The sequence below is a fragment of the Lithobates pipiens genome, unplaced genomic scaffold (genome assembly GCF_037356315.1).
Source record: "Lithobates pipiens isolate NorthernLeopardFrog02 unplaced genomic scaffold, aLitPip1_a1.2 Scaffold_1, whole genome shotgun sequence".
Taxonomy (NCBI): Eukaryota; Metazoa; Chordata; class Amphibia; order Anura; family Ranidae; genus Lithobates; species Lithobates pipiens.
The window spans coordinates 191,067,213-191,211,391 of NW_027507685.1; the positions used below are offsets into that span (position 1 = coordinate 191,067,213).

At 43.9% G+C, this 144,179-nt stretch overlaps 1 protein-coding gene across 3 annotated transcripts; it reads right to left on the reverse strand.

Moving 5' to 3' along the window:
* Positions 1-9,620: 9,620 nt before the first annotated feature.
* On the reverse strand, positions 9,621-87,762 carry MECP2 (methyl-CpG binding protein 2). 3 transcript variants are annotated; one of them, XR_013274291.1, is made up of 4 exons: positions 87,625-87,762; positions 27,532-27,873; positions 16,621-17,969; positions 9,621-10,335 (listed from the first exon to the last, which is right to left on the reverse strand). XR_013274291.1 is itself a non-coding variant. In XM_077479086.1 (3 exons), the coding sequence occupies exons 1-3, from the start codon at positions 87,654-87,656 to the stop codon at positions 16,934-16,936; spliced, it is 1,410 nt and encodes a 469-aa protein (XP_077335212.1). In that variant the 5' UTR covers positions 87,657-87,762; the 3' UTR covers positions 9,621-16,933. The 3 variants fall into 3 exon arrangements, 2 of the variants coding, with proteins under 2 accessions (XP_077335212.1, XP_077335223.1); XM_077479086.1 differs by having other exon boundaries at positions 9,621-17,969; XM_077479097.1 differs by lacking the exon at positions 87,625-87,762 and adding an exon at positions 30,970-31,107 and having other exon boundaries at positions 9,621-17,969.
* Between the last annotated feature and the right edge of the window lie 56,417 nt (positions 87,763-144,179).

Here is a 144,179-nt window from a genome sequence, read left to right on the forward strand (position 1 = left end):
CATTCACACCTCTGTGTTTCCCGGGGTGTTAATGGATGAGATTACCAGGGAAATGTGTAAAAAGTCATTTTCTGTGGAGTCAGTTCATATTACTGTCCTGCAGCACAATAGGAAAACAAATCCTACAATTATGTTTTAGGCGCTGTAGTGTCCATTGTAAAAATTAGAATTCCTACTTCTTTCTCAAATTAAGCTGGTGAATGGGCCCTCCAAATTCCACCCAACATTTTGATTAGCGAAAGCCAGCAAATCCCTCCATACAGCCTCCCATGCCTTATTTTAGGGTGCACAATCCAGTCACTGTGTATCTTTCAAACTCCTCTTAGAAAGCAGCTGTTGAGAGTTCTACGCTTGGGAGTGGAGCCTGGCATGCCCAGCATTGCAAGCTCCATTCATAATAGTAAAATTCTGCCACTAGCTTTTTTTTTTTTTTTCTCGTTTTGGTGGAGAATGCGAGCATCGATCCTGCTACTAGCTTATGACTTAAAGCAGTAGTAAACGATCTACTTGCCACCTGTGCTATAGCTGAAAGACAGCTACAGTGCGGGCCTTAATTGCCGGGAGGGCATCCATGTCCTTCCGAGCAAGCACCGCCTGCGCGTCCCTGTGGGGCGCGTTCTTTGATCACCGAGTCTGAGACTTGGCTGATCACAGATCCGAGTAAGGGGTCGATCCCAGCCCCTTAACACGTGATCAGCTGTCAGCGAATGATGGCTGATCACCAGCTTCTGTCAGAGGGACATTAGTCCCTCACACAGAAAGCCACGGCTGCATTTTCTGTGTCCACCAGTGTCAGCTGCCAACTGTGCCATCTACCAGTACCCACCAGTGCCTCCTACCAGTGCCCATAGTGCCATGCAACGCCCACCAGTGCGCCAATCAATGCCCACCAGTGTCTCAATCAGTGCCACAGATCAGTGCTGCCTATCAGTGTTACCTACCAGTGACACCCAGTGATCAGTCACCTATCAGTGCCCATCAGCGCCAACTATCAGTGAAGGAGGAAAATTACCGGTTTTCAAAATTTTATAACAAACTATGAAAGTTTTTTTTTTTTTTTTATTTAATTTTTGGTCCTTTTTTGTTTTATTTAGCAAAAAATAAAAAATAAACTCAGCAGCAATTAAATACCACCAAAGAAAGCTCTGTGTGAAAAAAAAAAACTGTAATCTGGGCACACTGTAGCATGAGCGCGCAATTGCCAAAGAGGGACAGCGCTGAAAGCTGAAAATTGGTCTGTGGGGAAGGGGGTTTAAGTACCCAGTAAGCAAGTGGTAAAAAAAAAAATAAAGAAAGAAAAAACAATTTCCGCCTGCAAGGTGAAGACATAATGTGCTAGTATGCATCGCATACTAGCACATTCTGAAGGCGTTACTTTGAAATGAAGCCCCCCCCAGTGGTGCTTTGTCACTGCTGCAGAGGCTTCCATCTTCACCCCACTTCGCAGTCTGTGGCTGCTTGATTATGGCCTCGCATGCGCGAGGGAGTCTCAGCCACGGCACACAGCTCTGAATCAATGCCACGGGTATGCCGTTCCTTCAGAGCACAGGTGCCAGTGACATCCCCGGCTGCTGCTCACTGGAACTGTTTAAGTGATATTCATTTTACCTACAAGAAAGGTTGAACTTGATGGGCTTGTGTCTTTTTCAACCTCAACTACTATGCAACTATGTAACTGAAAGTTTTATTATAAGCTTACCTGTAGGTAAAAATCTGAAATCACAGTTCCCCTGGGCAAATATGTTAGCTCGCTTCCAGACCATTAGGGGGCATGTGCCCCCACTGCCAGAGCCTATGTGCGTGCCCGATGGTCACGATGAGCGCAAGGCACCCGCGATCGCTCCACACAGACACAGAACAGAGAGCTGTAAATGTAAATAGACAGATCTCTGTTCTGTCAGGGAAGCGTATGAACAACGATCAGACTCCTCACCCAGGCAGTCCCATCCCCCAGTTAGAATCACTCCCTAGGACACACAGTTAACCCTTTCCCTGCAAGTGTCATTTATACAGTAATCAGTGCGTTTTAATAGCATTGATCGCTGTATAAATGTCAATGGTCCCCCACAGTCCAATTAAAATCACAGACCACCACCCATTACTAGTAAAAAAAAAAGAATAATAATGCCATAAATATAGCTCCTTTTTTGTAGACACTATAACTTTTGCGCAAACAAATCAATATATCCTTATTGCGATTTTTCCCAAAATATGTATAAGTATACTGTATATATTGGCCCAAACTGAGGAAGAATTATTATTTTTTTTAAATGTGAGGATATAGCAAAAAAGTAAAAATATTGCCGCTTTAAAAAAAAAAAAAAAAAAGTTGCTTTTTTGTTTATAGCACAAATAAATAAATCTCAGGAGGTGATCAATTACCACCAAAAGAAAGCTCTATTTATTTTTGTACAAAGCTTCCATTGTCAGTTAAAACTACGCAGTGCCGAATCGCAAGAAATGGCCTGGTCATTAAGGGGGCAAATCTTCCGGGGCTGAAGTGGTTAATTAAATTTTAAATAAAAAAACAGGACAATAGAATTACAGTAAGTCCACTGTAAAAGAAGCATGACCAAAGCGCTTTTGACCATACTTCTCTTGCTAGTCATAGGAGTGCACATATGCTCTCCTTTGACCCAGAGTCAGCTAACAGCAGGCTAAAGTCGGCTGAAATTAAAGAGCCACTCCAGACTTTGGAAGTATCCTGACATTATTATCAGGATCCACCTAGATGGCTGATCAGCAGATGTCTCAGCGTGCCACTGAGAGCCTGAGCCAGAAGAGACAGTGGTGACCGACAGTCACTGCTCCTGGGAAGACTGCAGAACTGAATGATCAGCAGTCATGTATAACTCAGTTCTCTGGCTTAGAGCCAATGGGGGAAACAGCTGCAGCATGGAGGCGAGTATATTTTGGGGATTTTTTTGTGCATCCCCACACTTCCTTTAACCGGTTCCCGACCAGCACACGCCGATGTACATCGGCAGAATGGCACAGGCAGGCATATTGGCATACAGGTACGTCCAATCTTCAATGCTGCCCTGCCATAGCGAGCATGCCGCCGGCGGCGCGCTCGCGTGCGGGTCGGGACCCTCGTGAGTCCGGTCTCGGGTCCCGCGAACTCGATCGCCGTGGGCATACCCACGATCATCTCACGGGACGGGTGAATGGAGAAGTGCCATTGTAAACAGCATTTCTCCATTCTGCCTAGCAACTAGTGACGCTGATCTCTGCTCCATGTGATTGGAGCAGAGATCAGTGTTCACTAAATGAAAGCCCAACCCCCCACAGTTAGTAACACACCCCTAGGAACACTTAACCCCTACACTGCCACCCACTGGTTAACCCCTTCACTGCCAGTGTCATTTACACAGGAATCACTGCATTTATATAGCAGTGATTGCTGTATAACTGACAATGGTCCCATAAATGTGTCAAAAATATCCGATGTGTCCGCCATAATGCCGCAGTCACAATAAAAATTGCTGATCGCCACCATTACTAGTATATTTAAAAAAATTAAAAAATAAAAATAAAAAATTTTATAAAAAATGCCATACAACTATCCCTATTTTGTAAGCGCTATAACTTTTGCGCAAACCAATCAATAATCGCTTATTGCGATTTTTTTTTACCAAAAATATGTAGAAGAAGAAGAATACGTATCGGCCTAAACTGAGGGGAAAAAATGTTTTTTTTTATATATATTTTTGGGGGATATTATAACAAAGTAAAAAATAATGCTTTTTTTTCAAAATTGTTGCTCTATTTTTGTTTATAGCGCAAAAAATAAAAACCGCAGGGGTGATCAAATACCACCAAAAGAAAGCTCTATTTGTGGGAAAAAAAGGACGTCAATTTTATTTGGGAGCCACGTCGCACGACCGCACAATTGTCAGTTAAAGTGACGCAGTGCCGAATCGCAAAAAGTGGTCTGGTCTTTGACCAGCAAAATGGTCCGGTCTGTAAGTGGTTAATGAAGGACACATATAGACTGGGCTTCTTTGCTTAAAGATAGAAAATTGAACACCTTTATGGCCAAGTAGGGCTACAATTAGATGGCCGATTATTATTTTGATGAATCAGTTAATAACCTACAGCTTCTCCATTGAAGTATATCGAACCAAAATAGCACAAAAAAGTCCTTATCTTTTCCAAATACAAAGTGGCTGAAAAAATCATTGATGTGAATGTGTCCCATGGGAAACAATGTAAATGAACTGTAGTGTCTTTCTGCAAAAAGCACCAAAAAAAACAGAGGTGTGACCCAGGCCTGAGATGTTTAGTAACAGAATGGGGTTAAAAAAAAACGTAAAAATAAAAAATAAAAAAAAAAATAAAATTAGTACAAAGAGCAAATAATCGCTACTGTAAGGGGTTAATTTTTTACTACGGGACAGTGAAAGTAATATTTTACAGTAGCGATTTGCTCTTTTTGTACTATAAAGTACAAATTTTTTTTTTTTAACCCCATTAGGTTAGTGGCCAATTTCATAATCTATTCGTTGTCGATTAATCGATTAGTTGTTTTGGCTCTATGGCCAAGTATAGAAACCCAAGCCCCAACAAGTTCTTTTTTTATTAGGCCAATTAAAGGGGGGGGCGCATGTGGTTAATTATAAAGCCCACGCAAGCTTTGAAGTAAATGCACAGGTTACAGAAGAGAAGGCAATGAGTTTTAAAACCTAGAATAGAGTACTTACATTGCATATCATACAATAACTACATACACATAATAAAAGCGTTTTGAAAAACATCATCTACCATGCTAGACATATGCTATCTGGGTGGATATATTTTGGTCAATTCATAAATGAATGTTCTGCCGTAAGTAGAATTTAATTTGCATTTTAAACAAACTTACTTTATTATGCGCAAACAGCAAAAGCAGTGCTACATGAAGGAACCTGAAATGGAGGCCCAAATCTGACTCGCTGTGAAACCCTAAGACTTATGCTACTATGTTTTCTATTTAGGCATCACAACACAGCTTCATTGGCACGCCAGTATTTATTACACAGAGAAGAGTTGCACTGCCTTGTATGCAAAGACAGCGAATAACTGCTTAAATAATGTAGAACTGTAATAATGTAGAAGCTTTGGTGACCACCACACTGAAATCTGAAGGTAATGTATTAAAGCTGTAGAAAAGCACATATATACCGGTCAATCTAATGTAACCTATGACAAGGATCTTTGAACACAGAACTGAGCCTTGCAATCATATTTCAGTATATGCTGAAGTAAACCTTTTCTACAGGGAATACATTTACATACAAGGTAGGAAACAAAAAAATATGAAATCGTGGGAGGTAAGCTAATGTGCATATCAGGCTTAGCCATGTTTAAGCCTTCGGTTTTTCTGAAGGTCATGTAGCAACTATTTTATTGCCTCAGTATGTGTCTGTGTCAGTCAGCACAGTTATTCCCTACAGAAGTTTATTGGTAATGATTCAAGCCTGGCCACAATGCTTCCAGCAGCAGCATAGCAAAAAAAAAAAAAAAAAAAAAGAAGGGGCTCAGCAAGGAAGCATCAAAAGAACCAATATGGGCACAAGGAAATGCAAGATTTGCAGATCTACCTTCCCCTTCGTCCACTTTATTGTTCAACGTGGAGTTCTATCCATTACAGCAGCATCCGTTTGCTATATTATATAGCAAAATAATGTTTTATTGGAAACAGCTAGAGCTTCAATTCCACTTAGTACCATACAACTTACAAAACATTTTGGCACTGTTGCCAACAACGATGCAAAATTGTTAAAAGGCCAAAGCTTTTTAGGCCTCACTTCTCTTGTAGGGTCAAAGGAGTGCACTTATTTTTGTCTTCCTATGACCCAGAGTCAACTGACAATGGGCTACTATCTGCTATCAGCTGACGGAGCAGATCCGAGCCAATTCCAAAAATTAGCATTACAAAAAAGTACCGGGTTAAAAGAATTAAATGCAATAGAAAAATGAAAAAAACGGAAACGGCTAAGAAAAGGTAGCGCATGCAGGGAGTGTAAGGCGTCAGTCACACTTGCAGCACATACACTTGTTTATATACAGTGTAGCAAAAAAGTGAAGTTTACATGGTTATTGTATTTCTATATGGACCAGGTTACCTGCATTGTACATGGAAAGAAATTTTGGTCAGACTGTCATGTAGCAAACATGTTTTCTGATGCGTGTAAACTCATTGTAAAAGCACAAACTCACTACAGAAAGGTATAAGGCCTCATACACACTGGGCGTTTGCTCAACTCTCCTGAACACCTTTCTCCTGGCAGAATAAAAGCAGCATAAAAAAAATGCATTTAGATGTGTTAAGCGCTTGGGTGTTAAATAATTTAATTAGTCATAATAATAATATGTTCTGGCCGTTGAAATAATTTAATGATTAAGCGCTAAACTGGAAAGTGTTAAACACATGTTTAGACACATTTAGGCATCTCAAACATTTTTTCTGCCAAAAAGGCTGCTTCTCCTGAATGCATGCTGGCAGTGGGTTTTTTTCACCCTTAACACCTGTGTGCGCATTGATACAAACACTGAGGGGCGTTTAAAGGCAGAATTTTTTTTAAAACAAGCGCTCCTAAAAGTGGCTTTTTTTAAGGTCCAGTGTGCATGAGGCCTAAAAGTAAAATCAAACAATATATTAAGTGAAATATTTATTTACACACTCTTCTACACACTAAATAAAGTTGCTAATGTGTTTGAATCTTACCCATCTCATCGCACCTTCAGTGTCACTTACAACTCCACTTCCTCTTCTCCAACTCCTCTTACCGTTGGGGTCCACCAAGGTTCTGTCCTTGGACCTCTACTATTCTCGATCTATACGTCCTCCCTGGGTCAGCTGATAGCCTCCCATGGCTTTCTCTAACATTTATATGCTGATGACACCCAAATCTATCTCTCTACCCCTCAGCTCACCCCATCAATCTCCTCACGCATCACTGATCTACTAACAGACATATCAGCCTGGATGTCACACCACTTCCTCAAACTTAATCTAAAACCGAGCTCTTAATATTTCCTCCCCCACGTGCCCCTTCGCCTGACTTCTCTGTCAAGATCAATGGAACATCTATCAGTCCATCCCCACATGCCAGAGTGCTAGGGGTAACCTTAGACTCCGAACTGTCCTTTCAGGCCCACATACAAGCCCTGTCCAAATCATGCCGCCTTAGCCTCTGCAACATTTCCAGAATACGCCCCTTTTTAACTAATGACACCACCAAGCTTCTAATTCACTCCCTGGTCATCTCTCGCCTCAACTACTGCAACTCCCTCCTTGTTGGATTACCTTTACACAGACTATCCCCCCTCCAGTCCATAATGAATGCCGCTGCCAGACTCATCCACCTTACCAGTCATTCAGTGTCCTCCACCCCTCTCTGCCAATCCCTGCACTGGCTTCCACTCACCCAACGAATAAAATTCAAAGTACTAACAATAATCTACAAAGCCATCCATAACTCTGCCCCCAGCTACATCACTAACCTTGTCCCAAAATACCAACCAAACCGCCCTCTACGGTCATCCCAAGACCTCCTGCTGCTCTCTAGCTCCCTTGTCACTTCCTCCCATGCTCGCCTCCAGGATTTCTCCAGAGCTTCTCCCATCCTTTGGAACTCCCTACCCCAATCTGTCCGACTGTCCCCTAATCTATCCATCTTTAGACTATCCCTGAAAACCCTTCTCTTCAAAGAAGCCTATCCTGCTTCTAACTAACACGGTTTTACTTCCTCCATCAGCTCATCCCCCACAGCTATTACGTTTTGTATCAATTGCCGCTTCCTTTTTAGATTGTAAGCTCTTAACGAGCAGGGCCCTCTCATTCCTCTTGTACTAAATTGTAATGTAAATGTGATGTCTGCCCTCATGTTGTAAAGCGCTGAGCAAACTGTTGGTGCTATATAAAACCTGTATAATAATAATGTGTGAATGCAGCAAAGAGAAAAGGATGAGACCGGGAAGTGGAAAGGCCATATATGTGGACTCCGGACCACATCAATGATGCTCAAAATGCCAGAGACTTTTCGGTTTCCAACAAACCTCTTGGTAGTAAACCATAGCAGTCACTCAAATGGTCTTTCTGCAATTTAGGGCATGGCAATTAACAGATTTTATGTGGCTTAGCAGGCTACTGAATACCATTGATACTTTTGCTGTTATCACATATTTGCATATGCTATAGACACACTAAGGACCTGTTTCAACTGGCTTTGGGCTTGTGTTCACGGATCAGATCAATTCAGGTGCATTCTGCTAGCATTCCCCACTGGTTTGGAGGCATTTGGAATTCACTGACAGGTATATTTTAACTGCAGATGACTGACATCTGTCTCACATTTGATCTCTGCTGCACCAAACTGTTTCTGCATTTCCATTGACCTGTTTAGGGAGAGAGAAGCTATTCTGTTAACAAAACCTGGCATAGGCCCTAGTGGGGTTCATTCATTAAAATTGAAGTGAAAAAACTGGTGCTGCTGTGCATGGTAGCCAATCAGCTTCTAACTTCAGATTATTCATTTAAAGTGTTACTAAACCGAGGAGTCTGCATTCACTATATCTGGTCTCCCACAGTACACAGAACATGGAAATGCAATAATATTAATAAATATAAACTGCTAAATACCTTTTCTCATCAGTGGTATATAGCAGTCTTGTGACTTCTATCAGTGTGTGGCCGAACACTGGTTTTCATTCTCCCCCGATTGTCCTATGGGGCTGCATGACACCTGACCCTCTGTCTGGATAGTGCAGAATGGACCTGTGCTGATCACATATACCTAACCAAAATATTATATCAATACACCAATACACCAAACTGAGCATGTGCCTCCACAGCTCTGTTCCATCAGCAGATGGATTGAGTACAGTAAAAAGGAGGAGAATCAGAGAAGACAGGATCAAACCGCCTTTTTTTACACAATGGATGGAGGCTTAACCCCTTAGGTTTCACAGTGAGTATAACAAGCATGCTTTACTGCATATACAGACTGATTTTACTGTTGTAGGTTTATCAACACTTCAAGCTTTGACAAAAAAACCTGGAAGCTGATTGATTTCTATGCAGAGCTGCTCCAGGTTTTGCATGCTCCAGTTTTAGCAAATCAACCTCAATGGCTTTTAGATTTGCTTTGATGCAGAAAGCAGAGATATATGGCTATATAAAATATACTGGTGCTTTTTCCAAGAGATTTCTAGACATCCAAGCTGGACAGTCATACAGTGTCAGACAGGGCTTATTCTCCTAGCTACCAAAAGTAATGGTAGCAGACTGGAAACAGACTCTTGGGTCACAAGAATGCAAAATCAATAGACTGAAACCTGGTACTGAAGAGAAGAGACTGTAGCTCTACTGAAAATAGTGCATCAATTTCAGTAGAGCTAAAGTCTATTCTCAAACGCAAGGTGTCAGTCTATATATTTATGTAATTATATGTATAAAAAAAACAAAGATGGATGGAACACTTAAATAAAAACCTAGTTAGGAGATAGATAACCAGGCACCCCCTTAGGCAGCTAGGCTGGGACATGTAGCTCATCCAAAGAGCCATAGCTTATCTATATTTGAACTTTATCATCTATGTAAATCAGTTAAGAAAATAAAATCAATAGGACAAACATTGAATGAATGCTAGAAGCAGAGTTTGTTTGGTATATTTCAGTATACAGACATTTACACACATTATTTTCTTATGTATGGATACAAAGTCTTTCCTATGTCACAGGTACTTTCACTTATAATAAATCACACAATCAAGACATAACTAAAGTGCTCTCTATGAAAAGGCATTTGAGAAGGGCACCTGATTTTACAAAAAAAAAAAAAAAAAAAAAAAAAGTGCACAACTCATGTTAAAGAAAAATCATGGAAGAAAAACAAAATGTGACAATGTACTGAAAATCATATTTATAGAGCAGTTGTCTGTCATTTCAGCCCAGTAGTATATGGAAGTTATAAAATAAAAAACAAAAAAAACACCATCACCAGGCTAAATCTACAGAGAGTCTGTCATTGTTGCTCTGAAACAGTCAAATATATATTCTTGAACGCAAGTACTGAAGCAGTTTGTCTAGTTTGTGGATTTCTGCATGCCAAACAGAACCTTTTTTGTGGAAATAAAACAAGACAATGGAAGAAGTCTCAAAATGATGATAAAATAATCCTATGTAAAATTATTTCCAAAGACTTGGACAACGTAAAACATTAAATGGTTGTTGAACACCTGCACAGAATGGACAGTTCCTTGAAGGATGTAGACATGATTAACGAGGGCTCCGCCTCCCTTTGCAACGTCATTCCTGTTCACGCCGAGTACATTATGCTCCTTGTGTCATCTAAGGATACATAGGGTTTTTTTTACTGCCATTTAAACACACTTGTAGAACTGAGTTCTCTGTAAACAAAATATTTTCCTCTTTTTTGCTTTGCCAAAAAAGAAAATGGTAAGGTGCAGGTTAATAAGGACTTCCAGGGTAGGCCATGTTGTAATCATGAACAAAATATGTAAATAATCCTTTGAACTGTTTAAAGTACAATGTAGTCGTGACTTTTTTTTTTTCTCCTTTTAGAATATATTGAAAAATGCTTTGGAATGAACATGAAGAAAACATGGTCGACATTGTCTGCTCATGTAAGTTAACATGTTACATGGCCCTTATACTTTTTTTTTAAAGCAAGAAGGTATGTGCTGATAAATATCATATGTATATATATTTATATATCTCAATACAATAGCTACTAGGAGTTCTGCACATCTTTGAAGTATAAAATCATGCAAATCCACAGCGTCCTCACAAACAAATATCAGATAAAAACTAATACAAAGGCCTTCACGTTACATTTTAAGAAAAAAAAAATATATATATATATATTATACCACAAAACTAACATTCACTCAGTTAACAGGGAGATGAGACTCTTACATCTATTGCTGAAGAACCGCTTCTTCAAACTTCTAGGCATCACTTAAACTGCTATAGGAGGTGGTATTCTGCCATCTGTGGAATTTTACACTGAACACGGAAAACCGTGGAAAGACAAAATAAAAGGTGTACCAAGCGAGTTCTTGTTTTCATTTTTAAGCCTGCACTAGAAATAGTTGGATGAACAAAATTTTTCTTTCACACTTCTATGTGTAAAATGCAGCGCCCTCCTCCTACCACCACAAATATTAAGTGCATCTCTTTTCTCCCCACCCCAGATAAATAATAGCAAAGGAATAATATGTAATAACATATATATATGGTGCCTTAATTGCTAAAGTAATTATCTGAAATCAAAGTAGCCCAATGGGAGGTTTCTCCATGATATCCCTTTAGCTTACTTTCTTGTCCTGTGCATGATGCAAAAAGGTATTCATATTCATCCCGCACACTGCTTCTCAATACACAAGCTCTTTGAGAAGAAACTTGGGCATGGGTGCAGCAGCTTTTGTGGGGGGGGGGGGGGTCACCTGACCATTGAGTAAAAACCTATTAGCCATGTGAAACCCTGTGAATATCTCCATTATGTGGGCACTGGTATCTTGATAATCTAAAACGCATAATTAAGGTGATTCTAAAGCCAAAATGTTTTTACCTTAATGCCTTCCCTGAATTAAGTTAAAAAAAATAATAATGTAAAGCCTTGTCCTCCCCCCTTCCTTGTGTGAGGGAAGAGAGAGAGAGAGGAGATCCAGCACTGTGCAAGGCTGCATCTCGTCTCCCCCGTCTTCACAGACTCAGGCAGTGAGGAAGATGTGGGGTTTGGCCAATCCCTGCTGTGCATGTCTTTCGAGAGATGCTCCATAAACACACAGCTCGGGAGTGAGCCTGCACTATGCACCCCCCCCCCCCCCCCCATAGCAAGCATCTTAAGAAAAGGAGGAGCCAAGATAGACTGCGGGGGTCCCAAGAAGAGTCAGTTCATGCTGCTCTGTGCAATACCATTGCACAGAGCAGGTGAGTACAATATGTTTATTACTGTAATATAAATTGTATCTTTAGTAACACTTTCATGCAAACCTTTTTTTTTTTTTACTAGCTGGAGTTCAGCTTCATCCATTTCATGGAATTACCTTTTCCTGATATTATCAGCCCATTGCTGACTGCAGCTAGAAGCCCAATGAAATCTATATGGCAGTTGAGGAGGTAATGTGACCAGTTCAATTGGCTACTGATTAGAGATCACATGCCATTCCAGTACATCATCTAAGTGCTCAGTCTGAAAGGTATACAGCTTGTTTAAAATAAATACAGACCTAAAATTGACAACTGGAATCTGACAGGCCACTCAAAGCTGTAGAATATCCTGACAGAAATCATTTTTTATAACAGGAAGTCCTTATAAAACTGCCAAATGAAAGAACAAATGAAGTAAAAAAAGAAAAACTTAGAGTTTCGCAGCTTCATGTGACTGTCTTCTTAAATGAAAAAAAAAAAAAAAAAAAAGAAGTGCCCAGCTAAATAGATTTACAGAATTATTATAAAAAATAAAATAAATAAAATTAATTTCCCCAAATTCCTGCCTTCTAAATATTCACTATTTCAGTCTTTCTTCTGAAAAGGAAGAAAAGCAGGGCAACAGTTATCATCACTACAGAAAAGCTACTTGTACTACAATGAACTGGAAGAACATTTGGTATCGATTTCCCTAATAATTGTGAAATGCTGCCAATTCTAAGACAGTTGTCATCCCTTAACAGACTTGATAATGAAACAAAACACCTTCGCAAATAAGCTTTGACAGGAGCCATTCTCCCCCTAGTATATACTGGTAACAAGGATAATGCATCAGTGAATAGGTGTAGCTTTATGACTCCTGAACATCTGATACACAGAGCTTGGGTTGGAGAATGGCTGCTTCCTTCACAACGTCATCTCGAGGGTGTTTAGTTCTCAACAGCAAATCTCTAAATGAATTGTATGCAGTAGTGTCCAAAAGTCTGAAGAACAATGTTTATTTCAAACCATCGTTTTTACTCGGGTGAGGTTTATTAAAAGGTGCTTTGTTTGAAACCAAAATGTACCTATCCTGTTCATGAACAATTTAAATCATTTAAATTTATTGTGAAAGCATAACATTTATTTAGATAAAACCTGTGCTCCCAATAACGAGGGATACATTTCGTAGGCCTTAAAGTGATATTTTTGAAGGAAAAATAAAATAAAATAAAATAAAAAGGACTAACAAACATGTTATACTTACCTGCTCTGTGCAGTGGTTTTGCATAGAGCAGCACCAATCCTCCTCTTCTTGGGTCCCCCCGCCAGTGCTCCTGGTCCCCCCCCTCTCCTGTCGAGTGCCCCCCACAGCAAGCAGTTTGCTATGGGGGCACCCGAGCCACAGCTGTGTGTGTCCATCCAGACACAGAGCCATGTATTGGCCCCGCCCCCTCTCCTGATTGGCTGACTGACCAACAGTGGCGGGGCCAATGGCGCTGCTGCTGTGTATCTGCCAATCAGGAGGGAAAGTCCTGGACAGCTGAGGCACTCGTGCACATCGGTGGATCGAGATGGGGGGGATGCTGCGAACAGGTTTATCATCTTAGTGCCAGTTCACACCAGATGCAGTTCCATGCGCTTTTTTTTCTGCGCAAAATGCATGCACAGTGTTTTCCATGTTTTGCAATGGCTCTAGTTCACACCATGCAGTGCGTTTCCGGTCAGTTTCTCCACCGGAAACTGACTGCATGGCGTGAACTAGAGCCATTGCAATACATGGAAAAAAACTGTCCATGCATTTTTAGTGCAGGAAAAACGCACGGAACTGAACTGCATCTGGTGTGAACTGGCTCTTAATGCATAAAATATGCATAAAGATAAAAAAACCTTCTGCCTTTAGAATCACTAACTTTCAAAATACAATATGTGAAAATCTAGTATTTCACATATTATATTATATCCTTGAGGATTTAAATTTTTAACACTTTAGCCATTTAGGATGGGTTCATTTAGTGAGATAGTGTGCGCAGATTGTTTCAGATCCTAACAAATAATTCTCCAAGGTCCTGTTCACACCATCACACTGCCATTGGTACAATACAGCGACATTCACTCTAAATGGCACCCCAAACACACCTTGCCATAACTGTTAACTCTATACCATGAGTTGAATTGTGCTGTTACAGAAAATACATGCTAGTTAATGAGCTATTGCAGTGCAAACGTGTGGATGGGTCTTAAATGTTAGCAATAACTCCAGGAATGCAGCCACTGTGAATGCCGCCTTCTGGACTGATCGCTTTAATATACATTTTTACAGAGCACTAGAAAAATCCCCAGTGGACCTTCTGGTCTCAGTTCCAGCAGCTGCAGTCGCATGCAGCTGCTGTGCCCACCCCAAAATACACAAAAGACAAATTTTTATATGAATAAAGAGCAGAGGGGAGGGGCAGCAAAAATTTCTGTGCGTGAGAAGACAGCTTATGTTCCGTCAGAGCTCCGGGAGTGTAGCAATAGCTGTGTTCACAGAACACCATAATACCCTGATGTAAATTAAAAAGAGAGGAGTCCAAGAGGTGGCATGCATGGACTTACCTTATAGTATGCCAGCACATTTTACAGACTGGCTGAATTCCTGGAGTGCAGCTTTAGGCTGGGTTCACATATGAGCACACATCAGCTCATAGCAGTAGGTCCAGTGTGTCCTCATTCACCGTTTCAGGTCTGATTTCAAGCCGATTTTTTGGCGGCATTCGGACCTGAAATGGACCAAAAGACGCACACAGCGTTCCTGCGCAAATCACACTGCAGCCACTGCAGAGATATGTGAACAGGCTCCATAGAGAGTTAGTCACAATCTCCTGCTATTGCAAATTGGATGCTTGCATAACTTGGATGCATGCAGAACTTGCATCCAATTCACACTAGTGTGAACCCAGCCTTAATGTCAGAAAAGCACTGAAATATTTTAGAACCATTTCTATCTCTATTAAAAAAAAGAAAAAAAAAAAAAAAAAAAAAGGAGGAGATGAAGGAATCATTTTAAGTTTTGATAAATTTGAGTGCTGAGGAAATTTTCCAGAGCCAGACTGCAGTTAGACACACATAGTTCCTTAGTGGGCAGTATAATGTACGCTGGAGATAATGCTACACATTAAATTAATCCAAAGCAATTCTTAAGTGAGCAGAGCACCTAAAACTGGCATCAAATGACCTTCATTACAAGGCAAAAGAAGATCTTCCTATGATATTGAAATCCTGATTAACAAAAAAGCTCAATTCTACTTCGTAAACTTGCAGTCAGCTAATGATTGTGAGAGCAGAGAATTCCAATACAAAATTCTTTCACAACATGACAAATGTGCAAATAAAAGTATGGGCTAATAATATAGAAACATGACTGTTGAAAACTGAATGACCTAAAAAAGTTACATTGTAATTACAGATGGTTATTATTGTTTTATAAGTGGAGAGGAGAACCTCTCTGGTAATACCCATCAGGCATTCAATTGACAACGTTTTGGCTGGACAACAGAGTATAAAACCTACGATCAAATGTGGCAGTGTAAATGTTCAAGTGTAGGGAAGATTCGCCTGTTATGGAATGGATTTATACAGGACCAACTGCACCCTGACAGTACTAAAAATACAAATACATTTCTGTTGATTTGCATTTGTGACAAATGATGTAAATGTTAGAAAATTTTCATTTTAGGTTAAAACAAACTACCTTATTTCCACATAATTTATAAAATAAAACACAGTTCTTTGATACTAATCTCAGACTTTTGGATCCTACTAAACGTATTAAAGTTTGGGGAAATCCCCTGATTTATGTTATCAGCCATTTCAGACCATCAAAAGGCTGCTTTGAGTGTTCTTCAATGAGTTTACTCATAAAGGAAGTCTATTGTGCATACTGTATTATCATCCCCCACATTACATTTTTCATCATAAGTTAATAATTTCTGCGCTGTAAGTTTCAACATGTATGTCCACAAACATTACTGACAGTTCTTTACACAACTAAAATGACAAACAAAAAAACTTTCACTGTAACTACAAGTATCCTTGGTCTCCTAAAATCCTGTCCACTGCCACTCTCTTTCATTTCTCAGTAAATAACTTATTGCCGAACTGCCACCATTTTATAGACCAAATCACCAATAGTAATTATTTTTTTTTTTTTTTTTTTTTTTTTTAGGAGCTGGGGTAATTTATTTAAAAAATATTCTTTCAAACAGTATAGTCTTCATTAAATACTCAAGGGCTCACACAGCAAGTTCAAATTTCCCCCTTTAGGTATAGGGCTAACCATGTACTAAAGTCACAAGAATAACAAAAATATCTACATAGCCTTTAAATATACCAGCTGCCACTGAAAAAAAAAAAAGGAGAATTAAGAGAGCATTGGGTAAAGATCTAATATATACATGGCAGATACGGTACCCTATTTAAAAGGCTAAAAGGCTTTTGTATACCCTGGCTCAGTCCATGGGACACAATCATTTGGCAATACTGTGGTCTGGACTAAATCAAACCCCATACTTTTTATATTTACCACAGGTAAAAAGTAAATATGCAAGATTCTAATCTGCAGCAACAAGAATGCCACTACAGATGGCACGGGGACTGGAGTGTGCTAAACAGGAGCAAAGCTTAAGTTGGCATACCTAAAAAGTTAAGGAGACAGCCCACCTTGGTCAGTAGTATGATGCAGAGTAAGCCATGTTCAAAGGAGCCTATTTAGTATAAAAAAAAGTGCAAAGCGGCTTCTGTCTCTGTTAGAAGTCTTCACCCCTGACTCACTGTGCTCGTCGGTAATAAAAAGATCCACAACTGACATTCACTCCCACCCTGAAGCTACGAAACTCCAAGCTACAGGAGGAAAAATAGACTTTTCTTTACTTCATTTATAGGGAAGCGTTGTCAGAGCCCTACCCACAAGGAGAAGAGACAACAGCTGCCTTTATTTAACAGTTTTTTTTATATCTCTTTAAACTTCTTAAAGTCAGCTAACTCTTTCAGTCACCGGTGTTCTGGTGTCAACAGGTTCCTCCCTGCTCGGCCGTTGTATGGATGAAGAAACAATGTCTTTTCGTTCACCTTCCCCTCTGTTTCTGCACTTATCTGCAGGCTGAGTCTTAGGCAGCTCCTGTGTACAACCATCGCTCTCAGGGACTTTGTCCTCTTTGCAAATTTTGACACTTAAGTCCTGTGGCTCCGGGGCACTTACACTGTCCTTTGAAGTCTCTGGCTCCAGACTAGTTGTAGATGCCTTAGATGCGGAGTGGTGGTGATGGTGGTGGTGATGGTGGTGATGCTGTTGCTCCTTTTTGGGCAGAGTGCTCTTACTTTTAGGACTACTTTCTTTACTTTTGCTTTCTGGGCTTTTAGCAGGATTCTGTATTTTTACGCCCTTTTCGGTAACGGCAGACGGAATCTCTGGGGGCTCTGGGTCTTTAACCTCCAGGCTTACAGTTTCCCGTGTCTTACGTTTCTTTATTGGTAATACAGTCTCTAAGAGGGGCTTTACGGAAGACTCTTTGATTGCTTTTTTCTTTGCGGCTTCAGCTGCTGCTGCCGCAGCAGCAGCGGCAGCAGCAGCGGCGCTGCCACTGCCTGGCTTGCGGCCCCGTTTTTTTGGAGCTGCTGACGGGTCAATTTCTGATTTTCTTTTCCGCCCTGGGCGCTTAATGACAAGAACCTGTTCTGATGTAGTTGCATCAGATTCTTCTTTATTTCCAGATAAAGGCATTTTGACCAGAAGCTTTCCTGGAGTCTTTTCAACTACTCTCTTAACCTGTACACCCTCTAGCTTGACTATTGGCTTTGCCTTCCCGCTTCCTTTTGGCCGTCCCCTTCCTCGGCCAGTACCGGTGGGTTTTGAAGCTTTCGGCTTTTTCGGCAGTTTCTGTTCTCTTCGAGAAGGGCTTCCTCTTCCGGTTACAGTGAAATCAAAATCATTGGGGTCGAGGGATGTGTCGCCTACTTTTTGGAAGTATGCTATAAGCTCGACTTTTGACCGAAAAGCTTTTCCACTTGGGCTATTTGAAAAAAAAAATATATATATAAGATTAAAAAACACATTATGATAAGCAGTGCAAGCCTTGCATATCTGCATGTAGATCTTTGGCAAGACACTTTGTGATAAATTGCATTAAAAATACACACTTTAAGCTTGTATATGTAAAAATGTGTTGGTTATTTGTGGAGAAAGTATTCGTGCAAAGAGGTTGCATTTGATGGAAAACACCATGCTTGTATGTACACCTTATAATGGCCTGTAGGTGGGGCTGTCTGCCAAGTTTGAATGCAATGGATTAAAACACGCATCTTTATATTTTTACTATGTCATTACTTTTTGTTCTGAAGCAGAAAAAAACCCCATAGGCCTCAAATGGCAAGTGCATCATAGTAACAACTGTTTAACAAAAAGAAAAAATGATAAGCGACTTAAACCCCTATTTCCCATTTTACACATTTGCGATGCGTGAGGCATTTGTGTAGATTCCAAGATTTTCCTAGCAGAATTAGCCATTTCCTTCCATGACTTAACATGTCACGTTTACATCTTAGGTGAAGTATTTTTATTTATGTTTGATTATGTAAGATAAAACATAGATTCAACTATATTGTTGTTCACCAAAAACAGCCACTCTTTGGATTTATATTGTACCTTTATTACAATGCATGTTAACTTTTGAGTACATGCATAGGCCATGTATTTTGTGTGGTTTGCTTTTTTTCTTGTTCTATATGAAAAATTCTATAAAAAAAATAATAATCTGATTCAACTACTTACCGACCATGTTATATGGTGGCAGGTTGGCCCTCCTGTGCAAACTGCCATAGCTGTACGGCGGCACACGCTCACTGCGGGAGTGTGCCCGTGGGTCAGGCGGAAATCTATCCCATAGTTTGTAGATGCGATAACATTTGCGCAAACCAATATTTCGCCTATTGTGTTTTTTTTTTTACCAAAAATATGTAAAGAATATATAATCGGCCTAAACTGATAAAAAATGTGTTTAATATGTTTTTCTTGGATATGTATTATAGCAAAAAGTTTAAAAAAAAATTCTGTTTAGTGCCAAAAAAAAAAAGCAGAAGCAATCACATATGGAGAAAAAAAACCCCCATAAATTGGGTTTGGGTACAGCGTCGCATGAACGTGCAATTGTCAGTTAAAGTAATGCTGTTTCGCAGTGCCTGGTCATGAAGGGGGGTAAATCTTCCAGAGGTGAGGTGAAGTGGTTAAGAAAAAAATTAATTTGTGTACAGGCACGTGGTATGTCAAGATCACTTTTCCCAGGCTACAGTCATAGTTGCTGGTGTTCTCTCTTTCTGTTGCAGAAGAAATATGGAAGTCACTACTGTAGACTTGTATTTTAAAAAGGTGCATGTTTGCCAGTTTTCAGCTTTCAGCGCTCACACTTTGCATGGCAATTGTTCGATCATGCTACAATGTACTCAGATTAAATTTTTAGCATTCCCCCCCCCCCCCCCCCCCAAATAAAATTTCTTTTGGTGGTATGTAATCACTACTGGGATTTTTTACATTTTTTATTTTTTGCAAAAAAGACCCGTTCCCCAACCCCCACCCCGGAGGGAACAGGGAATTATGTGATGTAATGTGGAGGAAAAACTTCAACAAGAGCTTATATTGTGGATTGGTACATGCACGCAAGGAAAGGTCTGTACCACCGTTTAGTTTTTATTTTGATAATTTGGTGGTGTATGGTTTCTGTATAAACTCTGCGGCATGATTAACTATACACAGGTGGGTAATATTGGATTTAAGTAAAACCACAGCACTATTTATATATTAATTCTTTCATCTGTTCTGCTTGTTCTAATCATAGAGCTGGCAGCTAATTTAAGTGGATTTAGGAAGGGTGGGTGCAAAGGTACTTGACTATAGAGCTGTTTTTATTTTTTATATAAAATATTTATGCAAGGTAGGGGAAAATAAATCTGCCCCCTGTATCACTTAAACACCCCCCATGCCAGCAATGATGTGGCTGTAAACTATGATTTTAGTACACTGGGCAATTCAAAAGGAGCAGATCATGAATAGATGCAAAAGCACATGTCGTCTTCAATTAAAATGCATCAAAACAATTAGTGGCTGCAGAGATACACAGCTGAAGTTGCATGCAAATCCTAAATTTCCTTATGCTCGCTGAACTTAGACTGGCCTCTCCTGCATCCCCAGCTGAGGCTAACCAAATAAAGGACAAGTTGAGAAGGTCAGAGGGTGGGATGGGACAAAATCAAGTTGGACTTTCATAGGATGTTGGAATTTACATATCATTTCAACTGAAACTAGATTAGATTATTTTGACGTGCAGTTTATATAGAAATGTTTTAATATATTTTCTTATTATAGCTCTGTTGAATTTGCTACATCTGTGACACATTTTCTTTAAAGGGATTAAACAGCAAGACAAGATGGTATCAGATTTTGAACATTTAAAAAACGGAAAACTGTATACTCACCTTCCGTAATTTTCCTTTCCTGACACATCTTCATGGCAGCACACACAGGGGTTGTGACTCCGCCCCCCACAACTTGACAGGATTGGATTAGCTATAAATTTGAAGGGGAGACCCCCCCCCCCCCCCGCTGCATTCTCTGTATATATCATCACAAAGAAATAGGATGGGAACTGTGTGCTGCCATGAAGATGCGTCAGAAAAGGAAAATTACGGGAGGTGAGTATACCATTTCCTGTTTTCCTGATGCCTTCATGGCAGCACACACTGGGAAATAACTCGCCAGTCGGGTGGGTGCAAGTAAAAACAAAACTTTTATTCCTCATAATGCAGAAGAATTGGCTCTAATGATGGATCTGCCAAAGTCAGTCGTGGACAGGTGAGCCGAGTGCACCTTGTAGTGGGAAATAAAGGTTTGCCTGGAGGACCAAGATGCTGCTCTGCATATTGTCTCTGGAGAGACCCTGCAATATGCTGCCCAGGAGGTAGCCACTGCCCTTGTTGAATGAGCCCTGATGCCCTCAGGAATCGCCAGGCACTGGGAGGAATATGCCTTCTTAATGGTTCTGACCAGCCAGGATGCAATGGTACATGAGGAAGCCGCTTGCCCGCATTTGGATCCATGAGGGATGATCAAAAGAATCCGTCCTTCTAAAAAAGGTGGTAGCATATAAGTAGTTAATGATGGTCGTCCTCACATCTAGTGGGTGCGGATCTCCCTGATCGTCAGAGAAGGATGGAAGAATGATGTCCTGGTTGTAGTGGAAGGAAGTAGCTACTTTGGGTATGAATCGTTCCGAGCGTCTTAGAACCACTCTGTCGGGAAAGAGAACCAAATGAGGTTCCGAAATCATCAATGCTTGGATTTCTGACACCCTTCTTGCTGATGTAATTGCAATGAGGAAGGTTAGTTTTAAAGTCAAGTCCCATAGAGAGATTGTTTCAAACGGAATAAACGGAGGAGTAGATAGAGCATGGAGAACTATTGATAAATCCCATGATGGAAAGACTGGTTTTCTGTGAGGTTTGATGTTTAGATAGGCCCTCAGGAATTGGATTACTAAGGGATGGAATGCCCACTTCATATCTGTTTTGGCTGACAGGGCAGATACTTGAACTTTGAGGGTACTTCGACTAAGACCCTTGTTAATCCGATTGGAGGAATTCCAGAATATGAGCAGGTTCCGGAGAAATGCTATTCCATCCCTTCTGTTGAGCCATGGAGCAGAATCTTTCCCAAATTTTAGAATAAATGGTATTAGTCGTAACCTTCCTGGCTTGCATCAGAGTTGATATAACCTCCTGAGAGCAGCCCTGAGCTCTTAGCCTAGCCCTCTCAATCTCCAGGCCATCAGGTGCAACTTCTCTGGTGCTGGATGCAGGAATTGACCTTGAGATAAAAGATCCGGAGTTATCGGAAGAGGAATAGGAGGTTGGAGGTTGAGCTGTAAAAGTGTTGTGAACTTCGGCCTCCTCGGCCACAGTGGAATAATTGCGATTACTGTCGCCGAGGACCTCCGGAGCCTGGACAGGAACCTCGCAATCCAACGGGGTTGGAGGAAATATATACCCCAACCTGAAGTTCCATGGGTGACTCACCCCCTCCGCCGATGGGAACAAACCTCTTGACAGGAAGATCTTGGCTGCTAGATCTATTTCTGGCATTCCCCAGACCTCCGCAAGGAGAGAGAAGGTTTGAGGGTTCAAAGACCACTCGTTGGATGTTTCTCGACTTAGGTAGTCGGCTAATATGTTCTGTGTTGCTGGAACACACTGCTTTCAAACTCGTAAGATGTATCTGGGCCCACTCTAAAATGGGCCAAACCTCCTCCATCAATGTGGCACTCCTGGTACCTCCTTGACTCTGAATATAGGACACTGAACAACAAAGTGGCAATGCGGATAACCACATTCTTGCCTCTCAGGAGTGGTGCAAACGCTCTTAAGGCATGGAAGGCTGCTCTGAGCTCCAGAATGTTTGAGGCTAGGCCTAAGGCCTGAAAATGCCACTGCCCCTGGGCTGCCTGATCCTGAAAGTGGGCTCCCCAACCTGTCTGGCAGTCATCCGAAGTGACTACTGGGTCCGGAGGGACTATTGGTCTGTATCTCTCGAAATTGCTCGGATGTGTCCACCACCATATCGGTTATCTCCAGATCGGTGAAGCAAAGATGGTCTGATGCATCGATACTCCATCCCACTGCCTGAGAAATTAGTTCTGCAGAGTTCTCATGTGCCACTGCGCCCACTGCACCATGGGTATGGTTGCAGACATGGACCCCAGTACACTCAGACAGGCTCTGGCTGGCAATTGATTTGTTGACAACAGTCTCTGCATCTTCCGTATTAGAGGCCTGATCTTTTCCTGTGGGAGCTGTATCCTGTTCAACCTGGTGTCTAGATCTGCCCCCAAAAAAAACATTATCTGTGTAGGTTGTAGACTGCTCTTTCTCCAGTTGATTATCCACCCGAACTTCTGAAGCGTTGTAAGGAGAATCTCCCGGTGATGGATCAGAGTTTCCTGATCTTCTGCTAAAAGTAGGATTTTGTCTAGGTAATGGTGGATCCGTAATCCCCTTTCCCTGAGATATGCCACTAGTGGTAACAGAACTTTGGTGAATGTCCTGGGGGCCGAGGAGATGCCGAATGGGAGACACCAGAATTGGAAATGATGCTGTTTATGGCAAATCGCAGAAACTTTTGAAAAGCTGGATGAACTGGCACATGAAGATAAGCGTCTGATAAATCTATAGAAAGCATCCAGTCGTCTAGATTTAATCGCCAGAAGAATGGACTGTAGATTTTCCATTTTGAAAGACTCCACTTTGATGCCTCTGTTGAGCCGTTTGAGGTCTAATACAGGTTGCAGGTCACCTGTCCTCTTTTTCACCAAAAACAGGGGGGAATAGAACCCCTTCCCTTTTTGGTATGATGGGACCTCCAGGTTTGCTCCCTTCTGTTTCAACTCTGCTATGTACTTCACTAGCAGATTTCTTTTGGATAGTGAGGATGGAAGTCTGGTTGTCCGGAAGCGATTTGGTGGGATTCGGTTTGAATTTCCATCTGTGACAGAATTTGATTGTGGATAACGTCCATAAGTCCTTTATGTGGTTTTTCCAAATTTTGAAGACGTTTTTAAGCCTGGCGCCCACCTGAGCCAGGTGGGCGGGCAAAATTTCAAAATTACTTCTGCTGTTCCCCAGCCGGGGTAGCCTTGGACTTCTGTATCCTGAGAACGGAAGGTTTTATATGTTCTTCCAGTCCCTTCTAAACTCCCTACCCGGACGGTAGGATCTGGATTCCCTGTATTTGTCCGGAAGATTACGTTTGAAAGCTGGTCCTTTTGTGTTCTGGGTCTTCTATTGGAAGGAATCAGATCCGATTTCCCTCCTGTTACCTTGGAGATGGCCGAATCCAATTTGGCACCGAAAAGGTTCGAACCATCATACGGAATCCTGCACCAATTTGTTTTGGATGCTGCATCTGCCATCCATGGTTTGAGCCATAGAGCCCTTCTCGCCGTTACTGAAGCCAGCATTGACCTGGCTGAAGACCTTCTAATATCTACCGAGGCCTCTGCCACGAAATCTCCCGCTAGTCTGACTTCCTGCAGAGAAGATATTATCTTCCCTATCTCGACGCCATCCTGAAGGTCTTTATCTATTCTGGATGTCCATCCCGAGATGGCTCTGGCCACTGCCACTGTGGTAATTGCTGGCCTACAAGCTCCCCCAGCCGTGGAATATGCTTTCTTCAATTCCAAATCCATCTTTCTATCAAGTACATCCCGAAAAGAGACTGCATCCTCGATCGGTAATGTAACGTGACGGGCGAGACGCATTAAAGAGGAGTCGGCAATGGGAGCATTAATTAAGGATTTCACTTTTGATTCCTTTAAAAGGGGTACATTTTGTCCAATCTATTGGTAAGAATAGACCTTTTATCTGATCTCTCCCACTCGTCCTTAATGAGATCCTCGAGTTCCTCTATGAAAGGAAATGACTACGGATTTATTTTCAAATTTGTAAAATATTTTCGCACTTTTGGGGGATTTGTTGCGTCTTCTTGCCAGCCGATTGCTTCTTTGATGGAATTTGCAAAGGGTTCCACTAGAGAAAAATCGAAGCCGGCTGACATTTCCTGACCCTCGCTTTCAGAGGAAGACTCCGATGCCTGAGTGAGATGGAGATGTGCTGGGAACTGCTCTATCCAATGCTGGTGTTGTCTCCAGTAATGACTCTCGTACTGACTCCCTTATGAGGTCTGTAGCTATCCTTGCCTCTGTTTCCTTCTCTTTGGTAGCCTCATGGAAACAGGAACGACATGCAATTTTATCTGGCAAAGCCGGAGCGCCGCATACCCAGCAAGCGTTTGCTGCAGGGCGGGTATGGCGGGTTCGACGGTGCGAGGAAGGAGACCTCCTGCGACTTGACCGGCTATGGCGTGAGTGGCTATGCCCTGAATGGCTGTGCCTTTGGTGACGTGAAGGAGATCTTGAGCGGCTTCTGCGAAAAGATCTTCTACTTGAGGTATGGCTAGACCTTCTCCCATATTATATGTCAAAAGACTAGATGCCCCTTGAGACCACCAGAGCGGGGGCTCCCTCCATAGAAGCTCCTTTAGAGACTGCAAAGGAGGGACTTCCAAACAAGAGAGGCTTGAACCTGCTGGGGCGAAGGGTGGCAAGAGGCTAATTAATCTGTAACAGGAGAGACCGCATCAGTCCAACCTGTCAGGTGAGGATAAAAAAAAAAAAAGAAGAGAATGCAGCGGGGGGGGGGGGGGGGGGGGGGGTCTCCCCTTCAAATTTATAGCTAATCCAATCCTGTCAGGTTGTGGGGGGCAGAGTCACAACCCCAGTGTGTGCTGCCGTGAAGGCGTCAGGAAAGGTGCTTTGTAGTCACCCAAAACAAGGGGATTAGAAACCAAGCAAAAATGTTATTTAAAATCGGTGCTCCAGCCTCTCCCAGGGAAAAGTGAAAAGTCAGCAGCTACACATACTGTAGCTGCCGACTTATTATTAGGACACTTGCATGTCCTGGAATGCAGCGATGTCAGCACCCCAGCCAATACTTCCATTGGCTCTCAGGTGCTGCCGCAGCCATAGCTGGTAAGGGAAACTGGCAGTAAAGCCTTGTGGCCTCACAGCTTACTCCTTACTGTGCACGGTTCTTTATAAGTGGCCCGGTGGTGGGGGGGGGGCTGAAATTCTGACGTACCTCGCCATGGTCCAATGGAAGTGGGGACAGGTACCTGTCAAAAAAACAAAACAAAAAAAACAGGTATCGCGCTCCTCGAAAGGTGCCGAATGTGGCGGGGGGGATTTTAGACAGATAAGCGGTGCTTCCACTTTTGGGTGGAACGCAAATAAAACACAATGTATAAAAAAAAAAAAAAAAAAAAGGAGGGGACACCAGTCCTACTTAGGGGGGATTCTCCTTAATACCCATAACAGATCTGAAGGGCCTGGTATGGAATTTGGGGGAACCCCCACACATTTTTTTTTTTTTTATTCTGGTTCGGGGTTCTCCTGTGGGGGAATCCCATGCAGTTTTTATCATAGAGCTATTATGTGTATTGCCGGGACCAACAATTCATTATAGCTGCGAGTACTTTTAAAATTACTTTTTTATTCCCTTTAAAAATGTAATTTTGCTCTCAGACTGTTCTAAACACGGGAAACATGCGCCACTTTACAGGCATACGATAGACACCCCAAACACTAAGACAATAACTTGCATAAAAGCCTTTAAAATTAGCACTTGATTTTTCTTGTTCGTGTCCCATAGACTAACGGTGTTCGCACAAATTTTTTGCCTGTTTGCACGTTCTGCTGCAAACCGAACTAGAGGGGTGTTCGGCTCATCCCTACCAACTAATATTGGTTTTATCCTAGAAATCGCTCATGCCAGAGGTTTTTCTCCCCGAGGCGGCCAGACTCAGCCCAGGAGTCACCTGATTCTTACCTTCTTTATGAGCAACCTAGGGTCCACTTCCACTCCAGAACACTGCAACACAACACCCTGTCTTGATTGGTTCAGTCTCTGGACAGATTAATTTGCCTGATTTTAAAGACTGGGTTGTTTCTGGCCTCGTGACTCAGCAGTCTAGTTCTGGTGTTGGGGGGGAAAAAAAAAAAAAAAAAAAAAAAAAAAAAAAAAACACCTTTCTGATCTCTTGGAAAATCCTTACAAAAGCTCCAGACTGAGGAGTCCCAGACACCTTGTCAGGGCAGGGGACTTGGACAATGAAGGTATCTTGTCTCCAGATTAATATTCTGGAGCTGGACATTCCGACTGAAAGGTCATCAGATCAGGATCCAGTTGGACAAGACCACAGCAGTAGCTTACATCCCATCAGGGAGGAATTTGAAGTCTTCCAGCGGCAAGAGAAGTAGAAATGACAGAAATTTACATTCTGGCCATTTATATACTAGACATGTACAATTGGAAGGCACACTTCATTAACCAGCAGTACCTGGATCCCAGGAGAGTGCCTAATCCTGGAGGCGTGTCAGGAACTGAGACGTGGGCAGTAAGGATTTGGTCTAATGCCCAGGTTATACAAACTGGACAGCTTTGTCTCCAGGTACTCAGATCCTCTGGCTGAAGCAGTGGATGCTTTGCTGGTTCCTTGGGACCAGTACAGCCTGATCTATGCCTCTCTCATCTGCTCCGCAGGGTCGGGATGGAGGACATTCTGGTGATCCTTATAGCTTTAGATTGGACCAGAGGGATGTTGTTTTCCAACCTGATCAGATTCTTGGCAGGAGCACCATGGGCTCTTCCAAATCATTTATCCTGCTTCACAGTGACTGGCTTTAACAGCAAAGCTGTTGAAGCTCAAAGTCTTGGACCAACAGAGTATCTCCGAAATAGTGAATCCCACAATGTCAAAAGCCAGAAAATCTACTTCCTGTAAGGTCTACCATAACACATGGAAGGCATACTTTGGTGCGAGAAAAGAAGATTTCACACCAGGAAATATTCCGTGGGACGAACCCTCTTTTTTGTAATCAAGCCTAAATCATCAGCCTTGCGGAAAATAAAAAAAAGTGGCACTGCCCACCTTCCTCTCCCTCTTTGGTATGGTCTACTGCAAAAATCACTTACTTGATCAAATAAACATCATATTTTCCAGCCGAGCGCCCCGACTTTCTCTGCTTGAGCTTTCTTGTCCAGCCTTCAGGAAGAGTAGGATCATCATACATAGGTCCTCTATCTCTAATAACAGACCGTCTTTGCTTAGGGAAGGCAGAAGCTTCAGGAACAGCAGGTGCAACAGCCTCTGTACTTTCAGGTACTTCAGCTTTCCGTGGTTCAGTAGGTTCATCTGACTGCTGTGTTGACGGATGGGCTTCTTCAGATAGCTCTCCATCATTGTTTTTATCCTTTCTAACATTCCTGAGTTTTGGTGGTTTGTCTTTCTGATCTAAATCTTCTGTTTTTTCTTCGCTAGGGTATAAATAAAAAAAACAAACAGGATTACAAAATATATTTTCCAAAATGTATACACCAACGCAAAGTAAAGTCTGTTACATATGTAGTAATGCACATGAAAACAAAGACAAACAGTTGATTTGAAGCTTTTATTTAAAGCTTACCCAGGAGGTCCTACAAGCACATAAGACTGAAATCTAGTAAACTCAATAATTTATACACTGAACATACATTCCCTGTGGGAAGTTGCGCCCATAATGCCTCTCATCCATTTACTCTGGACTTGCCAAGGCGTTCAAGGTTACTGAAATTACATTTCTTCTTGTTGAAATAAGATTTAAAATGACCTTTAACCCAAAAAATACATCTATAAAAAAGGTACTTTTGAGAACCCCCGAGTCACAAATATAATCCAACTTTTTTTATTTATTTTTTTAAAACTTTACTATGCCTAAAATGGTATTTAAAATGAATAGAGGGTGGTTATCCAAGTCCCATAAAGGGTCTAAATAAGATCAATGCCTTTAATATAAACAGCATTGCCTCTCACTGAATTCATTTAATAAACAGTAGATTATTATTATACTGTCAATTTCATTCCCTGCAAAGGCAAAGCATAATGGACTACTATGCATCGCATAGTAGCCCATTATGTGTCACTTACCTGACACAGGAGCCAGCGATGTCACCGCTGTCCCCTGTAGTCCGGCGCATCCATCTTTTTGGTGGGGTCTCGCAGCTCCGCCGCTGTCATTCGGCGGAGCCGCGATGACGTCACTCCCGCGCATGCGCGCGGGAGCCGACACGCGCGGCAGCTCCATTATTGGAAATGCCGCGCTCAGTGCGCCTGCGCGCTGCTGTCTACGGCGCATGCGCCGTAGACAGCGGTGCCTGTCTTCGGGCAAATATCTCCTAAACCGTATAAGTTTAGGAGATATTTCTTGGACCTACAGGTAAGCCTTAATCTAGGCTTACCTGTAGGTCAAAGTGGTTTGTAAGGGTTTACAACCACTTTAAAGACTATACCTTCTCTTCTTGCTTATTCTTTCTCCAATAGAGCACGCCTGCAATGTCAGACACCTTTTCTTAATGGCAAGCTCTGAAGTGAAAATAGTTTGGATGCACAGGAACACCTTATTCTTTATAATATTTTGTATTATGGTTGACATTTAGTTACAATATACCGTAATCACTTGTTTCAGGTTAACAAGTTAGGGTATACATTACTGCCAGACCTGCTTGCCTTTCCTTGTGTATCATAGCTGCTACGAGCAGCTATTTAAGGTCCGATAGGCAGAACAGCTGCTGTTTCTCAGCATTTATGAAAATGTAGGCAAGCACTAAGGGCCCCTTCATACTACTGTGTTGCTATAACACATGTTCTATGCATTAGTGCAGTGCTTCGCCACTGATTCTGAATGGCACCCCAACACACCTTGCTGAGAGATGTGCATTGCAGCATGCTGCCAGAAATTGTACATGCATTTTTTTTTTCTGGTGCATTAGGCACCCCATTTAAATTAAGGGGCTGCCTTAATGCAACACAGGTGCACTCATGCACGGCAATGATCTAAATAGGTTCCAATATACTGTACAAAGAGAGAGAACAGAGGGTTCATACGGCCGCATTGCTGGATCGTGGAACAGGTGAGTGTGTTTATTAAAAGTCAGCAGCTACACTTTGTTTTTGGCTGAAAACCAATAACTGTTCCCGAATTTAAGACCTTTCTGGGCCTATCCCTTCTCATGGGCATTACTAAAAATAGTGAGTTGCGGTCATATTGGGCCACTGACCCAATTCGTCATATGCCCGTATTCTTTCTCCATGGCCAGGACGAGCAAATGCATGCACTTTGACAATGAACTCTGTCATCCTCAGGGGGACCCTGAATACGATCGGCTCCACAAAATTCTGCCCCTCATAAACCACGTCAAACAACAATTTTCAGCCTCGTTTATTCCCGATCAAGAGGTCTGCATTTACGAGTCCCTGATTACATTTTCTAGCCGCCTTGTGTTCAAACAGTTTCCCCCCCAGCAAGCGTGCCAGATATGGGGTCAAGATGTACAAGCTCTGTGACAGGGCAACAGGCTATACATATAGTTTCCTGGTTTACGAGGGAAAAGATAGGAGTGTGGCACCTCCACCAAACTTCCCAGACTATATAGGGTACAGCGGCAAGATTGTTTGGGACTTGGTGTCACCCTCCTTGTTTGGAAAGGGGTACCATTTATACAAGCGTGCCACTTTTTAGCCACCTCTTTCGATTAGGAATTGGCGCATGTGGCAACATGCAATCAAATCGCTGGGGGCTTTCTCCAACAGCTTGTAGACGACCGACAGTCTGGGGGAGAGAGCCTGCTTGTAGTCCAATGAATTGCTTGCCGTGAGATGGAAGGACAAACAATTATGACGTTACATCATAAATGCATTATTCTACTATTTAATCAGGTTTGTCAATATCACGATCATGAACTACCCCCAGGGATTGTGACACCTAGTCTATTTATATTACATTTAAATTATTCAATAAACTCACATGCCTCAATTAAAGTCCCAACTCCCCCTTTCCCTCCTTATACATTATTGTGTTTTATTGTGTGTGCTTTGCAGGTATGTCATTCTACGATTATACTGCAACTGTGATTTATGCTATAATGTAACATTTTATTGAGTTTGCTTTGCAAGTATGTCTTACCATTGTTTTCTTTGCAGGTACACCATTCAGCTTCAGCACGGATTTATTTATTTTGGCAGCAAGAGGGTTTGCTCTCACAATACATAAATCCGTGATTCCAGTGCTGTAGGAGGCAATTTCACTACCACAGTTAAAAAAAATAAAATAAAGGGGAGCATATATGCCAAAGCATAGGGGCAGAGGAAGACATAGGGGCAGATCGCCTATATGCTTCGGCATATATTTTTATATTTATTGTATGCCCATCATTATTAGTTGTTGGATGCAAGGCGGTATTCTAATGGTGGGCATATCAATTAATCGGTGTGAATGGAGATATCTGTTAGGTTCTCTTTTTTGTTCACCCCACAGGCTGCATAAACAAAAGAAAAAAGAAAAGAAAGAACATTACAATATATGCCCAGCAACGTACTGAATGGTTATACCGGAATGATGGCTGCAGGTTTAGGTGTCATCTTGGCATCTTTTTTTCAGCTGGCGGTCGGCTTTCATGCAAAAATAGTATTTTTGTACTCACTGTAAAATCCTTTTCTCTGTAATTCACCGACCGACACAGCTCCTCTCTGTAACTAAATGGGTTTGTTAGCATGCCATTAGGAAAACTAGGCAAAAATTGTAACACAATACACAGAACTTTAGTCCCACCCCGGGGGGGCGGACCCTGTGCTAACAACCCACCCTGCTCCCAGGCAGAACTCAATATGTCAACAAGCAGTATAACTTAGAGAAAACGAGGGGTGGGTGTTGCGTCGGTCTGTGAATTACAGAGAAAAGGATTTTGCGGTGAGTGCAAAAATCCTATTTTCTCTTATATTCACCGACCAACACAGCTCCTCTCTGTAACTAAATGGGACGTCCCCAAGCAGAGCCAAACGAGGGGTGGGAAAAAACAGCATTACAACTTCATCCACCATAGCAAGTGGGAACTAGTGAAACTAAACCCACAAAAAAAAAAAAAGAGCAGTGTACGGAAAAACATACCGCCATAACTGGGCATTCTCAACAGGAGAGACCCCCAACACCGCAACCTTTGTGGAAGTAATACAACAGTGCATTAACAAACAGTACTGTGTTTTTTATCGAAAAACCAGAAAAAAAATCTCCAGTGCATTTACACGGCTGCCGCTAGGCAAAATAAAACCGAGTTCTGCCTGGGAGCAGGGAGGGTTGTTAGCACAGGGTCCGCCCCCGGGGCGGGACTAAAGTTCTATGTATTGTGTTACAATTTTTGCCTAGTTCTCCTAATGGCAGACTAACAAACCCATTTAGTTACAGAGAGGAGCTGTGTCGGTTGGTGAATATAAGAGAAAGTAATCCTAGAGGCTAATTAACCGCTAGAGTGCTTTTACAAGCAGTGGGAGGGAAGATTTTCTCAGGCTCTCCTGTCCCACTGGGGAATCAGAGAATGCAGCCGGTGGTTCCACCAGCTGACTATAGAGCTGACTGGAGACCAAAACAGCTCCAATCATCTCTATGGCCTAAGAAACCTGAAGCTACGAGCATTTCATGACTTCTGTTTCACCGGATATAAACAGCACCATTGGGAAAACATCTTATCACACCGATCTTGGTGTGGTTAGATGCTTAGTAGGAACAGAGGATCCGTTTCTCCTCCCCTAGGAGAACAGGGATTTGTGTGTTTAGACACACAAATCTCCTTTTCTGCTCTCATGCACGCTGGCCACACGCATCGGGTCGCGCACGCACACACACACACACACACACACACACACCCTGTTCCAAATTATTATGCAAATTCTATTTCAGTGTCACAATGATTAAATATTTTGTTTTTCAGTTTAACTCATGGATGGCATTGTGTCTCAGGGCTCTTTTGATCACTGAAAACAATCTCGGACACCTGTGATAGTGATAATTAGATTGCCAGGTGAGCCCAATTAAAGGAAAAACTAGTAAAGGAAGGTGTTCCACATTATTAAGCAGAGAACCATTTTCAAGCAATATGGGGGAGAAAAAGGATCTCTCCGCTGCCAAAAAGAGTGAAATAGTTCAATGCCTTGGACGAGGTATGAAAACATTAGATATTTCACGAAAACGTAAGCGTGATCATCGCACTATTAAGAGATTTGTGGCCGATTCAGAGTTTAATGGGTTTTGTGCAGATAAAGGCACATTAAGGAAGGTTTCTGCCAAATCCATGCATCGGATCCAGAGAGCAGCTGCTAGGCTGCGACGTCAGCAAGGCGGTGGTGGAGTCATGTTTTGGGCCAAAATCATGGGAAGAGAAGTGGTCAGCCCCTTTAGGGTCCCCAAAGGTGTAAAGATGACCTCTGCAAAGTATGTGGCGTTCCTGACTGACCACTTCCTTCCCTGGTACAGAAGGAAGAACTATGCTTTCCGTAATAAAAATCATCTTCATGCATGACAAAGCACCATCTCATGCTGCAAAGAATACCTCTGCATCAATGGCTGCTATTGGGATAAAAGGAGAGAAAGTCATGGTGTGGCCTCCATCCTCCCCTGACCTCAATCCTATTGAGAACCTTTGAAGAATCCTCAAGCAAAAAATCTGAGGGTGGGAGGCAATTTACATCCAAACAGCAGCTATGGGAGGCTAGTCTGCCATCTTGCAAACAAATTCAAGCAGGAACTGTCCAAGTTTAATGGATGCAAGACTTGTGAAGTTGCTATCAAATAAGGGGTCCTATGTTAAAATGTAACGTGACCTGTTAAAATGTTTAAAAAGTTAAAATTTTGTTCAAAATTTGATTGAAATAGCTTTTGATTTCAGTAAAAATGCTGCAAACACAACAGATGACAATTTTCAATCCTTTACAACCTATAAAGTGTTAAACTCACTGTGCGTAATAATTTGGAACAGTGCATTGTAAGTTTATTTAGAAAAAAAAAAACTTATTAGGTTTGTTCAATAAAATTTGAATTCTACTCTTAATAGTTGATAACATGGGAATTATGCTAACTGTTTACATCAATTATTTTAGGTTAACCTCCTCGCGCCCGCCCTATAGCCGATTTACGGCCGTAGAGCAGGCGCGTTCGTTTGGGCGGTCGTCCCTGGACGGCCTGATGTTTACTTCCGCAATGCGCGCCGCCGCGGGCGCGCATCGCGGAAGTTCTGTGTTCGCCGTGTCCCCCGGGGACAGGCAAACACAGATCGCTGTAAACGGCCAATCACAGCGGCCGTTTACAGCGTGATCGGCGTGTCCAATGGGAGATGATCTCATATGTAAACATATGAGATCATCTCGCAGCGCCGCTCTCCTTCCTCGCACAGACAGTGCGAGAGGGGAGAGATGAACGGCTGCAGCGGCAGCCGTTCTGATTCCGGAAAAAAAAAAAAAAAAAAAAATGAAATAAAAAGTGCCATCCGCCCCCAGCAGTGCCATCCGCCCCCAGCAGTGCCATCCGCCCCCAGCAGTGCTATCTGCCCCAGTGCCATCCACCCCAGTGCTACCTGCCCCCAGTGCCATCCACCCCAGTGCTACCTGCCCCCAGTGCCATCCACCCCAGTGCTACCTGCCCCCAGTGCCATCCACCCCAGTGCTACCTGCCCCCAGTGCCATCCACCCCAGTGCTACCTGCCCCCAGTGCCATCCACCCCAGTGCTACCTGCCCCCAGTGCCATCCACCCCAGTGCTACCTGCCCCCAGTGCCATCCACCCCAGTGCCACCTGCCGTCAGTGCCACCTGCCCCCAGTGCCACCTGCCGTCAGTGCCACCTGCCGTCAGTGCCACCTGCCGTCAGTGCCACCTGCCGTCAGTGCCACGTGTCATCAGTGCCACATAGTGCCATCTGTCATCAGTGCCACGTATCAGTGCCATTTGTCATCAGTGCCACCTGTCAGTGTCACGTGCCATCTGTTGTCAGTGTCACGTGTCATCAATGCCACTTATCAGTGCCATCTGTCATCAGTGTCACGCGTCATCGGTGGCATGTATTAGTGCCATCTGTCATCGGTGGCACATATTAGTGCCACGTATTAGTGCCATCTGTCATCGGTGCCACGTTTCAGTGCCACGTGTCATCAGTGCCACGTATTAGTGCCACGTGTCATCAGTGCCACGTATAAGTGCCACGCGTCATCAGTGCCACATATTAGTGCCATCTGTCATCAGTGCCACATATTAGTGCCATCTGTCATCAGTGCCACATATTAGTGCCATCTGTCATCAGTGCCACCTGTCATCATTGCCACGTATCAGTGCCATCTGTCATCAGTGTCACGTGTCATTGTCCTGGTGCTTCAAAAGTGTAATAAATAGTCAACAAGTTAGATGTGTAACTTATGTTCCTAGAACACATGATGGCGCTACCTGCATGTTGGGCCTCTCTATGTGGCCAGGCTGTGAAAAAGTCCCACACATGTGGTATTGTAATACTCAGGAGGAGTAGCAGAATTTTTTGGGGGGTGTCATTTGTGGTATACACATGCCACGTGAGAGAAATAACCTATTACAATGACAATTTTGTGGAGAAAAAAAAAAAAAAATGAAAAATCTTAATTTTGCAAAGAATTGTGGGAAAAAAATGACAACATCAAAAAGCTCACTATACCTCTTACTAAATAACTTGGAATGTCTACTTTCCAAAAAGGGGTCATTTGGGGGGTATTTGTACTTTCCTGACTTGTTCGGGTCACAAGAAGCGAGATAGGCCACCAGTACATCAGATGTGATCAATTTTGTGCGATTCGCACCACAGCTTGTAGACTCTCTAACTTTCACAAAGACCAAATAATATCCACTAATTTGGGTTATTTTTACCAAAGACATGTAGCAGTATAAATTGTGACCAAAATTTATGAAGAAAAATTAATAATTTGCATAATTCTGTCACAGAAACAAAGAAATATGCGTTTTTTTTCAAAATTTTCGGTCTTTTTTCATTTATAGCGCAAAAAATAAAAACCCCAGAGGTGATCAAATACCACCAAAAGAAAGCTCTATTTGTGGGAAAAAAAGGACAAAAAATTCATTTGGGTACAGTGTTGCATGACTGAGTAATTGTCATTCAAAGTGTGAGAGCACCGAAAGCTGAAAATTGGTCTGGGCAGGAAGGTGTTTAAGTGCCCTGTAAGCAAGTGGTTAATGAGAAAAATATCACTGACATAATAATTTGGAACAGGAGAATATATTAATATATATATATATATAGTAGGGGATCAGAGCTGTCCCAGAGGCAGTCCAGTAAAATAAAAGTGGCTTTTATTCAGCAAAAAACATAAGACCAGACAGACTCGTCTTATCACACGGATGTGCACACAGGTACAACTCAGTTCATCAGCCAACAGGCTTAGAGGTAAGAGTTCACGGCTCCAAACAATGCTACAGTCTTTGTGTGGTTAAGCTCACCCAGCAGGTACACCATCCAGCAATGGACGTTTCCACACAGCGTGCTGCTGTGTCTCTCTCTCTCTCCTACTCAACAGCTCCACACTGACACTTTCAGCACACCTGACCATAAGCAGGTCTGAAGAGGAAGTACCTGCCTTCAATTAACCCCCTCTTAACCCTGACCCAGGCTGACCCTCTACATATCCCCCCCCCCCTCTGTTCCAGGCCAGGGGTCTGGTCACCACGACTCCAGTGGCAGTAGACCCGGGAAAGGGCATCCGCATTCTGATGTACCCTTCCCGGTCTATGTACCACTACAAACCTGAAGTCCTGTAGAGCAAGGAACCTCCGGGTGATTCTGGAGTTTTTATCTTTATTTTGGGCCATCCACTTAAGGGGCGCATGATCTGAAACTAACTTGAAGGGTCGGCCCAACAAGTAGTAGCGGAGTGTCTCCAAAGCCCATTTTATTGCGAGACACTCCCTTTCCACAATGGAATAATTCCTCTCAGCTGGTGTGAGCTTCCGGCTCAAGTACACAACAGGGTGCTCACCCCCCCCCCCCCCAATCATCTGGGACAGTACTGCACCCAGACCCAATTACGAGGCATCTGTTTGTACCAGGAACTCTTTTTGGAAGTCAGGAGCTACCAACACTGGTTCCTGGCACAAAGCTTGCTTAAATCGGCAGAACGCTGCTTCTGCACAACAGTTGCGTTCTTTCCCTTCACGAGATCAGTCAGAGGTGCTGCTAGACTGGCAAAGTTGGGGACAAACCTCCTATAATAGCCCACAATGCCAAGGAAAGAACACACTTTTTTCTTTGTGAGTGGACAGGGCCATTTCTGAATAGCCTTCACCTTGTTTGGTTGGGGCTTAATCACACCCCTGCCTACAATATACCCCAGGTAGCGGGCCTCCTCCAACCCAACCTTGCTCTTTTCTGGGTTCCCTGTGAACCCCACCCTTCAGAGGGCATCCAAGACCAACTGGACCTTCGGTAAGTGACTCTCCCAGTCCTTACTAAAGATGACAATGTCATCAAGAATTCCTTATGAGGTCTCGGGACGTAGTCCATGGCCTTCTGGAAAGTGGCTGGAGCCCCATGTAACCCAAATGGCATTCGGGCATACCGCCACAAGCCCTCGGGTGTGGCAAATGCAGTTTTTTCTTTAGCCTCTGGGGAAAGCAGGATCTGCCAGTATCCCTTGGTCAAGTCAAGAGTGGTGATGTACCGGGCCGGTCCTAATCTCTCGATTAATTCATCGACCCGGGGCATGGGATACGCGTCTGGCTTGGAGACTTCATTTAACTTGCGAAAGTCATTGCAGAACCACCAGGTTCCATTCGGCTTGGGTACAAGGACTATAGGGCTAGACCAGCTACTTGAAGACTCAATGACCCCAAGGTCCAACATGCTCTTAAGCTCGGCCAAGACAATATTCTGGCGAGCTTTGGGTATGCGGTAGGGTTTAAGGTTTACTCGAACGCCAGGGTCTGGAATGACATTATGTTCAATTACCGAGGTTAGGCCTGGTAGGTTTGAAAAAAATGTCTAGATTCCTCTGCAAAAACTCCCAGGACTCTTAATCTGAGCATCAGGGTCTTCCGGGACTTTCAGACTGACTGTCCAAATCTGTCTATCATTCCATGGTTTGATCAAGTTGACGTGGTAAATCTGGTAGGGTTTACGTTTGGTGGGCTGATGGACTTTATAGTTGACCTTGCCCACTCTCTCAACATTCTCAAAGGGTCCTTGAAACTTACTCTCAACAGTAGGCACTAAAACCAGCACCCGATCCCAAGGTTTAAACTCTCTAATCTTGGCAGATCGGTTGTATACACGACTCTGCGCATTTTGTGCAGCCTGCAAATGTTCCCGTACTATGGGCATAACTTTTGTTATTCGGTCCTGCATTTGAGACACGTGTTCTACCACAGTCCGATACGGGGAAGCTTCTTGTTCCCACGTCTTTCATTATAGCCAGTAGTCCACGGGGTGTCTCCCATAAACCAGCTCAAAGGGGGAGAACCCCGTGGGAGGCCTGGGGTACCTCTCTTATGGCAAACAAGGGAGGCAACAAGCAATCCCAATCCCGACCATCCTCAACTGCTTTCTTTAGCATTCCCTTTAAAGATTTGTTGAACCACTACACTAACCCATCAGTTTTTGGGTGATACACTGATACACTGAAGTTCGCAAGCGTTTAATCTTAAACAGGTTACAGAGTTCCTTCATCACTTTTGACATGAACGGGGGAACCTTGGTCGGGCAAGATCTCGGATGGGAGCCCTGTTCTCATGAACATCTGAAACAACTCCCGTGTGATGACCATGGATGAGCAATTTCTTTCAGATACCTGGTGGCATAGTCGAGGACAACTAAAATGTATTGGTGTCCCCTAGCTGACTTAGGTAAGGGGCCCACCAAGTCCATGACAATGCGATCAAAGGGAACCTCAATAATTGGAAGCAGTACCAGCGGACTGCGAAAATGGGGTATTGGAGCGGTTCTTTGACAGGTAGGGCAGGACTCACAGTAGTCCTTAATTTCTCAATATACACCGGGCCAAAAAAAAACAAAATGCTGTAAACCCCCGTTCCTGAGTTTTAGCCGCTCCAAGGTGACCCCCAAGTACATGACTATGAGCCAAATGCAACACTTTAGACCTAAAAGGTTTGGGTACCACCAGTTGTTCCAACACTTATTGATTGACCTTAGTTACTCGGTACAAGTCATGATTCACAGCAAAATGGGGGAATTTCACTTCCTCCCCAGGGTGCTGTGGTTCACCGTTTACTTCCCCGCCAGGGAACAGGCCACGGTCTTAAAGTGGGGTCCCTCATCTGAGCACTAAGGAACCTCCCGGGAGCCCATGAGATCTGACATGTCTGGCTCAGAGGAGGTACTTTTCGCTTCCAATCCCGCAAACACCTCCAGGGGACCGGGCTCACTTTCTGCAGGTTCAGCAACCTGGTACTGATCCTTAGTAACAACCTCCTGCAACACAGTATTATTCACCACCTCTGTGGGTTCTTGCTTTTTGGGGGAAACCCCCGAACCTTTGAGCTTTTGCGCATACAAGTCCCAAAACATGGGGCAGTCTCGCCTGATTAGTAAATCATGAGGTAGTCCTGGGACCACTCCCACTTTTAGTTTAGCCATTCCTGCTGGTGTACACAGGGTCACACAGGCCACCGGATAGTTTTTAACATCACCATGCACACAGATGACCCCAACCTGTTCACTCAGTAAGCGATTTGTTTTCTGTTGTACAGCAACTGTCTGCACCAGGATCTGCTCCTGCCAAGCCTGTGCTTGTACCAGGGCCTGCTGGGCCTCCTGATGGGGGGCCTGGGCTTGTGTATTAGCCAGTACCAGCTGCTTACCACATCCTCCATGGCTTGTTCAGAAGATGTCACTGTCTTTGCAGCTTTAACCCAGGATATGGGATTAGACTGGACCCCTCAAACTGCCCGATGCATGCTCCACCAATTGTTCAAGGGTGTCAATATGGATACCCGTTATGTGCATCTTGGGCACCCAAGAGCTACAATGAGCCTGGGACAGTCAGGGGTTCTTGTTACAGTACATGTGGAAGTGATTGAGGGATTTTTTAGCCACCCTTCAACAAGAATGCCGACAAGCAACGGAAAAAAAGAAAAAAGTTAATGAATTCCCAGCTGATAATATATATTTTTATGATGTTTCTGTATCATAAGCAATAACGGTATTGCTCTATAACAGCCAATTGGCTTTGGCGCACAATCGGTTGGCTATTATGTAAGCAATGGCCTTGATCATCTTATTTGGCGGCAATCCAGTGAGGCTGGCCAGTGGTTCATAAATCATGCTACAATCTTACCCGATTTGGATCTTGTCATACAAAAATATAGAACTTAAAAAGTTTCGATACCATGTTTCTATCAGGATGGATCTGCATCAGCCTTTATGTAGCTAACAGGTAAGTTAACAGTTAAAACTTGCCCAAAAATTGTATACAAGCCAGCAAGGGGATGAAACCTGACTTATTTACACAAAGCCACAGGCGTTCATTGTGCACCATTACAACCTTCCAGCCACCGGTGTCCTAACAAGCAATGACGTCAGCGATTGTTAGGTGGACACTGGGCGCCAGCACAGTATACTTGTTTGCCCCTACTCCACCCCTCTCCATCAGCAATGGGGTCACATTAGCTGAATGAGGGAGAAGAGAAACATTAGAATACTAGTTAGTACCAATTTGCAAAGATGTACTGACTTTGGTGTCCTATGTAAGTGGATGTTGCTGTGTTCTGGAAAAAATTTTGTTTTTGTTTTTTACATTTTGTAATGGGGTGCCTTAAGATTGTCCATAATTTTAAAGAGTACCTTGATTGCAAAAAAAGGTAGAGAAAAACACTGTTATAGACTGGCAAAAAAAAAAAAAAAAAAAAAATACACCAGGAGCCTTCATGTGATCACTAGATCAGAAATGATAGACCACAAGACCGGAAACCACTCTGATTGGTTGCCGATTGGTGGTATGGACCTTAGCTGTCATTGACAGGTGGAACTCAAAGCCAGTGCCATCTTCATCTGGGCTAGTTTTTCACTAGCTTTTGGGTTCCTGGCATCAGCATCTTTACTGGGGGCAGCCGGGTGTGCTGCTTGTGAATAGGTTGTGCAGTCTTCTGGGACATGTGACATGTCCCAGGAGACTGCAGGGAGAGGGAGAGAAAACTTACACTCGGATCGCCTAGGACAGGTACCTGCTTCTCTCTCTCTCTCTCTCTCTCTCTCTCTCCTCCCCCCCCAAAAAAAAAAGAAGAAAAAAAAACTTTTTGGACTTAAAGCATAAATCCTTTTTGAATGATGAAGGTCCACTTTAAGGATGGGGGGGCGGGGGGCTGTATATTAATGTCTCTTAGGTACAGGACCATTGTCCAGAGAACAATATACAAATAGCGGGCTGGAGTCACATTTTCAAATTGTATTTTTTATTTTTTTTAAACTGCATTTTAAAATACCTCTGCGTAAATATCATGCGACATAAAAATATGCAACACCCACCATTTTATTCTCTAGGGCCCCTGCTTAAAAAAAAATATGTTTTAGCGATTCTAAGTAGTTTTCTAGCAAAAAAAAAGGGGGGGGGGCAAATGTTTACATGTAGGAGAGGAATGCCAGAAGGGTTAGATCAGTTTTTCTCAACTCCAGTCCTCATGGCGCCCCAACAGGTCATGTTTTCAAGATTTCCCTCAGTTGAAATGGCTGTAGTAATTACTAAGGCAGGTAAACTGATCAAATCACCTGTGCAAAATAATTAAAAGCCTGAAAACATGACCTGTTGGGGCGCCTTGAGGACTGGAGTTGAGAAACACTGGGTTAGAGGAGACAACCCGCAAGGAAAAAAAAAAAAAGAAAAAAACATTTTAAATCTAAATCATATAGCAGGTAAGTGGTCTATGACAATTACAGCCGAGGGCCCAAGACAAGTTTATTTAATTAGTGTAGACATGGAAAAGGTGACTACTGCTGTAATTCACAAATATAACACATTCTTTATATGTGTAAAATATACTTCAAACCTGCATGCACAGTAGGTCTTGAATTGTCTAAGCTACATAAACAAGCAGTATAATTGGTACTAGTATACTGATATATATTACCTGGTAAAATTTGTTTATTATAAAATTGACAAAAAAAAAAATAACGTATCTGCTTTTTCACTGGGCCTCCTACACAAAATCAATCATCTTTATTCATACTGCTCAAAGCACAGTCGTTTATTACATTCTCTAATTTGCACTAGAAGGAAAACGGAGGAAAACAGAGGCCAGGTAGAATGTTACGCTACATGCGCCACAAAAAAGAAACCTTCCATATACTAAGACCCCTTTGAAACTGAGGCGTTTTGCAGGCGCTATAGCGCAAAATAGCACCTGCAATCTGCTCTCAAACAGCTGCACCATTGTCTCCAGTGTGAAAGCCCAAGGCTTTTCACACTGGAGCGGTTAGCTGGCAGGATGTCAGGAAAAGTCCTGCCAGCAGCTTCTTTGGAGCGGTGTGTTTACCGCTGCTCCCCACTGAAATCAAACGCAGCTATTGTGGCACATTGCGGGCGATTTTAACCCTTTCTCGGACGCTAGCGGGGGGGGTAAAAGCACCCCACTAGCAGCCAAAATGCGGCGCAAATCCGATGGTAAAACGCCACTAAAAATAGTGGCGTTTTACTGCCGATTCTATGGGCGGCTTGGTGTGAAAGCCCTCTAAAGCCTTGTACACACGATCGGAGAATCCGTCGGAATGTGTCCTATCGGACCGTGTTGTCGGATAATCCGACTGTGTGTGGCATGCATCGGAATGTTTCCGTCGGACCCAAATTTCCAACTTGTTGGAAATATTTCCCGACCAACTGGTTCGATCGGACATACACCGATCATGTGTAGAGAATTTTGATCGGACCAAGTGAAACGCATGCTCAGATCAAATTCCTACATCAAAGCTATTGGCTACTAGCCTGAATGTAGTCCCATCGTAACGAAATTACGTCATCACGTTCTGAAAGATCGGATTTTTCGACAACTTAGTCCGACCGTGTGTATGCAACAGTTTCGGACAAGATCCGACAGACAAAATCCGGCGGGCAAAATCAGACGGATTTGGTTGTTGAAATCTCTGACCGGGTGTACAGGGGCTAAAAGCCTTGTACTTAAACTGTAGTGCAGAATGTGAATCATAATTTACTCTACATAAAGACATTTATTTAAAAAAAAAAATGTTAATGTTGTTAACCTTGAAAAATTTTACACATTTTCAATTTTTGTGTTTAATACAGTATTATATTAAGTCAATTAAAACCACCAGGCAATATGATTCACCTTGCAGCAATCTCTACACCAAGCACTTACTAAGGTTTATAAAAACAGTGCTAGATGCTCCTATGTGACTTTTACACATTAAAACACAATTTAAAAATGTTCAGTTTAAAGGGCACATATCAGTAAATTCTCAATTTACACTTTAAGTGGCACAGCAGCTACTCATTCTGGAAATTGTCACTTTAACCACTTCCCATTCAGGCAAATTCTGACATTTCTCTCCGTGTAAAATTCATAATTTTTTTGCTAGAAAATGACATAGAACCTCCAAACATTATTATATATATATTATATTTTTGTTTTTAGCAAATACCCTAGAGAATACAATAGGGGTCGTTGCAATTTTTCTAGGGAAAAAACAGGTTCATGCTTTAAAAAATTAATTAAAATAAAAAATTAGCCCAATTTTTTTGAATAATGTGAAAGAAGAAGTTACTCAGAGTAAATAGATAACCAACACGTCACCCTACAAAACTGCACATGATCGTGGAATAGCGCCAAACTTTGGTACATAAAAATGGGCGACACTAACATTTTTTACTGGTTACATGTTTCGAGTTACAGAGGAGGTCTAGTGCTAAAATTATTGCTCTTGCTCTAACGTCCATGGCGATACCTCACATGTGTGGTTTGAACACAGTTTTCATATGTGGGTGGGACTTGCGTATGTGTTCGCTTCTGCATGCGAGCTCACGGGGGCAGGGGCGCTTTAACCACTTTCAAACTGGACCATGTTGCTGGCTTAAGACCAGACCCCTTTTTGCGATTCGGCACTGCGTCGCTTTAACTGACAATTGCGCGGTCGTGCGACGTGGCTCCCAAACAAAATTGACGTACTTTTTTTTCCCACAAATATAGCTTTCTTTTGGTGGTATTTGATCTCCCCTGCGGTTTTTATTTTTTGCGCTATAAAACAAAAAAAGTGTGACAATTTTGGAAAAAAAACAAAAAAAACGCATTATTTTTTACTTTTTGCTATACTAAATATATAAAAAAAACATTTTTCTCCCAATAAGCAATTGATTGGTTTGTGCAAAATTTATAGCGTTTACAAAATAGGGGATAGTTTTATGGCATTTTTGTTATTTTATTTTTTTTACTAGTAATGGCGGCGATTTGTATTGCGACTGCGACATTATGGCAGACACATCGGACATTTTTGACGCATTTTTGGGACCATTGTCATTTATACAGCAATCAGTGCTATACAAATGCACAGATTCCTGTGTAAATGACACTGGCAGTGAAGGGGTTAACCAGGGGGTGGCAGTGTATGGGGTTAAGTGTGTCCTAGGGGCGTGTTACTAACTGTGGGGGGGCTGGGCTGTGTGTTATTGAACACTGATCTCTGCTCCAATCACAGGGAGCAGAGATCAGTGTCACTTGTTGCTGGGCAAAACGGGGAGATGTTGTTTACATCGGCATCTCCCCGTTCAGCCTCCCAGGTGAGACGATCACGGGTATCCCCATTGCGATCAAGTCCGTGGGACCCGCAACTGGACTCACGGGGGTCCCGACCGACACGCGCACACAATGGCAGGGCGGCAATTTCAACTGGACGTACCTGTACGCCAGTTTGTCTGCCCGTGCCATTCTGCCGGCGTACATCGTCGTGCGCTGGTCAGGAACTGGTTAAAAAAAAAATCGATTGTTAATTTTACTTTTTTTAAGCTTGACACTTGGATCAAATTTTTTTTTTTTTTTTTTTACTTTTATTCCTATTACAAGGAATATAAACATCCCTTGTAACAGGAATATGGCATGATCAGTCCTAATTACAGTGAGATATGGGGTCAATAAGACACATCTCACCTCTAGGCTGGGAAGCCTGAAATAAAAAATAAAAATGATCTCAGCATCCCAACCGAGGTAGCGCCAATCGATTGAATGCAGGGGCCGGGCGTCAGGGGTTGACAAATTTGCTTTGAATTTAGGAGCCAGTTAAAAAAGTTAGGAGCCAGTTTTTTTTCCAGCTCCCGGGGTAAGGCCACTCATTTTCACCCCCTATCCCTAACTCACAATGGAGCACCCAGTCAATAACTCCATTGAAACGCTGTTACATCAGGGGTATGGGCTGACCAGAAAGAGTAAGGCTGGCAACAGATGGAACTGGCTGGCACTGGCAGGTGGCACTGGTTGCCACTGGAAGGCACGTGGAACTGCCAGATGGCACCGACAGGTGACACTAGTTGGCATTGGCAGGTGACACTGGTTTGGAACTGGCAGGTGACACTGGTTTGGAACTGGCAAGTGGCCCTGGTTGGCGATGGCAGGTGGCCCTGGTTGGCGATGGCAGGTGGCCCTGGTTGGCGATGGCAGGTGGCCCTGGTTGGCGATGGCACTAGTTGTCACTGGCAGATGGCACTGATTGGCGGTGGCACTGGTTGGTGTTGGCAGATGACACTGATTGGCGGTGGCACTGGTTGGTGTTGGCAGGTGGCACTGATTGGCGGTGGCACTGGTTGGCGGTGGCAGGTGGCACTGGTTGGCGGTGGCAGGTGGCACTGGGTGGTGGTTGCAGGTGGTATTGATTGGCGGTGGCACTGGTTGGCACTAGCAGGTGGCACTCATTTGTGGTGGCAGGTGGCACTGATTGGCGGTGGCAGATGGCATTGGTTGCCGCTGGCAGGTGTGACTGATTGGTGGTGGCACTGGCAGGTGCCACTGGTTGGCACTGATTGGCGGTGGCACTGGTTGGTGGCAGGTGGTATTGATTGGCGGTGGCACTGGTTGGCGCTGGCAGGTGGCACTGGCTGGTTGCAGGTGGTATTGATTGGAGGTGGCACTGGTTGGCACTGATTGGTGGCAGGTGGCACTGGCAGGTTTCACACGGAGCACTCTGTTACTGAAATGTAACAGAGGAGCTGGCGGGACCCTGCCGGGTGTGAAACTGACAAGTAACAGAGAGGTAGATATGTCAGATTTCAGCCTGATGTCGGGGTGGGCGGGACCCGGCCGGGGTGGGCGGGACCCGGCCGGGGTGGGCGGGACCCGGCCGGGGTGGGCGGGACCCGGCAGTTATCAAACACCAGCCAACGATTGGGCTGCTTAAGAAAAGGGGCGGGCCACATACACGTAGCGGCCCGCCCAGATCCCATTGGCTGGTGTTTGATAGCTTGCTGGGTCCCGCCCCCACCCCGGCCGGGTCCCGCCCACCCCGACATCAGGCTGACAGATCCTCCTCTCTCCATTGCGTGTCAGTTTCACACACAGCGCGGTTCTGCAGAGTGTGAAGGAGGGAGGAGGACGGCAGTCAGTGTTAATGCTGCTGCATGTCTGGGGCATCGATAGTGAGTGGGCTGGTGGCAGCTTAGGCGCCAGGTTGCGACTTCTGGTCGCATTGGCGACCTGGCACCTGGGGTTTGTCGAGCCCTGCCGGGCGTGACGTCATAACATCGCACCCGGCTATCCGAACGATCATAGAGACACCAGCGACCATCTAGTCTGCTGGAAATCTCTATCGTCACCATACGAGGCCGGCGGATACTGTGTCTGACTCACGGATGGAAGCGGTGAGTCGGTAGAAGCACCGGAGGGTGTCCCCTCTCGCCTCCTGTAAGAACGATCAAGCAGCGGAACAGCTGTTATGAACATTCTTATGGTGTAGGGAATCGCCGGTGGAAAAAGCTGCAAGCATCATTCAGATATACACCCCTGCAAAATCAAGGACGTCATGACGTACCTTGGGCGGGAAGTAGTTAACCACATGCTGACCGGCGCAGGCCGATATAAGTCAGCAGTATGGCATGGACAGGCAAATGGGCGTACAAGTACATCCCTTTAAATTTGCCGCTGTGCCATCTAGCGTCCCTCCCGGTCGGGACCTCCGTGAGTCTGATCGCGGGTCCCGCGGACTCGATCGCCATGGTGATACTCGCGATAGTCTCATGGGGTGATGCTAATGTAGGTTAAAACGTCTGTAAGCAGATCTATTAATCGTTTCCTGACCACCTTGCGCAGATATACTGTCGCAGAAGGGCATGTACAGGCAGATTAACGTACCTGTACGCTGCCCTTTAAGAGGTGGCTTGTGGGCGTGCCAGGGCCGGCGCACGCCGGAAGCTCCGTGACCATGATCGTCTCACAGTGAGGAAGAACGGGGAGATGATAAAGTAAATAAGCATCTCCCCGTTCTGCCCAGTGACATTGTCACTTATCACAGCTTTCCCTTTGATCGGAGAAAAGATCAGTGACATGTCATACACAGCCACGCCCGCCCACAGTTAGAAACACTCCGCAGGGCTCACTTAACCCCTACACTGCCACCTAGTGGTTAACCCCTTCACTGCCAGTGTCATTTACACAGGAATCAGTGCATAAAAATCGCTGATCGCCGCCATTACTAGTAAAAAAAAAAAAATTTTTTTTTATAAAAATGCCATAAAACTATCCCCTATTTTGTAAATGCTATAACTTTTGCGCAAACCAACCGCTTATTGCTATTTTTTTTACTAAAAATATGTAGAAGAATATGTATCGGCCTAAACTGAGGGAAAAAAAAAAAATGTTATATATATTTTTGGGGGATATTATAGCAAAATTTTTATTTTATTTTTTTCAAAAATTACGCTTTTGTTTATAGCGCAAAAAAATAAAATAAAAATAAAACACAGAGGTGATCAAATACCACCAAAAGAAAGCCATTTGTGGGGGGGGGGGGGGGGGGGGGGGGGGGGGGAAGGGACGTAAATTTTGTTTGAGAGCCACATGGCACGACCGCGCAATTGTCAGTTAAAGCAACGCAGTGCCAAATCAAAAAAAGTGCTCTGGTCTTTGGCCTGCAAAATGGTCCGGAGCTTAAGTGGTTAAACTACACTAGTGCAATGTTCACAGGCCAGCTCATTGCAAGCCCAGCACTCGTAGTCATGTGCAACTTTTTATGGTAGCATGGTGTAACTTGTCAAAGTCATTAGTAATAAAATATTTCTTAAACTTCACTTTTTTACGTCTAGCACAAAATTTTGCCAATTAACAAAGTAGTAAAATGTCAAGTCAATAGGGAAAAAAGAAAGCATTGGTCCATATGATATAATGGCACATGTAAATTACACGGACGATTGGCAAAATCTTAGGACAATGGTTTCTTATGTGTGTTTAGATGAATTTTGATGTGTTCCTGAATGGAAATATGCAGCAGGTTGTACTTTTGCTAAAAACTGGAACTGACCACACTAGAGCGAATAATGGTCACTGGAATACATGACAATTACTGTACATTTGTTCTGGAAGAGTTAAAAAAAAATAAAAAAGGACTGGAAAGCATCTGGTGTGAACAGCCCCTAAAGAAGGCGGGAAACAGTTGCCATTTAGATTCACATTATGAAAATACAGATGTATGAACTACAATGAATTATACGTGGGCAAACCATGAACCATTACGACTATGACAAACAAATCTAACATAATTCACATTACTATATTGCTGTAAGAGTCACTTACATCTTTTGTGTAACCACTTCACGACCAAACCTATTTCTGACACTTGTTGCTTACAAGTTAAAATCAGTATTTTTTTCTAGATAATTACTTCGAACCCCCAAACATCCATTTTCTTTTGCAAAGACCCTAGAGAACAACATGGTGGTCGTTGCAATATTTTAGGTCACGCAGTATTTGCGCAGCGGCCAATGTTTTTTGAAAAAAAGACTAAAATTTAAATATAAGAAAAAAAAAAAAAAAAAAAAACAGTATTTAGTCCATTTTTTTTCTGCATATTGGGGAAGATGTTACGCAGAGTAAATAGATAACCAACATGTTACGATTTAAAATTGCACGCAGTTATGGAATGGCGGCAAACTACGGTACATACAAATCTCCATAGGCAACGTTTAAACATTTTTAAAGTGTTGTAAACCCTGTACTATCACTTTTACCTACATGCATGGTTTAGGAGGTATTTACAATAGACTCTTGCGCCGTCGTCATCGGAGCATTCACACCTGAGCGTTTGCAGCTCGTAAAACACCTGGAGAAAAAATGCCTGAAAAACACCCACCATGCAAAATCTCATACATTTCAAATGGCACCTGTTCAAATCGGAGCATTTTGTCACCTGAAACAAAACGCCTGAAAAACGCCCCAAGCTCAAAAAAAGAACATGAGCTCCTTTAGGGCAGATTAAAGGCTTTTTTCTGCCTTTTACATTGGTGATATAAACAAAATTGCGGTAAAAACAACCGACAACACGCAGGTGTGAATGCAGCCTAAGAAAGGGCACAATCGTCCGTGACTGGCGGCTCCCCACGCGCACCTCTGGCCAGTTACAGAGCCGGAGTCCTCAGCCCCGGAAGGAAGAGGCTTGAAGATGGACGCTTCCAGCCAGAGGTGACATCGCTGGCTCCTGTGTCAGGTAAGGGACACATAATGGGCTACTATATGATGCATACTAGCCCATTATGCTTTAACTTTGCATGAAAATAAAGAGGAAGTAAAACCCATCAGGATTTACTTCCTCTTTAACGGTTAACTGTTTAGAGTTACAGAGGAGGACTTTTGCTAGAATTATTGCTCTCGCTAAAACAGCGATACCTCACATGTGTGATCTGAACACGGTTTACATATGCGGCATGCCTTATGTCGTATGATGTATGCGTTTTCTTTGGTGTGTGAGCTCGCGGGGACGGGCAATTTAAAAATATTTTTCTCTTTTTCTTTATTTTATTTAGTTTTTTTCTAAAATTTAACACTGTCCCCATGTTGTTAAATCGGAGACCTGATCCAAGCGTCATACTTAAGTGCGAGCGCAGAGGATACATTTTTTTTTTATATAATACTTTTATATTTTTAAACTATCCCTTTACAGTTTTTTTGATCACTTTCATTTCTATTACAATGAATGCAAACATCTCTTTTAATAGAAATAAGCATGACAGGTCGCGTTTACTGAGAAATCTGGGGTCAAAAAACCAATGCTTACTGTATAAATGTCACTGGCAGGGAAGGGGTTGAACACTAGGGGGCGATCAAGGGGTTAAATGTGTTCCCTCAGAATGTTCTAACTGTAGGGGGGGATGGGCTCACTAGGACATGACAGATCACTGCTACCGATGACAGTAGATCCCTGTCATGTCACTAGGCAGAACAGGGCAATTCCTTGGGGCATCTCCCCATTCTGTCTCTCCTTGCCACGATCGTGGGCTACCAGTGGACATAGAGTCTGCGGGATCCGCGAGCCTGTGATGAAGGAGGGACGTACAGGTACGGTCATTTGCGCACCCGTACTGTTCTGCCAACGTACAATGTTGTGCAGCGGTCGGCAAGTGGTTAAAGAGGAAAAAAAAAATTCCTTTAAGGCTGAGAGGCGGTAGTGATGTCAGATGTCACTCCGGTCCTCCAAGGGCATAGAGCCGAGTGGGGGCTATATTGCTCTCACTCGGCTTGTTGCCGGACGATAGGCCGCACTGGATGGTTTCTCGTGTTACCTGCCATAACCCCGGTTATTTAATGTCAATAACATACATTTACAGTTAGGTGGTCAGCAAGTGGTTAATGCATTCCTTGCATTAAGGTAGGAAAAAAAATAAATTTAGGCGTCAGCATTCCCCCCCTCCCCCCAACCTTTTACTTACCTGAGCCCTCATTCGATCCAGTGCTGTGCATGTCTACAGCTCTTCTCCCCTCATTTCCGGGTCTCACTGGCTCTCCCAGGGCACCGGCTCCCAGTGATGAGGGAGCGGGGCCAAGTCCCACCATCTGTGTCAATGAACGCAGCAGTGGGGCTCAGGGGCGAGCGCGCACGGGTGCCCCCATGGGAAGCAGCTTCCAATTGGGGTACTAGACAGAGGGGAGGGGCCAGGAGCACTGGTGGGGAACTCTAAAAAAGGAGGTTTGCGTCGCTTTGTGCAATTCTACAAAGCAGGTAGGTATAGGACATGTTTGTTATTAAATAAAAAACTAAAAAGTATATATATTATATATACACATACATACACACACACACACACATGAAATCTACGGCTACAATGCTAGTTTATGGCTAGTCCAAAGTCTGAAAATGCTGCTATACTATAATATGCAGCTGTTCTTTGAGAAACAAAACCCCGTTCTTTGCTGCATTTCCTGGATTCTTTACCCATTTATATGGAGTCAATGGGAAGAACTTGTGAATAACTGCTGATACCTGCTAAAGCAACATGAGCAGGTGCATCTCCACATTATCCACCTATTTTAATAAATATGGCTCGTACACACGATTTTCATTTTTCTGCAGACAAAGCATCAGACTTTTGTCCGAAGGGCATGCGCAGTGGACTTGTCTTACATACAAAATGATACACAATTGTCAGCCAACAAACACGAACGTAGTGACCTACGACGAGGAATTTAAGCTCCTGTGTGCCACCCTTTGGGCACCTTCTGCTAATGTTGTGTTTGGTGAGCATTGATTCTGAGCATGCATGTTTGTACTTTGGACTTTTGTACACACGATAGGAAAATCCAACAACAGACCGTTGTCTGCGGAAAATTTATAACCCTGCCATCCAACATTTGTCAGCGGACAGTTGGACAACAAACGGTCCGATTTTCGGCCAACAGTCTGTCACACAATTCCCGTTGGAAAATCCGATCGTGTGTATGAGGCTTTAGAGGCACTCCTATAGCAGTGTTCATCACTGTTTTTTTAACCACTTCAACACTAGAACAATTTTGTAATTTTTTGCACACTTAGAAATCTGAATTTCTGCCCATAAAATTACTTAAGATCCCCCAGAACATTATACAGGTGCATCTCATAAAATTTGAATATCAAAAAGTTATTTTGAGTAATTCAATTCAAAAAGTGAAACTTTTTTTATATAGATACATTACACAAAGTGTTATATTTTAAGCATTTTTCTTTTAACCACGTCAGCCCCGGAAGATTTGGCTGCTCAATGACCAGGCCATTTTTTTGCGATACAGCACTGCATCGCTTTAACTGACAATTGAACGGTCGTGCGATGTTGTACCCCAACAAAATTGACATCCCTCTTTTACCCACAAATCAAGCTTTCTTTTGGTGGTATTTGATCACCTCTGCAGTTTTTATTTTTTGCGCTATAAACAAAAGAAAAGGGACAATTTTGAAAAAAAAATATTTATCTTTTACTTGTTGCTATAATAAATATCCCAAATTTAAAAAATAAAAATAAATATTTTTTCCCTCAGTTTAGGCCGATATGTATTCTACTTTGTATGAACAATACAGTGGGGATCGAAAGTTTGGGCACCCCAGGTAAACATTCTTATAATATGTCAAAAAAAAAGTTAGATTTTATTTCCACTTTCAAAATTACAGAAAACAAAAAAATGGCGTGTGCAAAAGTTTGCCCCCCCTGAGTTAATATCTTGTACTGCCCCCTTTGGCAAGTATCACAGCTTGTAAACGCTTTTTGTAGCCAGCCAAGAGTCTTTCAATTCTTGTTTGAGGTATCTTTGCCCATTCTTCCTTACAAAAGTGTTCCAGTTCTTTGAGATTTCTGGGCTGTCTGTCACGCACTGCTCTTTTAAGGTCTATCCATAGATTTTCAATAATGTTGAGGTCAGGAGATTGCGAAGGCCATGGCAAAACCTTCAGTTTACGCCTCTTGATGTAATCCCCCGTGGATTTTGAGGTATGTTTAGGATCATTATCCATTTGTAGAAGCCATCCTCTCTTTAACTTCAGCTTTTTCACAGATCAAGTTACCATCCAAAATTTGCTGAAATTTTATTGAATCCATTTTTCCTTCTACTCATGAAATGTTCCCTGTGCCACTGGCTGCAATACAACCCCAAAGCATGATTGATCCACCCCCATGCTTTTAACAGTTGGACAGAGGTTCTTTTCATTAAATTCTGTGCCCTTTCTTCTCCAAACATACCTTTGCTCATTCAGGCCAAAAAGTTATATTTTAACCTCATCGGTCCACAGAACTTGTTTCCAAAATGCCTCGGGCTTGTCTATATGTTCATTTGCAAAGTTCAAACACTGATTTTTGTAGTGAGGAAGTAGAAGAGGTTTTCTTCTGATGACTCTTCCATGAAGACCAATTTGTACAAGTATCTCTTTATAGTGGAATAGTGTACCACAACTCCAGTGTCTGCCAGATCTTTCTGGAGGGATCGTGCAGTCAAACGTGGGTTTTGAATTGCTTTTCTCACAATCCTGCGAGCTGTTTTGTCTGATATTTTTCTTGGTCTTCCAGATCTTGCTTTAACTTCCACTGTTCCCGATGACTGCCATTTCTTTATTACATTCCGAACAGAGGATATGGACATCTGAAAACGCTGTGCTATCTTCTTATAGCCTTCTCCAGCTTTGTGAGCGTCAACTATTTTCAGTTTTCTAGACAACTGCTTAGAAGAACCCATGGTGCTGATTGTTGGGGCAAGGTCAGATGAGTCTGGCCATTTAAAACCTTTGAGATTGACATCACCTGATCTTCCCAGACAATGATTGAGAACAATCCATGACATTGGCAGGTCTCAGCTTTGCAAAGGGGGCAGTGCATGCTATAAATTCTGCAGGGTGCCCAAACTTTTGCAGACGCCATTTTTTTGTTCTCTCCAATGTTGAAAGTGTAAATGATGGAAATAAAATCTAACTTTTTTTTACATATTATAAGAATGTCTAATCTGTAATTTGATGCCATTTGGAGATTTTTTCCATCTTTCCTTGGCTTTGTTATGCACATTAATACACATTTTTACCTGGGGTGCCCAAACTTTCGATCCCCACTGTATGTATTCTACTTTGTATGAACACATGATATGTCTCATCTCCCCTGAGAGAACTGGGATTTGTGCGTTTACACACACATCCCCGTTCTCGTTCTGTAATGAGCAATCGCGAGTGCCCACCGGTTATCATGCCCACGCTGCCAGAGACTTAAGGAGCCGGAGGCTTCTTACGATGGCTCACGCAGGGGAGTCAACCTGCCGCAGTATAACTGGTGGCTGGTCCTGAAGTGGTTAATTTTGATAATTATGGCTTACAGCTAGTGAAAATCCAGAATTCAGTATCTCAGAAAATTAGATTACATAAGACCAAAAAAAAATAAAAAATAAAATAGAAGGATTTTTAATACAAACTCAAAAGTACGTCCATGTACAGTATAGTAGGCACTCAATACATGGTTGAGGCTTCTTTTGCATGAATTACTGCATCAAAGTGGCGTGGCATAGAGGTGATCAGCCTTTGGCACTGCTGAAGAGTTATAGAAGCCCAGGTTACTTTGATAGCAGCCTTCAGCATGTCTGCATTGTTGGGTCTGGTGTCGCCTGATTGCCTCCATGCCACACTGCAATGCTGCAGTAATTCATGCTAAAGGAGTTCCGACCAAATATTGAGTGCATATACTATACATGGACATACTTTTCAGTAAGCCAACATTTCTTTTTTGTATTGGTCTTATGCAATTCTACATTTCAGAGATACAGAATTTTGGGGTTTCACCCAAAAAAAAAAAATGTAGGTAAATGCACATGTGGAACCACACATTGTACACAAGGATTATGGTATAAAGGAGCCCTTATTGTTATACGACAAAGGATTTTAAACGCTATGGAATGCTGCTTGCTTAGGTTTATCTGACTAAAACTTTGGACACAGCTGCTTGGCAAATGCCGCGAATCATTCTTTTCACTGCGTGTGAAGCTGCAGGCGTTTTTCATGGAATAATTGACAGCGGCTCCCACAAGGAGCCTTGCTATCATTTTACAGCACAGCATTCAGCAGCACATTGTAATGTTTCTGTTGGCCCACATTACCAACATGTGATGCCCGGTCCCCCACTGCACATTGTGCGTTTCCCTCCACTGGCCCTATATCCTATGGTGACGTAGGGTCCGGTGGAAGGAACCACAGAGCTTAGCAAAGAACGCAGACACCCAGCACTCTCCAAAATGTCAGACATTTTTTCAGCAAGTAGATCTATTAAAAAAATCATAGAATTTGGCAGAGGGCAGTTAAGTATTCATTCTTTTCTTTGCACATTCGGCTATGTTCATTTATTTAACCACTTGCCGCCCGCCCTATAGGCAATTGACGGTGGCAAAGTGGTTGCATAATCCTGACCGGACGTCATATGACGTGATCAGGATTATGAGCCGCTGCGCGCCCCCGGGGGCGCGCATCGCGGCGATCGTTGTTGAGGGGTGTCAGTCTGACACCCGGCAACTACGATCTCGGTAAAGAGTCTCCGATGGAGACTCTTTACCATGTGATCAGCCATGTCCAATCACGGCTGATCACAGTGTAAATAGGAAGAGCCGGTGATCGGCTTTTCCTCACTCGCGTCTGTCAGACGCGAGTAGAGGAGAGCCGATCGGCTGCTCCTCTGACAGGGGGGGTCTGTGCTGATCGATTATCAGCACAGCCCCCCCGAGGATGCCCACACTGGACCACCAGGGACGCCACCAGGGATGCCCAGCAAAAGGTAATCCTCCCTAGACCACCAGGGATGCCAGTCAGTGCCACAATGGATGCCAATCAGTGCCCATAATGGATGCCAATCAGTGCCCACAATGGATGCCAATCAGTGCCCACAATGGGCATCACTGATTGGCATGCATTATTGTTTGGCACTGATTGGCATCCATTAGTACAGTATAACATAATACAATGCCGCCTATCAGTGCCCACCTGTGCCGCCTATCAGTGCCCACCTGTGCCGCCTATCAGTGCCCACCCGTGCCCATCTGTGCCGCCTATCCATGCCCATCTGTGCCGCCCATCCATGCCAATCCGTGCCAGCTATCAGTGCCAATTTGTGCCACTTATCAGTGCCCATCCGTGTCGCCCAGTGCCACCCAGTGTCGCCTATCAGTGCCCATCAGTGCAACATATCAGTGCAACATATCAGTGTCCATCAATGCCACCTCATCCTTGCCATTTCATTGGTGCCCATCAGTGCCGCCTTATCAGTGTAGCCCCATCAGTGCCCATCAGTGAAGGAGAAAACGTACTTATTTACAAAGTTTTAAAACAAACAAAAAAAAACAAACATTTTTTTCAAAATTTTCTGTGTTTTTTTTATTTGTAGCGCAAAAAATAAAAACCGTAGAGGTGATCAAATACCACCAAAAGAAAGCTCTATTTGTGGGAAAAAAAATGATAAAAATTTCATTTGGGTACAGTGTAGCATGACCGCGCAATTGTCATTCAAAGTGCGACAGCGCTGAAAGCTCAAAATTGGTCTGGGCAGGAAGGTGTTTAAGTGCCCGGTATTGAAGTGGTTAATTTTTTAATGAAGACATACCTACATTAATTGAAGTTTTTTTAAATCCGCTTTGGAGTTCAACTTTAGGATGAGTGAAAGCCAAGCAGTAAAAGCAATGAAAGATCAATACTACACGGAACAAAATCAAATACTAAATGGCACATAGAAAATACTGCATCAGCATTTGTTTTCAATGCAAGCAAAAAAAAATATAAAAAAAATCAGAGATACTGTTATGTTCTCAGTCTGTGAACATTAGTAAGAATTAGGAGGACACGGAAAACATATGAACTAATATTGAAACACTTCAGTGACTATTATTAATTGATAGTGTAGAGTTTGTTTTAAAGGGGATTTCTAGTCATGCATGAAATTGTGAGATAAGCTGCAACACAACATTAATCACTTCAGCTCCGGAAGAATTTACCCCCTTCCTGACCAGAGCACTTTTTGCGATTCAGCACTGCGTCGCTTTAACTGACAATTGCGCGGTTGTTCAACGTGGCTCCCAAACAAAATTGACGTCCATTTTTTCCCACAAATAGAGCTTTATTTTGGTGGTATTTGGTCACCTCTGCGTTTTTTATTTTTTGTGCTATAAACCAAAAAATCGTGTCAATTAAAAAAAAAAAAAAAAAAACGAACATTATTTTTTACATTTTGCTATAATAAATATCCCCAATATATATTTAAAAAAAAAAATAAATAAATAAAAAAAATTAAAAAAAAACACAAACCGCAATAAGCGTTGATTGGTTTCCGCAAAAGTTATAGCATCTTCAAAATAGGGGATAGTTTTATGGCATTTTTATTGATATAATTTTTTACTAGTAATGGTGGTGATTGGCGATTTTTATCATGACTGCAACATTATGGCGGACACATCGGACAATTTTCACACATTTTTGGGACCATTGGCATTAATACAGCAATCAATGATAAAAAAAAAATAAAAAATTGCATTGATTACTGTAAAAATGTCCCTGGCAGTGAAGGGGTTAACAACTAGGTGGCGCTGTAGGGGTTAAGTGTGTCCTAGGGAGTGATTCTAACTGTGGGGGGGGGAGCTGTGTGTGATACGTCACTGATCATCACTCCCGATTACAGGAAGAGCTGATCAGTGACAGCGTCAGTAGGCAGAACAAGGAGATGCTTGTTTACATGATCATCTCCCTGTTCTTCCTCACCGTGAGACGATCATTGAGTTAGCGTGACCCGCGATCATGGTCACGGAGCTTCCGGCATGCGCCGCCGCCGGCACGCCCACAAGCCACCTTTTAAAGGGCAGCGTACAGATACGTTAATCTGCCTGTACGTGCCCTTCTGCCGCAGTATATCTGCGTGAGGCGGTCAGGAAACAGTTAATAGGTCTGCTTACAAACGTTTTAACCTAAGATTCATATAACTTTCACCCAAGGTTCACACTGAGAATCCTGGGTGAAATAAGTGTGTATATTGTCTGAAAACATTAATAAATAGACCTAGTTTTACTCAAGACAATGGTATTTAACCACTTCTCGCCTGTAGGATGTTATATGAAGTTCTTGGATTAATGTGGTGAAATTTTCAGCTGGCATTTTTCTTTTATGCAAAAGTGAATCAAGCAGCTCTATAGCCGTTTGATCACTTCTACGGATTGCAAAAGGGGACCAGAAGGTTTTTTTTTGGTTGGTGGCCGTCGTTTATCATGATTGACAATGCATCTACATCGGCGGACCTTTTGTTTTTTGTTCTAAAGAGACGTCTTTGTAAAAACTGTGCTGTGTGTTTACTTACAGCTGTAATTTTTTGGGTGAACGAGTTAGGTGTATATCCCCTATAGTCATTCACATGGGGGGGGGGGGGTAATCTGGCCCCCCCCCCCCCCCCTTGTCAAAGGGAGATTCCTGATTCACTGCCCCCTGCATCCCCACAACCACTGGCCAGGGTTGTGGGGAAGAAACCCTTCTCATTAACATGGGGATGAGATGCTTTGCTCAGGGGTGGGGAAGAGACCCTAGCAAAGGTCCCCACTCCCCACGCGGCTTAGTATGGTTCAGGAGGGGAGCCCACACCCTTGACTTGCCAAGCTGCATGCCCTCAAGCCTTTTATTTTGTAATCTGAGGATTGGCTTTCATTCATGACAGCTTGTTTACTGTTGTGATCTGCGATTGGCTACAACTAATCACATAGTACCGGGTGCTGTGATTGGCCAAGTTACCATGTGATAGCTGTGGGCCAATCGCATCATCACAAAATAAATGATAACAGTCATGAACAGAAGCCATTCAATACTGTTTTGTTGACACTGTAATCATATGATTGCAATGACCAATCATAGCGATTACGATACTCCAGCTGCTCATATTGGCTGGGTACCAATTACCTTGGTGGACACAGTGTTCATGGGTTTGAAGCAGTGCGCATATGGCAAGTAATGTACCAGTACGTAGCTGAGCCCGCACCTGCCGCCCTCTCTCAATATAATTTCTGAGCGTGGCCGGCAGATGCTAAAAAATAAAATTAAAAAAAGGGATGTTATTGCCCTCTATTTTGTTTACATTCTGAGGTCAGTGGAGAATCCCCCAACAGCAGAGATTAGTCATAGTTGTAAAAAATGGATGTAAACAAAGCCAACGACACACGTGTTAAATGGGCCTTAGCAATCGTTCAAACTGAAGACTGGTTTGAAATAGTGCGATTGACTTCAAACCAGCATTTCAGTGCGCGTTCGGGTTCGATTTGAAAGACTACTGTTCGGGTTCATGCACAGAGGTCTATTGAAATAGCCCCCCAAAGTCGCCATAAGAAGTGCAGGAACTACTTTCGGAAATCAGTGCGGCGCCAGTAAAGTCGGTTTCACACAGATTGGGACAGTACTGCTGTCAGCAATAGGCTGCGATTTAGCTGTCAAATTGCGCCGATGTGAACGGAGGCTTAAATTGTATGTATTGCATTTCATTAAGGTCACACATTCATTTAAACAACCTGGCTTAAAAAGCTACTCATGGGAGAGATCCATGCGGTCCTGCCTGTGATCTGGGATGCCTCGTATGCATATATGCCCCAAAATCACTAGAACAAGGCTCTCTCCCCCTCTTTTAAAAAGGACCCTTTCACACAGATGCGCTTTTGTGCAGCTATAGGGCTCATTCACACGGACGTGTTTTCGAAACCTTCCCACTGACTTACAAAGGAAGGTGCCTTTTTGGTGCACTTTCAAAAAATTGCACCAAAGATGCAGCATGAGGGACTTTTTAAAGCACTGCGCCTGCAATGTGAACATTTACATAAGATTTAATTGGGAATAGTTTTCATGCATATGGCAAAAGAGCACCTGTGTGAAAGGGGCACAAGTCTTGTGCATGCGCATTGAGGCCTCCCTCCTGTCACAGAAGTGCTGCGCTCAGCCGCTTCCGTGACAGGGAGCACTGCATATGCGCAGGTCTTGAAAGAGGGAATGTGCTCATTCCAGTGACACAGGGAACACGCCCAAAGTACAGAGCATCCCAGATCACAAGTGGCTACACCGCATTTATAAAACTGAAGAGAAGGAAAAAAATTCCTCCCTTGCAGAGAGGCTGTGCCCACATGGCGAGTGTTACTACCCGCTTAATCTAGGGGATGGTATGATCATGTTTATTCACATCCATGGTCCCTGCATCGGTTTTTGATGATGATGTCAAAAGTCCTCAGACCACCCAAATACAGGAGAGAAGAGACTGCAGGGACCAGTTTAGCAGTGTAGAGGAGCCTGCTGGAGTGGAGTATTGAGTAAGTAAAACTGCCGTTCCTGGTTCCCCTAGACACAAACAAGAAGATAACCCTTGCAGTGTGAACACAGCCCCATTACAATGTAGAACATTTTAGTTCTACGCAATTCATCTTGAAAAGCACCGAATCCCCTTGATTGGATAATAAATTAGATTACAACGATAAACTTAACTTTTATGTTTGTGGGTCAAAAGGGAAAAAAGTAGAAAATTTGCATTTTACAGATTATGCCGACCAGAGGGGAAAAAAAAAAAAAAAAAAAAAAAATCTGAAAATAGGAATCAATAAGGAAAACAATTATATTAGTAAAACAATTAATCTCCGTGTATCACTAAAAACATACTAAAAACGGTCTAAGTACGCAAACAGCAACAACTACTGCTCACTTTAAGGCCTGGTGCATACTGGACGTTCCCCCCGTCTCTAAACGTGTTAGCCTAAGTGTCCATGCACACACAGGCTTTAAAGTGGACCTTCCGCTCATTGGAACCCTCCCCCCCTCCGGCGCCACAATTGGCACCTTTCAGGGGGGAGGGGGGTGCAGGTACCCCTTTCCGCAGAATCTACGCCCCTTTCTGAAGGTCCCCGCTGCCTGCTGGGAAACACACGGATCCCAGAAACAGCGGGGACCATCCTTATTGCGCAGCGCGACTCGCGCATGCGCAGTAGGGAACCGGGAAATGAACCAGAAAGGCTCCACTTCCTGATTCCCATACCCAAGATGGCGGCGGCAGCACCCAAAAGACATCGCGGGCACGCTGGGCGGGTAAGTGTCATTATTTTAAAAGTCAGCAGCTGCAGTATTTGTAGCTGCTGTCTTTAAAAAAAAAAAAAAAAACGGCGGACTCCCGCTTTAACCAGTTGCCGACCGCCGCACGCCGATGTACGTCGGCAGAATGGCACGGGCAGGCATAAGGGCTTACATGTACGTCCCTTGCCTCCCGCGGGTCGGGGGCCTGATCGGGCCCCCGCCCGGTGCCTGCGGCGGTCGGTTTTCGTCCGGGAGCGATCCGGGACGAGGGGGCGGCCATTCATTCATGGCCACCCCCTCGCGATCGCTCCCGACGAATAGAAATCCCCCGTGACATCACTTCCTCTCCTGTAATGTAAACACAGGAGAGGAAGTGAAGTATTCTCTCCTCCGTGTCGGTATTTTTCGTTCCGACACGGAGGAGAGCGGATCGGTGAGTTGCACCAACACTCTACACACACAGTAGAACATGCCAGGCACACTCACACCCCCCCGATCACCCCCCCAATTACCCCTGCCCCCCAGTCACAGTGACACCAATGTCATTTTTTTTTTTTTTGCATTGGTGTCATTTGTGACTGTAATAACTGTTAGGGCAGTTAGGGTTAGCCCCCTTTAGTTCTAATGTACCCCCCTAACCCCCCCAATAAAGGTTTAACCCCGTGATCACCCCCCGTCGCCAGTGTCACTAAGGCTGGGTTCACATTGCAGCGGTTTATGAGAACGAATGTGATTCGCACCACACTGCAGTGCAAATCACATCCGATCTCTGTGCGATTCGAGTTCAGCCATTCGCCGCACCCGCCGCAAATTCGCACGGGACCCTTTTTTTGGCCCGCAGCAGAATCGGATCGCATGGGTGTTCACACCATGCGATCCGAGTTTGCAGATCGCACTGCGATATGCGAACTGATCTGGGGGTGTCAGTAACATTTCACTGACACTCCCAGCAGTTCGCATAGGGCAGTGTGAACTGCCGCCGGGAGGCATGCGATGCGGGAACCCGCCGCGGATTCGCGGCGTTTCCGCATCGCTCCAGTGTGAACCCAGCCTAATAAGCGATCATTTTTCTGATCGCCGTATTAGTGTCACAGGTGACGCTAGTTAGGCAGGTAGGTATTTAGGTTCGCCGCAGCTTTTTATAGCGCCAGGGACCCCCATATACTACCGCATAAAGCCCCCTGATTGCCCCCTAGTTAACCCTTTCACCAGTGATCACCATATAACTGTTACAGGTGACGCTGGTTGGTTAGTTTTTTATAGTTTCAGGGCACCCGCCATTTATTACCTAATAAAGGTTTAACCCCCTGATCACCCGGCGGGTGTCATTTGTGACTAATAACTGTTAGGGCAGTTAGGGCTAGCCCCCTTTAGTTCTAAGGTACCCCCCCAATAAAGGTTTAACCCCGTGATCACCCCCCGTCGCCAGTGTCACTAAGGCTGGGTTCACATTGCAGCGGTTTATGAGAACGGATGTGATTCGCACCGCACTGCAGTGCAAATCACATCCGATCTCTGTGCGATTTGAGTTCAGCTATACAGATAGTATGGCTGAATTCGTGTCGCACCCGCCGCAAACTCGCACGGGACCCTTTTTTTGGTCCGCAGCAGAGTCGGATCGCATGGGTGTTCACACCATGTGATCCAAGTTTGCAGATCGCACTGCGATATGTGAACTGATCTGGGGGTGTCATTAACATTTCACTGACACTCCCAGCAGTTCGCATAGGGCAGTGTGAACTGCCGCCGGGAGGCATGCGATGCGGGAACCCGCCGCGCATTCGTGGCGTTCCCGCATCGCTCCAGTGTGAACCCAGCCTAATAAGCGATCGTTTTTCTGATCGCTGTATTAGTGTCACAGGTGACGCTAGTTAGGCAGGTAGGTATTTAGGTTCGCCGCAGCTTTTTATAGCGCCAGGGACCCCCATATACTACCGCATAAAGCCCCCTGATTGCCCCTAGTTAACCCTTTCACCAGTGATCACCATATAACTGTTACAGGTGACGCTGGTTGGTTAGTTATTTTTTTATAGTTTCAGGGCACCCGCCATTTATTACCTAGTCTCACTAGTGTACCCCTAAATTTAGGGGTGTCTACTTTCCAAAATAGGGTCATTTGGGGGGGGTTTGTGCCATCTTGGCATTTTATGGCCTTCAAAACTGTAACGCCCTTAGAAAGCCTGAAGGCGGTGCTTGGTTTTCGGGGCCCCGTACGCGGCTAGGCTCCCAAAAAGTCCCACATATGTGGTATCCCCATACTCAGGAGAAGCAGCAGAATTTATTTTGGGGTGTCATTTCACATATGCCCATGGCATGCATGAGCAATATATCATTTAGTGACAACTTTGTGAAAAAAAAAAAAAGTTTGTAATTTTCCCGCAACTTGTGGCAAAATATAAAATATTCCATGAACTCAACATGCCTCTCAGCAAATAGCTTGGGGTGTCTACTTTCTAAAATGGGGTCATTTGTGGGGGTTTTGTGCCATCTTGGCATTTTATGGCCTTCAAAACTGTAATAGGTAGTGAGAAGTGAACTCAAAAATTTACGCCCTTAGAAAGCCTGAAGGCGGTGCTTGGTTTTCGGGGCCCCGTACGCGGCTAGGCTCCCAAAAAGTCCCACATATGTGGTATCCCCGTACTCAGGAGAAGCAGCAGAATTTATTTTGGGGTGTCATTTCACATACGCCCATAGCATGTGTGAGCAATATATCATTTAGTGACAACTTTGTGTAAAAAAAAAAAAAAATTTTTTTTTTTGTCATTATTCAATCGCTTGAGGCAAAAAAATAAAATATTCAATGGGCTCAACATGCCTCTTATCAATTTCCTTAGGGGGTCTACTTTCCAAAATGGGGTCATTTGGGGGGTTTTTGTACTGCCCTGCCATTTTAGCACCTCAAGAAATGAGATAGGCAGTCGTAAACTAAAAGCTGCGTAAATTCCAGAAAACGTACCTTAGTTTGTAGATGTGACAACTTTTGCGCAAACCAATAAATATACAATTATTGACTTTTTTTTTTACCAAAGACATGTGGCTGAATACATTTTGGCCTAAATGTATGACTAAAATTGAGTTTATTGGATTTTTCTAATAACAAAAAGTAGAAAATATCATTTTTTTTCAAAATTTGCGGTCTTTTTACGTTTATATCGCAAAAAATAAAAAATCGCAGAGGCAATCAAATACCATCAAAAGAAAGCTCTATTTGTGGGAAGAAAAGGACGCAAATTTTGTTTGGGTACAACATTGCATGACCGCGCAAATACCAGTTAAAGCAGCGCAGTGCCAAAGTGTAAAAAGACCTCTGGTCATTTACCAGCAAAATGGTCCGGTCTGAAAGTGGTTAAGTAGCGATTAGTGGCAGGAGCTTTTAGAGGCAGAAAAAGAGACCCACTACCAGTGTGCAACAGAGTTTGGGAAGAAAAAAAACGTTTGACACTACTAAAAGCACCTAAAAGCTAGCGATTGAACATTAGGGCTCATGCACACTGCAGCTCAAAGAAGCGGCTCCTACAGGCTTCTGAGCGCTATTTTTTTTTGCCTGGAAACGCCCCTCCAAGTTAGCCAACATGTCCATGCACACTATGGCTTTTTCAGGAGTTTACAGGCATAAGCTCTTACAGGCAGAAAAAAAAAAAAACCCACCAACATCCTCAGGTTTTTAACAGGAGCTTTTGAGCAGAAAAGACACCAAAAACATGCAAATAAGAGCATGAAAAAGCTTGAAAAAACATACCAAAAAAAAAATAGGAAAAACTAACTGAGGGGGAGGGTTTGTGGGGAAAAAAAAAAAAAAAAAAGCCTATGCTCAAAAAAAGCTCAATAAAAAAAATGTGCAAAAGGGCCCAGCTGAAATAAAAGCTCAAATGCCTGTAAAAGCATTTTTATTTTGAGCTGCAGCTCTTATGCAGCTGAGAACAGATGGAATGTGATCACTTATAAAAAAGGGGAAACAATAATATAATATACTATTATATATGTCCCCTTTTATATATTTTTAACTGAATGGGTTGTTTTATGAGGCGATTGTTTACAATGACTTTAAGGCCATTGAAGAGATCAAGTCATTTTTATATCTTCCTTTTTCATTAGAGACTTTTATTATCTGGCTACAATTAACCTATCGTGTTGATGCACTTTGTTTTGGACAACATATGCTTTGATCTACTTCCTGTATATCGCTGCAAAATGCAAATGATGCGCACACATTTCACACAGGAAAACCCATTTAACCTCAATATTAGATGAAAACATTGCTTTACAATTTTGAACAAGAAATGCAGCTGTGCAGAATGAAAACATAACAATACCATGGCCCATCCCTTTAATTTGAAAAAATTACAACATGCAGCTGACATCTCAGATTTAAAAGAAGAATGTTTGTCAACATTGAGATTAGAGGTGAATCATACAATTGAGCTGCAATGTGTTAACATGGTACCATACATTAAAGTCCAAGTCCTCACTACAGCCCCTTTCAAAAGAATGGACCTTCCAGGTCCGCCTGTCAGTTTTTTAGGCAGACCTGAACGGATGTTCCATGCAGGTCTATGGATCGACGAATGTCAGCGGTTACCATGTCCGCTGACATCCAATCAAATCAGATGTATGGCTATACGTTCGCATCCGTCCTGGCAGATAGGATCCGATGAGATCTAATGAAAACAGACATGCTGTCCATTTTCGTCCGATACCTCCTTAGAAATCGGCGACGCTCTGACAGGCCCCTCCCCGCTCATTGAGCAGAGACGGATCTGTCATCCTTCGGCTCAGCGGATCCACCTCATGTGAATGAGGCCTAAAACTAAAATCTGTGCATGTACAAATATCCATGATCTAACACTAACCTATAGGGCCCTGTAAAGAAGAAATCAGTATACATACCTTTTTTTGAAACCGATCCGACCTGATCGCATGCTGAGCTGTCAGCTACAGCTTCGCTGTGTGGGTGGGTGCAGAGGACACGTCCAACAATGGAAGCCCCATAGTAACTCTATAGGCGACATCACCTGCCATTCATTTCACAGCTGTTGCCGGCTGTGTCCTCTGCAGAGCTTCCACTGCTGGAGATCAGATCGGCTTCTATGTATACAGATTTCTTTTTTACAGGGTTAGATAGGTTAGTCTTAAGCCTCGTACACACGATTGTATTGTTACAAAACAGAGCGTCAGACTTTTGTCAAAAGGGAGTGTGTCTGGATCTTGTCTTGCATACTAGCGGCACAAAATCGTCAGCCAACAAAACACGAACGTAGTGACATACTACGTGGAATTTCAGCTCGAGCGCCACCCTTTGAGCATCTTCTGCTAATGTCGTGTTCCAATCATGTGTGTTCGTACATTGAACTTGTGTGTGACAGACTTGTGTACACACAAGACGAAAATCTAAAAACAGACCGTTGTCCGCCGAAAATTTACTAGCCTGCCATCCAACATTTGTTGGCCGAAAGTTGGACAACAATTGTCTGAAGAGGCATACTAATGGTTAGATCATGGATATCTGTAGATGCAGGGATTTTAGTTTTATGGTGGACTTACACTTTAAAATATACTTATTTGTAAACACATTATCTTCCAGTTTCAAAACCTACTACTTGTCTTATATAAGAAAATCATTAGGTTCTGAGATGAAAAGAGAATACATTTACAGAGAATTTTGAATAATGCAAAAAGGACATTTGTGTAATGATACTGAATCTCATTTAGTAGCATTTCAAGTATATTTTAATGAACAAGAACAAAAGACACTAGATTTTTAATATGTTGTTTCGGACGATTGGCATCTTTAAAGTCCCATTCTCTTAACAATTTTGTTACTAGTAAAATCAAATTGGGGACATACAGTAGTACCAATATTGTGAACCCCCCCCCCCAAACAGCATTATTTAGCCTGGGTTCACACTATTGCAATGCAGGAACCAGCACGATTCCAGTGCCAGTTCTGGCATCGCATCTCCCTCGCAGGTAGGTCACACTGCCCTCTGCAAACAGTTGCTGTTGTCAATACAAAGTTAATGACAACCCCAGATCGGTTCGCAGATTGCAGTCCAAACTGTGAATTCGGACAGGAATCGGACTGCATGAGTGATACTGGTAAAGAGATCGCTTGAAAATGCATCAATACTGCACTGGAGAATGTTCTTGTGGGATCTGGGATCATCCATTTTCCTAGGATCCCACAGGAACACCAATGCAATCAGATTCCAGCGCGGGGGAGGAGAGAAGGTTCCTGCAACTTTTCTGTGCAAATCTATTGCACAGACATTAGGGGTGCGACGGATCGTCCCGGTCACCCCATTCGGATCGGCGCGATCTGCCGCGGAAAGGCTGCGGCTTTGGCCTAGTTCTGAGGCGGCGGCCATCTTGGTGCACCCGACGGCGCTTACAATGTGATCGCGCCATCAAATGACGGAGCGATCAATTGTAAACAAACCGGCATCATGACATGACGCCGGTTCCTCTCTCCCCTCTCTGTACTAATCTGTACAGTGGAGGGGAAAGATCCAGAGATGGAAGCAGCCATCCCTCCATACTCTAGCAATACCCTGCCTGACAATACTCTAGCAATACCCTGCCTGACAATACTCTAGCAATACCCTGCCAGCCAATACTCTAGCAATACCCTGCCAGCCAATACTCTAGCAATACCCTGCCAGCCAATACTCTAGCAATACCCTGCCAGCCAATACTCTAGCAATACCCTGCCAGCCAATACTCTAGCAATACCCTGCCAGCCAATACTCTAGCAATACCCTGCCAGCCAATACTCTAGCAATACCCTGCCAGCCAATACTCTAGCAATACCCTGCCAGCCAATACTCTAGCAATACCCTGCCAGCCAATACTCTAGCAATACCCTGCCAGCCAATACTCTAGCAATACCCTGCCAGCCAATACTCTGCGATACCCTGCCAATACTCTAGCGATACCCAGCCGTACCCAGCCAATATTACAGTGGGGAGATTGTGGATATTACAGTGGGGACTATATGGTGGTGGAATTTTTACAGGTTTTTGCAAATTAAATTATTTGCTGATCCGAAAAATGATCCGAGACTATGATCCGAGGAGCGATCCAATCCGTGAGTTTTTTGATTCGTTACATCCTTAATGGATGGGGGGGATCCATGGATTTCACTCATTCATCCCAGCAAATCTTTACACCTATGGCCAGCTAATAGTGCAAATGACTGCCCTCCTAAAAAAAAAAAAAAAAAAAAAAAAAAAAAAAAACAATCCGCAGTGGATTTTTGGAAGCCGTTGTGAAAAGATCCACAGGCATTTGGGAGGCACCTTCTAAGCACCTGTTTGTTTTTTTAGCAACCATAGGGAGAATAGCTTGCATAAATCAAACGTTCGACTCCAGGTTGCTGCCCCAAAGACCTTAATGAATGACTTTAACCACTTGCCCTCTGGAAGACTTACCCCCCCCCCCCCCCTTCATGACCAGGCCAATTTTTTTTTTCCACTTACTTCAACTGACAGTTGCGCGATCGTGTGACACTGTACCCAAACAAAATTGATGTCTTTTTCCCCACAACTAGAGCTTTTTTTTTTGTGGTATTTGATCACCACCACTACGGTTTAATTTTTGTGCTATAAAACAAAAGGCTCGGTTCACACAGGGGGCGACGCGCCGCGACCTGACAAGTCGCCCCCGTTCTGTACTACGGAACCGTTCTAAGAGGAGCGACTCGAGTCGCTCCGACTTAGAAAAAAGGTTCCTGTACTACTTTTGGGCGACTTGCATTGACTTCTATACAGAAGTCGTTTGCAAGTCGCCGCTGAGGTCGCGGAGCGGCAAGTCGTGTCGCCCCCTGTGTGAACCGAGCCTAACAATTGGAGAAGAAAAAAAAACAACATCATGTTTATAAAAACACATCCAATTGGAAAAAAAAATAAAAAATAAAAAAACAAAAACAAAAACCACACACACACCAGCCCCCAAATATTTGGTTGCTAAATGACCAGAGCTTCTTTTGCGATACGGCACTACGCCGCTTTAACTGACAATTGCACGGTCATGCAAAGCTGTACGCAAACAAAATTGAGGTCTTTTTCCCCACAAATAGAACTTTCTTTCAGTGGTATTTGATCATCTCTGCGGTTTTTATTTTTTGCACTATAAAAAGCGACAATTTTGAAAAAAACAAAACAATATTTTGTACTTTTTGCTATAATAAATATCCCCAAGTTTAAAAAAATAAGATAAAAAAAACTTCCCAGTTTAGGCTAATATGTATTCTTCTACATATTTTTGGTAATAAAAAAAATTGCAATAAGCGTATATTGATTGGTTTGCCCAAAAGTTATAGTGTCAACAAAATAGGGGGATAGATTTATGGCATCTTTATTTTTATTTTTTTACCAGTAATGGTGGTGATCTGCGTTTATCGCTACTGTGACATTATGACAGACACATCGAACATTTCTGACACATTTTTGGGACGATTGACAATTAAACAGTGATCAGTGCTATAAAAATGCACCTATTACTGTAAAAAGTCACTGGTAGGGAAGGGGTTAACACTAGGGGGTGATCAAGGGGTTAACTGTGTTGCCTGACTGTGGGGGAGGGGACTGACTAGAGGGGGGTGACCGATCATAGTTCCTAGCTATTAGGAACTCACGATTACGCTCTCTTCATAGAGCAGAACAGGGGTTTGTGCGTTTACACCCACGTCCCTGCTCTGCCTCTCATGCCTGTGATTGCTCGGACAAGTATCGGCAACCGCACAGTGCAGCGGGCGTGTGCTTGCTATCCCATTTAAAGGAGCTGACGTAAAGGAGCTGACGTAAAGGAGCTACGACGGCTTGCGAGAATGTGCGGACCTGCTGCAGTATAATGACGGCGGCTGGTTGGCAAGTGGTTAATTTAAACAAATATGTATTCCGCTACATGTTTTTGGTAAAGAAAATCACAATAAGTGTATATTTAATGATTTGCGCAAAAGTTATTGTGTCTACTAACTATGGGATATGTTTCTTTTTTACTAGTAATGGCGGTGATCAGCGACCTATAACGAGACTTCGATATTGCAGCGGACAGTCGGGACAATGACACTTTTTGAGGACCAGTGCTAAAAATAAGTACTGTCAATGTACTGACACAGGCTGGGAAGAGGTTAAACATCAGGGGCAATCAAAGGGTTAACTGTGTGCCTAAAGCCCCTTTCACACTTGTGCGACATGTCCTGCGACTTGGGAATACAAAATCGCATGATAAGTTGTACCCCATGAGTACCATTCATATCTGTGCGATTTCAAAGTAGTCCCTGTACTACTTTGGTCCGCCTTTGATGTGAGTTGAGGCTTATAGGCCTCAAGTTTACAAAGGCGTTCCCCAAAATCACATCGGAATCGTAGCAAAAACGTGCGCCTTTCATGTCGCAGCAGTGTGAAAGGGGCCTAACCAGTGTTTTCTCACTTTGCGAGAGGTGTTTTTACTAGGGAAAGGCATTGATCCATGTTCCTACTTAACCACTTGCCGCCCGCCCTATAGGCAATTGACGGTGGCAAAGTGGTTGCATAATCCTGATCGGACGTCATATGACGTGATCAGGATTATGAGCCGCTGCGCGCCCCCGGGGGCACGCATCGCGGCGATCGTTGTTGCGGGGTGTCAGTCTGACACCCGGCAACTACGATCTCGGTAAAGAGTCTCCGACGGAGACTCTTTACCACGTGATCAGCCGTGTCCAATCACGGCTGATCACAGTGTAAATAGGAAGAGCCGGTGATCGGCTTTTCCTCACTTGCGTCTGTCAGACGCGAGTAGAGGAGAGCTGATCGGCTGCTCCTCTGACGGGGGGGTCTGTGCTGATCGATTATCAGCACAGCCCCCCCCCCCCCCCCCCGAGGATGCCCACACTGGACCACCAGGGACACCACCAGACCACCAGGGATGCCCAGCAAAAGGTAATCCTCCCTAGACCACCAGGGATGCCAGTCAGTGCCACAATGGATGCCAATCAGTGCCCATAATGGATGCCAATCAGTGCCCACAATGGGCATCACTGATTGGCATGCATTAGTACAGTATAACAATACAATGCCGCCTATGAGTGCCCACCTGTGCCGCCTATCAGTGCCCACCTGTGCCGCCTATCAGTGCCCACCATCCATGCCCGTGCCGCACATCCATGCCCATCTGTGCCGCACATCCATGCCCATCTGTGCCGCACATCCATGCCCATCCGTGCCAGCTATCAGTGCCAATTTGTGCCACCTATCAGTGCCCATCCGTGTCGCCCATCAGTGCCACCTATCAGTGCCACATATCTGTGTCCATCAATGCCACCTCATCAGTGCCACATCATTGGTGCCCATCAGTGCCGCCTTATCAGTGCCCATCAGTGTAGCCCCATCAGTGCCCATCAGTGAAGGAGAAAACGTATTTATTTACAAAGTTTTGAAACTGAAACCAAAAAAAAAAAACATTTTTTCAAAATTTTCAGTATTTTTTTATTTGTAGCGCAAAAAATAAAAACCGTAGAGGTGATCAAATACCACCAAAAGAAAGCTCTATTTGTGGGGGAAAAAATGATAAAATTTTCATTTGGGTACAGTGTAGCATGACCGCGCAATTGTCATTCAAAGTGCGACAGCGCTGAAATCTCAAAATTGGTCTGGGCAGGAAGGTGTTTAAGTGCCCTGTATTGAAGTGGTTAACAGAGACACAGGATCCATGCCTTCCGTACTGACAGAACAGCTATCTGCCTTGTTTACATAGGCAGGCTGCCATTCTGGCTTTATACCTAATGATCAGCGGGTGCTAGCGAAGATAGAGTCTGGAGCACCCGCAGGTCAGCTCCCTCGGTGTCCAATCACACAGCAGCAGCGACGGCGCACATGCGCACCCCAAACCCGGAAGTATCGGATCATGTACTAGGTACATGATTCAATGCAGAGCGGCTGCCCTGACACAGTGGTGGGGTTCATACACACATGCTTTGATCAACGTTCTCTTCAAATGGGTGCAGAGGTGGTTTGTTATCACCTTCTCACCTCCTGCTTTAGCCTCTTGATCTCCGCGCCACAACTATGTGCATTGCAAACAGTTGCAGGGCGCTTGCAGAGTGGCCTCTTTACTTTAATGGGTAGAACTTGGAGAATGCTACATCTGCTGAAAGCGAAAGGAGGTATAATTCACGGCGTGGCTGAAAAGCATCTGGACCACGGCATGTCTACCAGTGTTAATTTTGGCAGCAGATGTCGATTTAGTTTATTCTTACGACTAAAATAGCATTTTAGTTTTAGTTCCATTTTAGTCTTCTGCAACTGTTTTAGTCATATTTAGTCGACTAAATCGCCAGTACATTTTAGTAGACTAAAATTTCCTACGTTTTAGTCTACTAAAATCTCCAGTTCATTTTAGTCGTCTAAAATCGAATGGGTGTAATTAAATTGTAATGCATTAGTTAACCTTTCTCTACAATTTCCAAAACCAAACCAGTGTTAATTTAGAAGTCAAATTTCAATTTAGGCCCCTTTCACACATGCTGATGGTATGTCCGTATTTCATTCATCCGTTTGCGGATGAAATACGGACATCCATTCATCCCTATGGGATAGCAGGTGTCTGCGGATGAGCATCCGCAGACACCCGCTATTGTCCGCCTCCGCAAATGTCCGATTCTGCAGACGGAGGAAAATCCTATTTTTCTATCCGTCTGCAGAGCGGATCGGATGAACACAGACACACGGTCCGTGCTCGTCCGATCCCCATAGAGGAGAGCGGAGAGCTGACAGGGCGGTCCCCGCACAGTGTGCGGAGACCGCCCTGTCCGCAGCCGGCTCAGCGGGGACAACGGAGCGATCCCCGCTGAGCGAGCGGATCATCACGGGGCGGATCTTTACTGATCCGCCCTGTGTGAAAGAGGCCTTAGTCTTTTGACTCAAATTACATTTTAGTTTTTAGTTCCATTTTAGTCATCTCAATTGTTTTAGTATTTTAGTAGACTAAAATGGTATTCATTTGGTCGACTAAAATGTTATAGCTGATGAAATTAACACTGATGTGTACATTCCCTGCCCCTACTTCTGGAGCCAAGGAGGTCGGTTAAAAAAAAAAAATGTATAATATATTATAATAGCTCAACCACTGGGTTTTACCACCCTTCAACTTCTTGTGTTTACAAGCCTTAACAGTTGATTAGAATGTTGCGTACAACCAATGCATCAGTTCCATGGGGCCCTTTGTTCACCAAATCCCCTGACTGGGGAGCTTCAGTTGGCGGGTACATCCGGCCAAAGAAGGGAACGGCTTTGCACATCGCACTCGGGTAAATGGCAATGCTTTTGTGCATCAGTGTTGACATGCATATGTGGTATCCACTAAATGTAGCCTTACGCATCCGGGAAATAGGTCTTAAAGCGGGAGTCCGCCGGGACTCCGCGTCTTTTTTTTTTATTTTTTTAAAGTCAGCAGCTACAAATACTGCAGCTGCTGACTTTTAAAATGGTGACACTTCCCTGTCCAGCGCGCCCGCGATGTCGGCACCCGAAGCCGATCTCTAGAGCGACACTCGGGTGCTGCCGCCGCCATCTTGGGTATGGGAATCAGGAAATGGAGCCTTTCGGCTTCATTTCCCGGTTCCCTACTGCGCATGCGCGAGCCGCGGGGCACTTGCGCAAACAAAGGGGCGGGCAGTTGCGGAAAGGGGCGTAATCTACGCCCCTTTCCGCAGACAGCTATCCCGGAAGTGGGTGCAGTTACCTGGATTATCCAGGTAACTGCACCCCCCTCCCCCCTGAAAGGTGCCAATTGTGGCGCCGGAGGGGGGGGGGGGGGATTCCGATGAGCAGAGGTCCATTTTAGGGTGGACCTCCGCTTTAAGTGCATGCAAATGTATAAACCAATGTACAAAAGCATCAGCATTTGCCTGAGTATGGCGATTCACTTCTACAGCTTGATTTACACGCCAGCTAAGGCTCTCTGGGCATAAAAAAAAAAAAAAAAAGTCAGGATTTTTACACCAGGGCATATTTGCGCCTTAAGCTGTCTAAGTGCACCCATTTTGAGCCTGCAGTCATCAATGCAGCTGATGTCAACAACACTTACAAGCCGACTTAGTTACGACTAGAGATGAACTTAGGAGTCTTCCAAACTCATCTCTAGAGGTGTACTGAATAGAAATTTTGGTGAAGAAACCGAAAGACAAAAGATTTATATATCTCTGCACGATTCTGGCAAAAATGAGAACCACAATTTTTTTGCTTAGAAAAAAAAAAAAAGAAAAAAAGTTAACGATTCTCTCATGATTCTCGCGATGTAAAATCGTTCACATTATACATATAAATAAAATGGGCTAACTTTACTGGTTAGTGTTTTTTTTTTGTTTTTTTTATTGGATTTGAAAGACCACTGTGCAAATACAGTGTGACATAAAATATTGCAACAACCATTTTATTCTCTAGGGTGTCTACTATTCTCTAGGGCAAGGGTCTCAAACTGGCGGCCCTCCAGCTGTTGTGAAACTACAAGTCCCATCATGCCTCTGCCTGCTTGTAACCGTCAGCCTTGCAATGCCTCATGGGACTTGTAGTTTCGCAACAGCTGGAGGGCCGCCAGTTTGAGACCACTGCTCTAGGGTGTAGAGCAGGGGTCTCAAAACTTGTGGCCCTCCAGCTGTTGCAAAACTACAAGTCCCATGAGCCATTGCAAGGCTGACAGTTAAAAGCATGACTCCATCAGGCAGAGGCATGATGGGACTTGTAGTTTTGCAACAGCTGGAGGGCCGCTAGTTTGAGAGACTATAACAGAGATATGCAATTAGCGGACCTCCAGCTGTTGCAAAACTACAAGTCCCATCATGCCTTTGTCTCTGGGTGTCATGCTTGTGGCTGTCAGAGTCTTGCTATGCCTCATGGGAGTTGTAGTTTTGTAAAGGCTGGAGGTCCGCTAATTGCATATCCCTGGACTATAATGTTTGGGGGTTCTAAGTAATTTTCTAGCAAAAAAATAAATAAAAAATAAGATTTTAAACTTGAAACCAACAAATGTCAGAAAAAGGTTTAGTGTTTAAGTGGTTAAACATTTTTTCAATTACACACAGTCTATTCCATTGACAAATTGTTACAATGTTTATACTTAAGTTCAAGGCCCCTTTCACATGGGACAGATCAGTAATGATCCGCCCCGTGATGATCCGCTTGCTCAGCGGGGATCGCTCCGTTGTCCCCGCTGAGCCGGCGGATAACAGGGCAGTCCCTGCACACTGTGCAGGGACCGCCCGGTCAGCTCTCCGCTCTCCTCTATGGGGGATCGGATGAGCACGGACCGTCTGTCCGTGTTCATCCAATCCGCTGTGCAGACGGATAGAAAAATAGGATTTTCCTCTGTCTGCAGAATCGGACAATAGCGGAGGCGGACGATAGCGGGTGTCTGCGGATGTTTATCTGCAGACACCCGCTATCTCATAGGAATACACGTATGTCCGTATTTCATCCGCAAACGGATGGATGAAATACGGACATAATGTCCGCATGTGTGAAAGGGGCCCAACTGATAAAGAATGTTTTGATTCTTGGCAGACTGCCCAGTTTTTTCTCTGTTTCTTTTGAGGGCTGTGGCTTCAGAAGAGCAGAGAGAATTCTTTGCATAGAAAGAATTGTGAAGCACTTTAGTCAAGATTGCGATAACGATTCTTGATGATTAATTGTGCAGCTCTAAAAAAAAAAAAAAAAAAAAAAAAAAAAAAAGAAGTATATATATTTTGTATATTGTACTTTAATACCATGAATTTAAAGGAATATACTGTCGATTATCTGCACCTTTAGCGCAGGATAAGCTGAAGAAAAATGCATCCCTTTATATTCTATGCATGTCTTCACACTGGTCCGTTGTGCTTTTGTGATATTAAAAGGTCACAAAACTTTTTTCTAATGCCCACCTAACCTCCTGCCCCCTGTTCCTTCTCAAATACTATGGTCACCATCTGACTCAATCTTACACTCCTTAACTCATATCTTCAACCTCTCACTCTCTACTGGCACCTTCCCCAACCCTCTAAAACAGGTACTAGTCACTTCCATACCAAAAAAGGCCTCAGACCCCACCAATCTTAACAACTTAAGACCCATCTCTTTACTCCCTTTTGCCTCCAAACTCCTTGAACATTTAGTCTACAACTGACTGAGCAACCACCTCATTGAAAATAACCTTCTTGATCCTCTTCAGTCTGGATTTCGCCCACAGCACTCCACAGAAACTACCCTCCTAAAACTCACAAATGACTTACTAACAGCCAAAACCAATGGTTATTATTCCATCCTCTTACTCTTGGACCTTTCTGCTGCCTTTGATACAGTTGACCACCCCCTCCTCCTCAAAAAACTCAATTTGCTTGGTCTCCATGGCTGCACTCTCCATTAGTTTGAATCTTACCTATCTCATCGCACCTTCAGTGTCACTTATCCACTTCCTCTTCTCCAACTCCCCTTTCCGTTGGGGTCCCCCAAGGTTCTGTCCTTGGACCTCTACTATTCTCGATCTACATGTCCTCCCTGGGTCAGCTGATAGCCTCCCATGGCTTTCACTACCATTTATATGCTGATGACACCCAAATCTCTCTGCCCCTCAGCTCACCCCATCAATCTCCTCACACATCACTGATCTACTAACAGACGTATCAGCATGGATGTCACACCACTTCCTCAAACTTAATCTATCTAAAACCGAGCTCTTAATATTTCCTCCCCCACGTGCCCCTTCGCCTGACTTCTCTGTCAAGATCAATGGCACATCTATCAGTCCGTCCCCACATGCCAGGGTGCTAGGGGTAACCTTAGACTCCGAACTGTCCTTTCAGGCCCACATATCTAAATCATGCCGCCTTAGCCTCTGCAACATTTCCAGAATACGCCCCCTTTTAACTAATGACACCACCAAGCTTCTAATTCACTCCCTGGTCATCTCTCGCCTCAACTACTGCAACTCCCTTCTCATTGGATTACCTTTACATAGACTATCCCCCCTCCAATCCATAATGAATGCCGCTGCCAGACTCCTCCACCTTACCAGCCATTCAGTGTCCTCCACTCCTCTCTGCCAATCCCTGCACTGGCTTCCACTCACCCAACAAATAAAATTCAAAGTACTAACAATAATTTACAACACCATCCATAACTCTGCCCCTAGTTACATCACTAACCTAGTCCCAAAATACCAACCAAGCCGCTCTCTTCGGTCATCCCAAGACCTCCTGCTCTCTAGCTCCCTTGTCATCTCCTCCCATGCTCGCCTCCAGGATTTCGCCAGAGCGTCTCCCATCCTTTGGAACCCCCTACCCCAATCTGTCCGACTGTCCCCTAATCTATCCATCTTTAGACGATCCCGGAAAACCCTTCTCTTCAAGCCTATCCTGCTTCTAACTAACACTGTTTTACTTCCATCAGCTCATCCACCCCACAGCTATTACCTTTTGTATCATTTGACCCTTTCTTTTTAGATTGTAAGCTCTAACGAGCAGAGCCCTCTGATTCCTCTTGTACCAAATTGTAATGTAACTGTAATGTCTGCCCTTGTGTTGTAAAGCGCTGAGCAAACTGCTGGCGCTATATAAAACCAGTATAATAATAATAAAAATCATGCACGGGTGCGTTATTGATGCAAAAACACATCAATAACGCACCTGTGTTACATTTTTGAGTCACATGATCTATGAAAAACACCATAAGCACAGTAAAGTCATGGTAAAATCATGCCAAAGTCATGTGCGTTTTTGGTACCTTTCTATCGGCAAAATACAGAAAACACAATTTTTGCCCCCCCCCCCCCCCCCCCCATGTGGTTGGAGGGAGTGGGGCTTAAAAATGTGCAGGAACAGGTAGCCAACGAGCATGCTGACACGCCGTGATTGCAATGATCCGCGCTTGCAGCAAAAACTACCCGACGTAGCAATCAGCAAGTCCACCAAATGTGACCCATATGGGGCACACAGGGAAGTGCAATGCACATTGTTTTCTGTTGGCAAAAATTTGGTTGAAACAGGCCACAAGGTGGTGTCACCTCACCTCTGAAAAGCGATACAAGTGTCAGGAGGACGGGTAGTTAGATGCATGTCTGACTTTACCCTTAGGCTGTTTGGCCTAGGTGCATTCAGTGCGTTAAGGGGGCTAAGGAGGCACAGGTACAGCATCCAGCCCCCAATGTCATCAGCCTGTCAATCTACAATGAGCTGAAATGAGGGTGCGGGACGCTGTACTGTATCCGTCTAGGGACATATGCCCCAAACATAAAATTTCTGTGTTTGAGGCATGGGTCGTTGTGCATACAGCCCTAAAAGCCACAGCGGAGAGGCCGCTGCAGAATTCAGCCTGCCATAGATTCTGACGGGCTGGATGCACAAAAATTTATCAAAAACACAACACGGGTGCATTTTTTTGATGCGTTCTTGCTGTTTTTTCAGTGCATTTCAATGGGGAGGTGCGTTTTGACAAATATGCACCAAAAACGCAGCAAGCAGGATTTCTAACCGCTTCAAAAGGTGCCGATAATAATGACCGACTACTTAATATGCATTTAAATTCAGGAAATTAAATAGTTGAATATAATACAATTATTTTTAATACATGATTTTTATTTATTTATTTTAAACCGTCCATTTCTGTTTCAGCCAAGTGCATACATGAATGTTCAATGCACCACTCGTTCTGTATGCGTTTTACACCATAGATCCTGCAATTCGGGCATATGTGCCTTCATGCATATAGCCCTAAACATGCGTACCGCTTGCTACAGCATCCAGCCGCTGCATATTTTAGCTCGCCATTCATTTTTAAACTGGACGCTGTACCGTATGGGCTCATGCACACTGCAGCTCCAAAAAAAATTAAATAAAAAGCTGCTTTTACAGGCGTTTGAGCTTTTATTTCTCTGCCTAAAAGCCTGAAGAATTTTGTGGGGGGTTTTTTGTGCCCTTTTGGGCGATTTTGTACATAAGCATTTTTCCCCCACAAACCCTCCCCTCAACTCATTTTTGATTTGTGCTTTTTCATTTTTTTTTTTTGCGAGTTTGGTGGGGTTTTTTCTGCCTATAAGAGCTTATGCTTATATATTCCTGAAGGAGCCATACATGGACAATAGAAAAAATAGAAAAATAGAAAAAAAAAAATGAGGTCTAAAAAGCTCAATAGCCTGTAGGTATGGGCAGAATCGTAGAATTCCTGCATACGAGCCTAAAGGCAAGTAACACTTGCCACAGTCTCGTTGCGCATTTAACCACTTGCCGACCGCCTCACGCCGATCTACGTCATCAGAATGGCACGGGCAGGCATAAGCACATATATGTACGTCCTTTGCCTCCCGCGGGTCGGGGGCCCGATCGGGCCCCCGCCCGGTGCCTGCGGCGGTCGGTTTTCGTTCGGGAGCGATCCCGGACGAGGGGACGGCCATTCATTCATGGCCACCCCCTCGCGATCGCTCCCGACGAATGGAAATCCCCGGTGACATCACTTCCTCTCCTGTAATGTAAACACAGGAGAGGAAGTGATGTATTCTCTCCTCCGTGTCGGTATTTTTCGTTCCGACACGGAGGAGAGCGGATCAGTGAGTTGCACCAACACATCCCACACACAGTAGAACATGCCAGGCACACTCACACCCCCCCTTTACCCCCCGATCACCCCCCCAATTACCCCTGCCCCCCAGTCACAGTGACACCAATGTCATTTTTTTTTTTTTTTTTTTTTTTTGCATTGGTGTCATTTGTGACTGTAATAACTGTTAGGGCAGTTAGGGTTAGCCCCCTTTAGTTCTAATGTACCCCCCTAACCCCCCCAATAAAGGTTTAACCCCGTGATCACCCCCCGTCGCCAGTGTCACTAAGGCTGGGTTCACATTGCAGCGGTTTATGAGAACGAATGTGATTCGCACCGCACTGCAGTGCAAATCACATCCGATCTCTGTGCGATTCGAGTTCAGCCATTCGCCGCACCCGCCGCACCCGCCACACCCGCCGCACCCGCCGCAAATTCGCACGGGACCCTTTTTTTGGCCCGCAGCAGAATCGGATCGCATGGGTGTTCACACCATGCGATCCGAGTTTGCAGATCGCACTGCGATATGCGAACTGATCTGGGGGTGTCAGTAACATTTCACTGACACTCCCAGCAGTTCGCATAGGGCAGTGTGAACTGCCGCCGGGAGGCATGCGATGCGGGAACCCGCCGCGGATTCGCGGCGTTTCCGCATCGCTCCAGTGTGAACCCAGCCTAATAAGCGATCATTTTTCTGATCGCCGTATTAGTGTCACAGGTGACGCTAGTTAGGCAGGTAGGTATTTAGGTTCGCCGCAGCTTTTTATAGCGCTAGGGACCCCCATATACTACCGCATAAAGCCCCCTGATTGCCCCCTAGTTAACCCTTTCACCAGTGATCACCATATAACTGTTACAGGTGACGCTGGTTGGTTAGTTATTTTTTTATAGTTTCAGGGCACCCGCCATTTATTACCTAATAAAGGTTTAACCCCCTGATCACCCGGCAGGTGTCATTTGTGACTAATAACTGTTAGGGCAGTTAGGGTTAGCCCCCTTTAGTTCTAAGGTACCCCCCTAACCCCCCCAATAAAGGTTTAACCCCGTGATCACCCCCCGTCGCCAGTGTCACTAAGGCTGGGTTCACATTGCAGCGGTTTATGAGAACGGATGTGATTCGCACCGCACTGCAGTGCAAATCACATCCGATCTCTGTGCGATTCGAGTTCAGCTATACAGATAGTATGGCTGAATTCGTGTCGCACCCGCCGCAAACTCGCACGGGACCCTTTTTTTGGTCCGCAGCAGAATCGGATCGCATGGGTGTTCACACCATGCGATCCAAGTTTGCAGATCGCACTGCGATATGCGAACTGATCTGGGGGTGTCATTAACATTTCACTGACACTCCCAGCAGTTCGCATAGGGCAGTGTGAACTGCCGCCGGGAGGCATGCGATGCGGGAACCCGCCGCGCATTCGTGGCGTTCCCGCATCGCTCCAGTGTGAACCCAGCCTAATAAGCGATCGTTTTTCTGATCGCTGTATTAGTGTCACAGGTGACGCTAGTTAGGCAGGTAGGTATTTAGGTTCGCCGCAGCTTTTTATAGCGCCAGGGACCCCCATATACTACCGCATAAAGCCCCCTGATTGCCCCCTAGTTAACCCTTTCACCAGTGATCACCATATAACTGTTACAGGTGACGCTGGTTGGTTAGTTATTTTTTTATAGTTTCAGGGCACCCGCCATTTATTACCTAGTCTCACTAGTGTACCCCTAAATTTAGGGGTGTCTACTTTCTAAAATGGGGTCATTTGGGGGGGGGGGGGTTTGTGCCATCTTGGCATTTTATGGCCTTCAAAACTGTAACGCCCTTAGAAAGCCTGAAGGCGGTGCTTGGTTTTTGGGGCCCCGTACGCGGCTAGGCTCCCAAAAAGTCCCACATATGTGGTATCCCCGTACTCAGGAGAAGCAGCAGAATTTATTTTGGGGTGTCATTTCACATATGCCCATGGCATGCGTGAGCAATATATCATTTAGTGACAACTTTGTGAAAAAAAAAAAAAGTTTGTAATTTTCCCGCAACTTGTGGCAAAATATAAAATATTCCATGGACTCAACATGCCTCTCAGCAAATAGCTTGGGGTGTCTACTTTCTAAAATGGGGTCATTTGTGGGGGTTTTGTGCCATCTTGGCATTTTATGGCCTTCAAAACTGTAATAGGTAGTGAGAAGTGAACTCAAAAAATTACGCCCTTAGAAAGCCTGAAGGCGGTGCTTGGTTTTCGGGGCCCCGTACGCGGCTAGGCTCCCAAAAAGTCCCACATATGTGGTATCCCCGTACTCAGGAGAAGCAGCAGAATTTATTTTGGGGTGTCATTTCACATATGCCCATGGCATGCATGAGCAATATATCATTTAGTGACAACTTTGTGAAAAAAAAAAAAAAAAAAAAAAAGTTTGTAATTTTCCCGCAACTTGTGGCAAAATATAAAATATTCCATGGACTCAACATGCCTCTCAGCAAATAGCTTGGGGTGTCTACTTTCTAAAATGGGGTCATTTGTGGGGGTTTTGTGCCATCTTGGCATTTTATGGCCTTCAAAACTGTAATAGGTAGTGAGGCGTGAAATCAAAAATTGACGCCCTTAGAAAGCCTGAAGGCGGTGCTTGGTTTTCGGGGCCCTGTACACGGCTAGGCTCCCAAAAAGTCCCACATATGTGGTATCCCCGTACTCAGGAGAAGCAGCAGAATTTATTTTGGGGTGTCATTTCACATACGCCCATAGCATGTGTGAGCAATATATCATTTAGTGACAACTTTGTGTAAAAAAAAAAAAAAATTTTTTTTTTGTCATTATTCAATCGCTTGAGGCAAAAAAATAAAATATTCAATGGGCTCAACATGCCTCTTATCAATTTCCTTAGGGGGTCTACTTTCCAAAATGGGGTCATTTGGGGGGGTTTTGTACTGCCCTGTCATTTTAGCACCTCAAGAAATGAGATAGGCAGTCGTAAACTAAAAGCTGCGTAAATTCCAGAAAACGTACCTTAGTTTGTAGATGTGACAACTTTTGCGCAAACCAATAAATATACAATTATTGACTTTTTTTTTACCAAAGACATGTGGCTGAATACATTTTGTCCTAAATGTATGACTAAAATTGAGTTTATTGGATTTTTCTAATAACAAAAAGTAGAAAATATCATTTTTTTTCAAAATTTGCGGTCTTTTTACGTTTATATCGCAAAAAATAAAAATCGCAGAGGCAATCAAATACCATCAAAAGAAAGCTCTATTTGTGGGAAGAAAAGGACGCAAATTTTGTTTGGGTACAACATTGCATGACCGCGCAATTACCAGTTAAAGCAGCGCAGTGCCAAAGTGTAAAAAGACCTCTGGTCATTTACCAGCAAAATGGTCCGGTCTGAAAGTGGTTAAGCTCACTATAGATTTTAACAGGCTGAACATGAAATACGTGGCGACTAGACGTACTGTATGCATTCAGGGATGTATGGCCCAGGATGTAGAATTCCTGCATTCGGGGCATACGTGCCTTTTGCGCATGTGGCCCTAAATGTGCGCATCATGGCCCTAAATGTGAGCGTCTAGTCGTGCCAGATTTCAGTCCATCATTTATTTTGTCAAGCTGGATGTAATACACGCGTCTGTTCATCTCTGTACCATATGCATTCAGGGGATTTATAGCCATAACATAGAGTCTTACAGGCTGGACGCTGTACCATGTGCATTCAGGGGTGTATGTATATAATGTAGAATTCCTGCGTTCAGAGCATGCATGCCTTTCATTTGCACATACAATCCTAAACATGCGTACCGCTTGCCACAGCATCCAGCCATGGTTGATGGCCGTCGTAGATTTTGTCAGGCTGGATTTAAAACACGCAACGGCTCGTCGATATGCCGTATGCATTCAGGGGATGTATGGCTATGATGTAGAGTGTTACAGGCTGGACACTCTACCGTATGCCTTTAAAGGCCTATGGCCAGAATGTAAAATTCCTGGGCCAAGAATGGCTTTGCGCGTTTGTGGCATATTTCAGTAGGTCATGGATTTAGATAAAGGCTGGATGTGAAACATGTGGCGGCACGCTGATGGACCGTATACGAACAGGGGCATATGCCCGTAACTCGGAAAATATGCATTTGTGGCATATTTCAGTAGGTCATCGATTTAGTCAGGCTGGATGAAAAACAAGTGACAGCTCGTTGCTGTACCATATGCATTCAGGAGGACGTATGTCTATAACATAAGAATTTTTTGCACATACAACCCCGAAACATACGTACAGCTTGCCATAGCGTCCAGCCATGGTGTATTTCAGTTTGTCATAGATTTCCTCAGGCTGGATGTAAAACAGGTGGCGGCTCGTCGTTGAACCATATACGTTCAGGAGACGTATGGCCATAATGTAAAATTCCTGCGATCGGGGCAAAAGCGGATTTGCACATCTGGCATATTTCAGTCCGTTATATATTATGTATTGTATGCATTCAGGGGACGTATGGCCACAACGTAAGAATTTCTGCGTTCAGAACACACGTTCCTTTTGCGCAGACAGCCTGCGACGGCTCGTTCCTGTACCATATGCATTCAGAGGGACATATGTCTATAACATAAAATTCCTGCGTTCGGAACATGTGCCTTTTTGCACATACAATCCCGAAACATACGTACTACTTGCCATAGCGGATTTCAGTTTGTCAGGCTAGATGTGAAACACATGGCGGCTCGTCGATGTACCATATACGTTCAGGGGACGTATGGCCATAATGTAGAATTCCTGCGATCGGGGCAAAAGCGGATTTGCGCATACAACCCGCAATGGCTCGTTGCTGTACCATATACGTTCAGGAGATGTATGGCCAGGACGTAGAATGTCTGCATTGGGGGGCAAACGTGGCTTTGCACATTTGTTGCTTATTTCAGTAAGTCATTGAATTTAGACAGGCTGGATGTAAAACACGCAATGGCTCGTTGCTGTACCGTATGCACTCAGGGGGCATATGTCTATAATTTCGAATTCCTGCAGTCAGACCACACGTGCCCTTTGCGCATACAACCCCCGAAACACTCGTACTACAATACTACTCGTCATATCGCCCAGTGTGGCGTATTTCAGTTAGTCATAAATCTTGTCAGGCTGGATCTGAAACACGCAGTGGCTAGTTGCTGTACTGTATACGTTCAGGGGACTATGGCCAGGACGTAGAATGTCTGTGTTGGGGGCAAACGCGGCTTTGCGCATTTTTGGCAGATTTCAGTTAAGTCATCGATTTAGACAGGCTTGATGTAAAACACGTGACGGCTCGTTGCTGTAACATATGCGTTCAGGGGGACGTATGTCTATATCACAGAAATCCTGCGTTCGGAACATACGTGCCCTTTTTGCGCATACAACCCTGAAACATACAAACGGCTCGACATAGTGTCCAGCCGTGGCATACTTCAGTTTGTCATAGATTGACAGGCTGGATGTAAAACAAGTGGCGGCTTGTCACTGTACCGTATATGTTCAGGGGACGTATGGCCAGAATGTAAAATTCCTGCAGAACGTAAAATTCCTGCGTTTGGGGCAAATGTGGATTTGCATGTGTGGCATATTTCAGTCGGTTATATATTTTGACAGGCTGGATCTGAAACACGCAGCGTTGCTCTTTTGTATGCGTTCAGGGGACGTATGGCCATAACGCAAGAATTCCTGCGTTCGGAACACACATGCCTTTTGCGCATACAACCCGCAATGGCTCATTGCTGTACCTTATATGTTCAGGGCACGTATGGCCAGGACGTAGAACGTCTGTGTTGGGGTCAAATGCGGCTTTGCACATTTGTGGCATATTTCAGTAGGTCATCGATTTAGACAGGCTGGATGTAAAACACGCGGCGGCTCTTTGCTGTACCATATACGTTCAGGGGACGTATGGCCAGGACATAGAATGTCTGAGTTGGGGGCAAACGCGGCTTTGCGTATTCATGGCATATTTCAGTAAGTCATTGAATTTAGACAGGCTGGATGTAAAATACGCTGCGGCTCGTTAATGTACTGTTTGCGTTCAGGGGACGTATGGCCATAACGTAAGAATTTCTGCGTTTGGAACATACGTGTCTTTTGCGCATACAACCCGCGACGGCTCATTGCTGTACCATATACGTTCAGGGGACATAGAATGTCTGCTTTGCACACTTGTGGCATATTTCAGCAAGTGATTGAATTTAGGCAGGCTGGATGTAAAATATGCCGTGCCTCGACGCTGTACCGTATGCTTTCAGGGGGGACGTATGTCTAGAACATAGAATTCCTGCATTCAGAACACACGTGCCTTTTGCACATACAACCCGCGATGGCTCGCCGCTGTACCGCATGCGCTCAGGGGACGTATGGCCAGGACGTAGACTTCCTGCATTCGAAAACATACGTGTCTTTGCGCATACAACCCGTGACTGCTCGCCGCTGTACCGCATGAGGTCAGGGGATTTTTGGCCAGGACGTAGAATTCCTGAGTTCGGAAAAATACGTGTCTTTGCGCATACAACCCGCAACGGCTCGCCTCGGCAACGCATGCGCTCAGGGGACGTATAGCCAGGACGTAGAATTCCTGCATTCAGAAACATACATGTCTTTGCACCTACAACCCGCGATGGCTCGCCGCTGTACCGTATACATTCAGGGGACGTATGGCCATAATGTAAAATTCCTGCGTTCGGGGCAAACGCGGATTTGCACATGTGGCATATTTCAGTCCGTTATATATTTTGACAGGCTGGATGTGAAACACGCAGCGGTTCATTGCTGTACTGTATGCGTTCAGGGGACGTGTGGCCATAACGTAAGAATTTCTGCATCCAGAACATACATGTTTTGTGCATACAACCCACGACGGCTCGTTGCTGTACCGTATACGTTCAGGGGACATATGGCCAAGACGTACACTGTCTGCGTTCGTGGCATATTTAGGTAAGTCATTGAATTTAGACAGGCTGGATGTGAAATACGATGTGACTTGTCGCTTTACCGTATGCGTTCAGGGGACGCATGTCTATAACGTAGAATCCCTGTGTTCACAACACACATGCCTTCTGCGCATACAACTTGCCGCTGTACTGCATGCACTCAAGGGACTTATGGCCAGGATGCAGAATTCCCTCGTTGGGAAACCTACGTGTCTTTGCACATACAACCCGCGACAGCTCGCTGCTGTACCGCATGCGCTCAGGGGATGTATGGCCAGTACGTAGAATTCCTGCATTCGGAAACATACGTGTCTTTTGAGCATACAATCCACAGCGGCTCGTTGCTGTACCATATATATTCAGGGGACACAGAATGTCTGCATTGGAGGCAAACACGGCTTTGCGCATTTGTGGCATATTTCAGCAAGTCATTGAATTTAGACAGGCTGCATGTATACGCCATGGCTCGTCGCTGTACCGTATGCATTCAGGGGACGTATAGCCAGGATATAGAATTCCTGCTTTGGGAAACATACGTGTCTTTGCGCATACAACCTGTGACGGCTCGCCGCTGTACCGCATGTGCTCAGGGGACGTATGGCCAGGACGTAAATTCCTGCATTCAGAAACATACTTGTCTTTTGCACATACAACCCTGCGATGGCTCGTTGCTGTACCATATACATTCAGGGGACATAGAATGTCTGCATTGGGGGCAAATGCAGCTTTGCGCATTTGTGGCACATTTCAGCAAGTCATCGAATTTAGACAGGCTGGATGTAAAATACGCCGCGGCTCATCGCTGTACCTTATGCGTTCAGGGGGACGTATGGCCAGGACGTAGAATTCTCGCGTTCGGAACAAACGTGCCTTTTGCGAAAGCTCGCCGATGTACCATATGCGTTCAGGGGGACATATGGGCAGGCTGTAGAATTCCCACGTTGGGAAACATACGTAGCTTTGCACATACAACCCGCAACGGGTCGCCGATGTACCGCATGCGTTCAGAGGGACGTATGGCCAGGACGTAGAATTCCTGTGTCTGGAAATATACGTGTCTTGGCCCATACAACCCTAAAGACGCATACCGCTGCATCCATCGGTTGCAGATTTTTGCCTGCCGTCCATTTTAAGTGCGCCGGACACGTCGCCGGGTGCCGAAAAACGCATACGATTTGACACATACGCGCGGGGGGGGGGGGTGCCCTAGTGCTTATGTGTGACGAAGGAAGGACACATGGAGTGAATGCAGCCGATATAAGGACTAGTGATGGAGTCCTCCTGACACATAGGATGTATGGAGAGGGGTGTGTCCTGCAGTGCTCCCCCAGCACAGGCCCCGGGCTTCTGCTCACACTATGGACAGTCCGGGGCCTCCCCAATCACAGGGGCTTCAATGACGCACTGAGCAAATGTCATCCCTGGCCTGAGGGATGGGGGGGGACGCTGCACTCTGACCCCCACCCTCCACACAGGACATCGGCACCCAGGGACATTCTCCTGACACAGACCCGCCCCCCTCACCTTAGGGATTCATTATAAAAAAAAAAAAACACACACACACCACACAGACACCCTGACAGACCCGCCCCCCTCCCCTCACACACAGGGAGATAATGGCAGGCAGGAAGGCGGGAGAGGTGGTGGAAGGAAGGGAAAGGGAGGGTGGAGGACGGAAGGAGGAGAGCGGGGGGGGGTTGGGGAGGGGGACGACACAGACCGGCCGGGAAGTCAGCACTCACAGTCTCTCCTCTCCGCTCGGCGCGGCGGCCATTTTCTAACGGCTCCTCCACAGGCTGAGGAGGGAAAGGGGTGGGCAGGGCGCGAGAGCAGCCGCGAGGGTGACGTCACCGCGCCGGAGCCTACCTGCCCTTCTCTCTCGTGTGAGGGGACGCTCCATTGTACAGAGGAAATGGGCGGGGTTATGCGTTCCCGCCTTTATTGAGTAGCGAGAGAGGGAGCTGAGTAGACAAGAGGGAGGGGAGGGGGGTTGTGAGCTCAGTTCAAACTTGTGCGTCACAAGTATTGTGGACACAGTGAGAGGGTGACACAGACAGTGAAATGTGAGGGACAGGCGACTGCAGTTGCAATGTTCATCAATAGTAATGTAGGAAAACACACTCTCTCAGCTTGGATACCGATGGTAAAGCCTGACTATAAAGGTTAGCTGTACCATTCCCTTTCCGGAATGGAGCATCTATGTTTCAAAAATTGTGTGCCAATGCATAGCGATAGTAGGGCTGCCACCTCATCCCTTTAAACCCAAACACATATGAATTACACAGGTTCTGAATTAAATTTAATGCAGATAAGGCACCAAGTGACTGATTACCATCTCAGACCCCTTTCACACTGAGGGCGTTTTGCAGGTGCTATAGCGTTAAAAATAGCGCCTGCAATCCGCCCTCAAACAGCTGCTCCATTGTCTCCAGCGTGAAAGCCCGAGGTGCGCTGGCAGGGCGTCAGGAAAAGTCCTGCCAGCAGTTTCGTTGGAGCGGTGAAGGTGTATTTACTGCTCCTGCTCATTGAGATCAATGGGGCTGCGCGGCTATGCCGCTGACAAAACACCGCTATTGCGGGCAGTTTTAACGATTTCTCAGCCGCTAGTGTGGGTTAAAGCGCCAAAATGCACCACAAATCCGACGGTAAAACGCAGCTAAAAATAGCGTTTTATCACCGACGCTATGGGTGGCACAGTTTGAAAGGGGTCTTAATCAGCCACAGAATTTGTGTAATTAATGTGTGTTTGGGTTTAAAGGGATGAGGTGGCAACCCTAGGAGATTTGACACATTTTTTCTTACAAAGAGTTAGTTCACCTCTACCAAAAAATACCTGCCAAGGCAGATAAGGAGCATCTGTAAGATAAAAACAATATGTGCAGCTTTGACTAAACATGAATAATGCCCTTGCTTTAGGTGTAAGCCATTTATATACCTCATGAAGCTCGACTGGAAAACTCCCAGGACGTTGCTAGGAGAGGCCTAGCCCTGCTCACCTCCACCATCATAGGAGCAAGTTCCCAAATGCGTTCAGAGCTATTGCATCAGGGAAGAGAAAGCGCAATGGGGGTGGGGGGGATTTTGAATAAAAGAAATAGCTCACTCCTGTGATGATGTAGAATAGATGAACAGTAATAGCTAAACCTTGCTTAGCAATGTCCTGAGGGTTTTCAGGTCAGGCTTCATGAGGTATATAAGTGGCCTACACATATAGAAAGGGCATTATTCAATTCTGGTCAAAGCTACGCATCTTGTTTTCCTCAACAGACATCCATTATTATCTGCATAGGCAGTTTTATGCAAAAGTGAACTAACCCTTTAAAAAAGCTGACTGTGCAGATAAGAGGCATCTGTAGATAAAAAAAAAAACTGACCAAAGTTGAATAACGCCCTTATGCCCACTATACCCAATACCACTTATAGTTCTACTCAAGGTGCTCTAGTAGATCCAGTGTTGTTTTTTGTATATTTTTATGCAAAATAAAGTATACATTTTCAATAAAAAATTGGATATGATTGACAGCAGCGGGAGCTAATGGCTGCGCTGCTATTAATCTATCCAATCAAGAGCCAAGACCCCGGCCAGAGAGGGTTTGCATGTCTCCAGCGTGGGAACGCATAGGATACATTAAGGTGAAAAAACATGAGGGTTTACAACCCCTTTAAACCAGAAAGCAGGGAATTATGAGGGGATGAGAGACGCCACACAAAACTAGCTCAACAGGTGAAAATATATGTGAATGGCCTCAGCCTTGAGCTCCCCCTGAGCCTTGTCTCTGATGCATTTTGTGCCACCCATTTGGGCTTAATCATAAAGAACAATAATAATGCCCTTGCTGTAGGTGTAGGCCATTTACATTCCTCATAAAGTCTGACTGGAAAATTCTCAGGATGTTGCTAAGAGACACCTAGCTGTTACAGTTTACCTCCACCATCACAGGAGCAAGCTCTTTCTTATGCATCCATTGTGAAACTATTTGTATTTCCACTACTCTGAGCTGGAAACTGGGCACAGGTATGGATTTTCCAAATCTGTAGTATTTGGTCAACTGCTTGTAAGGCCACATCTTTAAAGTCTATTTATGTAAGTGTTTTGTCTAAAAATTGGAAGTACAATACTTGTTTTTATTAACCTTTTTCATTTATTTGTATTTAATTTATTTAATTATTAATAATTAATCATACTTACAAAAGCTGAGAACCACAGTCCTAGCACATACAACTACTTAACTTACTGAAAATGGCTATTACAATGTCTCTGAAATTGACATGGCTTCATAATACCACATTTCCATGAAGGCCTGCTGCACATCTGGAGCTTATCTGTAACAGATTTATGAAGTACATTTGTACGGTAACAATCCCCTCCAGTGTCAATCATTTATGGCCGTTAGCTTGCAGTAGATGAAGAATTATTCATTATAATGGTACAAGGACTATTTAGCACTTAAATACATTTTATTCAATAAAAGACAATCTGTCACCAAAACAGAGCATGTAGCAGTTCATTGAACTATACTTCAGAAAGTAACACTAGACAATGTACATGTTAATGCCAGGAGGTCTATCAGTGTCTGAATTTTTTGTATAATTAAATTTTCTTTTTTTTTTTTTTAGCTTTGGACAGAGTGGAAAGGTATTAGAACACTAGCCATGTTTTTACTGTTGTCTGTGCCCTGCCACTGTGTAAATAGAGGTAAAAGTGACACAGAGTTCACACTAATGCAAAATGGAGGGCTCTGGAACCACAGTTTTAAGTCGAGAAAACAGTTTTTTTCCAGTTATCTATGGGTTTTGGTATTCCTCAGAGTGGGTTCTGGAGTTCAGAGGTTTCAAACAGCTCTGGGAGGGAGGAAAGCCTCCAACCCAGTGTCTAGCAGGAGACCAACAGGGTGTGTGTACATGGCCTGGCCATAACAGGGGGCTCCTGTTAGGAGACAGGTGTGCCCTACTCAGGAGACAGCACTCCATGCTGGAGTCAGGAGGTTCTGTCTTGGATGATGACTGGTTTTGACCACTGCTCTGAAAATTTTTGCAGTGTGAGGGCTCACCTAAACAATTGATCAAATTGCATTCTCAGACATTCCAACCTGCAAAAACTAATTTCAGGGAGGTGGCTCTTCACGCCCGCAAACGCCCCCCCCCCCCACCGTGGCAAAATATTATTTAAATAACTTTCTAAATATCTTTCCACAGTGCTTCTGGGGAAGGGGGTGGGGGGTTGGTGGCAGTGGACGGTCTAAGTAGTTTTTATACTTTTAATAATTGATTTGTTTATATTTTAATTTGTTTTAAAAAAAATCACAATGCTTTTTTAAATTTTTTTATACTTTTAAATTTGTTAGAATTTTTTTACAATATTTTATTTTTTATTTTTGGGGAAGCTTTGGTGAGATGTCAGGGGTCTAAATAGACCCCTGACAGCTCCCCTTTGAGTCAGACAAAGGGACTGAGGACACAGATTCCCCAGTCCCTTTCTCAGCACTAAAGATGAATGAACAGGAGACAGAGGCTCCTGTCCATTCATAAAAGGAGCGATCTCGCCCACTGTCTCCTATTACTTGTTCCCCCCACAGCTGGCGGGAGAGGAGGGGAGCCCATTACGGGGGACAGGGGTGGCGGAGAAGGACACGGATGGGGATGGGGGAGAAGTACACAGAGAAGCTGGGGATGATCGATACGCAGCAGGAGGGACAGCTGTCGCACTGATCATTCCCGGGGGAACGAGAGGCGATTGCGGGTGTGTGGGAGCCACACCTTCCGGGAGACTTGAGATGTCTGCATTCCAATTAAGTAGTTTATTTTTTGGCCTTAAAATTACCAGTTTGGTCTAAAATATTTTCAGATTATTAATTTCTTGCTGTGGCCTCAGCTTTATTTAAAACTGAAATCACAATAACAAGACAATTACTGAATTACCAGTAGTGGGACTCTATCTGCCTATCTATCTATCTATCTATCTATCTATCTATCTATCTATCTATCTATCTATCTATCTATCTATCTATCTATCTATCTATCTATCTCTCTATCTATCTATCTATCTATCTATCTCTCTATCGATCTATCTATCAATGTAAAAAACTAAAAGCAGCATTTACAAATACTGCATCTGCTAATTTTTAAGAAACAGACACTCACCAGGCAGAAGTCCAGCACTATCTTCACCCATGCCAATTCTTGATAGGTCTTCAAACTCTCGGAATCGCCATATTGGCTGTGGGAGTCGGCTGTGTGGCAAGAATTGCGGAAGTGGGTATCTGTCAGAAAAAGGTACTGCCGAAAAAAATTAAAATATAGTATGGGGTGGGGGAAAAACGGAAAAGTGATACTTTCACTTTAAAGTGATGGTCCACTTTAACTCCTTTTTTTTCTCACAATTTAATTCTGTAGGTTGGAGTATATTGAAAACAATGTACTTACTGTTTAGGGGATCCCTTATCTCAACATTTGCTAAAAAGTGAAGATTGTAGAGATGAATCTACTGTATTTCTAGGGTATTATTGGCTGGTCTCTATATTTAATACATTATTAAAAACTGGAAAGAGACATCTTTGATTGATTAATTTAATCACTTGTTTGGTAACTAACGTAATAAAACTATAAACAAGTAAGTACCTCAGAGATGGGATTTTTTAAGGCAATTTTGAAATACAAAAGATGTATATATTCAAAATATATTCTGTTTAGGAACAGACCATAGTCACACAATGTAGACCCTTCTTTTTAGGATGTCTAGACTAGAGTATTGCATTTATGAAACAAGTACTGGAAGCTTAACCATTTATGTGCTTTACACATTTTTTTCAGATTAGCACATTTTATCCTGGGATTGTGTTTTTTTTTTTTTCGTGGCTGTTGAAATATATTTGTCTTTTCAATATGTTTGTAAATAGATTTCTGCTCATTGTACTGAATAAAAATTGCACAAATTTACAACTTTTGCCTGCTCCTAAAAATAGCTCAATTTGCACGTTTTACTAGACAGCGGCAATGTATTCAGAAAATCAGTCTATCCTTGTTTTTTAAACTGAAAAAGTAGAAATTGCATATTTTCTTATAGAAGCTGAATTTTGAACCAACAAATGCAGAGATTTTTTTTTTAAAATAATTCTAAAATGGGGTAATATAGGACATCTGCAGGGGTAAAGTGTAATGTATTTCTGGCATAGGTAAATATTATTTTTCTTGTGATTATTATGATTTTTATGATTATGATTTTATGTATGATTTTTCCTATGAACACACCTTTAAGCCCCATAAACACGATCAGAAATTCTGCCAGCAAAAGTCGGATGTGAGCTTTTGGTCAGAAATTCCGACCGTGTGTATGCTCCATTAGACTTTTGCTGGCAGAATTCCAGCCAGCAAAAGATTGAGAGCAGGTTCTCTATTTTTCAGTCTGAAAAAGTTCCGATCTGAAATTCCGATCGTCTGTACAAATTCCAACGTGCAAAATTCCTACGCATGCTCAGAAACAATTCGATGCATGCTTGAAAGCATTGAACTTCGTTGTACAACACTGCGTTCTTGACGGTCGAAAAGTCTGAGAACTTTCGTGTGTATGCAAGCCAAGCTTGAGCGGAATTCCGTCAGAAAAAAAATCCAAGTTTTTTCCGATGGAAAAATCCACTTGTGTGTATGGGGCATATCACAGGAAATGCAAGTCGTGACACTTCAATGCAGACCACGGCTTATATGAAGGCTAAAAGTTGGCTTTTTTTTTTTCTTTTTTTTTTTTTGCATGTTTATTTTTCAACCTGCCTTTATTATTTTTCTGAAGTACATATTCTTTTAAACATATCATTTTACATTGTTGCTTTTTTGTGGGGTAAATTAGTACAATGCATATATTTAGTAAAAGAGAAATTTAATGACTTTTCTCCTGCACAAGGTTTTTTTTTTTTTTAATATGCCCCATATGTACCATTCAGCATGTCCAAGTAAACTGAATAAAATATTCTTTTGCTTTACAGTACACAAAATGTTGGCATGAATATATGAGTACCATGAAGTAATCAGAGATTCCCCTTAAAGTACATATTTTACAAAAAAAAAATAAAAAAAATATTCACAATGAAACAAGTAATTATAGAACAGGTGTCCATCTAATTTTAAAACATAGACACAAAACAGCACCTTTCAATATATAGCAACAAAAAACAGCATATATGTGTGAACAGAATATATTACACTGAAATACAAAGGACTAAACAGGTGTGAACAGAAATGATAATAACATTTTATAGCATTTTTGTAGCCTTTTCCCCTCCCTTAGGACACAAAGCACTGTAGAGAAAGTGCAAATTTTGCTAAAAGGCAACGCTAATAAATCCCCAGAGAAGTGAGTGGGACTTTCATCTGTTTTTAAAGGATATCTAAAGTCAAGAACAAAAATGTCATATGTTGCGGTCCTTAGATGTGGTGACTGTAATTTCATTTTCAGTAAGTACAGAAAATACCAGTTGATCTTGACAGCAGTGCCATGGCCTTGAAAATGTAAACTCCTGTCCTCCCCCCCGCAACCATGTAACAGAGATGAAGAGAAAGAAGACATGTTGGAAGTCCAGCCTGGGTGACAGCTATGACTACCTTCACTCCCTTCACAGATACAGAGGGGTGAGTAAGAATAACTACCCTAGGAAAGAAAGTGTGTTATGAGCATGATTACCAGGTAAAAAAATTTTGGCAACCCCTGCAACAAAAATAAAATTTTTGGTGAGATACCCCAAATGGAAATCACGTCTAAAGGGACGCAGACCCTGCCACTTTCTTCATTAGAACCCTGCGGGTGCAGAAGCTTGTTGATAATGATAAAATCACTCCCATTTGCATTCATTATGCACATGGACACAGACAAACAGCTATTTCTTCAGAATAACAAAAAGGTGGGAATTTGCAGCAAAGTTTGTTAAAATCCCCGCAATGTACATAGATCACCCAGAGGGGAATGTGTTTTTTTTTTTTTCCAACAACAAAAGGAGTTATGGCCTGTACAGTTGGACATTCCGACCACAAAATCCGTCGGATTTTGGCCAAAACGTGTGTTGCATACACACGGTCGGACAAAGTTGTCGGAAAGTCCGATCGTTCGGAACGAGGTGATGTTCGTTGCATACAACGGGACTACGTAGAGGCCAGTAGCCAATAGCTTTGGTCTCGTACTTTAATCTGAGCATGCGTGGCACTTTGTCCGTCGGAATTCTCTACAAACGATCGGAAAAAGTCTGATCAGATTTTGTTGTCGGAAAATTTTAGATCCAGCTCTAAAAAAAATTTCCATCTGTATTTCCGATGGAAAAAGTCAGATGGAGCCCACACACGATCGGATTTTCCGACAAAATAATTCAATCTGACCTTTTCCGTCAGAATTTCCAACCGTGTGTACATGTATTACTCTTTAGTATAACTGGTAAATACCTCCCAACTTTTTGAGATGGCAATGAGGGACACCTATCAGCAAAAGTATACAGGCATAGGACACACCCCTTGCCACGCCCCTTTAAAGGAAAATTGTAAAAAAACAAGATTGGTTAAACCCACAAGTGCTTTGTTTTTACCACTACTGTTTCTTTATGCTGACTTTTGGAATTTACAAGTGCAGAAATTTAGAAATTAGATGAAAGGTTTAGCTCTGGGAAACACTTTTTGATAGATAAAAAGTGAATTTTTTTTCTATACATCTATGTAGTTCAGACCAAAATGAGGGACAAATGAGGAGGAATGGAGGGACATTGCTGCAAATCAGGGACAGTCCCTCCAAATCAGGGACAGTTGGGAGCTATGCTGGTACATATATGCTCAAAAGTTAAAAGTCAGCAGCTATAAATACTGTAGCTGCTGAGTTTTAATATTAGGGCAGTTATCTGTCCAGGCATCCAGCAGTGTCCTCATTTGAGGTGAATCTTCAATCGGATATTGGGTGCAGGAGCCGCCATCCTGACTAAATGGATCATCATCCAACTGCGCATGCGCGAACCCTGCTTCGCTTTGCGAATGGGCTGCAGTTGGCAAACAAAATAAATAAATCTCAGTAGATTTATGAGTTACATTCTTAGCAATACATAGCCCAATAGGGAATATATCATCTGTGAGTAGCTAACAGGCAATGATAGGCTAATTATTTCATGTACAGTCGACTAATGCTGAGAAAATTCTGTTTTTTAAACATACATTTGCACTTATTAATTTTTCTCTGAATTAACCACTTGCCGCCCGCCCTATAGGCAATTGACGGCGGCATAGTGGTTTCATAATCCTGACCGGACGTCATATGACGTGATCAGGATTATGAGCCGCTGCGCGCCCCCGGGGGGGGGGCGCATCGCGGCGATCGTTGTTGCGTGGTGTCAGTCTGACACCCGGCAACTACGATCTCGGTAAAGAGTCTCCGACGGAGACTCTTTACCACGTGATCAGCCGTGTCCAATCACGGCTGATCACAGTGTAAATGGGAAGAGCCGGTGATCGGCTTTCCCTCACTCGCGTCTGTCAGACGCGAGTAGAGGAGAGCCGATCGGCTGCTCCTCTGACAGGGGGGTCTGTGCTGATCGATTATCAGCACAGTCCCCCCGAGGATGCCCACACTGGACCACCAGGGACGCCACCAGACCACCAGGGAAAAGGTAATAAAGGTCATAATCCTCCCTAGACCACCAGGGATGCCAGTCAGCACAATGGGTGCCAATCAGTGCCCATAATGGATGCCAATCAGTGCCCACAATGGGCATCACTGATTGGCATGCATTATTGTTTGGCACTGATTGGCATCCATTACTATAGTATAACACCGATGCCACCTGTGCCGCCTATGAGTGCCCACCTGTGCCGCCTATGAGTGCCCACCTGTGCCGCCTATGAGTGCCCACCTGTGCCGCCTATCCATGCCCACCTGTGCCGCCTATCCATGCCCATCCGTGCCGCCCATCCGTGCCGCCCATCCGTGCCAGCTATCAGTGCCAATTTGTGCCACCTATCAGTGTCCGTCCGTGTCGCCCATCCGTGTCGCCCATCCGTGTCGCCCATCCGTGCCGCCTATCAGTGCCACTTCATTGGTGCCCATCAGTGCCGCCTTATCAGTGCCCATCAGTGTAGCCCCATCAGTGCCCATCAGTGAAGGAGAAAACGTACTTATTTACAAAGTTTTGAAACTGAAACAAAAAAAACATTTTTTTTTTCAAAATTTTCGGTATTTTTTTATTTGTAGCGCAAAAAATAAAAACCGTAGAGGTGATCAAATACCACCAAAAGAAAGCTCTATTTGTGGGAAAAAAATGATAAAAATTTCATTTGGGTACAGTGTAGCATGACCGCGCAATTGTCATTCAAAGTGCGACATCGCTGAAAGCTCAAAATTGGTCTGGGCAGGAAGGTGTTTAAGTGCCCTGTATTGAAGTGGTTAAATAAACATAATCCATTTAAAGCAGAACTTCGCTTAAAAAAAAAATACATTGTCCCATTGTCCTTAACCTTTTTTTCCCCACCCAGCCTTTTTTTTCTTTATTTTTGTTTAATCCACCTGACTCCCTGCCTCTATTCTTTCCTAGGCAAGAATGACGTGTCTGTTCCTGGGGATATCCCCATCACATATCCCAGGAGGTTGCAGAAGCTTGGACACACAGGGGGAGATTTACTAAATCTAGAGCACTTGGACTCTGGTGTAGATGTGCCTGGTAGCCAATCAGCTTCTAACTTCAGCTTGTTCGATAAACTTTGACAAAAAAAATCTGGAAGCTGATTGGTTTCTGTGCACAGCTGCACCAGATTTTATATACTCCAGTTTTAGTAAATCTCCCCCACACTGGCTGGAGGGTGGAGTTACTCTAAAGCCTCCTTACACACACTCGGACTTTCTGACAACAAAACATGGAATTTTGTTTGAAGGGCGTTGGATCAAACTTGTCTTACATGGTCACTCAAATGTTGGCCAACAATTACAATTAGTAATGACATACTTGACGTACTACGTGATTTTTTAGTTCTTTAGCGCCACCCTTTGGGTTCCTTCTGTTAATTTCGTGTTAGTAGAAGTTTGGTGAGTGTTGATTTGCGCTTTTCTTTTCGCGTTTTTCATTTCGTGCTTTTCAGTTCGTTTCTGAATGGCCATTCGTCAATCAGACATGTTGCGGAATTGGAGGAGATAAGATGTTTATTATTGACCTTGGAGTTAATGCTTTGACATTATTTTTTTGGTTGAATAATGATTTGATTTGGTATATTTTCTACATTTTTGGATGCATAGAATGCACTATTTGGTTAAGTTCTATTGGCATATAGCATGTCTAATTTTTATTTATTTATTAATTAATTTAAATGCACAAAAAAAAAAAAAAAACATAATAATATTATTCTTGATATCACTAGAAAAAAAAAACATTTGAAAATTTGTTTGTAATAACTCCATCATATCCCATTAAAGAAGAGAATTGTCCGCTGTATTTCGAGATTTCATAATTTTCCACGTCACGAATGTGAATTCTCCATTATGGACGCTAGTTTACAAGACCAGCCGCTTCTGCTTCCGAGCATGCGTGTTTGTACTTTGGACTTTTCTCCGGCGGACTTGTGTACACACGATCGGAAAGTCCGACAACAAACATTTGTGGGTGGAAAATTTGAGAACATGCTAGCCAATATTTGTTGGCAGAAAGTACGACAACAAATGTCTGATGGAGCGTACACACGGTCGGACTTACTGCCAACAAGCTCACATCCAAAATTTCCCATCGGAAAGGTCCACTCGTGTGTACGCAGCAATTACTTTAATGCCCCGTACACACGAGTGGATTTTCCGTCGGAAAAAACTTGGATGGTTTTTCTGCTGGTGTTCTATAAACCTTCAGCCAGTGACAGCTGTGTTATGTCTATATCGCTTTTTTTTGTACCTTTTGGTGCTTTCCTTTACATATGGTTCTGTATGGAATAAAATTCTATAAATAAAGATAATATAAAAAAAATACTTAATGGCACCGATTTGCGTTTCTTGCATCACATTCTAGTGTGAAATGGTCCTAGGAGCAGACACTACAAGATGTCTGTTCTTAGGCAGGGCATTTACCTTTATTAGTCAGGAAAAACATTCCTGTTCTTTTCTGTTATTTCATTTTATTGTATTACTAGGGTTTGGTTTTTCCTGAGTTGATCTCAAAATTCCAGTGACTGTGATGCCCCCATCAAGTGAGAATAACTTTATTAGCCTCTAAAGTGGTCTTCTTGGACAGTGCGATAGCAGGTAGCAGGGCTTAGCCATGCAGTCAGAGGAAAGTAGCAAAGTGAAAGTAAAACAGAGAGGGATACAGACAAAGCTATTCTTGGAAGCAAAGGTAATAACAGACATTGCCTAGTGTCTTCTCTTAGGCAGCATTTTAAATTACTCCATCAGTGGTTTGCCTTGTAAATTAAAGTTCACTTTGCAAGGAGATTTTCCCTTTGTGAATGTGGTGAAAATTCACTTGGCAAAATATGCCGAATTATGTGCAAGCAAAAAAATTTTTTATTTTGCTTGCACATGATTGGATGGTAGTAGTTAGCAGAGCTTCTTCTCATTCACTAAGAAAAGTGGCATTTCCCTTGCAAAGCAAACAGCCTTTTTGCCTTTACAGCCCCAAAGTGTCAACATGCATTTTCAGATATGCTTGACTTTGAATGACTTTGTTTAAGATGACTCAATTCAAAGAATGCAAACCTAAAACACATCCATACATTTTCCAATACAGTGCAACACAATGAATTGGTGGTAGGAAGTGGTGGGAAAGACACTGTTGGTATGCCCATGTATTTCACCTGCACGGATAAATGCATCATCTGTCCAATGCAAACCAGTCCTTCACCTCCAGCAGGGAACATATTATTCAAACACTGTAGATTTACATTCCAAACTTAAAGTGTTACTAAATCCTCATTATTATTTTTTTAATTAACCGCTTACAGACCGGAAGATTTTCCCCCTTAATGACCAGGCCATTTTTGCGATACTGCACTGCATCGATTTAACTGACAGTTGCCTGTTCATATGACGCTGTTCCCAAGCAAAATTGATGTCCTTTTTTCCCCACAAATAGAGCTTTCTTTTGGTGGTATTTGATCACCTATGCATTTTTATTTTTTGCGCTATTAACAATAAAAAACAATATTTTTATCTTTTTGCTATAATAAATATCGAAAAAAATAAATGAAAAAAATAAATTTCTTCAGCAGTTTAGGCCAATATGTATTCTTCTACATATTTTTGTTAAAAATTATATTATAATATTGATTAGTTTGTACAAATGTTATCGCGTCTACAAAATAGGGGATAGATTTTTGGCATTTTTATTTATTTTTTATTTTTTTGGTGATCAGCGATTTTTAGCAGGACTGCAACATTGCGGTGGACAGATCGGACACTTTTGACACTTTTTTGGGACCAGTGACATTTATACAGTGATGTTAAAAATAGCCACTGATTACTATATAAGTGTTACTGGCAGGGAAAGGGTTAACACTATGGGGTGATCAAGGGGTTAAGTGTTCCCTAGGGCATTGTTTCTAACTGTGGGGGAGTTTACATCCTGGAGGAGGAGAGAGATCACTGTTCCTGATCACTAGGAACAGCAAATCTCTCTGTATTCCCCTGACAGAAAGGGGATCTGTCTATTTATATTCACAGATCTCTGTTCTGTCTCTCTGTGGAGCGCTCCCGAGCCGCGGCTCTGTGTGTCCATTCACGCTCCCTCTGTCACCCGTTTTGGCTCACTGGCTGTGATTGCAGCAGCGGGAGCGAGTCGCTGAAGAGCCAAAGTTCTTGTGGATATCGCTGGATCAAGATGGGGGTCAGGTAAGTATTAGGGAGGCTGCTGCACAAAGAAGGTTTTTTACCTTCATGCATAGAATGCATGAAGATAAAAAATCTAAACTAAATCCTTTCAATCAACATGATTTTTTTTAATCCTTGCACTGTTAGCATTAGTAAATAGATATATTTCCTTGTTTTTATTCTTTTATTAGTTGCTTCCTGGTCTTTGGCCTAGGCCAAAATGATGTGATAAATCCCAGGGCTCCTCATGAGCATTTATTTTTCTTTCATCTGGGATTTCTCAGCTAAGCACACCCTCCTGCTTCCATGCCTGAGCTAAGGGCAAATGGGTGGCGGGAAGTAAATCATCTGCCCTTACTCAAGATGGCTGTGGCTAGAAACGCTAGTGGGGTAGTTTTTCAAAGTGATTTCCCAACAAAATAAAGCATTGCTTTTTTTTTGGTTAACATATTTTGTGTTTTTTCATGTTACTTCATTTTTGCTTTACATTCTTTTGCTTTTAAATTTCTTGTTTTTATACTCGGTATTCGGTATATTGCTGTTAGCAGTCAATTGGCTACCTGGATGTGGTCTGGGCCCATACTCAGGTAACCCAAAAAATCTTGATTTTTTTTGTTTTTTGTCCACAGTACTTATTTGCAACAAACTGAAGCTCCATGTTTCCAATTCTATACATTGGAGGCAAAAAAACAAACAAACTTAAAATGACTCTATGGGCATGTGATATAGTCTATATCCTATTTACACTATTATATACTGTACAGTATGTCTTTAGAATTTCTTAGGCCCCTTCACAAGGCAAGCCTGCTCGCATCCCCCTGTCCGTTTTTCAGGCCGATCTGAGTGGGCCACCCATTGACTTCTATAGGGAGACAGATGTCAGTGGAGATGTGCCCGCTGACACCCGTCTGCCACCTGATCCACTAAGATCTGACATTTGGCGATACGTTCGCCATCTGTCAAGGTGGATCGGATGAGATCTGATGAAAATGGACTTGCTATCCATTTTCGTCCGAAGCCTTCATAGGACTCAGCAGCGTTTTGACAAGTCCCTCCCTGCTCAGTGAGCAGAGTCGGACCTGTCATCTGCTGGCTCGGTGGAGATCAACGGAGAGATCTCCAGCTGAGCTGATGGACTCCACTAAACGGATCTGCTTTGTGTGAATGAGGCCTTAGAATGACATGCGCCCTTTTTTATTTTTTATTGTATATGATAGACTTAAAGCGGTAGTAAACCCGCTTACACAATTTTTTTATAACCCTGTAAGGCAAAAGGCATAATGAGCTAGTATGCACCGCATACTAGCTCATTATGAAATACGCCTTAGAACGCCTTAGAAAGAGGCACCGGTATCTCACCAGGTATCTCACCAGATCTACGCTGAGGGAGCTGACATGTTCCCTTGTCGTATCTTCCAGGTATCGTTGCTCTGGCGCTGTGAGTGGCCGGAGTCGCGATGTTGTCACTCCCGCGCATGCGTGCGGGAGCCTTCTTTCCGGCAAGGTCCAGCGTCTGCCGGACTTTCAACCGAGAATCCCCTGTGCGCATGCGCCGCTGAAGGCAGCGGCTCTTTGCGAGGGGAATATCTCCTAAAACATACAGGTTTAGGAGATATTTTTTTACCTACAGGTAAGCTTATTATAGGCTTATCTGTAGGTAAAAGTTACAAATTTGACTATACAACCACTTTAACCACTTAACGACCAGCGCACGCCGATGTACGTCCTATTTTTGAAGAGGGATATCTCGGTAACGGCAGCAGCTGCTGCCACAACCGAGATACCCATCTCTTCAGGCACCGGTCGTCTGTACGATAACGGTGGTCTCCGCTGCGGGCTCGCCGCGAGTTTAATGCTATCGGCAGTGGAAGAGGTGCCACCCCCCCTCCCGCCGCCCTCCCACACCCTCTGCCGCTTACCGGAGCCATCGGTAGTGGCGGAGGCAATCGGGTCCTCTTCCTAGCTGGGTATAGAAATGAGTGAGGCTAAGATGGCCACCACTCGCCTCTATACCATAGGAGGGTGGAAGCGACGTCAAAACGTCACTTCTGCCCATACCTCTTAAAGGTATATTTTTTTTATGTCATTTTTTCAAATGACTTTTTTTTCTTTTTCTTTTTTTTTTTATTGCATTTAAAGAGGAGATCCAGCTTTAAATTTTTTTTTTTAAAAGTCAGTAACTGCAAACACTGTAGCTGCTGACTTTTAATAAGCAGACTTACCTGTCCAGGGTGCCCTCGATGTCGGCCGCCCGAGGCTGACCCGTCCCTCGGCTCTCGGGTCCCGGTGCCGCCATTTCAACTAAGGTAAACAGGCAGTGGAGCCTTGCGGCTTCACTGCCGTTTCCTACTGCGCATGCGCGAGTCGCGCAGCACTTTGTGAATGGGGCGCGCTGTGTTCTGGGATACACAGTTCCCAGAACACACAGTGCCCCATTACCCAGAAGATGCCGCACGGAGGAGAGAAGACCGAAGATCACAGCGGAGGAGGAAGAGGCAGATTAGGACGATATGCCTAGCAACAGGCATTTCTGGTAAGTTTAAAAAATTTTTTTTTTTCATTTTTTCTTTCTGATTTTTTGCTAAATTTTAATGTATTTTTGTTTTTCAGGGTGGCCCTCCACTTTAAGTCCAAATATGAGATCTGAGGACTTTTTGAACCCAGATCTCATATTTAAGAGGACCTGTCATGCTTTTTTCTATTACAAGGGATGTTTACATTCCTTGTAATAGGAATAAAAGTGATCCATTTAAAAAAAAAAAAAACTGTGTAAAAATAAATAAAATCAATTAAAATAAATAAGAAAAAAAAAGGTTTTTAAAAACACCCCGTCACTACAAGCTCGCACTCAGAAGTGAGCGCATATGTGAGTAGCGCCTGCATATGAAAACGGCGGTCAAACCACACATGTGAAGTATCGCCGAGATTGGTAGTGCGAGAGCAATAATTCTAGCCCTAGACCTCCTCTGTAACGCAAAAAATGCAACCTGTATAAATTTCTAAATGTTGCTTATGGAGATTTTTGAGGCTAAAAGTTTGACGCCATTCCACGAGCGGGCGCAATTTTGAAGCGTGACATGTTGGGTATCAATTTACTCGGTGTAACATTATCTTTCACAATATAAAAAAAATGGGCTAATTTTACTGTTGTCTTATTTTTTTATTCAAAAAAGTAAATTTTTTCCCAAAAAAATGCACTTGTAAGACCGCAGCGCAAATACGGTGTGAAAAAAAGTATTGCAATGACCGGAATTTTATTCTCTAGGGCAGTGATGGCAAACCTTGGCACCCCAGATGTTTTGGAACTACATTTCCCATGATGCTCAGCTACACTGCAGAGTGCATGAGCATCAGTGGAAACGTAGTTCCAAAACATCTGGAGTGCCAAGGTTCACCATCACTGCTCTAGGGTGTCAGAAAAAAATATATAAAATGTTTGGGGGTTCTAAGTAATTTTCTAGCAAAAAAAAACAGTTTTAAACATGTAAACACCGAGTCTGAAAAAGAGGCCTGGTCCTTAAGTGATTAAAGTTGACCTAGCATCAGATAGACTTGTTCCTGGTTAAGTGCGTGCCAGCTAAGTAATGGATACGTATAATGTTTACCAGTATTTATTACCTTTTTATTACTTTTTTTTTTAAATCGCGCCACACCAAATATGTATGGTGCTTTGTTACTCTGCATTTTGGCACGTGTGAACGGACATGCGTTAGCATAATACATGCAAGTTCTATTAAGAATTATGGCACTACCATGCATATGTAAAAGGGCAGCGTGTTTTTGTGCATTGAGTGAATTCCGGCAATGCAAGTTTCAAGTATGAACATTGGGGGTTATTTACAAAAGGTAACTCTACTTTGCACTGCAAGTGCACTTGGAAGTGCAGTTGCTCTAAATCTAAGGGGTAGATCTGAAATGAGTGGAAGCTCTGCTGATTTTATCATCCAATCATGTGCAAACTAAAATGCTGTTTCTTATTTTCCTGACATATCCCCCTCGGATCTATAGTGACTTTACTTCCAAGTGCACGTTTAGTGCACTTTCAAGTGCACTTGCAGTGCAAAGTGGATTTGCCTTTAGCATAGTCTTATAATAGACATTTTTTTTTTTTAACAAGAAAATGGACAATTGTTATTAGTCTTATAATGGACAATGGAAACTTATTGATATTTCATGTCACATGTGACAGGCACTTTTGTTATAATAACATCTCATCAAATCTATATTTATGTTGTAACACATACATGCTCAAAATAGAAAATAAACACCTTATATGAATCATTCCACATACAGAATATTGAAACAAACAACACCTTGCACCCACTCCAAAATTACACTGTCTATAAAGAGGCACACAATAGCTACACTATAATACATTACATAATACATAATTAATACATAATAATACATAATTACTAATACAAGTTACTGAAAGAAAAAATTGCATATTTGGCCTAAAAATTCCATAAGTACCGCAACACATTACCACTACAGTGGTTGACATAGACTGAAGCCTAGCACGCACTATCAGTTTTTTTATGTTCAACCCAGCAAGCTGAACAAAAAAAACTGAAGAGCTTGGGAGGAGATCCCGTACTAGCAATCTGATGTTAGTACAGCAATCTCACAACTGAGCTATTGTATTCCGACACCCGGACACCCCCCACCAGAATACACTGGTCAGCGCTCTCAGCCATTGGCTGAAAGTGCTCATCAGATGCCAATCTGTAGACCTTTTTCCGTCATACCCCTTTGACAAAAGCCGGACTTCAGCCCCTTCTGCTGGACCGGCTGCCACATACACACAGGGGCCGGCTGGTTTCTATTGATTACCGCCAGATATTCAGCCAGTGTGTACAGGGCTTACACCTTTAAAGCAAATGAAGATCATTTCAAAAGGGTCCTTTGTAGTAGGGGTATTATCTTAGCAGTGGACAGTCTTCAGTTTATGCACACCAACCCCTCAATGGCCATTCTCCAGCCTATGTGTGTTAACCCCCTAGAGTCAAGTCTCAAGTGTTATCCCCTTGGTGGCCAGTCTTCAGCTTATGTGCATTAACCCCTTCCAGTGGCAAATCTCCAGCTTATGTACGTTAACCACTCAGTGGCCAATCTACAGCTTATGTGTGTCAACCCCCACAGTGGCTAGTCTCCTCAAATGCAATGCATTGCCCCACGTGGGAATCAGGAGCTACGTGCTGAGCCTCTTAATATCTAACACTAAAAAGTATATACCCAGTATTTTTATTATATAGATAATATAAAACGATTTGTAAAATTCAAAACAACCCAATGGTCAAAATACAAAAGTATGATTGCCTCTACATGTTTTGCCAAAAACGTGGCTTCTTCTGAAGCTTTTGTAGGACATTTTTTTAATACATTACCACCTTTCAAAATGATCACGGTTCCAAATGATCCCCAAGACCCACCAGGAGGTCCAATGGGGAAAGTCTGTGCCACAAAAGGGGGAGGGAAGAACGAATGCCCTATAATCACACCTGATCAGTTTAGCAAATTGATCAATCAATATTCATATCCTTTTGCCAAATGCAAACTTTCTCTGGTGACGGCAAATTTCAAGGTACTTGCGCCATCTGAGCACTCCCCTCTTTCAATTTTCCACTGTTCCTTAGCTCAGTGTCAATATGACACCTTTTTAACCAGAAAAAACTTTTATTCAATCTATACCAAGGGATTGACCCTTTTAAACAGGTTTTGGAGCCTCACTTGTAGCAGGGTGAATGGCCACAGCTCCAAAACCTGTTTAAAATGGTCAATCCCTTGGGATAGATTGAATAAAAGTTTTGATCCTTCCTGGTTAAAAAGGTGTCATATTGACACTGAGCTAAGGAACAGCAGCAATTTGAAAGAGGGGAGTGCTCAGATGGCACAAGTACCTTGATATCTGCCATCACCAGAGGAGTTTTGCATTTGAGAAAAGGATATAAATATTGATCGATCTATTTGCTAAACAGATAATAGATGTGATTATAGGGCAGTCATTCTTCCCTCACTTTTTTTCCCTCACAAGGTCCAACAAAAGCTCCAGAAGAAGCCTTGTTTGTGGTGGAACATGTAGAGGCAATCATACTTTTGTATTTTGACCATTGGGTTGTTTTGGCCCGAATTTTACAAACAGTCTTATATTATCTATGGAATAAAAAATATTTTTTTTTTGTAAACTTGATTTTGATTGATTTTCGTGCACCTTAAAACTCCATTCTTTTTCTCTTTGAGTATATACTTTTTTGTCTTATTTAAATAAGGTGGTGTGTTTTTTAAGACCCCCAAGGTCCAATACTAATTTGATAAATTGTCTTAAAAACACCCTACCACCACAGAGTTGGCTAGTGCTCAATTTTTTTTGGGGGTGGGTGGGGAATCCCGTGGCCTCCCCAGCCAGCCAAAATTAGTTTGCTAATGTCACACAACTGGGTGGCCTCCGGGCGCAGTGCTCTGCTCCCAGAGCCCACCCTTTTTGAAGCCAATTAGAGCCTCTCTCTAATCATTTGCTTCTAAAAATAAAAAATAAAAACCCATTGGAATCCATACGTCCGGCACCCTGCATATAGATTATAGGCTGGACGCATGGATTAGGGGGAGCAGCACTAATAACCTATATACGGTCTCTTTGAAGCAAATGATCCTGGGTTTAACCTGAGTTTTTTCCATTCAACCCAGTGGATTGAGTGAAAAAAAAGTGTCAGCTCTGGTCGGAGCCACTGTACTAAAATTAATACAGCGATCTCCCCGTCAAGCTGTTGTGTTTTGACAGGGTCCCCCCCCCAGAACTTTCAGATCACCTCTCTCACTCATTGGCTGAGAGCACTGATTGGGAGCCCAGATGCCCATCAGCTGCTGGTTTTCCAGCATGCTCATCCAACAGAAGCCGGCTTCTGTCGGACCAGCTGCCATACACATGGGCCGAATGTCAGTCAGTTTTTATTGAACCAGCCGATGCCGCCTGGCATTTGGCTTTAACACCATCACTTATGCCTGGATGTCCCCTCTTGCCAGGATGCTAGCAGATCAGTATTTGTATTTGTTAAAAGCTTGCTAATTTAAAGTAGAGCTAAGCCCCTAACTGGGTTTGCTAATGTACTTAGTTTGCTAATGCACTGTGTATCAAAAACAACGCCCATATTTTTTCTAAAATTAAATACTGTTTTCACATTTTTTTTTAAATCTTTTGTTGCATCTTGGTGCTGCTGATATTTTCATCTTTTTTTATTCTTTATTTATACTTTTTTTGATATTTTCATCCTTTGTTGCATCTCAGTTTTGTATGGAAAACTGTGTTATCTCCAGCATAAGTTTATCATACACAGGCTTGTATTTATCAGCGCATATATAGCGGCCTATAAAAAATAAGAAAGCAAAGAAAGGGCGTCAGGATCTGACAGTGACACAGATTCACCTTGGGAGCTGAGACAAGCTTTTAAATCAGTGGCAGGAGCTTAAGGTGATTATGTTTTTCGGTGCCAAGTAAAAGCAGGACACCAGAGCGCTGAGAACACGGTTTTCAGGATCTCCTGTACCTTATGCAAAGGAATGTCCATTGTGGGTGAAAAGAAACATACTAAATATATCTGACCAGGGCAAGAGTCATCTGAGTTCATGTTATATTTACTCTGTGTCTGATACATTCATTGAGGAATGGCTTTATCTACCATTTCAAAACAGATGAAGGATTTAATTGATGTTTGTAAGTAATAGCAAAAAAAACAAACAAAAAACAAAACAAAAAAACAACTGTTACATTTTTAAATACATTTTGTAGGCGTACAATCCACCCCACAAACATTATAACCAAACTCACAAATTAGAAAATGCAGACATCTAACAATGCTTGGTATATTTTATCTTAGGCTCCATTCACACCTATGCAGGTGTGACAGTGTGCAATTTGATGTGGACACCAGTGGCGGCAAACCAACGCCAACCCCCCACCCCACCCACTGGAGATGGACGGGAAGGTGGCGATACGCCCCTACGGGAGACAGACGGGAAGGCAACGAAATCTCTCCCCTACAGAAGAGACAAATGGGAAGGTGGCGAGCTCCTCCCTCGTGGGTGACGGAGGGGGAGGCGGCGATCAGAGGCCTCCTTACCTTAGGAGGCAGATGACAAGGATCTTAGGTATGGCTGCTGCTCCTCGCTCCAGCTACTCCTGGCTCCGGGGCCATTGCTTCTCCTCCCAGCCAAACAGGAAGTGGGTCCTGAGACCCATTTGGCCAGGAGCCTAAGACTCCCTGACCATTCAGGATTCGGGACCTGCTTCCTGATTGGCCGAGAGGAGAATCAGGAAGACAATAGGGAATATTAATTTGCTACCGTCACACAACTGGGTGGGCTCTGGGCACAGTGCTCTGCGTTCCAAGCCCACACTTTTTTGAAGCCAATTAGAGCCTTAGTCTCCAGAACTGTGTCCTCTACTGGCAGATTTCTCCTCTATTCCTGTTCTGGTGACAGACCAAAATTTGGGATTTTCTTTCACTTTCAGTCAGGATCTCTGTTTCAGGGCTTGTTGGCCCACTTTTATGCAAAAAGTACATCCCGATACCTACACAGGGGTACCTACACAGGGGTTCCAACTTCATTCAAAGCAGACACAGGAAAATATAAAAATTATGCCAAACCTCCTGTCTTTTATGTGGTCCCTTATATATTCTTACACACACCTCTTTGTTCATGTGCACTCCCATGTCTAGGGCTGGACTGGGAATAAAAAGCAGCCCTGGAAAAAATGTCATACCAGCCCCATAGCATTATTATACCAGCCCAACATCACAACGTGATTATTTTCTTGTTCATAAAAGGGAAAACCATGTATTTTAAAGCAGATTTAAAGAGCGTATTGTATATAGATAAGACAGATATGAAAGCACATAGGTCTAGGGATATATATATATATATATATATATATATATATATATATATATATATATATATATATATATATATATATATATATATATATATAGCAAATTACAGTTAAAAGTGGAGCAATCAAGGAGGACACCCGGGACTCTGAGAACTCTGATGACCAGAGACGGCCTTCCGCAGAAACAATACACTAAGGCCGGTTTCACATTGGGGTGGTGCGGTCGCCAGCGGTAAAACTGCGCTATTTTTAGCCTTGCTTTACCGTTGTTTTAGCAGCACTATTCGGCCGCTAATGGTGCGCTTTTACCCCCGCTATCGGCCCGAAAAAAGGGTTGAAACCCATCCGCGAAAGGGTTAATACCACCGCAAAGCACTGCTACAGCAGCGCTATGCTGGTGGTATAGCCGCACTGCCCCACTGATTTCAATGGAGAGGAGCGGTGAATACACTGCTCCTTCACCACTCCAAAGATGCTGCTTGCAGGAGTTTTTTTAATGTCCTGCAAGTGCACCGCTCCAGTGTGAAAGCTGTCAGGCTTTCACATTGGAGACCCAGCAGAGGCTGTTTCAGGGTGCTTTGCAGGCGCTATTTTTAGCACTGTGTGCAAATTACGCCAGTGTGAAAGGGGCCTAAGGCAAGGGGTGGAGGGGTACTGATATAAGGGGGAAACCTTTATATTAGTGCCCCCTTACATTATTGTATTCACTCCCCCTTACATCAGTGACCCCCCCATCAGACTGGTCTGGCGGCACTGTCACTGACCTCTTCTCAGGTGCACTGTGCAGGGCTCAGTCAGTCGGCTTCAGCTTGGTGGCTCTGGTTTTCCTATAGTCTCCTCTCCACAGTCCACACATGTCTGACTTCTCCCATGATCCCCATCCCAGCAGTGCTCCCACTCTTGACTCTTTTCAACACTTCCTCAGAGACTGCAGACATGATATAAGACAAGAGATGGCCAGAGGTTGCAGACATGATACAGGAGATGTCAGAGGCTGTGGGCTTAGTACAGGAGATGGTCAGAGGCTGTGGGCATAGTACAGGAGATGTCAGAGGTTGTGGGCATAGTACAGGAGATGTCAGAGGCTGTGGGAATAGTACAGGAGATGGTCAGAGGCTGTAGGCATGGTACAGGAGATGGTCAGAGGCTGAGGGCATGGTACAGGAGATGGTCAGAGGCTGTGGGCATGGTACAGGAGATGTCAGAGGCTGTGGGCATGGTACAGGAGATGTCAGGTGCTGTGGGCATGGTACAGGAGATGGTCAGAGGCTGTGGGCATAATACAGGAGATGTCAGAGGCTGTGGGCATGGTGCAGGAGATGGTCAGAGGCTGTGGGCATAGTACAGGAGATGTCAGATGCTGTGGGCATGGTACAGGAGATGGTCAGAGGCTGTGGGCATAGTACAGGAGATGTCAGAGGCTGTGGGCATGGTATAGGAGATGGTCAGAGGCTGTGGTCATAGTACAGGAGATGTCAGAGGCTGTTGGCATGGTACAGGAGATGGTCAGAGGTTGCAGACATGATACAGGAGATGTCAGAGGCTGTGGGCATGGTACACAAGATGGTTGGAGACTGAGGACATGATACTAAAGATGGTAAAATTTGTAGACATGATACAGAAGATGGTCAGAGACTGTAGACATGGTACAAGGGATCAATGTAGCCTCACTAGAGCCCATCAAATGCAGCCTCACTGTGCCCATCATTTCAGCCTCTGTGCCAGTCCATGCAGCCTCACTGTGCCCATCATTTCAGCCTCTGTGCCAGTCCATGCAGCCTCACTGTGCCCATCATTTCAGCCTTGCCATGCCCATAATTGCAGCCTGACCGTGCCCATAATTACAGCGTTATTGTGCCCATCATTGCAGCATTATCATGCCCACAATCACAGCCTCAGTGTGCCCATAACTGCAGCTTTACCACGCCCATAATCGCAGCCTCTGAATAAATAGAAAAATCAATGCAAACAAATAACTGAATTAAAAAACTATTGCAAGCTGAACACTAAGGGTTCATTTCACATAGCCCCAAATGCAAATTTGTAAAAACAGACAGTGCAGAGCAATCAATATGATGAAATTATAAAAAGTCCAATATGGCATTATTCATTAAGAGCAGTCCAGAGCCCAATAAAATATAGCCCAAAAACATCCATAAAAGACAGAAGAATCCACAAATTTTATCAGATCCACTTGTACTACCAACCAACAGGCAAAATGCTCCCTCACTTTATAGGAATGACCCCTGAACCAAAAGGAAGATCAGTAAACACTTGTTCCCACTTCAGAGGGAAACACTTTGGAGTGCGAGAGATCCCAATCTCACATGTATCCCAGTCATGAATAAATAAAATAAAACAAATCTATGTGCTCTCCATTATTGTAAAAGCACAGATTTTAATGTAGGTAGAAAAATTACAGACAATATTCTTGATAGCAAGCTTAAACAGCATACACAATGCCGATCCCATATTGTCTCATCAGGATAGCAGCAGGTGACGTCACAGTCCGTGGCTGAGCTCAGTGTGAAACTTTCGGCTGCTTTGTGAAAAGTCACGCCCTTCTCCTAGACCAGCTCGTGTGATAGACACATTGTTCTGTCTATCACACAAGCTGGGCTAGGAGGAGGGCGGGACTTTTCCCACTCAGCTCAGCTCCTAGACACACAGCGTGAGATGCCTGCTGTATGTGACATGTAGAGGGGGGGAGGAGGAGGAGGGAGAGGAATGCTGCAGCCAGCCACAGCTTAGCTCAAAGTGACCCCAGGGCAGGCAGCCTACTGGGAAATATCCCGGTATCCCGGTAGGCCAGCCCGACCCTGCCCATGTCTCTCAATCTTCTAGGTTCTCTCAGTCCTTTTGACTCCCTCAATCGTCTCCACTCTTTAAGACAGAACCTCCTGACTCCAGCATGGAGTGCTGTCTCCTGAGTAGGGCACACCTGTCTCCTAACAGGAGCCCCCTGTTATGGCCAGGCCATGTACACACACCCTGTTGGTCTCCTGCTAGACACTGGGTTGGAGGCTTTCCTCCCTCCCAGAGCTGTTTGAAACCTCTGAACTCCAGAACCCACTCTGAGGAATACCAAAACCCATAGATAACTGGAAAAAAACTGTTTTCTCGACTTAAAACTGTGATTCCAGAGCCCTCCATTTTGCATTAGTGTGAACTCTGTGTCACTTTTACCTCTATTTACACAGTGGCAGGGCACAAACAACAGTAAAAACATGGCTAGTGTTCTAATACCTTTCCACTCTGTCCAAAGCTAAAAAAAAAAAAAGAAAATTTAATTATACAAAAAATTCAGACACTGACAGACCTCCTGGCATTAACATGTACATGTCTAGTGTTACTTTCTGAAGTATAGTTCAATGAACTGCTACATGCTCTGTTTTGGTGACAGATTGTCTTTTATTGAATAAAATGTATTTAAGTGCTAAATAGTCCTTGTACCATTATAATGAATAATTCTTCATCTACTGCAAGCTAACGGCCATAAATGATTGACACTGGAGGGGATTGTTACCGTACAAATGTACTTCATAAATCTGTTACAGAATAAGCTCCAGATGTGCAGCAGGCCTTCATGGAAATGTGGTATTATGAAGCTTGTTCTTACTTTTTCATTAATCAGATTGTTTTGACATTGAAAGGAACAAGACAGCACAATGTATCCTTTTCTCTAATACATGATTTGTTTTGTTCTGCAGTTCAGTGTAAAAGCTGAATTTTATACAAAACAAATCTTTTGTAAGCGTATTACGTAGCATAGTATATACAGTTCTGCTTGTAAAAGAATGTACTTGTTCAGCTCTCCTGGGTATAAGATAGTAAATAAGATGTTGATTACAGCAAGACAATAAAAGAACAGCAAGAGGATAAAACAGTTCTTGACAAAACAAAACCACAGTAAATGTCAACTATCCTCACCGTATACAGTACATATGACTGTATATGGCGAGGGCATAAGGTTCATATACACTCAAGTTTATTGCCAATATTATATAAAAACTAAATGTTGAAAGCTGCATTAGTTTCCTTTTTTTCAAGCATTTTCCCTTTATTTTTACCTTTTGATCTGGCCAGTAAGTCTGGTATTTTTGGGACATACTAAAACATTTAATGTGAAAATGGCTTACTGTAGCTTAACGTGTAATAAAGTGCCTAAACTTCAGTCAATTGCCCTGAATCTTTTTACCTTTTTACCTTTCCAAATCTACACTATAAGTTTCATGCATTTCAGTGCTCCACAAGGCATTAGGGACATTAAGCTTGTTTTTTTGGGGAGCTTAATATGGCTTAATGTACAAAAAAGACCTTAATTGTTATCCAATTCCCCCCAAACTTCACACAATAGAAGACCATATCCATGCCAACATATTCCAAAAATGTCAGCTCATTTGGTTAATCACACCAAAAGTTATTCACATTAAGCTATATTTTACAACTCCCTTCTCATCTCCTCTTCAGTCTATCATGAATGCTGCTGCCAGACTTATCCACCTTACCAACCGCTCAGTGTCTGCCAACCCTCTCCTCCAATCCCTACACTGGCTCCCAATCACCCAGCGAATTAAATTCAAAATACTAACCACAACATACAAAGCCATTCACAACTCTGCCCTGAGCTACATCACCAATCTTGTCTCCAAATATCACCCAAATCGTCCCTTCCGTTCTTCTCAAGACCTCCTACTCTCAAGCTCTCTCGTCTCCTCCTCCCACACTCGTCTCCAGGATTTCTCCAGAGCCTCTCCAATCCTCTGGAACTCGCTACCTCCACTGGTCCGGCTATCCCCTACTCTTGCTACCTTCAGGCGATCCCTGAAAACTCATCTATTCAGGGAAGCCTATCACATCTCAAACTAATCTCCTACCACTTCCATCAGCTCATTCCCGACAGTTATAACCTCTGTACCACCTGCCCCACCCTATTAGATTGTAAGCACTCCTGAGCAGGGCCCTCTTAATCCTCTTGTATTTTATTGTATTGTAACTGTATTGTCTCCTTTTTATATTGTAAAACGCTGCGTAAATTGCTGGCACTATATAAATCCTGAATAATAATAATAATAATAATAATAATTTTACAATGCTAAAACATTTACTGTGAACCGCTTAATGTAAAAAGAGCTTAATGTATCATAATGTGCCTAAACCTCAAACAATTGTCTTGAAACTTTGCACAGCCTAAGTTCTCAACTTCCCAAACCTATCCTATAAGTTTCATGCATTTCGATGTTCCACAAGGTAAACTAGGGACATAAGCTTATTTTTTTGGGGAGCTTAATGTGGCTTAACGTACAAAAAGGACCTTAACTGTTATCCAATTTCCCCCAAACTTCACACAATAGAAGACTCTATCCATGCCAACATATTCTGTAAATTTCAGCTCATTTGGTTAATCACACCAAAAGTTTTTTTCACGTTAAACTATATTTTACAATCCCAAAACATGTGGCTTAGTGTATAAAGAGTCTAATGTACCATAATGTGCCTAAATTTTAATAAAATGTCTTGAAACTTTGCACAACCTAAGTTTTCAACTTCCCAGACTTATTCTAGAAGAGTCACAGATTTTGGTCTCCCACAAAAAAATGAGAGTGTGTCTAAACCTATGAGTGTCTAAACCTTAATAAATTGCTTTGAAACTTTGCACAACCCAAGCTTTCAGCTTCCCCAAACCTATCCTAGATGTTTCATGGATTTTTGTTTTCCACAAAACAAGTGAGTGACATTAAGCTTGTGTAGCCCCTACCACCTTTTGTGTAGTAGCTGTAGTGTGGGACAGCCAATGGGGGAATATTATGTGTGTGCGTGTGTGGCCCACCAGCTAATCACTAGGGGTTTCATGGCCAGAGGTGCATGCTGGGGAAGTGCATATATATTTGGGAGAATTGCCATGTGCTCAGTCTTCGTACAGCCTACATCCAGGCTTGTCCTGGAGATGGGAATGCTTAAGTGTGGGAAAGGTTTGACTAGGCCTCTAGGCCTGACTAATAACATGTAACTAGCCAGTCAAATTGACTAAATTGCATTCCGGTAGACAACATGTATGATGGGTGGTGGGGGGGGGGGGGAATGTGGTGGAGGTGGGAAAAGAGTTCACAGGCGCAAAGCTTTATTGAACTGTCAAAGGATACGGGGGGGGGGGGGGGGGGAATCTTCAGACCTCCTCTTCCTCCTTAAGCACTTGTTACTGGGCACTTAAACCCCCCTCCTGTCCAGACCAATTTTCATCTTTCAGCGCTGATACACTTTGAATGACAATTGTGCGGTCATACAACACTGTACCCAAATTTACTTTTTATCATTTTCTTTCCACAAATAGAGCTTTATTTTGGTGGCATTTGATCACCTCTGCAGTGTTTATTTTTTGTTGAAATTTTTTTTAAAGACTGAATTTTTTGTTATTTTTTTAAATATTTTGTTATAAAATTTTGAAAACAGGTAATTTTTCTCCTTCATTGATGTACGCTGATGAGGTGGCACTGATGGGCACCGATAGGTGGCAGTGATGGGCACTGATGGGTGGCAATAATGAGCACTGATCAGCACTGTCATTGGCTGACAGCTGATCACATGGTAAGGAGCCGGGACCAGCCCCTTACTCGGGTCTGTGACCACTCGAATCTCGGTGACTCGGTGATCACAGGGTGCGCCTTGCAGGGCGGCGCGTGCAATTTCAGGTCCACGCATCTATAGTGCGGATGTCAAGAGGTTAAAGTTCATCAAGTTTTAGTCTCTGAGCAGACTGTGAACCAGTCTGTGACAGTCCTCGATGGACATCCTCTCCCGCTGGTGGATAAGGCACTTTCTGGCACACCATACAGAGTCTTTAAAGCAACGCAGCACCCGCCAGGCACTATCAATGTCCTCCTGTGAATGGGTTCCACAGAAGAGTCCGTTCAACACACCAAAGTGTGTGAGAGCAGTCAGTGGTACAAAGTCTTTAAGTTCAGGTTCCAAGGCCCTCAGCAGGCCCTGTGCAAAGGGGCACTCCCAGAAAACATGCAAAGCAGTTTCCTCCTGGATTATACAAAAAGGGCAGTGCCTGTATCTGCACAGGTTTCTGACATGCATGAATGTCCTGAGCGGCAACCCCCCTTGGATTGCCATCCATGCCAGATATTTGTGCCTGTTGGTGAGAAACATTCCTACAGACCACTTTGCAAGTGGCTGAAGGGAGGCCTGGAACAGTCTTAACACTGTTTGATGCTCTAATGAACTTGTGGATAGTTTTTGGCTTCCACAAGTCAGACTTAACTCCATGCAGCCCCAGCTCCTTAATAAACTTGAAAGTGTCCAAGTAATACCAAGGAGTGTCCCAGTTGTAGGGGATGGAACAGTTTGTTAATTTGGACCTGCTCTCCCTCGGGGGAACTTGTGCGGGCACACTCCCTGTGTCAATGGACGCAGCAGCAGGACACGGGAGCACGCCCACACCCCCCCCGAGGGAGAGCAGCTCTCCAATAGGTCACTCGAGAAGAGGAGCCAGGCGAGCCACTGAGGGACCCCAGAAGAGGAGGTTTGGGGCCACTTTCCGCAAAATCAACTGCACAGAGGAGGTAAGTATGACATGTTTGTTTAACCACTTCGCATCCAGGCCAATTCTGACATTTCTCTCCTACATGTAAAATTCATAATTTTTTTTCTAGAAAATTACATAGAACCCCCAAACATTATATATGTTTTTTTTAGCAAAGACCTTAGAGAATACAATGGTGGTTGTTGCAACTTTTTATCTCGCACGGTATTTGCACAGCGATTTTTCTAGCACTTTTTTTCAGAAAAAAAAACTGTTTTATGCTTTAAAAAAAAAAAACAGTAAAGTTAGCCCAATTTTTTTGCATGATGTGAAAGAGGAAGATACGCCGAGTAAATAGACACCCAACATGTCATGCTTCAAAATTGAACGCGCTCGTGGAATGGCGCCAAACGTTGGTATTTAAAAATCCCCATAGGCGACGCTTAAATTTTTTTTACTGGTTACATGTTTTGGGTTACAGAGGAGGTCTAGAGCTAGAATTATTGCTCTCGCTCTAACGTTCGCTCACATGTGTGGTTTGAATACCATTTTCATATGTGGGCGGGACTTACGTATGCATTCGCTTCTGCGTACGAGCTCACGGGAACAAGGGAGCTTTACATTTTTTTTTATTTTTTTTTATTGTTAATTTTATTTTTATTTTTTTAGTTTGACACTTAAAAAAAAAAAAGTGATTACTTTTATTACTATTACAAGAAATGTAAACATCCCTTGTAATAGGAATATGGCATGATCGGACCTATTTACAGGGAGATATGGGGTCAATAAGACCCCATATCTCACCTCTAGGCTGGGAAGCCTAAAATAAAAAAATAAAAAAAAACGATCCTGGCTTCCCAGCCAAAGCGGCGCCATTAATTTGAATGCAGAGGCCGAGCGTGACGTCGCCGATGGAAGCGGTGAGTCGGTACAAGCACCGGAGGGCGGCAGGAGGGGGGGCGCCCCCTCCCGCCGCCCGTAAGAATGATCAAGCAGCGGAACAGCCGCTATGATCGTTCTTATGGTGCAGGGAATCGCCGGCTGAAAATGCCGATATCTGAATGATGTCTGTAACCTCAGGCATCATTCAGATATTACACCACAAACCCACAACGTCATATGACGTAGCTTGGGTGCCAAGTGGTTAAAAAAAAAAAACCTTTACATGTACTTTAAGGTAAATGTCACTCATTTCCCTTGTGGGGAGCCAAAATCCATAAAACTTACAGCAGGCATGTCCAAAGTCCGGCCCGCGGGCCAATCGCGGCCCGCGGTCCGGTTTTGAACGGCCCGCCTGGTTATTTAAACATATATATATATTGTGGCCCTCGGCGATCTCCCAGCGCCGGGGCAACAAAAGATATGTAGTCCAGCTGTGTCGGAGGCGGGACGAGTGCCGTGCACACAGGAGGAGAATTTCCTGTTTACACGGCAGCTGTAATAGGAAGTCCCATCTCTGCCATTGGACGACTGTGCTGTCCATCAAAGGAGGCGGAACTTTCTCTTAAAGAGGCCGTTGTGTAAACAGGAGATTCTCCTGTAAGATGTCTTTGGCGCTTGTCCTGCCCCCTCCATGTCCCCTCCATGGCTGCACTGATGGTAATGGTGGCTGCATTCCTGGCAATTGCAATTGTGGAGCTGCATTCCTGGCAATGGTGGCTGCATTCCTGGCAATGGTGAGTGAAATCCTAGCAATGGTGGGTGAAATTCCTGGCAATGGTGGGGGAAATTCCCAGCAATGGTGGCTGCATTCCTGGCAGTGGTGGCTGCATTCCTGGCAATGGTGCCTGCATTCCTGGCAATGGTGGGTGAAATTCCCGGCAATGGTGGGTGAAATTCCCGGCAATGGGGGCTGCATTCCTGGCAATGGCGGGTGAAATTATCGGCAATGGTGGCTGCATTCCTGGCAATGGTGGCTGCATTCCTGGCAATGGTGGCAGCATTCTCGGCAGTGGTGGCAGCATTCCTGGCAATGGTGGCAGCATTCCCGGCAATGGTGGCAGCATTCCCGGCAATGGTGGCAGCATTCCCGACAATGGCGGCTGCATTCCCGGCAATGGCGGCTGCATTCCTGGCAATGGCGGGTGAAATTATCGGCAATGGTGGCTGCATTCCTGGCAATGGTGGCTGCATTCCTGGCAATGGTGGCAGCATTCTCGGCAGTGGTGGCAGCATTCCCGGCAATGGTGGCAGCATTCCCAGCAATGGTGGCTGCATTCCCGGCAATGGCGGCTGCATTCCCGGCAATGGCGGCTGCATTCCTGGCAATGGCGGCTGCATTCCCGGCAATGGCGGCTGCATTCCCGGCAATGGTGGCAGCATTCCCGGCGAAGGTGGCAGCATTCCCGGCAATGGTGATTGAATTCCTGGCAATGGTGGCTGCATTCCTGGCAATGGTGGCTGCATTCCTGGCAATGGTGGCTGCATTCCTGGCAATGGTGGGTGCATTCCCGACAATGGTGGGTGCATTCCCCGCAATGGTAGCAGCATTCCCCGCAATGGTGGCAGCATTCCCGGCAATGGTGGCAGCATTCCTGGCAATGGTGGGTGAATCCCTGGCAATGGTGGGTTCATTCCCGGCAATGGTGGCAGCATTCCTGGCAATGGTGAGTGAATTCCTGGCAATGGCGGGTGAATTCCTGGCAATGGCGGGTGAATCCCTGGCAATGGTGGCTGCATTCCTGGCAATGGTGGCTGCATTCCTGGCAATGGTGGCTGCATTCCTGGCAATGGTGTGTGCATTGCTGGCAATGGTGGGTGCATTGCTGGCAATGGTGGGTGCATTCCTGGCACTGGTGGGTGCATCCCAGGCAATGGTGGGTGCATCCCAGGCAATGGTGGGGGCATCCCTGGCAATGGTGGGTGCATTCCTAGCAATGGTGGGTGCATTCCTAGCAATGGTGGGTCTGCAGATGGACACTTACCCTTATTTTGCTTCACAGTTCTTTATTTAAAATGTTACGTTTTCTTTTTTCTTGAAGCTTCCCTCTTAAAGTGAAGGTGCGTGTTATACACCAATAAATATGGTGTATCCAAATAATACACTTGAGTTAAAATATTCACCACACACAGTCACAAAGGCAAGAGAATTCTTGTTGGGCCGTGCATTAGTGCTCAAACGAACACACTTAGACCGAATTTTAATGGTTCAAAGAATGTCAGGCAAAATGGTCGGCCCTTGTGCATGTTCACTTCATCAAATCTGGCCCTCTTTGAAAAAAGTTTGGACATCCCTGACTTACAGGATAGGGTTGGGAAGATAAAAACTTTGGTTGTGCAAAGCTTCAAGGCTATTAATTGACCACTTCAGCCCCGGAAGGATTTGCCCCAGGGCTCGAGTCCTGCGGGAACGCATGGGAACGGCGTTCCCGTACTATTTCCACAGCGGGAACGCCATTCCCATTAGCCGCCTGAGGGCTGAGGCTATGCAGCGCGTAGTCCGCCGCTGCTCCTCGGCCGCCCGAGTGACTGGTTGCTAGGCAGGGGCCGCTCCGCGTCTAGCAACCGGTCACATGACGTCGGCCGTACACGTGGGCACGCACTGGCAGGAGTCAGTGAGCAGTGTGACACACGCTGCGCGCCTGCTTGGATCCGGACTGTCCCCTCCCTCCCCTCTACCCAGTGCCAGACAGTCCTGGCCTCCTGGGGCCAAAGCCGCTGCATTGCTTCTGGTTTACTTCTCTCCCGAGAACAGAAGGGAAGAGGATACCAGGTTAGTAACTAGTGTGTAAGTTTCACTCTGCAATACCCTGCCAATACTCTGCAATACCCTATCAATACTCTGCAATATGGTAATAGTAGGTTATCCTCGCGCTACAATGGTGAATTAAACAGAACTGGTATGGTTGCAGCAAACCACCGACAGAGGTGCAAACCCTCCCCTCAAGTGATAATTAGTAAAAAAGAATGGTGTTGCGCTCCACACAAAATTAATTAAATCTAGTAACAATAAATAAATAATCGCATATAAAATCTAAAAGACGCACCTATGCGATTAAAATTACTTTAAATTATATCTACAACCTATGTGCATAAAATCATTCAAATTGATTAATAGGGTGTTCAGAATATACACATATTCCTAGTGTTATTCATACTAAAATCAAATGAAGAAATATAAATAATCTATACAATCGTAATACAGTGCAAGTGAAGTAATACAAACGAAAACGCAGATCCTGATAATATCAATCCAGAAAGTTGTGAAATCAAAAAGGTGTATCTCAGTCCATAAAAGTGCATCCAAGTGCCAGCGTGTATACAGAAAATTGTGTAAGGGTAAAATCCAACAAATAAATAAATAAAAAAATGTGTGTAAAAATATATCAAAAAATAAATAAATAAACCTAACAAAACAGCAATTCAAAAGGGTTTCTTAAAGTGTCTCTAATTGACATAAAGGACTAGCAATCCATATCAGTTCATGCAAAATAAAGTGAATCCACGCTGTGCTGTGTGAAGGGTTAATCCTGTGAATAAACAGGGGATAGTTCCACTGGTGATCTTACAGTTCCTCAAAGTGGGTGCTCACACACTGAGTGCAGTGGGTACCTTACCTCACTGCTGTCAGTTAGACAGCAATATGCTCCAATATTTAAGGTGTATGTCCTCAATTAGGGTGTATATCCTCAGTTGGTATAGGTACAGCAGTATACTCCAATGGTTTGCGGTGTATATCCTAAGTGTAGTGCAAGCACCCCAGATACTTTCCTCCAGGTACTCCGCACAGGATCACAGGTCAAACTAGTAACCTCGTCTTCAGTGATACAAGGTAAGCCTTGCTTGTTTTCAAATACTTTTTTCAACCTTTGTTAGTGAATCTTGCCAACTTCGGCTCACGTGAAGTGCGAAAGAGATTACGATACTTGCTGCTGTAAATACTTGGGTTAGCCTGATGGAACTTCCTAGGGAATAAATACTTGGGTTAGCCTGATGGAACTTCCTAGGGAATAACTGGCAGTTATTCCCTAGGAAGTTCCATCAGGCTAACCCAAGTATTTACAGCAGCAAGTATCGTAATCTCTTTCGCACTTCACGTTGGCAAGATTCACTAACAAAGGTTGAAAAAAGTATTTGAAAACAAGCAAGGCTTACCTTGTATCACTGAAGACGAGGTTACTAGTTTGACCTGTGATCCTGTGCGGAGTACCTGGAGGAAAGTATCTGGGGTGCTTGCACTACACTTAGGATATACACCGCAAACCATTGGAGTATACTGCTGTACCTATACCAACTGAGGATATACACCCTAATCGAGGACATACACCTTAAATATTGGAGCATATTGCTGTCTAACTGACAGCAGTGAGGTAAGGTACCCACTGCACTCAGTGTGTGAGCACCCACTTTGAGGAACTGTAAGATCACCGGTGGAACTATCCCCGGTTTATTCACAGGATTAACCCTTCACACAGCACAGCGTGGATTCACTTTATTTTGCATGAACTGATATGGATTGCTAGTCCTTTATGTCAATTAGAGACACTTTAAGAAACCCTTTTGAATTGCTGTTTTGTTAGGTTTATTTATTTATTTTTTGATATATTTTTACACACATTTTTTTATTTATTTATTTGTTGGATTTTACCCTTACACAATTTTCTATATACACGCTGGCACTTGGATTCACTTTTATGGACTGAGATACACCTTTTTGATTTCACAACTTTCTGGATTGATATTATCAGGATCTGCGTTTTCGTTTGTATTACTTCACTTGCACTGTATTACGATTGTATAGATTATTTATATTTCTTCATTTGATTTTAGTATGAATAACACTAGGAATATGTGTATATTCTGAACACCCTATTAATCACTTTGAATGATTTTATGCACATAGGTTGTAGATATAATTTAAAGTAATTTTAATCGCATAGGTGCGTCTTTTAGATTTTATATGCGATTATTTATTTATTGTTGCTAGATTTAATTAATTTTGTGTGGAGCGCAACACCATTCTTTTTTACTAATACTCTGCAATACTCTGCAATACTCTGCCAATACTCTGCAATACCCTATCAATACTCTGCAATACCCTGCCAATACTCTGCAATACCCTATCAATACTCTGCAATACCCTATCAATACTCTGCAATACTCTGCAATACCCTATCAATACTCTGCAAGACCCTGCCAATACTCTGCAATACCCTATCAATACTCTGCAATACCCTGCCAATACTCTGCAATACATACCCTGCCATACCCTGCCAATACTCTGCAATACCCTATCAATACTCTGCAATACTGTGCCAATACTCTACAATACCCTGCCAATACTCTGCAATACCCTGCCAATACTCTGCAATACATACCCCGCCAATACTCTGCAATACATACCCCGGCAATACTCTGCAATACCCCGCCAATACTCTGCAATACCCCACCAATACTCTGCAATACTCTGCCAATACTCTGCAATACCCTATCAATACTCTGCAATACCCTGCCAATACTCTGCAATACATACCCTGCCATACCCTGCCAATACTCTGCCATGCCCTATCAATACTCTGCAATACTGTGCCAATACTCTGCAATACTCTGCCAATACTCTGCAATACCCTGCCAATACTCTGCCAATACATACCCTGCCAATACTCTGCAATACCCTGCCAATACTCTGCAATACCCTATCAATACTCTGCAATACTCTGCCAATACTCTGCAATACCCTATCAATACTCTGCAATACCCTGCCAATACTCTGCAATACCCTATAAATACTCTGCAATACCCTGCCAATACTCTGCAATACATACCCTGCCAATACTCTGCAATACCCTGCCAATACTCTGCAATACCCTATCAATACTCTGCAATACTGTGCCAATACTCTGCAATACTCTGCAAATACTCTGCAATACCCTGCCAATACTCTGCAATACTCTGCCAATACTCTGCAATACCCTGTCAATACTCTGCAATACCCTGCCAATACTCTGCAATACCCTGCCAATACTCTGCAATACTCTGCCAATACATACCCTGCCAATACTCTGCAATACCCTGCCAATACTCTACAATACTCTGCCAATACTCTGCAATACCCTGCCAATACTCTGCAATACCCTATCAATACTCTGCAATACTGTGCCAATACTCTGCAATACCCTGCCAATACTCTGCAATACATACCCTGCCAATACTCTGCAATACATACCCCGCCAATGCTCTGCAATACATACCACGCCAATACTCTGCAATACCCCACCAATACTCTGCAATACCCACCAATACTCTGCAATACATACCCTGCCAATACTCTGCAATACCCTGCCAATACTCTGCAATACATACCCTGCCAATACTCTGCAATACTTACTCTGCCAATACTCTGCAATACCCTGCCAATACTCTGCAATACCCCACCAATAGTCTGCAATACATACCCTGCCAATACTCTGCAATACCCTGCCAATACTCTGCAATACATACCCTGCCGATACTTACTCTGCAATACTTACCCTGCCAATACTCTGCAATACCCTGCCAATACTCTGCAATACATACCCTGCCGATACTTACTCTGCAATACTTACCCTGCCAATACTTACTCTGACAAGACTCTGCAATACTTACCCTGCAATATCCAGCAATGCCCTGCCAATAATCTGCAATACCCAGCAATAATCTGCCATACCCTGCCAATACTCTGCAATACTCTGCAATACCCTGCCAATACTCTGCAATACATACCCTGCCAATAGTCTGCAATACTTACTCTGCCAATACTCTGCAATACATACCCTGCCAATACTCTGCAATACCCTGCCAATACTCTGCAATACATACCCTGCCGATACTTACTCTGCAATACTTACCCTGCCAATACTTACCCTGACAAGACTCTGCAATACTTACCCTGCAATACCCAGCAATGCCCTGCCAATAATCTGCAATACCCAGCAATAATCTGCCATACCCTGCCATTACTCTGCAATACCCTGCCAATACTTATCATGCCAATATTCTGCAATACCCTGCCAATACTTACCCTGCCAATACATATTCTGCTAATACCCAGCCATACCCATCCATGCTCAGCCAAAATATTATTGGGGGAGATGACGTGGATATTACAGTGGGGGAGATGTATATTACAGTGGGGGAGATGTATATTGCAGTGGGGACTATATGGTGGTGACATTTTCACAGGTTTTTGCAAATTTAATTATTATTTGCTGATCCGAAAAATTATCCAATCTGTGACTCTGATCCAAGGAATGATCCGATCTGTGTGTTTTTTTGATCCGTTGCCGATAATCTTGCACGGCAAGGGCAATGTTATTCCAGTTTGTGGGATATTTTCTAATTTGCTGTATTTGAATTTGGAACAGGGTGTATTTGTGTTAGAAATTCCCTGCGAGGGAAAGATCATCACCCATTGTGTTGATTATTCTGTTTGACAAGTTAACTTATTTTGTTTTTGTAAACTGGCACTTTACAATAAATGTTGTACTGTATTTTCTGTGAAATATATATGCATATGAGCGTACCTTTTTTTTTTTTTTGGTGGGGGAGTGGATCTTGGGTGGGAGTTCCCACACTTTTTTCCCCAGGACTTGACCCCTGATTTGCCCCCTTAACCCCTTCCCGCCGAGCGTACGCAGATCTGCATACTCGGCTTCCAGGGGGTATACCGGGATGATGCCCGCACCTGCAGGCATCATCCCGGTACTGTTTTTTACAATTGGCTATCCAGCCATAACAACCGAAGCAGCTAAAACCCGCTCGGCTGTTATGCCGGAGGAGCGGGAGGGGACGACCCCCTCCCGCCGCCTCCCGCCGCTATTACCGGTGCTCCCGTTCGATCGGGAGCACTGATTCAAGTTCCGATGCCTCCGGCTTCTGGGGAGGAACTGTAACAAAGCCGTAATCGGCTTCATTCCAGTATCCTAATAGTAAACACGGAAGCGACGTCCTGGCGTCACTTCCTGTTTACTCATTTACTTCCTATATACAGTATTCAGAATGGACGTTTTCGGCGATCTGAATACATTGAAGTGTAAAGGAGGGATCGGGGGTTTTAGACCCCTGATCCCTCCATAAAGAATACCTGTCACCATTCCTTGTGACAGCAATAAAAGTGATCAAATTTTATTTATTTTTTTTACAACAATTTATTCATTTTAAAATAAATAAATAAAAAATGTTTAAAACGCCGCTGTCCCCGCGAGCTCAAAAAATGTTTAAAGCGCCCGCTGTCCCTGCGAGCTCGCGAAGCAAAGAAAACGCATACGGAAGTCACGCCTGCATATGTAAACAGTGTTCAAATCACACATGTGAGGTATTGCCGCGATCGTCAGAGCAAGAGCAATAATTCTAGCACTAGACCTCCTCTGTAGCGCTAACCTGGTAACCGTAAAAAAAGTTTAAAGCGTCGCCTATTGAGATTTTTAGGTACCGTACTTTGTCGTCAATCCACGAGTGCGTGCAGTTATAAAGTGTGACATGTTTGGTATCTATTTACTCGGCGTAACATTATCTTTCACATTATGCAAAAGAATTTGGCAAATTTTACTGTTAAATTTTTTTTTAATTCATGAAAGTGTCCCTTTTCCCCAAAAGTTGTGTTTAAAACACCGCTGCGCAAATACCGTGTGACATAAAATATTGCAACAATCGCCGTTTTATTCTCTAGAGTCTCTGCTAAAAAATATATATATAATGTTTGGGGGTTCCAAGTAATTTTCTAGCAAAAAATATGGATTTTAACTTGTAAACACCAAATGCCAAAAATAGGCTTAGTCATGAAAGGGTTAATGACCAGGCCATTTTTTGCGATACAGCACTGCGTAGTTTTAACTGAAAATTGCGCGGTCGTGCGACGTTGTACCCAAACAAAACGTCCTTTTTTTCCCCACAAATAGATCTTTCCTTTGGTGGTATTTGCTCATTGCTGGAGTTTTTCTATTTTTTGCTTTATAGACAAAAAAAGCACCAATTTTGGAAAAAAATATTTTGTTTTCATTTTTGCTATAATAAATATCCCAAAAAAAGTTAAAATAATAATTTCTTCATCAGTTTAGGCCAATATGTAGTCTTCTACATATTTTTGGTATAAAAAAAAAGCAATAAGCGTATATTGATTGGTTTGCGCAAAAGATATATCGTCTACAAAATAGGGAATAGATTTATGTCATTTTAATGGAATTTTTATTATTTATTTATTTTTTACTAGTAATGGCGGAGATTTTAGTGGGACTACGACATTGTGACAGACAGATCGGACACCTTTGATACGTTTTTGAGAACATTGACATTTATACAGTGATCAGTGCTATAAAAATGCACTGATTACTGTGTAAATGTCACTGTCAGGGAAGGGGTTAACACTAGTGGGCAATCAGGGGGTTAAATGTGTTCCCTAGGTGTGTTCCTAACTGTGAGGGGATGGGATTGACTAGAGGAGGAGCCAGATCGCTGTTCCTACATAATAGGAACAGACAATCTCTCTTTTCTCCCCTATCAGAACAGGGATTTGTGTGCTCTCGCGCATTAGGTTCCCTACCATGCAGCGGGCACCCACCTGCTATGGCTCTTAACCAGTTGCCGACCGCCGCACGCCGATGTACGTCGGTACAATGGCACGGGCAGGCATAAGGACATACATGTACGTCCCTTGCCTCCCGCGGGTCGGGGGCCCGATCGGGCCCCCGCCCGGTGCCTGCGGCGGTCGGTATTCGTACGGGAGCGATCCCGGACGAGGGGACGGCCATTCATTCATGGCCACCCCCTCGCGATCGCTCCCGACGAATAGAAATCCCCGGTGACATCACTTCCTCTCCTGTAATGTAAACACAGGAGAGGAAGTGATGTATTCTCTCCTCCGTGTCGGTATTTTTCGTTCCGACACGGAGGAGAGCGGATCAGTAAGTTGCACCAACACTCACACACACAGTAGAACATGCCAGGCACACTCACACCCCCCCTTTACCCCCCGATCACCCCCCCAATTACCCCTGCCCCCCAGTCACAGTGACACCAATGTCATTTTTTTTTTTTTTTTTTTTTTTTTTGCATTGGTGTCATTTGTGACTGTAATAACTGTTAGGGCAGTTAGAGTTAGCCCCCTTTAGTTCTAATGTACCCCCCTAACCCCCCCAATAAAGGTTTAACCCCGTGATCACCCCCCGTCGCCAGTGTCACTAAGGCTGGGTTCACATTGCAGCGGTTTATGAGAACGAATGTGATTCGCACCGCACTGCAGTGCAAATCACATCCGATCTCTGTGCGATTCGAGTTCAGCCATTCGCCGCACCCGCCGCACCCGCCACACCCGCCGCACCCGCCGCAAATTCGCACGGGACCCTTTTTTTGGCCCGCAGCAGAATCGGATCGCATGGGTGTTCACACCATGCGATCCGAGTTTGCAGATCGCACTGCGATATGCGAACTGATCTGGGGGTGTCAGTAACATTTCACTGACACTCCCAGCAGTTCGCATAGGGCAGTGTGAACTGCCGCCGGGAGGCATGCGATGCGGGAACCCGCCGCGGATTCGCGGCGTTTCCGCATCGCTCCAGTGTGAACCCAGCCTAATAAGCGATCATTTTTCTGATCGCCGTATTAGTGTCACAGGTGACGCTAGTTAGGCAGGTAGGTATTTAGGTTCGCCGCAGCTTTTTATAGCGCCAGGGACCCCCATATACTACCGCATAAAGCCCCCTGATTGCCCCCTAGTTAACCCTTTCACCAGTGATCACCATATAACTGTTACAGGTGACGCTGGTTGGTTAGTTATTTTTTTATAGTTTCAGGGCACCTGCCATTTATTACCTAATAAAGGTTTAACCCCCTGATCACCCGGCGGGTGTCATTTGTGACTAATAACTGTTAGGGCAGTTAGGGTTAGCCCCCTTTAGTTCTAAGGTACCCCCCTAACCCCCCCAATAAAGGTTTAACCCCGTGATCACCCCCCGTCGCCAGTGTCACTAAGGCTGGGTTCACATTGCAGCGGTTTATGAGAACGGATGTGATTCGCACCGCACTGCAGTGCAAATCACATCCGATCTCTGTGCGATTCGAGTTCAGCCATTCGCCGCACCCGCCGCACCCGCCGCAAATTCGCACGGGACCCTTTTTTTGGCCCGCAGCAGAATCGGATCGCATGGGTGTTCACACCATGCGATCCGAGTTTGCAGATCGCACTGCGATATGCGAACTGATCTGGGGGTGTCAGTAACATTTCACTGACACTCCCAGCAGTTCGCATAGGGCAGTGTGAACTGCCGCCGGGAGGCATGCGATGCGGGAACCCGCCGCGCATTCGTGGCGTTCCCGCATCGCTCCAGTGTGAACCCAGCCTAATAAGCGATCGTTTTTCTGATCGCTGTATTAGTGTCACAGGTGACGCTAGTTAGGCAGGTAGGTATTTAGGTTCGCTGCAGCTTTTTATAGCGCCAGGGACCCCCATATACTACCGCATAAAGCCCCCTAATTGCCCCCTAGTTAACCCTTTCACCAGTGATCACCATATAACTGTTACAGGTGACGCTGGTTGGTTAGTTATTTTTTTATAGTTTCAGGGCACCCGCCATTTATTACCTAGTCTCACTAGTGTACCCCTAAATTTAGGGGTGTCTACTTTCCAAAATGGGGTCATTTGGGGGGGGTTTGTGCCATCTTGGCATTTTATGGCCTTCAAAACTGTAACGCCCTTAGAAAGCCTGAAGGCGGTGCTTGGTTTTCGGGGCCCCGTACGCGGCTAGGCTCCCAAAAAGTCCCACATATGTGGTATCCCCATACTCAGGAGAAGCAGCAGAATTTATTTTGGGGTGTCATTTCACATATGCCCATGGCATGCGTGAGCAATATATCATTTAGTGACAACTTTGTGAAAAAAAAAAAAAAAAAAAAAAAGTTTGTAATTTTCCCGCAACTTGTGGCAAAATATAAAATATTCCATGGACTCAACATGCCTCTCAGCAAATAGCTTGGGGTGTCTACTTTCTAAAATGGGGTCATTTGTGGGGGTTTTGTGCCATCTTGGCATTTTATGGCCTTCAAAACTGTAATAGGTAGTGAGGAGTGAAATCAAAAAATTACGCCCTTAGAAAGCCTGAAGGCGGTGCTTGGTTTTCGGGGCCCCGTACGCGGCTAGGCTCCCAAAAAGTCCCACATATGTGGTATCCCCGTACTCAGGAGAAGCAGCAGAATTTATTTTGGGGTGTCATTTTACATATGCCCATGGCATGCATGAGCAATATATCATTTAGTGACAACTTTGTTAAAAAAAAAAAAAAAAAAAAGTTTGTAATTTTCCCGCAACTTGTGGCAAAATATAAAATATTCCATGAACTCAACATGCCTCTCAGCAAATAGCTTGGGGTGTCTACTTTCTAAAATGGGGTCATTTGTGGGGGTTTTGTGCCATCTTGGCATTTTATGGCCTTCAAAACTGTAATAGGTAGTGAGAAGTGAACTCAAAAATTTACGCCCTTAGAAAGCCTGAAGGCGGTGCTTGGTTTTCGGGGCCCCGTACGCGGCTAGGCTCCCAAAAAGTCCCACATATGTGGTATCCCCATACTCAGGAGAAGCAGCAGAATTTATTTTGGGGTGTCATTTCACATACGCCCATAGCATGTGTGAGCAATATATCATTTAGTGACAACTTTGTGTAAAAAAAAAAAAAAATTTTTTTTTTTGTCATTATTCAATCGCTTGAGGCAAAAAAATAAAATATTCAATGGGCTCAACATGCCTCTTATCAATTTCCTTAGGGGGTCTACTTTCCAAAATGGGGTCATTTGGGGGGGTTTTGTACTGCCCTGCCATTTTAGCACCTCAAGAAATGAGATAGGCAGTCGTAAACTAAAAGCTGCGTAAATTCCAGAAAACGTACCTTAGTTTGTAGATGTGACAACTTTTGCGCAAACCAATAAATATACAATTATTGACTTTTTTTTTACCAAAGACATGTGGCTGAATACATTTTGGCCTAAATTTATGACTAAAATTGAGTTTATTGGATTTTTCTAATAACAAAAAGTAGAAAATATCATTTTTTTTCAAAATTTGCGGTCTTTTTACGTTTATATCGCAAAAAATAAAAATCGCAGAGGCAATCAAATACCATCAAAAGAAAGCTCTATTTGTGGGAAGAAAAGGACGCAAATTTTGTTTGGGTACAACATTGCATGACCGCGCAATTACCAGTTAAAGCAGCGCAGTGCCAAAGTGTAAAAAGACCTCTGGTCATTTACCAGCAAAATGGTCCGGTCTGAAAGTGGTTAAAGGCCATTTCTTCAGTGTTGTCACATGAAAAGATATAATAAAATATTTACAAAAATGTGAGGGGTGTCCTCACTTTTGTGAGATACTGTATCTCCTCTGTGCAGTGGTTTTTCACAGAGCAGCCCTGATCCTCCTCTTCTCAGTTCCCTCCCTGGCGCTCCTGGCTGCTCCCTCCTGTCAAGTGCCCCCACAGCAAGCATCTTGCTATGGGGCACTCGAGCCGAGCCACAGCTCTGTGTGTCTATTTAGACATGGAACCATGGTTTGGCCCTGCCCCCACTCTCTCCTGATTGGCTACCTGTGTTTGATTGATATCAGCGGGAATCAATGGCACCACTGCTGTGTCTCAGCCAATCAGGCAATCCCACATGGCCAAGGCACTCAGCACATCCCTGGATAGAGAGGGGGCTCAGGTACATATTTGGGGAGGTGAGAGAAGTTGCTGCACACAGAAGGTTTTTTATATTTTTATCTTAATGCATAGAATGCACCTTCTGCCTTTACAATCAGTTTAAGCCACATTACGTTCCCCAAAAAATAAGCTTAAAGGGATTGTAAAGTCAGAAGGTTTATTTATCTTAATGCATTCTATGCATTCTATGCATTAAGATAAAAAGCCCTTCCATGTGCAGCAGCCCCCTCTAGATCCAGCGATGACATTGCAAAACCCTGACCCTAACAATCACAGGCAGAGGCATGATGGTATTTGTAGTTTCAACACAGCTGGAGTGCCGAGCTTGCCTACCCCTGACTTAAAGCAGTGTTTTGCTTAAAAAAAAAAAAAAAATTAAAAGTCAGCAGCTACAAATACTGCAGCTGGTGACTTTTAATAATTGGACACTTACTTGTCCCAGGGCCCAGCGATGCGGGGGATCGAAGCCCCGCTCGTCTCCCCCTCTGCTTGGCGGCAGTGGCATTTTAACTGTGAGCCACGCCGCACGCCGTGACTGGCCGCACAATCATCTGGGACCTGTTTCATGTCGCAGATGATTGACAAGAGGGAGGGGGGAGAGGCGATCTCCCTTCCTGCACCGAGGGAAGTGACGTCAGGAGCCCAGGCGCCAAAGGAGGCAGACTACGTGGAACCCCCTAGCAACAGACATTTAGAGGTGAGTTAAAAAAAAATTATTCACATTTTTTTTTTTTTTTTAAGCACATTTTTTTTTTTTGGGGGGGGGGGTGGAACTCCACTTTAAGATAACATCGTAATACATGCATTTTTCTTTTTATTTAGGACAAACAAGGCTTTCTTTTTGTGAATATTGCTGGCCACTGACCTGTGGCTCCTGCTGGGAGCTGGCTGTGGCCCTGTGGGAGCTGGCCACTGACCTGTGGGTCCTGCTGGGAGCAGACAATAGCCTATGGGTCCTGCTGGCCATGGTCTGTGGGTCCTGCTGAGAGCCAACCATGGCATATGGGTCCTGCTGGCCTGTAGGCCGCGGGCAGCTCCCAGCAGAAGATTTGTGCACAACGGAAAATTTCGTTTAGTTTCGGTTCGTTGTCATTCGTAAAATACATCATTTCGTTCTGTTATATTCGTTATGTTACGTTAATACGTTTTCGGATAATTCGTTATTATTCGTAGAGTGTCGAATTCATTCGTTCGTATTAGTTGAAATTCAATATTTATGTATGTATAGACATTCGTGATAATGATTCGTAGTTTGTAAAGTCGTTTGTTTATTGAATCTTTTAACACACACAATGACAACGTCTCTTCTCCTTGGCTCAAATACAATACAACACCCTTCTAACTCGGTTCTCAGGAATGCACTTTGCCAGTAATCCATCCTCCGGCACAAAATTAATTAGCTGATTGGACTATAAGATTTACTTTGAGCTGACCTTTTGTTTCATTAGATCTTTAAAGAACTACCGAATCATGTCGAATTAATTTGAATTCATTCGTTATATTTCTTTCGTATTCGTTGTTATTCGTTATTTTTTTATTCAGACATTCTGATGCACCCGAATGTCCGAAAGATGCAAAATTCGGCCGAATTTCGATTCGTTACGAAACGGATTGCACAAGCCTACCCAGCAGGATTCACAGGCCATGGGCAAGGTAAATGAGGTGTATGGGGGACAGATCGATGGCATGATTGATCCTGTGGGGGTGTCAGGGTCTCTCACCTCAGCTTGCTTGGCAGACTCAGTGCTCAACAGCAGCAGGACAGGTCCTCTCTTCCTCCTTCTCCACGGCTTCCTCCAGTCCTGGGGGTGGGTGATGATGTTGCTCCTGGCTGGGGGTCATATCTACTCCACAGTACTGTTACTGTACCACCAATCAGAAGCGGCGCGCCCAGGCCAACCACATCACGTGGTGTTTTTACACGTGTCCAGCCAAGCAAAGGCACTGGGGTAGGCAAAATATCCTGGATTCCAACCGCGGCAATGGGAGTTGTAGCATGAGGTAGGCTGGCTGCACTACTCTCCTCAGACTTACTCCACCCCCCGGGAACAGGGAGCTTGAGCATGTAGCTGCCGATGTGGATTACAACTCTCATAAACAACAGCTGCGGGCGTCACGCGATGTCACCTGACAGACTGACACTCAATAACCACTTCCCACCCGGCCAATGCACATATACGGCCGGGTGGAAGCCGTCTACTCCTGATAGGACGTTCAGGAACGTCCATCAGGAGGAGGGGGATCGCGCGCGCCCGCGCAGCGGCGCGATCCCGATGCGCCCGTGTCACCCGGACACGGCGCATCTCAGATCGGCAGGAGGGCTCTGTGATTGGCCCTCCTGATCACGTGACGGCCGTGTCCAATCACGGCCGTCATGTGATGTAAACAAACAGCCGGTTGCTAGGCAATCGGCTCCTCCTCTCCTCACACAGAAGTCATCGCTGAGGAGAGGAGAGCAGATCGCTGCAGCCGGCTGATGATCAGTGAGTATGAGCTGTTTTTTTACAGCTTTTTACTCACTGATCACTAGTCTAGTGTACACACAAATCACCACACAGTAAACACACCACACAGTATAAACACAATGTCCCCACACATGTCCCCAAAACATACATGTCCCCAAATAATAAAAACACATGTCACTAATAATAAAAACATGTCCCCCACATATGTCCCACTAAAATCACATGTCCCAATGATTATCTGCACACATATGTACGTGATCACCTGCACACATATGTACATGATCATTTGCGTACATATGTCCGTGATCACACAAACCAATTATTATACACTTAACGGAATTTTTTTTACCAAAAACATGTAGCAGAATACATTTTGGCTTAAATTTATGACAAAATTTGATTTTATTGGATTTCTTTTAAAATAGAAAAAAGAAAATATTGTTTTTTTTTCCAAATTTCCGCTTTTTTGCGCTTATATCGCAAAAAATAAAAAACGGAGTCGTGAATAAATACCACCAAAATAAAGCTCTATTTGTGCGAACAAAATGATAAAAATTTAATTTGGGTACAGTGTAGCATGACTGCGCAATTGTCACTGAAAGCGCTAGAGCGCTGAAAGCTGAAAATTGGGCTGGGAAGGAAGGGGGCGAAAGTGCCCTGTATTGTAGTGGATAATGAGTCATTCAGCGATCAGCGGGCGTACACTCGGACAGCCACGGCACTGGTCGGCGGCCATTGTTTCGATCATACAAAAACAGTACAGCACTTAATTTGGGAGGGTCACAAAGTAAAATTGGGGGGGGTCATGGCACCATCAGGCCCCACGCTGGTCACGCCTTTGCACAGCACTGGCACAATGTGGCAGTGAACTTTGTGACATCTGAATAATGCTTGGCTAGTGGGACCCCCCAGGCAACTGCCCAGCGTGCCCATGCAAAAAGATGGCCCTGGGACTGGATGTACTAGACATGCCCTGTGTACACTGATGACATGTTTTTGGGTGTGTCTAGTACGCTAAAAGTCTGCGAATGGTTAAGGAGTGTGAAAAAATGGTTAAATGTAAATAACTTTTGGGGGGATTTACCAAATGATCTGAAAATTTCAGAATATGTTGGCACAGATAAAGGCTTCTTTTGTGTGAAGTTTGGGAAAAATTGGTTAACATCTAAGCTCTTTTTTGTACATTAAGCCATATTAAGCTCCCAAAAAACAAGCTTAACTAGATGCCGCCCGCCCCACCATGCGGCTCTAGTTCTGGGCCGCTCTCACATGCCCGCGGGGGCAGGCAGCACGGCGATCACCGCCCTGTTGTGTTGCTAGGACACGGCGTGACCTCAGTCTCTGTAAAGAGTCGCGTCCGTGGCTCTTTAACTATGTGATCGGCTATGTCCAATCAAAGGCGTTCACATGTAAACATGGAGATGCCGGTAATCGGCGCTCCTTGGCTCACACTGACCGAGTGTGTGGCGAGGAGAGCCGATCAGCGGCATCTCCTCACTGGAGACATCTAAACATGTAATCAGGGCCCTGATTACAATAGTGCCACCAGTTCCACAAATCAATGCCAGCGATGAGTACCCACCAGTACCAGAAATCAGTGCACCCACAAGTGCAACCAATCAGTGCCCATTAGTGATGCCAGTCAGTGCTGGCTATCAGTCCTGCCTATCAGTAATGCCCATCATTGCTGTCCATCAATGCCCATCAGTGTTACCTATCAGTGCCACCCATCAATGCCCATCCATACCACCTATTAGTGCCCACCAGTGCCAATCAGTGGCACCTAACAGTGCCCATCAGTGCCGCTTATCAGTGTCACATATCAGTGCCACATATCAGTGCCCATAAGTGCGGCATATTAGTGCCTCCTCATCAGTGCCAATAAGTGTCACCTCATCAATGACCACCAGTTCAGCCTATCAGTGCCCTTCAGTGACCCCTCATCAGCGCATATCAGCGAAGGAGAAAAATTACATAATTACAAAATTTACTGATAGAAACTAAGGAAACTTTTTTTTTGTAAAAAATAAAAAACCCAGCAGTGAATAAATACCACCAAAAGCTCTGTGTGAAGAATTTCATTTGGGTATAGTGTAGCATGACCGCGTAATTGTCATTCAAAGTGCGACAGTGCTGAAAGCTGAAAAATGGCCTGGGCAGGAAGGGGTTGTAAGTGCCCTGTAGGCAAGTGATTCATGTCCCTAGTTTACTTTGTGGAACACCGAAATGCATTAAACTTATAGGATAAGTTTGGGCAGTTGAGAACTTAGGCTGTGCAAAGTTTCAGGACAATTTATTATGGTACATGAATCTCTTTTTACATTAAGCTGTTCACAATAAATGCTTTAACATTGTAAAATATAACTTAATGTGAATAACTTTTGGTGTGATTCACCAAATGAGCTGAAATTTTCAGCATATCTTGGCATAGATAGAATCTTCTATTGTGTGAAGTTTTGGTGAAGTTGGTTAATATTTAAGGACTTTTTTGTACGTTAAGCCACATTAAGCTCCCAAAAAACAAGCTTAATGTCCCTAGTTGGCCTTGTGGAGCATGAAAATTCAAGAAACTTATAGGATAGGTTTGGGAGGTTGAGAACTTAGGCTTTGCAAAGTTGAGGTTTAGGCACATTATGGTAACTTAAACCCTGTTTACATTAAGCTGTTCACATTAAATATATTAGCATAGTAAAATATAGCTTAATGTGAATAACTTTTGGTGTGATTTACCAAATGAGCTGAAATTTTCAGAATATGTTTGCATAGATAGAGTCTTCTATTATGTGAAGTTTGGGTGAAATTGGTTAACATCTAAGGTCTTTTTTGCAGTAGAATTTTTTTCCATACAGGTTTGCTTATTAGGGACCCACTTTGGGACTGTATCCTGACTAGTACCGCCAAAGTCCATTAAAGGAGCATGGGCGCCGCCCCCTCTATTCAATGCCTCCGGCCCCCACGCAGGAACACCAGATGCATGAACTCCAATAGTGGGGGGGTTGACATGATTAGATGGGGTGGCTGTGGGTGCACTGTTTGCAGCCCCCCTCCCAAAAAATTACCACTGAGTGTGTCTATGGGAATGTTTGACCATTCTTCCAGAAGCACTGATGTGGACAAGAAGGCCTGGCTTGCTGTCTCCGCTCTAGTTCATCCCAAAGAGGTTCTTTCGGGTTGAGGTCAGGACTTTGTGTAGGTCAATCAAGTTCCTCCACCCCAAACTCGCTCATCCATGTCTTTATGGGCCTTGCTTTGTCCTCCGGTGTGCAGTCATATTGGAACAGGAAAGGGCCATATCCATGAAATTCTCCAAAATGTCTTGGTATGCTGATGCCTTAAGAGTTCCCTTCACTGGAACTAAGGGGCCAAGTCCAACCCCTGAAAAACAACCCCACACCATAATTACCCCTCCACCAAATGATTTGGACCAGTGCACAAAGCAAAATCTAATAAGAAATGGATGAGTGAGTTTGGGTTAGAGGAACTTGACTGGCCTGCACAGAATCCTGACCTCAACCAGATAGAACACCTTTGGGGTGAATTTGAGCGGAGACCGCAAGCCAGGCCTTCTCGTCCACATCAGTGCCTGACCTCACAAATGCACTTCTGGAAGAATGATCAAACATTCCCATAGACACACTCCTAAACCTTGTGGACAGCCTTCCCAGAAGAGTTGAAGCTGTTATAGCTGCAAAGGGTGGGCCAACTCAATATTGAACCCTACAGACTAAGACTGGGATGCCATTAAAGTTATTGGGCGTGTAAAGACAGATGTCACAATACTTTAGCATTGTGTATATGGACTTTGATTTAAGAGAGACTCCATATTTGGCATATTGAACACTGTTTATTTACTTATTTATTGTTTACACGTTTTTGTTATATTCACTGGCACTTACAATACGTTAATGGTGTTAATAGCCACTTTAGTGAACACACCTAATGTCTGTAATCCTTCCAGATGTCGTAGACGATTTTGAGATGTTTGAATATTCTAAACTGCTTAATTTCCTACAGTATACATTTATGCTAAGAAAAGTATTGTTCTGAGGTGGAAATCCCCAGACCCTCACAACATCTCTGGTTGACAAACACTCATTAACCACTTCAGCTCCAGAAGGTTTACCCCACTTCACGATCAGGCCAATTTTTGTGATACAGCACTGCGTCAATTTAACTGACAATTGCGCGGTCGTGCGATGCTGTACCCCCAAAAAATTGCCCACAAATAGAGCTTTCTTTTGGTAGATATTAATCACCTCTGCGGTTTTTATTTTTTACGCTAAAAAACTAATAAAGAACAACAATTTTGAAAATATTTATTACTTTCTGCTATAAAACATGTCCAATAAAAAAATATAAAAATCGAATTTCTTCATCAATTTAGGCCAATATGTATTCTGCTACATGTTTTTAGTCAAAAAAATCCCAATAACAGTATATTGATTTGCGCAAAACTATGGGATAGATTTATGGATTATTTATTTATACATTACTAGTAATGGCGGCAATCTGCGACATTGCGGCAAACAAATCTGACACTAAGTGATACTTTTTGGGGACCAGTTACAAAAGTAAGTCGGTTATTGTTGGGCATATAAATGTGCCACATCCAATGTTACAAAAATTGAAACAAAACCCCCTGGTGGCGGACTTTTAAGGCACAAAAAATTATTATTATAAAAGTTATCTTACTATGAATATAAAAAATGATTTATTGAAGTATGAAAATACAAAACATATACAAAGCATATAAAAACGCATGTTACAGTGCTACAGTGTTGTCATCCAAAAGGAAATAACAAGTAATAAACTAATATTTCTTACACCCTTTTTGGGGACCAGTGACACCAATACAGTGATCAGTAACACTGACTCAGTCAGGCTCAAAGCAAATGCCCTTTGCAGGCAGGGACCCAGAGGCCCTATGGTATAGCAAATATGGTAGCCCTAGTGCTAGCTGTCCCACATGTGGCTACAGATCCCAGTGCCACCTCTTCAGGCCCTGCCAGTCCTCCTGGCTACAGCTGCCTCTTTCCACTGCCCATGCCACCACAGTCCTCCTTACTGGCTCTGCACCCATCCCAGACTGCTTGCACCCAGTCCTTTCAGGTGTGTTTCCCAGTCCTCCTGACTGTGTGTCACTCACCAGCCCTCCTGGCTGTTCATGTTGTCCCTCCTGGAGACTTGCCTTGCAGTGTTCCCCTGCTGTCCTTTCCTTGCTCCTGTGCCTCCTGTCCAGGACACCTCCGTGTGTCATTAAAGGGTCCTGTCCACACCTGAGCCCAAGCTCACCTCTCCTCCCCCAGACTGGGGAGCTCCCTCAAAGGCCACCCGAACAACTCCTCCCCAGCTGGGCAGTATTTGAGGGGGCCTGCCAACCCAAGCTGGGGATTGGTCAGGGCCCTCAGAACACTCCAGCTAGCTCCTCCTGTACTCTTCCTATCTGCTTTCTGGAACCTTCTCTAAGTTCCAGCTAGCAGGGAGGAGTTCACCAGAGGAGCTGCTGATGAGTCATCCAAACTACCTGAGTCACTCAAACCCTGACCCAGAAAAAACACACAGGCTTGGCTGCCAGCACTCTAGCACTCTAGCTAGGGGGTGTTAGTTATAATAGAAGTCTATGGCAAAGTGCAGCTAACCCGCAGGAAATCCACTGGTGCACTGCATTCGCTGTGTGGGTAAACTGCAGCACATTAGTGCTGCCTTAGGCCCCTTTCACATGATTGGTCTGGGTCAGTTTTCCAATCAGACCCTCTATTCACCTCTATGGAGTGGCAGATGTAAACGGGCTTGCGTCCACTTACATACGCCTACCTCCAATTCGATCCACTAAAAAACAGACAGGGATCCACCCCTTTCTGTCTGGGCAGATAGGATTGGAGGGCCCATAAAGTAGATTGGGCTGTGCCCATGTCTGCACTGCAAATGTGGACTGGGCACAAACCTGTCATCGGCCCGCACAGTGTGGCCCGCTTCTGGTTACCAAGCCGCTTAAGTGCCCCTTGCTCTCCAAAAGTTTGGGCACCGTGGTGTACACTGTGATGACGTTAGCTCTCAGCAGACTCTTGTTTTTCACACCTTGGCTGGTTGTAGCTGTGCACTTTTCTTCTCCCACATAAATGAAAAATTAACAATGTTAGAAAAGCAAACAAAAAAACAAAGCTACAAATGAAACATAAATGAAAATTCCTTAGAGTTTCTAAATACATTTAAACTAGATAAAAAAAATCAAATATCCATCTTGCAATGGAAGTTTTTCGGGCTCTGCTCCAGAGTTTCTTGCAGTGCCAGTCAGCATGATAAGGGATAGTCACAAGTTATAAGGTGCTTTTCTATGCAAGGAATGTATGTAATGTTACTTGGATATATTCATTATTTCGACAGATCTTTCTTTCGAATCAATTACCAATTTACAATAATCTGGAGCCCCTTTTTATAGATACAAACTAATTAAAGGGTAAATCTACTCTCGTGGGAAAAAAATAAAAAGCAAATAAAGAAAAAATAATATAGTGTATACAATTGCGACACAAGTCATATTGTAATTGAATGTCATTAAAAACTACCTTTGCTTTTCAATCTGCAGCCACTGTAATTTTCTGAAAATGCAATGCAATATGGCTACCCGGAGGTGTTCTGTACACAGAATATGTACTGGACACACCCCAGAATCATAATTTCCTGCTCGTGTGATTGGCTCACCAATTTTCCCAGAAGTCTGCCTAAGATACAAGTCAGATTTTAGGCATTCCCTTCAACAAAAATTAAATTTTTTGTAAGATACTTTCAATAGGAACCCCTCTAAAGGGATGCATGCCCAGCAGATTTCCTCATTAGTGCTCTGTAGGTGCACAGCTGACTGATAATTATGTAGCCAGTCCCGTTAGACCGCCATTAGAGTCACAGAGGAGCAAACAGGGATTTCTTCAGAATAACAAAAGGTAGGAATCTGTAACAAAGGTTGTTATAATCCTTGCAATGTAAATAGATCACCCAGAGGGGAATGTTTTTTTTCTCAACAAAAGTGGAGTTACACTTTAAGCAGTGGCGGGGGGGGGGGGGGGGGGGGGGGGGGCTGAAACTGAAAAGAAACTGAAAACATTTTGAAAAAAAAAACATCAATTGCAGCCACTGTGCTATCAAACACAGCCACTGTGCCTATCAAACACAGTCACTGTGCCATCAAACGCAGCCGCTGTGCCCATCAAAAGCAGCCACCGTGCCCATCAAACGCAACCACTGTGCCATCAAATGCAGCCACTGTGCCCATCAATTGCAGCCACTGTGCCATCAAACGCAGCCACTGTGCCATCAAACACAGCTACTGTGCCAAACGCTGCCACTGTGCCCATCAAATTGCCCACCATATGCTGCCAGTATGCCCATTGAATGCGGCCAGTGTGCCCCCCCACCCGCTTGCCATCTGCCCGGCACTTACCCTGTGTCTGTTGGGCAGTGGGTGATGGCAACGAGCCGGGTCCTTTGTGCGTCTCCTGCCTCCCGATAGGCGTCCAATAGTACCTGAGTACCTGTCACAGCCCATCAGAGTACCCGAGTACCTGTCACAGTCCATCAGAAGACCCGAGTACCTGTCATAGCCCATCAGAGTACCCGAGTACCTGTCATAGCCCATCAGAGTACCCGAGTACCTGTCACGGCACATTAGAGTACCCGAGTACCTGTCACGGGACATCAGAGTACCCGAGTACCTGTCACGGTCCATCAGAGTACCCGAGTACCTGTCACGGCACATCAGAGTACCCGAGTACCTGTCACAGCACATCAGAGTACCCGAGTACCTGTCACTCACATCAGAGTACCCGAGTACCGGTCACGGTCCATCAGAGTACCCGAGTACCTGTCACGGTCCATCAGAGTACCCGAGTACCTGTAACAATCCATCAGAGTACTCGAGTACCTGTCATGGTCCATCAGAGTACCCGAGTACCTGTCACGGTCCATCAGGGTACCCGAGTACCTGTCACAGTCCATCCGAGTACCTGTCACAGTCCATCCGAGTACCCGAGTACCTGTCACAATCCATCAGAGTACTCGAGTACCTGTCACGGTCTATCAGAGTACCCGAGTACCTGTCACAGTCCATCAGGGTACCCGAATCCCTGTCACGGTCCATCAGAGTACCCGAGTACCTGTCACGGTCCATCAGGGTACCCGAGTACCTGTCACGGTCCATCATGGTACCCGAATATCTATCACGGTCCATCATAGTACCCGAGTACCTGTCACAGCCCATCAAAGTACCCGAGTACCTGTCACAACCCATCAAAGTACCAGAGTACCTGTCACAGCCCATCAAAGTACCCGAATAGCTGTCACAGCCCATCAAAGTACCTGAGTACCTGTCACGGTTCATCCGAGTACCCGGGTACCTGTCACAGCCCATCAGAGTACCCGAGTACCTGTCACAGCTCATCTGAGTACCCGAGTACCTGTCACAGTCCATCAAAAGACCCGAGTACCTGTCACAGCCCATCAGAGTACCCGAGTACCTGTCACGGCACATTAGAGTACCCGAGTACCTGTCACGGGATATCAGAGTACCCGAGTACCTGTCACGGTCCATCAGAGTACCCGAGTACCTGTCACAATCCATCAGAGTACCCGAGTACCTGTCACGGCACATCAGAGTACCCGAGTACCTGTCACTCACATCAGAGTACCCGAGTACCTGTCACGGTCCATCAGAGTACCCGAGTACCTGTCACGGTCCATCAGAGTACCCGAGTACCTGTCACAATCCATCAGAGTACTCGAGTACCTGTCACGGTCCATCAGAGTACCGGAGTACCTGTCACAGTCCATCAGGGTACCCGAGTACCTGTCACAGTCCATCCGAGTACCCGAGTACTTGTCACAGTCCATCCGAGTACCCGAGTACCTGTCACAATCCATCAGAGTACTCGAGTACCTGTCACGGTCTATCAGAGTACCCGAGTACCTGTCACAGTCCATCAGGGTACCCGAATCCCTGACACGGTCCATCAGAGTACCCGAGTACCTGTCACGGTCCATCAGGGTACCCGAGTACCTGTCACGGTCCATCATGGTACCCGAATATCTATCACGGTCCATCATAGTACCCGAGTACCTGTCACAGCCCATCAAAGTACCCGAGTACCTGTCACAACCCATCAAAGTACCAGAGTACCTGTCACAGCCCATCAAAGTACCCGAATAGCTGTCACAGCCCATCAAAGTACCTGAGTACCTGTCACGGTTCATCCGAGTACCCGGGTACCTGTCACAGCCCATCAGAGTACCCGAGTACCTGTCACAGCTCATCTGAGTACCCAAGTACCTGTCACAGTTCATCTGAGTACCTGAGTACCTGTCCCAGTCCATCTGAGTACCTGAGTACCTGTCACAGTTCATCTGAGTACCTGAGTACCTGTCCCAGTTCATCTGAATACCTGTCACAGTTCATCTTAGTACCCTAGTACCTGTCACAGTCCATATGAGTACCTGAGTACCTGTCACCAGCCTTCAGAGTACTTGTCACCAGGCGATCAGAGTACCCGAGTTCCTGTCACCAGGCCGTCAGAGTACCCGAGTACCTGTCACAAGGCCATCAGAGTACCCGAGTACCTGTCACCAGGCCATCAGAGTACCAGAGTACCTATCTCCAGCCCATCAGAGTACCCGAGTACCTATTTGCAGCCCATGTCTCATAGAATATACGTTGGGGTGTTTGCTTTCCAAAATGGGGTCATTTTGTGGGTAATTTCACTGTCCTGGTGGTCCAGGACCTTCAAAAGTGTGATGGGTAGGAATGAAATGAGATGTGTCATTTATGCTCCTAGAACGCCTGAACGTACTACTTCAATGTTCGGCCTCTCTATGTGACCAGGCTGTGTAAAAGTCCTACACATGTGGTATCACCATACTCGGGAGGAGTAGCTGAATGTGTTTTGGGGTGTAATTTTTGATATATACATGCTATGTGTTAGAA

Excerpts from the sequence above, each read along its gene's own strand:
- MECP2 (XM_077479086.1), bottom strand. The coding sequence starts at position 87,656 with ATGGCCGCCGCGCCGAGCGGAGAGGAGAGACT. Across the intron at positions 27,874-87,624 it reads CCGAGCGGAGAGGAGAGACT|CGAAGAAAAAACAGAAGATT; the intron begins GTGAGTGCTGAC and ends TTTATACCCTAG. Across the intron at positions 17,970-27,531 it reads TATGATGTTTATTTGATCAA|CCCAAGTGGAAAAGCTTTTC; the intron begins GTAAGTGATTTT and ends TTTTTCAAATAG.